Source organism: Balearica regulorum, chromosome 2 (genome assembly GCF_011004875.1).
Source record: "Balearica regulorum gibbericeps isolate bBalReg1 chromosome 2, bBalReg1.pri, whole genome shotgun sequence".
NCBI classification, from domain to species: Eukaryota; Metazoa; Chordata; class Aves; order Gruiformes; family Gruidae; genus Balearica; species Balearica regulorum.
Window position 1 is genome coordinate 113,814,035 of NC_046185.1, and position 128,440 is coordinate 113,942,474.

The 128,440-nt window shown below is 44.5% G+C and overlaps 3 protein-coding genes and 1 long non-coding RNA gene across 15 annotated transcripts in view; 2 read left to right on the forward strand and 2 right to left on the reverse strand.

Moving 5' to 3' along the window:
* Window positions 1–14,321: 14,321 nt before the first annotated feature.
* Window positions 14,322–64,576, forward strand: ITPRID1 (ITPR interacting domain containing 1). 6 transcript variants are annotated; one of them, XM_075745361.1, is made up of 13 exons: window positions 14,342–14,459; window positions 16,484–16,615; window positions 28,499–28,550; window positions 29,374–29,460; window positions 30,061–30,263; window positions 35,819–36,408; window positions 38,539–38,593; window positions 54,077–54,162; window positions 54,535–56,034; window positions 59,573–59,700; window positions 60,530–60,641; window positions 61,321–61,659; window positions 62,591–64,576. In XM_075745361.1, the coding sequence occupies exons 1-13, from the start codon at window positions 14,432–14,434 to the stop codon at window positions 62,645–62,647; spliced, it is 3,369 nt and encodes a 1,122-aa protein (XP_075601476.1). In that variant the 5' UTR covers window positions 14,342–14,431; the 3' UTR covers window positions 62,648–64,576. The 6 variants fall into 6 exon arrangements, with proteins under 6 accessions (XP_075601481.1, XP_075601476.1, XP_075601477.1 ...); XM_075745362.1 differs by having other exon boundaries at window positions 54,080–54,162; XM_075745363.1 differs by lacking the exon at window positions 62,591–64,576 and having other exon boundaries at window positions 54,080–54,162; window positions 61,321–62,090.
* A 5,886-nt stretch (window positions 64,577–70,462) lies between these two features.
* Window positions 70,463–78,719, reverse strand: LOC142600504 (uncharacterized). Its single transcript, XR_012834025.1, has 3 exons — window positions 78,307–78,719; window positions 76,379–76,445; window positions 70,463–70,715 (listed from the first exon to the last, which is right to left on the reverse strand). It is a non-coding gene; the product is annotated as an uncharacterized LOC142600504 (long non-coding RNA).
* A 2,852-nt stretch (window positions 78,720–81,571) lies between these two features.
* On the forward strand, window positions 81,572–100,997 carry PPP1R17 (protein phosphatase 1 regulatory subunit 17). Its single transcript, XM_010305100.2, has 5 exons — window positions 81,572–81,703; window positions 89,079–89,191; window positions 91,018–91,170; window positions 92,601–92,762; window positions 99,624–100,997. The coding sequence occupies exons 2-5, from the start codon at window positions 89,110–89,112 to the stop codon at window positions 99,701–99,703; spliced, it is 477 nt and encodes a 158-aa protein (XP_010303402.1). The 5' UTR covers window positions 81,572–81,703; window positions 89,079–89,109; the 3' UTR covers window positions 99,704–100,997.
* A 3,431-nt stretch (window positions 100,998–104,428) lies between these two features.
* Window positions 104,429–128,440, reverse strand: part of PDE1C (phosphodiesterase 1C) — a 406,330-nt gene continuing 382,318 nt past the window's right edge. For 6 of the 7 annotated variants that reach the window (XM_075745401.1, XM_075745405.1, XM_075745406.1 and 3 more), the window contains one exon: window positions 104,429–107,572. In XM_075745401.1, coding sequence (XP_075601516.1) covers window positions 107,403–107,572 — 170 coding nt within the window. In that variant the 3' untranslated portion in view covers window positions 104,429–107,402. The remainder of the gene's footprint in view (window positions 107,573–128,440) is intronic. The other variant, XM_075745404.1, reaches the window with a different exon arrangement.

A 128,440-nucleotide genomic window follows, 5' to 3' on the forward strand; every position in this document is an offset into this window, starting at 1 on the left:
GCAGCCTGGCTTGCAGTTTTCCTCCAGAGATATCCCCGAGAGCAAGCAGGTGTGTGGTGTCTGCAGGTAGATCACCTCAGCTGGTGATCGGTCTTATTTGGGGCCATTTCTTCCCTTGTTTTCAGAAAGCAGCTTGAATTGGCAGCAGGTCTTTCTCCCCACAGGATGATAACTCTGAAGCATGTGTTTGCATCCTCACCTGTTTCAGGGATGGCTGCTTGTAGATGGACAGGTAAAGTGCAATCCTCATCGTTTGTGTCTTTCGAAGTGCTGCTGTCTCCACCTAGTTATTTCTCAGCAGGTAAAATTGGCTGATAATGAATGTCAATGGCTTGGGCAGTGTCAGTCAATACTACGCACTTTTATTAGCAGAAGTGTAACTGCTATGGATAGGCATGGCAAGGAGTGATTTATGGCGTGTGTAGCTATACAAGGGGTAGCTGATGTTATTTTATTTTAACAGAATTGAGCTTTTGTCAGTATATTCTGCTTTACCTGTGGAAGCTGGATTACTCACTACAAAAAAGCATGTTGTCACTTTCAAAAAATGAGAAGCGGTTTGCTAGTCCCGGGATCCTGTTATTGCTACACAAGCTGCTCCCTTCATCAGTGGGTCTGACCTTTGTTGTCAGCACCACAGTCTTTTATGAGTTGAAGATAAAAGGCTCAGAGCTGTGTGCAATGTGGTGAGGTAGTATCAGTGTGAAGGGGTCACAGAAACCTCTTCTTTGAAAATGCCTTTTCATAAGCAACTGCTTTTTGACTGGAATGAAAATGATAAGTTTGGCTGGAGTTTTCTGAACTCTTAAAAGCAAGACAGAAAAATAAGGAAAGTCAAACTTGCTGTTATATAAAAACTTATTTTAGATTAACACTGCCTTGGTTTTGCAAAACTGTATTATTTTACTGAGAGCGTTGGGGTGGGGGGTTGCTTTATAAAAATACAAATTAGGAAAATTTAGGAAAGCAGGAGAACTATTAGATATTGTAGGCTGAATTTTTAAAATTCAACTGAAAATGCCAGAGCATCGTCATTCTGAAGTGCCCTGATACCACAGACTTCAGGAAGCTAAAGCTTTTTAGACCATTAGATGCATAACATTTAAAGATTTGTTTTTCTTGGAAGAAAATGGTTGCAACAAGTTAGTCCATGGTTACTCCTGTTACAGGGGTATGCATATTTAAAGGACTGTTTATTAGGAAGAATGTAAGGGTATGATATATGGGGGAAAGATGGTATAAAAGCTAGTAGTCTGTTGTATTTCCAAAATATCTGATGATACTTGCAGCCCTCAAAGTCTTACAGGTTTTTCCCTTCCTGATTTATGTATGTCATAATCCATGCTGAATATTTTTAGACAGTACGGTCACTGACTGCCTTGTAGACTACAGTAATTAATCTAGTAATGCTCCCCTTGGCGTGGATGACACAATTGGAAATCTGTCCAGGTAGAGACAATTATGTAGAAGGAGAGAAACGTAATCCTTCTGTCCCTGAAGTGACACAGTACTTATCTGCCACTGTTCCTATGTCTCTTCTTCTGAGAATCATCAACTATTTCAGTTTTTCTTGGTTTATTTACTTTCAAGGCATGATCAGATTAGAGAATTCTGTTGTTGCCTCCCTCCCTTAAAATGCAGGAAGCCAGAGCTGAGCCAATTCACTTTTTAAAGACCATTTAATTGCCTTAATGAGTTTGCTTGATTCTTCAAACCTCTAGTGAAGTCATAGGCAGAAGTTGAAATGGTTTTATTTGCCTTGGAGAAAATACATCCACTTGGTACTGACCAAGTGGTTTATGTGTGTAATGCCAAAGCATGCACAGCCTCATCTGTCCACAGATACTCCCATACTGTCAGTAGCACCTGGTGATGTGCACATGTAAAATCTAGTTTGTAGATAGAAATGCCCCAGATTTTCAGCAATGCTAAGTATTTTGAACCTGAAGCAGAGAGGAGTGGCAGGTGTGCATCATCCTGCCGGAACAGGAACACGTTATGCAAAAGTATTCATGCAAATATCCACGTTTAGGATGGTCAGCTCTGGGCCATTTGTTCTTGTATAGGTTTTATTTCTGATCCTCTGAGAACAGATTCTCTGCTTTTCAGAGAGGAAGGGAAGATGATGGGCCTGAGAAGGATGATGTGCAGAGTCTTGCCCTGCTCCAGACTTCCCAGGTGGTCTGAAGCAGGTCATTTCTCTTCTCTGAGACTTTGTTTTCCACTCACCTAAGAAAAATATAGTGCATAAAGACAAACCCATTAGAGGTTGTGGGACGCTCAAAAGCTGTTATAATGGAGGAGATGTATATCAAAACTATTGCAGAAATAAGTACAACTGGCCCAAGGGTTATGCATAATCTCCATACCCTTCAAGTAGGTAGGTTAACTTTGGATAAAGACTTCTTGTCCGATTTCTGAAGTAAATAGGTGCCAATGGGTCTAGCTATGCTTGCAGGCTTTAAGACTCTCCAGGCTTTTTGAATTAAAACACAGGAGAATTGTTTTGCGTTTAGGACAAGGAAGTATCCTGTCTGCTCGTAAGACGCATAGCACACATGGAGTTGCTGTGCAATCACATAAAATACTGATCTATAACAATTTTGGAAATCCCATATGTAATCTTATCTGTGAGACAAAATACAGTATCGTTCTGCTGAGACACAAAATTTCCTTGCGTGTAGACATTACCCTAGCTGAATAGGGGCATACTGGATAACCAAGCGGGTAACCCACTCGGTGCATCTAGATAAGCGTCTTCCCAGCAGACATTTGAGGGCAGTGACCAAACGTCTTCTGTGCTCAGGCTCCCTGCTGAGGCTGTTTTGCAAAAGTCAGAAAGGGCATGGGTGATTAACCAGCGATTTGGTCCCACAGCAGGAACAAATAGGGGGGCTGAGCTCTGTCAGAAGTGTCCCCAGGCCACGTGGGGGATGTGAGAAGATGGGAGCCTAAGGCTGACCCAAGGCAGGCAACCTGACAAAGCCCTTTAGTGGGCTCCTGTGCTTTCCCGAGGGTGAAACTTCTGTGAGGCCCGTAACACGACCATCCTTGCGGTTTTTTAGAGAGCAAGTAAGCAGAGGCACACAGTGGAGCGCTTCAATGCCTGCTTTGCCTTTTTCCCTACCTCCTGGCCTGCTGAATTATTTGGGTGTGGAAAGCAGGAGCTCCAAGCTGGGGTGATGGTCACCCCATCTCCCTTAGCTGTGCTGGGTTGCTGCACCTAAGACCACCAGCAGCCAAGCCTGGCACTTGGGTCAGCTAAAACCCCGTGCTGTAAGGCTGCTGTAGTACCAGATGTGCAATGCAGGACTTAAAGCAACTCCTCTTTCTCTCTTGCTTTATTCTGTTTCATCTTGTCTGGGAAACAAAAGACCGCATTTCAAGCGCAATAAAGCACTTAAACGTGTATTTACAATAGCTTTACATATTTAATAAAGGCATTTCACAATGGTTTTGATGCTTTAGCCTGTCACAGTGAGAACACACTTAATAATGTTTTCTTCTTCTGTATTTCAGCGCTGGCCCTTCCTGTCTTGATCACAATTAGAGAAAACAAGGATAAGAAATAGAAAACAATCAAATGCAGTCTTTTACACTTCCTCAAAGGTCTGTGATCTGATTTGTTTCAAGTTCAAATAAAAGTTTGTGTCATTTCTTACTTAACAGCATTGTTTTCCCTTCTCTGAATTAATTCGTCCTAGAGGCAGAATTGTCTTTGGATCTTTCCCGGTTGCTTTTTAACCCACTCATAGAACATACAATGCTCTAGTGATGCACTGGTTTTTTCAACAGTTGCCTGTAGTTTAGAGGTCTGCTGAGTTTAATCCCTTTGGTCTCTGGAATTAATGAACGTTCACACTTTGCTTGATCTCTCTGTATCCAGCTTGGACTAAGCAATGTTGATAGTTCTGATACCAAAAAAATGCATTTACTTTGGTATTTGAATTCCATGTCTAACCGTGCAGTGACATGCTGAACTGACATGGGGCGCAGAGGAAACTAATCAAACTGTGGGAACTGCATTTTATAGCAAGAGTGAGCCTAGCACATTTCCTGGACAGAAATACTTGCACATGTGCTGCCCAGTAAACGAACAGTATTTAGGGAACATCAGGTACATTGCATGTATGTGGACAGTCTTTGTGGTAAACACCACGTGAATCAAATGTGTCCTGGAAGTGACAGATTCGGTATACCTGGACTATAAGATTTATCCGTACTTGCTCATTGCTCTTTGCCAGGCACATATTAGGAAAAAAATTTACATTTCACCCAGCATGGAAAGACAGGTCTGAAGGACCTCAAAACCAGAGTAGCTTTATGCATATACCAGGTGCAGGGTTTTTTTGTTTGCAGAGAATTTAACTTCTTAAGGGTGATGCTTGAGATTGTTTATTGGTGAAAGTGCCTTTCCTGTCTTTGAGGAAAGCAACAAAATCACCATGTGGAGACAAGTGAAAAATGACAAGAGGCTTTGTTTGTGCTGCCCCACTCCATGCACCTAGAAGTGTGTCTGTGCAGCTTTAAAATTTAATTTAAGATCTTTTTAACTCAGAACAAATGTCAAATGAAAAACGACTGGCATCCTTACTAAAAACATAAGATGTAGCAGCCAGAAAGAGTTTCTGCAAATCTTTTGTGTAAATGGTGGCACTGCTATTGCTGGCATTGCTATATGAATTATTGAGATGCTTGCTGGTAAGTGGTAGAGACGTTTTGACTCTTCTACAGGCTTTCGGCAATAAAGTTTATAACTTTCATATATTGCGGATGATATAGGTCTAATATTCTACACACAATACAAGCAAGTGCTGTGGTCAGCTGAATCCACAGACTGGGTAAATTAACATACTAATGAGTGATTACTTGTATTGTGACTTTTGAGGTATATCTTTCCACCTCTGCAAATAGCACCTTGCATGCAGAAATGTGTGTTTTACAGGTGGGGTTTTAGTTTTCAAAAGCATGCCAATATGAAATGTCTGCCATAGTATTAGGGAATCATGATCTCAAAACCTTCTCTCGCAGCTGCACTAGTCATCGCTTTCCTTACTGTCTGCTGCCTGTTAAAACTATGTCCTAAGTATGCCATCAGAGTGGACAAAGCAAGTTCAGGTAGGTTGCACACAGCTGCAGAGTTTGAGTTAGCTTGTCAGAAACTGCTGGTACTCAGGTCTGCCAACCGATGTGCTTCATCTTTTTATCTAAGTTCAGTGGTTTGTGATCCGTGAGCTTGCAACCAGCCTGTTGTGTGCTGCTCTAAAAGCACAGCACCCTGCAAGGACCCTGCATTGATGCAGCAGTGCTGTAACAGGGAGCTTTAGCACGACATTGGAGCTTTCTTCCCCAAACCTACTCCCAGAAAAGGACCTGTGGGTCATGCTCCAGCTGTGAACAAGCTCTGATCTGGCCAGGATGGGCTACTGCAGTGCTGTGGGAGATGTGGAGGTGTCATGGGCTGTGCTTAGAAGAGCCTTGCAGCAGGATGGGGACAGTTATCAAAGCACTTGCTTGTGAGTTGGACCTTGCAATGCAAGAAAAAATAAATTTTCTGCTCCAGTGAGCTTGTGTTTAGAGGCAAGACATTTATCCTGAGGAAGAAGAAGCAGAAGGATCACACTGGCCCATGAGACAGCTGAGTGTTGCAGGCAGAGCTGGAAAGGCAGGATGAGCCTTCCTCTCATCAATTAGAAATGCAGAGGGGGAAAAAGAAAATAAAAAATTTAGTGGGAGAACAACTTTATCCCAGAAGAAAATGAGAGAATCATACTCTCATTGCTGTACTTCAAAATGGTTTCTGTACTGAGAAAGTGTTTCAGGTGAAGCTACTGGTTCTGGACAGTATTAGTACCTTATGATTCCAATGTGCTCTAAGGTAAATATGTTGTTAGTACTTAATATCCAGATTTGTTATGTTCAATAAGTATTGGGTAGCTATGGTGTCTTTCCAAACTCTTTAAAAGCAGGTGTTCCTGTATCTGTATGAGAGCATTAGGAGTGGGATGCATCCCATCGCATTCCAGCTGTCTGGAGTACAAATTTCTGTGCCTGAGCTAGTGAGCCTGGCTCCCTTTGCAGTCAGTCATTTGGACAAATGAATCCCCTTCTAGATATCTGAGTTTTAGTCAATTTAATCTTCCTTTTAGATTTCATGTGAGCAAGATCAGTGGTTTTTATTTTTGGTATTCCACTTTTTCTGTTTTTGAACTCTATCACTAGATAAACTCTCTCTCCCATCAGAAACTTGGTACTGCCCTATGCTGCCATTTGCAAGAAAAGGTTTGTACTGATTTAGTTTATAAATATACTAACAATGCTTTATATGTACTAGCTGAAATATATTTACCATATTTCTAATTCTTAAAGGTCTCAAATATTTGTTTATATTAACGGATGAGTGAAAACTGTAGATTTTTTTTTTTTTTTCCCTCTAATGCCCTACACTTTGGGGGAGAAAAGGCAAGCAGATATGCAGTGTAGATGTTGTCAAGCCCTTTGTAGTTTTTGTGGCAAAGGTAGTTTTTAATGGGACATTTGCAGGAACAAAGTAAGGTAGTTGTATGAATGTTGTTAAGTCTGAGGGAATACACAGGGGATATTGTGATGGGATTTGTTTGCAAAGATGGCACCGGATTGGAGAAAGATGACCTCCCATTTGAAGTATCATCCCTTCCTCTTTTTCTTGATCTTCTCTTGTTCTCCTCAAGCATTCAGAAACCATGAGTCAAGCCTGGGGAGAACACCATGAAAAGGAATGGAAAATAATTGACTTGGCATGCTTTTCATTTGTCCTTTCACAGTTGATTTTGCAAGCTTTTATTGTATTGAGGACCACAAACTCACTTTCTGTTGTTAATGAACCACTTTCATTCTTAAAGACTCACATGACTCCAGTACCTGGAGCTTTAGGAATAATATTGTGATACAGTCATTATAATTGTGATATATTCATGGGGGCTAGCAGCTATGAAATAGACCTGGAGCTGAAAATGTAGGAGTGTGCTTCCACTTTCTCTAGATACGTCGGGCTAATGGAGCTGTAGCCTCCTGCCCTTGGTACTTCCTTGGGAGACTTACCGGGGTCGGGAAGACAGCACAGTCTCCTCTCCAATCACCAGCACTGCTACGGCATCCAACTCCAGCTCTTGCTTTCAGGTTTTCCTGCAATGTCCTCCCCCCACACTGGTTTTAGAGCATCTCTTTTCTTGGCTGTACAATCAAAAAGTCTAGGGCTTCCTCTGTGATGGGAGCTCAGGCAGCCCAGGAAGGGCAGAAGTACTGCTTCCAGTTTGAAACGTGTGCACATTAAGGGGTGATCTCTGAGCAGCAGTGGGACTTGTAATCATAATTTCTTGTGTGCCACAGTGACCGTTTACATTTTGTGAAAAAGTCTCCCTACAGAATTAATTTTCAGCTTTGGGGAAATATGGGTAGCTTTTTATAGTTTGATAATAATTTATCAGCCTCTCTCCTGCAGTCTTTGCTTGCTGGCTGCTCTAAAAGCACACAATCAACAAGAGAGCAGTGAACAGAAAATATTTTCAAGAGCAGATGGGATGTACCTTCAAAAACCAGGATTGTCCCAGTGAAACTGGGACATCTGGCAACCCCCAAAAAAACCAAACTAGATGAAATAAAAATTATGAGATGGAGGAGCAGAAAAATATGTCTTTGCATTGATTAGCAGGCAAAGTAATTAATCTCCTTCAACTCCCCTTTCGGTCCTTGGTGTAAAACAAGGAGAAATAGGGACGTTATTGCTTTGCCAAGCGTTAATTCCTGTATAGCGATTGCCGAGCAGTGTTTCCAGACTTAGGTTATTTCCTCCCCCTTTCCCGATTGCCGTTAACAATCTTCATGACATTTATAGACAAGACCCATCCCTCATGATTGTTGTCTTTGGGCCTAATTCAAAGTTTTCCTGTTGCCTTTCAGGTGCTTTGGATCAAACTCAAGCTCATCTTTGCTGAGCATGTTATTGTGCAAGACATCAGCCTGTCCACAGTCCAGTTTGGAACTGGCTGTCTATTCTGTGGATGGTTTATAAGAAGTCTATGTATACCGGCCTTCTCAAAACACCAGGCAAAGTAGCATCTTCTCCACAGTTTCATGTGCGTCATCTAGTCCCACAGTAGGTTTTTGGGGTAGAAAGTTCACCAAAATGCTGAGTGTGAAAGACAGGGACAATTGATCTGTCAGTTCGAGAAATTAATGTTTCTTGCTAGAAAAATGTTCTAGAACTCCAGATGAACTATAAAATTATGTTCCTTGTGTTGCAATGATTTAGAAATTACTTCTGTGCATTTAGAAGACGGTACGTGCTTATAGCATTTACGCAGTGCCTAGTGCAGTGGGATCCTCACCCCTGTTGGGGTGGGGAAAAACTCACGTGATGTTACAGATTATAAACTCTGTGGGAATGTTAAACAATACTGGGTTTGTCCTGTTTCTTCAGCAGATAGCACAATATCTCCATGGTGGAAACTTGTAATTTCAGTAAAGTAAAAAATTAAATACTAAAGAGGTATTTGGCCAGTGAGTGCAGGTGTTTTAATGGCAGTGAGACAAGGTAGAGGGAAATGTTATTCCAAATGTCTTGTCACCCATGAGATGCCAAGACAACCCAAAAAATCAAAGCTCCCTGATATCCAGCATAGGTGTGTTTCCCCGTATGATTGTATGACAGTTAGTTACTATCAACTCTCCTCTCACATGTGTCTGCTCGTTGTCTGAATCATTGTTTTATTCTCAATGTTCATTTTGGACAATTGCATATTTTAATAAATTTCTCATTTCCCTTTGTTTCTAATTTTAATTTGTTACAGTACAACAGTCGAAGGCTTTCTCAGGTTCATGCGATAGCTGTGCCTAACAGGTATTTCTTAATTTTTAACTTTTTTTTTTTTTCAAATTCCAGGTTCCTTTTCTAAATAACAGCTCTTACCTTTGCTAAAGCTAAAAACCTAAAATGCACCACCCCATTCCTAAAACTCTAAAGGTTGGCACGTTTTAGTTCATACTTTCACATTAAGGTGAATGGCATATATGTGTATGTCCTTGTGAACGCAGTCCGCTTGTCGGAGCCGTGCCACTGAGGCAGAGTATGGGAGGGTGGGATTTGTCACTCTGGGGAGGGAGTCGCAGATGATGCTGGTAGACATGAGGAAGAAAAGGGAGAAAACAGATGGCTCCCATTTGCCCGCTGCATTTTTACTGAGACTCATACGAAGTTTTAGTGTTGCATAGGCAAGTTTTTTTCCCAGACAAATATAATTGCTCGGGAAAAATGTTTAGGCCATCAGGGTTGCTTAAACTGACCAATCCCATATGCACAAGAAATGTGAAAGCAGGGGGTTTGTTGATGTTTCACAGCACAGACTGAATTTGTTTGATCAAATTAAGAGCATTTGCTTAAGCTTTTTAACATTTTTTATATCCCGCCCCAGATTACTTGATTTGATGAAGAATACCCTGGGCATTGGGATTGTTTTTAAGATATTCCATTAGATTAAAAGACAAAGCTTTTTATGAGCTCCTTAATTCATTCTGGAGTGAAAATGACCTCTGCTGGTGGAAATTCGCACGTCTGTTCAATTAATCAAGTATTATCCAGGTCTTTTCATAAACATTTGTGTCCAAATGCTGTTGCCCTGCTTTCTCAGTGTATCTTATTGAAGTGATCTTCTAAGGGGAACTGGAATATTTCAGAGATGCTGTACGTTAGAAGATTGTCAGCTGTCCTCAGTACCAAAAAGATATAGGCCCAAGGAATGTTAGGGAGGATGTCACAAATGCAGAAATACCAGAGAAAAGACAGAGTGACCCCAAAATATTTGTTCTTGTATAAAGCATTTTGACTGTGGCACCCATTCCTGCAGCATCCTTTCCTTAAAAATAATAAACAGATTCCTAGCAAGGATAAAATTAGATCACATAAGTGGTAGTAGAATAATTTTACTCCTTTCTGTATGGAAGATGGATTTGATTTGGAAGAAGATCATCGTTCTGCACTTACTAATAGAGTCTGTCTTTCTAATCTTTCTATAGGATCCAAAAGTTTTATGATCTGAATCATGGTTATAAAATATGTAATTTTCTGTCTCCTTTTCTATCTCCTCTTATAAAGGGCACTTAATGAATGATAATAACCAACAAACTTTGCATAGACAGTGGTATTAATCTGTATGTAAGCATGGAGAAATAGAAAATCATAGCAATATAGATTTCCCAGATTATGGCAGTTTTGAAAATGTTACCTGAAGTCACAGTACCATTTTCTAGACACCAGCTTACTGTTTTCTATGCCAATGTCTGCATGCTTTTGTTGTTGACAGAGCTGAATATAATCAAGAAAAAAAGGAGCAGGGGGGTTACCCACTTTTTGTAGTTGCTGAGCAGTGTTTGCCAGTTGTAACACAGTAGCAAAGTGGGGAAAATGGGATATGAAAACGCTAGAGTGTCTTTATAAATGTGCTTGTTTAAAAACAATTGAAAAAAAAATCTCAGCTTCTGAAGGCTTCATTCTCATAAGAATCTCAATTTCCACATAATCCCATTTTTCACTGGGGAAAGAAAGTTCTTCAGAAATTTTCCATCCAGACATCCCTAGGGAGCATGCAGTCACAGGACAGGGCAGACCCTGTCATTTATATGCTGTTTTCCCAAATTGTCTTTAGCACTCTGACTTGGAGTCTCCCGTGTGACAAAAAGGGGGCAGAAAAGACATGGCAAGAGCCCAGAAGGAGCTCTTTGTGCCATGGGTTGCAAGAGAAACTGTATTGTTTCCTCATCCAGATTTGGTCTTTGTCATGTTTCTAGCTAACTTCACAGAGAATGCTAGAAAAGTATACTTTCTTCTAATTTTGTATGCTCACTGTACACACCCATAGGAAAACAGACACATGCAAATAGTTCCTTATTAATGACTGTCCTGTTGAAAAATGTTCTCTTTTTTTTTTTCCCCTAGTATTCTAGAAATAGCTCCGAGAGGAATAGTTTCACTTCAGTGTCACAGGTCATCAACCAAAGTTTTAGATTTTATTTATACAGAAGGCATCTGCGGCTTTAATTCTCTAAGGAAGAAGCTAAGCTATTTGATTTTTGTTTTTTTTAATTTTTCACAGGAGATGGGGAAGGAAAATTTAAAAGACTATTGCAGAAAATTTAACAGAAAATCTACCACTGAAGGGGCTGAGTCCAGCTTGCTTAATTTCAAGTGTAAGTCTTTTTCAGCGAAACAGTGGAAGCTGTGTATAACTCTAAGCACATGTTTTCTGAGCCTAAACCATGAGCAGCAGCTCTGTTGCTCTGGATTCCACCGGGCTGCGCTGAGATAAGGAGGGAAATCTGGCCATTGGGGTGTTTGTGCAAATCCACTCTGTCTACCGAAACTATAACCTCAGATTTGTCGGTGCAATCCCACATCCTTTGCAGTGGGTGAGACTGAATGTGCCCAGTAGTGAATGAGCAGCATTTTAATACCCGATCTTTGGGATAGTCCCCTCCTGTGGCTCGTATGGAGCCAAGGTGGCAAGTACGTGCCTTTCATCCTTGCCTTACCACTGCTTGGCAATCATATTCATCATATTGCGTCTCTCGGGAACTTATAACGTTTGCTTCCAAAAGACAGGTGTGCCTTTTAACAGGACATGACTCCCCTCAAAGTAATTTTAGATTGAGGGAGAAGCAGGGAAAGGAATTGGAGATAAAGCTGGTTAGAATGTGGGGGTTTTTTTAATGTTTTCCTCATTAAAAATGTTGATCTGCCAATATGAGAACATTTTATAGAAATAGTTCATCTTGATCAGCTCTTCACCTGAAACTGTTTAGGATAGCCTTTCTTCTGGACTAGTTCAAAATGTGTCATTACAGCATTTTCATCACAGTCCAAGAGGTGTTTATTACATAGAAATAGAGTTTATTAAAATACGTATTTTTCAAATTAAATGATAACAATAAAATTAGTTGGTTTGCTATTACTAAAATAGGAACATTTAATGGGTTTGAAAGAGTTCATAAAATTTCAGTTGGTACTTTTTGGGGAAAAAAGGGGAAAATATTAAATGAGAACGGTGGAAAGATCAGAAATCTAAATAAAATCAAATGATTTTGTATATGGAGAAAGTTTAGAGAGAAAACTGAGAATGCTGTTTGACCCAGCAGTTACATACTGGAGGATGAGATGATGTCTTTGAAACCCAGTTTCTGAGTCCTGATGAAAATCATCATGAAAGGTTTTTTTGCGTGTTCGATAAGTTGTGTTCATGATAATGATAAATTGCATCATAATGGCTGTTGCAAAGACATTGGGATACGGTTAAAAAGCTGTGGAAAAGAAGCTGGCTTATTTCTGTTGGCCTCTTTAATTTGATTTTTCTCACTTACCTCTTTAGTACAATGGTCCACTGAATGCTCTGGAAATAAAGGAAGGACAAGGGCAGATTAATTTCTAATCCAGGCTGGGTGATGTTTTCCCTCTTGAAGAGGCTGGGATTTCCCTAGGGAAAATAACATAATTTTGTGAGGGTGAGTTTGCTATATGAGTATCATGCAACACAACTTTGTGTTTAGAGACATCCCTGCAGGCTGTGCTGGGCATCTCGGGGCATCTTGCAGCAATATCAACTAGTGTTGTTAACTTGTTTATCTCTGGTAAAATGCCATGCAGTAGTGCAAACTAGTTAGCACTGTATACAATGAGTTTGATGGAGCTTAGTGCAGCTCTGTTGTGCTTATGTTATTTCCAGTTTTGTATATCTATCCTCAAGTCTGAGCGAGGAGGGATAGCGAATGGACTGAAGTCACACGTCAAACAAGTGGTTTGTGGTTTGGACTTCCTTACTGACAAGGTGGAAAGCCAAAAAGTGTAGGAGAAGATCGGGAGGAAGAAAGGGGGAAGGATAAATTACTGTTAATGAAATCATGTGCTATTATGTCTATTCACACATGATAAGTAGCTCCCCTCCAGGAGCTCTTACAGAGATCCAGGTTGGATTCATAGGGTTTTTCCTTGATCTTGTGGTTTTTAGTCTCAGCGTTTGTTTAGTTAACCTACTTGACTACAGTTTTATCATCTGGCTATTTCATGAAGCCCATCCAGTATGAACTTTGAGCTTTCAATACACGTGGAGGGAGACATTATGAAGACTTTTCTGGTCAGGATTCCTGGTCAAAGGGCTGCTCAAGGGCATCCTTTCCTTCATGAGTGTTGCTTTCCAAATTTGTAGCATGTGCTTGCAGAGGAGATGTTTCATCCCCAGTGAGGACTGACTTTAGATGGTCATAGAGAATATATAACATTAATGTGTAAAGTGGTATGCATACCTTAATATACATATGCCAGGTTGCTAGAATCCTTATTTTACAAGGGGTGCAGTGTAGAGACAGAAGTCAAGTGACTTGCCCAAAATGCTTAGTCTAAGTCAGAGGCTGAGCCAGGCTGGGGATATGAGATTTGCCCCATGTGACAGCCATGCAAGCTTGTCTGCACAGTATCTCTGGTGTACTGGGGCTATTGAAAGTGCCCTTGCCCCCAGCTGCAATGGCAGTCTCTGCAGCAGTTGTGTGTTTGGGAATATTGTGCTGCTGAGAGTAGCTTTGCAAGGTTGGATTTGTTGTTTGTCAGGCTGTTTGTTTATTTTTTTCCAAGTCTGATGAGAGCAGCTTTGTAGGCTTTGGCCGTGGTGTTATTTTCATTAGTTTTCAAGTGCTGAGTTTGTTTTTGTTTGCTCGCCTATTTGTTTTAAAAGTCTTGTTTGTTCTTGGGATTGGTGTTTGAGAGTGCTTTGTGCCATTTCCATGAGTTGTGAAGGCACCAGGAATTTTTATTGTTCTGATGAACTCTGCAGTCGCCCCCATCCCCGGGCACCTGACTGACAATTGGTCAGGCTGGCTTCTTGTGGACATCTGGAACTTCACACCTGTAGAAGATGGCATGGACTGACTACATTAAGGCAGTCCAGTTTTGGACATCATTGGGACCTCTTCCCAGCCTGTGTCTGCCTCATCCCACAGGATTGCCCAGAGCGTTTTGCATTCATGTACAACTATGTGCACAGGTAGGTTGGCTTGTGGCATCAACAGGGCAGCAGCTCCCTCAACCGGTCTCGCAGGCCCTGAAATCTGTGCCACGTCAACTTCCAGCACCACTTTAAGAAAAAACTTAACAGTACAAAACTTCCTGAACACTTCTATTCTTGAAAACACTTATGTGACACAGAGTAGACAAAAGCATATTTGAAAAACAGGTTTCTTTTTTGTGTGAATGGGCGGAGATTATGAAAATATCAGCCCAGGTTAGGCAAATGTTTGTCCTCTCCTTTAGGAATGGGAAAGCTGCGAGAGATTTTCAGAGCTGTTGAGCTGAGATGGGGGAGCTGCTGGAGACTCTCAACTGTCCCTCCTCGGGCTTCTGAAGGAGCATCAGAGCATGCTCTGTGGTACCCGTCCTGGCCCAGGTAAGCCTTGTTTATTTTCCTCTATTCTTTATTGAAGCTGCATTTGTATTGCAAGCCTGCCGCAGATGAGCGCTGCTGGCAGAAGGGTGATGCCAAGGGAAGTATTTTTGGAGGATGGACAAAATTCCTTTTCTGCTGTTCCACTGTGTGCAAATGCATCTAATAGAGAGGGAAGGTGTGTAACACAGCACGACTGTGTCTCATAGTACATTACTCCATGTGCATGAGACAATGTCATTACCAGCAGCTAAAGCTTGAAGCTGATGTCACTGAGTAGTTAAATATACAGTGTCTAATGATACCACTCTCTAAGATATTGAGCCGTGTAGTTTTATTGGTCCGTATAAAGTCACATTAGGTTATTGAGTTACCAACTATATTCTTTGTTTTCTCAGACACAGAGATAGGATTAGCAATTGTTTAAATGACACCTTTGTTTGACTAAGGGACATAAAATATGGCCTACAACACAAAAGATTACATACACTTACAGACCCCCCCGTCCATCCCCGGTACGCAAAGCATACTCTTATCAACACAGAAAAGTAAAATGTTTGCCCTCAGGGTTTCCTATGCCTGTTCACAGATGGGAGAAACAAATGTTTGTGATGGCTCACAGAGTCCAGTGTGGACAAAGCCTGAACCAAATTCTCAGTGAGTAATTTTCAGTTGACTTTTTCTAGTTTCAGAACTAGACCTGAAGTGACTGTAAGTTAAATCGGAAATAATTTGGGGCAAAATCTGTCTACTTCCAGATGAAAGAAAAATCCGTTTAAACTTTTTACTGAAGAGAGAAAGAAAGGAGTAATTATGGCTAAACAGTTGTCAGAGCAATTCTGGTGAACACGTAGTATCTCTAATCGGAGATAGGAGATTGGCCTCATCTGATTTCTCTCCCTATATGCTGACGCATATCAAGCATGCTGGCTTCTGACTGAAGTCAGCCCGGTTGCTTGTGAACTAACCTAAAGCTGTGTGAATTTTTTCCAAAACCATGGCAAAATCAGGTGTGACTGGCTGCAAGCAAGCAGAATCAGTGTTTACTCCTCCATGTTAGGATGTTACTGAGATGATAGTGAAATGCATATCCATCCCATAACTGGTACTGGCTTTTTGAACTATTATCATCAAATAAGAAGTCTGAGCTCATATGTAAGGGTGGGGTAGGGATATAAAGGTTGGTGAGAATCGGATTCCCCTTGAACTGTATTGCTATAAATAGCAACAAATGTAAAAATAATTCGCACTGATGCTATACTTTGAAATGAGTCCTGTAAGAATGACATTGCAAGGGCCAATACACTTAACTATTGCTGTATCCTTTATGACTTAAAGATCCTAGTTTTACTGAGACAAAAAAAACAAGTGTTCTAAATTTCAGTTCTGCAAGTTTAGCCTTGTCCATAAGAGTCAGGGTGAGTTATTCCTGGCCCTGACAATGCTAAAAATAAAAATAGCAGGCCATTTATCTCTTCTGGAATATCTCTTTGTAACTCTCTTGAAACCAGTGGAAATAACAGGATGTCTACCATTTATAGATTCAGCATTACCGTATAGAATTTGCGGTCAGGCTGATGTGAGGAGGAAGGGAACGCTGCTTTTCCCATCCCTCTTGTGGTTGTGCAGGATTAATAGAATTAAAGCAACAAAATGTTTTTTACTAAAATAAACAGAGGGCTGAACACAGAGAGGGAACAGACCTATTGATTGGAGCACTGCTTTTCATAGATTATTCACTCTGAGTCATTTTGTCATTCAAGAGACTTACCATTCTGCCTACCTTACTACATCTTTACTGGCTGGTGTACTAACGTTTAAAGAAATGACAAGAAAACTGTTTCCTAATCAGTTTTGTTGCAGAGGAAGCAAAGGATCCTACAGGGCAGGAGGCTGGGACTGAAAGTAAACGAAATGCTAAGTTCAGTTTTCAAGGAGACCTTTGTGTGCTCAGGATTTACGTTTGCTTTGGTCTGACGGGACAGCCTGGCACTGGCGTTTTCTATGCTTCCCTGTTGCTGCCGCAGGGGGCATCTGGAAGAGCCCTAAGAGCAGCCCATGGGCAATGCATCCCCACTCTGCACCACTGCAAGGGGAGACTGAGGACTGGGAAGCCCTGGAGAGCATTCGGAGGCATGCGGAGAGAGCTGCCGGTCCAGGTATTTGCTCCCATTTCGAGTCCTACCCTCCTCCTCCTCCCTTCTTGACCTGCTTCATGGGCCGGTGCAGAGAGGGAGGAGGAAAGAGTAGATCCAGGGCTTTATTTCATTGCCAGGTGCTCCGAAAGGGTAGGAAAAGACTGAAGCATGTGTATATAAAGTCCAGTGGTGCTTACACAGACACCCCGAGGCTAGGGCAGTATTTCTGTGTTTAACACTTGTCCCTCTCCCCAGCAGAACATTCACTGAAGGACCTGGCAGATTCTGTCCCATGGGTAGTTAACTTAGGTGTTTCCAGCAGCCCTAATGCTGAAATAACCCTTAGGGTACGTGAAGACCTTGGTCTGGTGATGTTGCTGTGTGCCTCTAAAACCGGTCTCAAGGGTGGATATTATAGTGCTGCTACAGGGTCTGTAGAGACCCTCTGTAGAGGTGGGACAGCAGAGCAAAGAGGTAACTTCACCCTTTTGCAAAGCTCCCCGTTCTTTGCTCACAGCGTTTCCTCAGGGACACTGGACTTGATCTCCCTCTGAACAGTGTTAGAAAACATTCGGGGCTACGCATGCGCCAGCTGCTTGCTTTAGAAGAAAGACAAAATGCATCTGGGGCTGATGCTTCTCTCGCTCCTACAGCCACCAGTAGGAAACAATTCTGCTGATGTGAGTGGGATTATATTGGTGCAAAGCTACTATTTTATGGACTGGTTGGTGGTCTTAATTATCCCCATGTATCCACAGACAGTGGTGGTGTAAGGACAGGTCTGACTGCACCTTCCTTATCAAAGGAAAGCTGCTTAGATGGTGCCGGTGCCCTGTCACCGGCTGTGGGCCACTCTCCCAAGGTGGGGAGCCAAGAAGAGTGTCCTGGAATGATTTAGCTGCCCTGGCCCCATCAGAGATGTGCCTAGCCCAGTGTTAAGGGAGGAAACAATGTTTTTGTCAAATGTCTGATCTACTGTTCTGGTTAATCCATGCCTAAGATCCTTTGGAAAGAAAACCCTTGATTCATGGATGTGGGCTCACTCTTTGGGATCCAGTTCTTTTTTCACTCAAACCAATGGCAATTTGGCAATTTCTATCCATAGAAGCAGGGTCATACTGTTTGTATTCCATGTCAGTTGAAATAAAAATGATGTGTGACTATATATCTGGCAGAGTTTAAAGCAATAAAAAAGAATTACTGACAATCTAGCAATCTAATAGACAAACAATCATCTGCAATTTGTTTAGGGAAACAAGACAATTTCCCTGTTTGCTATTAACTGTACCGCACTGGTTCCCACTAGGTCTGCTTAGGGGACCGTTCGTTTTGCTCATTTAACTGGATTTTGTATAAAATTAAGGTACTTTATACAGTACTTCTGCAGAATGAAGAGGACACTCAGCTAGATAAAAACTGTTGCATGAAAGCCCAGCAATCATAAGACTTGGCCGCTTCCTATTCCATTCCAGTGATTGTGGAAATTACTTATTCCAGATTACCAGCATATTGATTCAGCTCTAGTACCCCAGGGGGGGGGAAAGTTGGAAAGCTAAATGATCACCATACCTATCTGTTAACTATTTCACAGTAGGAAGCACAAGAAATGCCATTTATTGTGCAGATGTGTGTGATTCTGCCTCTTCTTTCTTCATCTGAAATGCAACATCCTTTACCCTTGTTCTCTTGGTACCAAAGCTGGTGGTTGTTTTACTCATGATCAGTCACGAGGAAGAACCTGGGACACTCTGTGGCCAGAATATCAAGTTGGGTGTCCTTCACTGCTTCTGGCTGTTTGCAATGCAAATGGGAGGCTTTGTTTCACATAGTGCCATATCCATGGTAACCAAATGAAGACAAGTTTGCATTACTTCCTTAGTAAAGTGTAATCCTTCCCCTGGTACATGTGCCAAAGAGGCATACAGAGTTAAAGGGACAGCAATATACTTCTTGGAAATGGAAGTAACCAAAGCAACTTCTAGCTTTTTTTTCTCTCTTTTTTTTTTTTTTCCCCTGTTTTAGTTATCGCTGCCCTCACTCCTCCACCCGCTCTTCCCCATCCTGTCTTTTTCTAGCGTTCTCATTGTTAAAAACTAGACTAGTCCTGATTTCTGCTTTTTCTTTGCCCAGAGGCTAAGCAAACATCATCGCTCCGAACTGTCAACTTAAACACCACTTCTTGGCAAACAGCCTTTCCTTGCCCTTCTTGGTGTCTTTGAAAACCAAGGGTGGAAAGCCAAGCCAAGACGACCAGTTCTTGTCCTCCAGTTTTTCAGACTTTGGGTCTGTGGCAGAGGCGCAGATGCATCAGGCTGCAGCTATTCCATTATATTAACAACTGGATCAAGCCATACAGGTTGGAGTTATAAATTTTTTTCATTGTAGTCATTAAAAATTTTAGAAAGCCTTCTTTTTTTTCTCTTGTGATCTTAAAGATATGATAACAATATTATTTCTTATATTATTATTTCTGGGTTTAGTTCCTGTTAGAAGAGCTTAATTCCAGATTTAAAGAGTTTTGACTTTTTTTTTCATAGCTTCATAGACTGTTTCTTTTGACCAGCCAGGGGATGTTTTCTAGCAAAGCGACCAGGCTCAAACTGAGCGTACCTCAAAATTATTGTCATCATTATTGTTTTCACTGTTGTTTTGTTTCCTTGCTTGTGACAACCTGCGCGTTGAATTTATGCCCTTTCCCTTGTGTATCTGGGAATCTTAAAATACACCTCTTTCTCTCCCTCTTCAGCACAATCTTATGCTGTTTCAAATAGAAACATCTTTAGCTATTGTTATTTAGCATTATCTGTTATGTTTCCTCTCAGTTAAGAGTGAGCTTACATTGTGATTAAAATGCAGCATGATGATACCATCAGCTTCCAGTTCAGTTATTCACAGTAAGCAACACTGATTGAGACAATCAGCCCTAGGACTTCTGCTTTGAAAAGAGCAGAGCAAGTTGATATTGTGGCCTCCGAGCAGGAATTTTACCAAAAGCTTCACACAGACAGAAACCTACCCAAATTTATATTTACCAATGTATGAGGCGGCTTGAAGTGTTATTACAAGCTTTCACTACCTGGCACGCTTCCAGAAAAGCTTTATTCCCTGGAGTCACTTCACTCATGAGTTTTCACATGGATGTTCCAGGGGTGCTTTGAATATCAAACCAAGTGTCCTTCATTTCTTTCAATGCAAATGGCAGGCATGCTGAAGAGACAAAATGAATTACTATCTTCCTACAGTAGCTAGGATTTCAGTGTGCTTAACTAGTCACAGGTTGATGGGCAGAGAAGGGGGACCTCAACTTCATTTAGTTGCCCAAAGTCAGGGACTAAAGTTGAAGACTGAAAAGGTTTTTGTCATCTCCTTCTGCTTCTAGTAAGACATAGAGAAAACAAGAGTCATCAGTCTTCAAGCAGTGATTTGTCCCAGTAAATGGCAACTGAAGTGCGTGAATACTGCAGACCAAAAATTTTGATTGCTCCTGCTTGAGGACACTGTGCTAGCTGCATCTTTCTTCTTGTTTACTGGAGCAGAGGTGGGTAGATAGATACACCATGAGGTTTCTCCCTGATGGAGCTGCTGTAAAAAGCATAGCTAAGCCAGAATGCCAAACGCAACTGTGTTACATAAATGACTCTGCAGTAATAGTATGAAGGATCTTCTTTGCTGTTTTCCTTGCGTTCTTTTCTTTTTTTAACTAGTTACCTAAATGCAGTGATTGATTCAGGAACTATATATATGAGTTCATAGAGTTGATAATAGAAACACTTACCATCCTAGTTATGGGATCTGAAAAAAGCATTTCTTTTTTTTTTTTCTCCATTCTGTAGTGCAAAAGCATACTTTGTGTTGTGTTGTCATGCCAAAACAGCCTGGTCACCATAAATATGCTCAAACACTTTTCTGTACGGAAATGGAATGTCTTGGAAATTTAATGGCCTTCTTAAGTCAAAGTATTTGAGCTTTGCTGCTACCTCCTAATTCATATCTGTAGAACTACAAGTTTAGTTGCATATTTCTCAATATTAAAGTTAACTGTGTGCTGTCTCCTGCAGTATTAGTGCACCTGGATATGGAGATGTTTGCATTCATAGACGTCTAAAGAAAGTGGATAAATATTAACCAAGTGTGATTGAGTAATCACTTGACAAATGGAAAGGGAAGAGTAATATTAACAGTGCTATCCAGTAGGTACCATACAGTGTGAGGAATATGGTGTGAAGCTGATGAAGTTCAAGATCCTGTTTCAGTGAAACAAACACACTTTACTGTAGTTGGTGGCAAGAAGAACGGTTCTGTTAAATGCTGGCAACCAAAGTGAGACAAATCTGTCTGGGAACCTGCCATAAACTGTTTATGTGTTTTTTCAATTTTTAGAAACTTTTAATTTCTTGCATTCTGTAGTAAAGATCTGGTATAAATTTCTTGCTGATGCAGAGTCCTCAATTTCTACCTTGAAACCTCCTTGGAGGGGAGGGGGAGAGGAAAGAAAGAAAGGGGGGGGGGGGGGGAAGAGGTTTCCAAGATGTTCTCAGTGTGTTATCAAATGAACAAAACACACAGAACATGGAAACCAGCCAGTCATTCATTCCATCGACAGATTTGCAGAGCTAAATTTGCTTCTGGAGAGCAGTTAGAAATTAAAACACACAGATGATGAGTGGTGCTGGCACCCAAACTGTGATCAAGAGGACACTCTTGTCTGAAAAGATGTACCCTATCAGATTAATCATTATGTGTTAATTAATTTGAAATCAAAAGGATGTCTTCTGCTGTCTATGCACAGGAAATTAATGGTGATAGCACTAATTAAATGTAATGGAAGTTACCTCTGTACTTCCCACATCTGGGGGCAAACTCTTTATTGCCCTTCATGTTGTGTCATTTATAGTTCAGTCCCATTGTAGCATCTTACCCTCGTTGTGCCCTGCTGTAAATGGCTGTGCAAGACATCAGGAAATGGAGAATCAGGCCGGTGGATTACTCAGCTGGGAAATGAGCTAATTTCAATTAAACTAGCTCTAAACTTTGACTTCTAACCCTGAGAAGGTGTGTCACTGTGTGTCCTCTGCTGTGAGTCATCCTGTCATGAAAAAAATGGTCATTCTTCCTCACTCTCCCCCTTTACCCCCCAAAAACACTACTGTCCTTTCTTTGACCTCCTTCTGCTGCCCAGGCACTTCTGGCAACTTCTCCAACAGGTGGGATGTTCCATTTCCTTACAATTTTTTTTTTCTCTGACCAAATACAGCTACAAGTATTTTTCTCACCATTCTTGTGTAACTGAAATGCTCGGACTGAAAGGAATTGGAGAGGCCACAGGAAGCAAGAAAAGACTCTGGACTTTCTCTGCCAAAGGACTCGGGAACACAGTTCCTGCTGTATATCCCATCCTCTGCAAAAAGGAGGTTGCTGACCTGTTCTTTCAGTCTGTTACTTATGGCTTTTTATTAGTCTTCAGGTCTCCTAAAAAGCAATAATAGAAAAGGTACACCCACTGATTTCAACCCTGTTATGAAATGACAAATGACTAACTAGAACTAAAAATCTAAGTTATTTCAAAGGATGTTAAGTATCCTGGTTTATTTGTCCTGAAAAACATCCATAAAAGGGACAGCAAAGCAATTTTTTTTCCCACCTTAATCGTTGGTAGTTTTCTCTCTGGCATCATATCTGGCTGTTGTACGTGACTACAGCAGACCTAGACATTGCTGCTTTGGCTTCTCAAGCCAGGACAGTCATAAAACCACTTCTCTGTTAGCTGCAGCTCGTCTTGGAGAATGAACTCTGCTCAGGAAGTGGTGGCAGTGCCCCAGGTAATGCAGATGAAGTAAGGGCAGGGGATCTTCAGTTTTCAGGCTTGCTTTGTGAGATGGCATCAGACCCAGGCCAATGGATCAGCCATAGCCTTGAGATGGGCGAGGGAGGGATTCTGTTATACAGCAGAGCATCGTGGGCATACCTAGATGAAGACTCTCCGCTGTCAAAAGTGGTAGACCACCACTGCTTGGTGAGACTAGAAAAAAGGATTCTGCAGATTCTCAGCATTCCATAGTGACTGAGGGTAGTGTCAGGGGTTTTTTTTCCTGTACTAGTGTGCTCATACTGGTGATGAGCATTTGTGCTTTGCTTTTAATCACTTAACTCCACGTTCATGGTTATTCTCTACCTTTTGTTCTTGCCCACAGAAGTTCTGGTGGAATCTGTGCACCTGTTCGTAGTCCCTGTTAAAATGTTAAGATTGCATAAATCGATTGTTTCCCCAGGCCAGTTTATAAGTGTCAGGTACTTAAATTGATACTTCATGTAACGCTCGTGGTTGCAGTTTGCCTCCTTTCTCTTCATTGGATGGGGAAAAAAATCACCATGTGTTGCAAAATCTGATCTTGTTTTCATCAAAAATTTACCTTTGTTCTACTGTTCTCACTTCTGCCAGGGTAGATGTGCTGCTTGTCAGGTTATGTCACCTAACACCCGGGACCATCTGACTGGCCGTCCCAGAGCTCTGTGTTTGGTCCAAGGCTAGGCTGCTGCTTCGGTCAGTGGAGAAAAAGCACCACCAAAGAGCCCCTTGTCTCTTCCTCCTAATGCAGGTGAACTGCCGTGGAGATGCCTTACTCTTTGCATCAACCATAAAGGGAACCTAAAAGACTGGTTTAGAGTAAATATGCTGGTTTAATCTGCAGTGCGCCAATAATGAGCTTTCATGGTTACAGCTAGGTAGAGATTGACAGTGTTAAAGCAGCTTTGTTGTTCTGTAGTGTATAAAAAAACCCCAAACAACCACCAAACCCAAAACCCAAAAGACAGGGTAACCTTGCAAATCCATATATACTGTATTCTACACATCAAAGTTAGATCTCTGAAGACTTGAGTGTAAAGACTTCTGATTGCTGCAGTCTTCCCTTGTCTTTTCACTGTGTTAAAGAGAGTTGCACCATTGAATCGTGATAATGCAACGAAAACGCCTCCCTCTTTATCTTACCTCTGACTGAGCCACCTTGCAGATCAGCACTTCCCTCCCTCCCTCCTCTGTCACAGAGAGCAAGGTGGCTCCTTAAACTGATGGTCCCTGTGGCTTTAGTTAAACCTGAAGGAAAAGAAGCCAGCCTGTAGCATTTTTCAGCAATGAGCTGAATACTTCTGAGCCATCTTAGCTTGCCTTTGGGTTGAAAAAACCTGAATGGAAAGGCAGGAGAGCTGGGATCTGTTCCTGGCTCTGCTGCAGGCTTCCCGCATGGCCTTGGGCAAACAAGGTTCGTGACTTGTGCTGCGCTTACCCTGCGTGGTAAAAAAGAGGCGATAATCCTCCTTCCGCACGAGAGTGGACTGTCTCTCCCATTCCAAGCTAGGTAGGAACTGTGCATCGGGATGCATTCATGCAGAATCAGAAAAGCTAGTTTTCCATTTTCAGTAGGACTGCTGGATGCTTCCAGAATATGGACAACTGGCAGATAATAGAGACAAATGAATAATTCAGGATTTTATTTTGCCTTCCAGATTTGGTTAAAAAAAGCTCTCAGATTACTAATGGAAATTACTATACCCTTCTCCCAATATTTCTCATGCATTCCAGGATTCACCAAGAATGAAGCCGTACAATGAGGTGGTTAATTGCTGTAAAATGATCTGGCAATTTTTACCTAAGTGGTCTACTTTTTATTTTTAGAAGACCCTATAGAAGAAAATATTCATCACTGGTTGAATACTTGTGTTTTGCAAGTTTGGATCACATCATTACTTAATTAGCTGTTACCTGATTTCTACAATAGGAAATACAAAATCTGCAATATTGAAGTTTCCTGTAGGAAAATGGTGACCCCCTGAAAACTCAGAACAAAGCTTTGGCTGATTTCAACCGAGGAATGAGCTTTTTCTTTTGTTGACCTACATCAAAATACTCTTTCACAACTATTCAGTCTGAACTGACGTGTTTGCTTATGACCCAGTGCCTCACGAGAAATGTATCTCTGCCCTCTGTTCAGTTCCAGAGTATTCTTTGAAGGGTAGCATTTCCCATCCTGTGTCTGGATAGGTTTCTGCTCAAGCTGCCTGCTACATCATGGGAATTTTACAATGTTGGGTGCCCCAAGGGAGATGTAGCCTGCTGCAAAAGCATAATTTATGACGCAAACTGTGGTTACACATACCTACAACTCCATGAGGCAATGTGCTACTTCAGGGAAATATAGTTTAACCTTGTACTTACTTAAACCTGAATACATTTTTTTTTTTACCAAAATTCTGATTATTTTTTTTTAAACTTTTTTTACCTTCTTTGGGATAAAAATAAAATCTGAAAGACTGGTATTTCCCATGAACTCTTCAGTAAGACTTCATGCATTTGCCACTTAAGCAAATGTGGTTGAAGTGTATTTGGTTAGAGGTAGGGCTGTGCCAGAGAAGCAAAAAAAACCCAAAAACACCAAACCAAAACAAAAAACCCAAAACAGCCTTTTGAATGATGTTTGGAGGTATGGTGAGGAGCAAAAAATAGTAGTAATCTTACGTAACAGCATAGCAGCATTTTCCAGTGGCAAGGTAAGGCCAAGTCAACCAAACTCATGAAGTGTAGGGCTTGCTATTATTACTGGTGTCGTTAATAATTACCATGTCACCATGCAGACATGGATCAGCTGAGAGCTATCGTACAGCTGCCTCTTATGTGATGCACTGAAAGGGCTTTTTCTTCTGTTCCTCTCACTCCTGCCCTGGATAAGCTGATTTAATTAGATTCTTAGTAAAATTTAAGTTCAGAAGTGACAGACTTTACTCATGCAGAATGCTAAAATTTCATGGTCTTTGACTTCAGCACAAACGTAAGATTTGAATCTCAACACTTAACGGAGGCTGATGTATGTGGAGGAGAAAGTAGATGGTGTTCACAGGCAGGAAAGAAGATGACCCTATGGCTCTGTTTTTCTACCGGCCATCCCCACGCAGCTCATCCATGCCCTGAGTGCCCTGTGCTGTGCGTGCCCATCAGGCTGCCTCCCTGACCTCACCTCACCTCAGAAAAGAGCAGCTGTTCTTTTGAGGATGTAATGTCTTTGTCTTTTTTCAAATGGTTTTAATCTTACAGTATATCTACAAGTGGGGATAAACCTCAAGGTCAAGGGCAGGCAGGTAAGACACAGCATCGTTTGTCATTTCTAATAAGGACTGCTTAACTACAAAATATCAAACACCACAGACCTCTGAGGGGGGGATTTACTGGGAAAAGCTGATATTCGTGGATAAGCTGTATATTTTTTCCCTCTATTTAGAGCCATAATGAGAAGATTTTCAAATGAGGTCTTCAAGAGAAAAGTCTTAGGCTTACCTTCTCCACTGGCATAATTTGATTTTCTTCCATTGAAGGAGTGGAGGTTTCTAGAACAGGTTTGCACAGTGGTCTGGAAGTTATGGTACAAGAGTTTCAGGTGACTGAAATTCTGCCTGACCTGAATGCAGAACTTCTCACTTGTTCTCACCTACTTTCCTGATCTGCCGAATGTAGTGAATTCAGAGATTTTTTTTTTTTTTTTTTGGAAAGGAGCCAGAAGCCCAAATCACCTCACAGCTCCTTATGTATTCCTGAAAATGTTCACATTTTTAGCACTTTTGGAAGCCCAAAATATTGTTTAACAGTGCTTCCATATTTACAGTTTTTGTTTATTGGGTTCATAAGTAAGAGATGCAGTTCAACAATATGTGATTTAATCTTTTCTCCTGATAATCAGAGATTACTGAGGCTAAAATGCTCTGTCTTCCCTCAAGTATCAGAGGCCACATTTTGCTTAGCAAAATATATTATTCATAAGCAAAGATATACTTAGATGTGCAGTAAACAGAGCACCAATTAGCACCACAGTTGGTTTACAAAGTAATTTTTGTTTGTTTGTTTGTTTGTTTTCATAAGGTTTTCTGACAGATTTCTAAAGGGCATTATTTCCCCCAAAGTATCTTCCAGTTTGGTAATGAGATTCAGTGTTTCTTGTGTCAGGAACAAAATACTTACACAGATCAGGAAATGTAAATACTGTACCCACCCCATTACTATTTGTGTGACCTCTTAAATATGGAGAAAACAATCTCTATTATTTCAAAATGTCAAGCTCTCTAATGAGGAACTCTCTCTCATGAGAGTCATCTCATTGGAGAAGGAAGCGGAGACTCTAACCCTGAGTGAAATGGCCCATCTTGCACTACCTGCAAGCGCAAAGTTTGTCCAAGTCACGAGGTGGATGCGGGATCCTGAGCAGTTTACTGTCACTTAACAGGTGGGATGGCTTAGCCTTGGTCGCAGTACGTTGGCATATTCTTGACCCACAGCAGTGCAGGACACTTCAGCTTACTTTAGCCTACAACAAAAGATAGTTAAGGTGTCGTAGCCAGAGTTTACCTGGTTTGAGGGTACAGCCACACCAGCTGCTGCCTCTCACCCAGCCTGCAGCAACCTATCAAGTTCTGCCCACCTGATCACGAGTCTCAGCCCTTGGTTTTTGGTGACCTGCTATTTCCTACACCTTCTGCAAACACCAGTATTCTCATCATTAAATGATTTACTTAACACCCTGACCAGTGTTTCGGAGTGCTAGGTTTTTAACTTGTATTCATTCAGTCCCAACAGTATGAGATACTGAGGAAATCACAGCAGCAGCCAGTTTGTGGTATAATGTTCTGTTGCAGAGAGGAGTGCCTACGTGCTGCTAGGGAAAAATTGTATTAAGTCTCGCTTTAAAATCTGATTTTTTACATTCTTAAGCATTTTTATAGTGAATATACAGCTTCTGTTGGCACGTGAGTAGGAAATGGCATACAACAAGAAGCTGATTCTTATTCAAATTATGCTTGGTTTGCTGCTAGAAAGTCTGGTTTATGTTACCACAGCGTATTACAGGATGTCAGTAACCTTTATGTTCTCAATTTGGATGGATATCCTTGCACTGAGTAAGCCAGAAGGAACTTATGTTAGAATTTACGAGCAGAAGAATAATCCAGTAGAGAATGTGAAAGGATGCTTTCTCCTTCTTTATTGACACAATTTTGTTAAATAGAAAACTTTAAAAGCTAGACAGAAAATACTCTTCTTGTGGAACGCAGAAGGATATCTACTGCTCTCTTAGTCAAATGCTACCCCAGATTTCAGAGGACTAACAAGTGTGTTATTTCAGTGTTAGGAGGGGAAGCGATGACTACAGGGATTGCGTATTTGGATCTGACTTATTCCCATTTCGTCATCGTGAAATGATGAAATGTGCACCTTACAGCATATAGGTATAGCACACTTGGGAGTCCAGTAAACAATGTTAGCAGTTCTTGGACAAATATTTTCTCCTCCAGAAACTCTTGCAATTGTCCTGCAAGTGTCTCACTCCACTCAAACATGTTTAGAGCATGATGCAAAGCCCAGAGAAATCAATAGTAAAATACAACATTTCAGTGAATTACACCTGAAAAGCTGTTATAGACAAAAAAGTTGTACCAGCATGTGCTGAAATGAGGATTTAAAATAATATATTTTAAAAGTATTTTTTTATTCAAAAAGCGGGGATTGAAAGGCATTTTCATCATATTTGCTGTATGTATGTCTTCAACAGCTCTGCAACAGATGGTGGAACCCAATTCATAGTGTTTACTTCTAAATAGCAGGGGCTTAGGGTGTACCACTACCTGTTTATGAAATATAAAGGTGCCTATTTTCCCCTTCTTTGAATATGTATTGCCTTTATTTATGACTAACATCTACTGTGAGTTGAGCTTCCCACAATGCTATTGTTCTGTAACTTTGATACTTGGTTTAAAATGTTTTCTTATATAATACAATCAGTCTTTTGGTCTTTAGTTTGACACGTTTCTGTTTTGAGGGGGAAAAAAAAGGTAAGAAAATAAATACTTTTTATTTCTTCTTGTTTGCAGTTTCCTTGTCAGTACCAGAAATGGTACAAATGACTGTGCAATGCTACAGGAGGTAGGTGTCAGACACCATAGAGATCTATTATAAATTCTTTTTTTTTTTTTTTCCTTTTCTTTTTGACAAAAGGAGGAATTTTATGTTTTGGGGGGTTTTTTCTTCTCTCGAACTGATAGCAACAGTGTTAGTTCAAAAATCTACATATCCCTCAAGGCCTGCTTCAGATGTGAGCTGATGGATAACCTGCAACTATAAAATGATCAATGCAATGCTTCCACTGTATATACACATTTGCTACTGGTCTTGATAGGTATGTGTAGGTAAAATTAAGCTTGGGTGTAGCAAAAGCATGTCATCTTACCTATTGAGAAAGAACATCCTGCAACATGGTAGTCTTTTTGCAGTGAGCGGGCTCTCAAAAGCAGTTATTTCTCTGCAGATTAGCAGATACAAACACAATGAGAAGCAAACCACAGAAATGTTCTCAGGTGCCGCTCCTGCTGCTGCAACTCATTGTGCCTTGTCTCTCCAAAACTTTGTTAAGAGCAATTATATCTTTTCAAGTAGGTGGCTAGAGAAACTGTGCTCCCTAAAGGTTCCCCAAAGATTCACCATCTGTCAAAAGTGAGCCATTCTGCCACCTTTATAATTAGCATTTACTGGTACCTCACACCTACGTTCTCACACCTACTGTAACATACTGTTCTTGAGAATAAGTGTATTGCCACGCTCTCATGCCGACTCTTCTTCTAAGGCATTGCTATTGTGTATCGTTATAAACCAAGACCAAATGCAAATGTTTACTCTAGGAAAGAATCATAATGACATCCCAGAGGAGCACATGAGTAAACACATTTCATTGTTGCTTTTTTCCAACCAGGTCCCTGCAAGAGTTTTCGGAAAGTCCGGTTATGTCAAGATGCAACAGTCTCAGCTGTTCCCACTCACTCACTGGTGCACCCCAGAGGTTAGTTACTTCCATGTATTTCCAGTGAGGAATACAAGGAGTTAGCCCATTTAGAGGCCAACAAATGTATGACTTTGAATAAGCAGTTCAAGGTCTTAGTTTGTAAAAGGCATCTCCTCTTTCATCTTAACAAGATCAAAATGACCTTCTTAGTAACAGGTGTCTGATCTCAAATGTATTTGTACCAGTAAAAAAACCAAACTACACATAAAAACAACCTACCTGAAACTTCAGTGGGCTTTGAATCCACATGAAGGTGAAAGGCTGCAAGGTCTTAACGGCAGCTGCAGCATGCCTTGTCTGTACTGTGTCTAGAGAGAAGTGAGCCTGCAGAGCTGTGAACCCACACCTTTTATTAATGTTCCTCTTGCAAAGCTATCTAGATCCCATGCCACCATATTCCTCTGGGGGGAGGAATGTGTGTTAATCTCTTAGCAATGTGGCTGAAAATTACTACTTTCACTTAAGCAGTTGTCTCCACAAGAGGGGGAAAAGAAGTGAAGAGAATTCTTTAACAAAAACAAAACCATATGAAAACTACTGCAAGAGAAAAGTGGTACCAAGACCGTGGTGTAAATAATCCTGATGTTTTCACCACAGCATCACTGAATGGCTGGCGCTCTGGGAGAAGGATCCGGTGGAGATTCTTCTTGATTTGGGGTTTGGTACCGAAGAACCTGATGTCTGCACTAAAATCCCTCCTCGGTTCCTCAGTGGTACTTCTGTAGCAAAAGGGATCAACATCCGAGTGTTTTTGGAAGCTCAGAAGCAGCGAATGGATGTTGAGAGACCAAACCTATATGGTAAGGAAAGATGTTTTGGCAAAAGGAGGAATTTTAGCCAGGGGGTAAAATAAATAGCAGGGGGGACTGAGAGGGTAGGGAAGAAGAGGCTTATGAAATAAAAAGCATGAAAAAAGGACACGTATTCAGGAGACATCGAAGATCCTCATATATGCCTTTGTTGCAATGATACTTCTTAATGGGTACCTCTCCTCAGCTGTGGACTCTGATTTATGTGCTGAAGCTACCAGCTTATGGCATTTTAAAACATAACTGCCCATCCCTTGTAAGATATACCCCACCACCAGAGATTGTCGTTGGTGTCGCAGAGGTTGCATAATTGAACATGGGTCCCTTGCCCCAGTCACTTCACCAGCAATGCATACCCACCATCATTGGTGGTGTGAGCCAATACACAGGATTTTGAATTCAGCCAGGCCGGACGTGGGCTCGCGTTCCCTTTTCCCCTTGGTGAGAGCAGGACACCCCTCACAGGGAAATGTGGTGAGCAGATGACAAGGTCTTAACTTCCCATGACTAGAGCTGCCAGACCTTGTGCATCAGACCCACAAATCCTTAACTAAAACCTAACAGTTTTGTGGTTCAAATATGCCCTAAGATGTAAATGAGGATCATATTTTAAGAACGATAAAATCCCAGCATCTAAGGCACACAGTCTTGATTTTTATTCATTTAGATGGTTTTAGTTCTCATGTTGTGTATTTTGCAGTTGAGAAGGTCCTCACCCTAAAGATATATCTGCGTTAAAATAGCATTGTTAATTTGCTGGTATATCACCCATCTGAAAAGTCCAATTTTGACACCATTTCCCCTCATGTTCACTGCACAGGATAGCCAGATGGCTCTTGAAATCTTCTGTTTATTTAAGATGCTCAGCGAAGCAGGATCTCTCGCAGAGCCCATGCATTCCCATTTAGAATTACACCAAGGAAGCAGTATGGATGGAATGAGAATTGAAACAGAAATGTCAGAGCATTGTGGAAGATGTGTTTTCCTCTCTCTCTCCTCTCTTTTTTTTTTATAGCAAGCCCCGTGCACACATTTCAATATTTACAGCAAACTGACACATCAAACAGGTTTCTCAGCTCTCACTTTCTTTCTCTCTCTCTCTGTAATTCCCCAGAGAGAGGGAACAGAGGTAATCAGTATGAGTGGATGGTGGATGGAGACCTCAGGGAAGAAGGTAGTGAACTAGGAGGGAATGAGAGCAGAGAAAGAGCCTCTGAGGGAAGGAGTTTGCACAGTGAAGGCAGGCAGTGGTAAGCCAAGATGTGAATTTAATGACTCGTCTTACAGTCATCCTGAATGGGAGCATTCTTGGTACATGTTAATGGCTTATCTGTACGGGGGAGTTGCTGTGAAGTAAGATAAGATTTGAATTTCTGTTTTGGTGGGTGTAATGTCCATCAAAACATATTATCTTGCTTTTGACAGTTTGGGAGGGGTTTTTCACACCATCTGCTTGGGCCTCCTAAGTATGTGCCTGGGCTGGGAACATTTAATCGAGAGAGGTGGGATTCATCCTTCAGAGATACTTACCTCTTCCCTTTTCACTGACCACATATTTCCTTAATGCGTGATTAACCTCAGCCTGGTTCACTGCGCCAAATTACAGGTATTTAGCTGAAGCACCATAGCAAGGAGCTTAACCACTGTAGAGTCTTTCTATCTCCATAGCAAGTGGAGAGAGTCAGGCAAGTCCTGCGGGTGATCATCCAGCCACCACTTAGAAGCCGCCAGTCTGTCTCAGTGACCATGTAGGTAATCTTGCACAAGTACCTTCTGCAGCTGGTGCTCCAGGAGAGGACTTACAGCTAAAAAGGGATGTATCAGGTTTAGTATGCAATCGCCTGAGGAATATCCTCAAATGGCATTTGTTTGCAAACTGGTTTTTTTCCAATCTTGCAAACCTTAGGTTATCTAATGATTTTGCAGTGAGGTACAGAAAGGAGGAATGGCAAATTTATGTTTATTAGATTTTAAAATGAGCCAGCTCTTCTAAAGCAGAAGCCCACATTCCCTGTAATGGCAATGAGAATAGATGCTTTTGAAGGCCTCCAGTAGAAGACCCAGAAAAAGACCCTTCTCTGTAAATTAAGTAGAAGGTTCAGATCTGGAGATGTTCCATGGCATTTACCTCTCCAGGAAAAATTTAGAGAACTCCAGACTCCTTACGCTCCGAGAACTGCTTCACCAGGGCACTGAAATGAAAGTGCCAAAATGCGGCAGACCATGCGCCACCTCTAGAGATTCCAAGACCGTATTGAACCACTGTACCCAGAGACATGCTGGATGAATGCAGTTATTGTCACCCTGTGGTTTATTATCACTGAACAATTTCAATGCAAATACAGTCTGAATCCTTTTCATTTGTCTCTACTAATGGAAAAGGAAGAAATTGTTTAATCTGAATTAGTGAATGCCTGAGAGGTTATCTTATTGTCAGTTTACTTTCTCCTGTTCTCTGAATCAGCAGAGACAGTTAATTGACTTAGTGTGCCATGCATTACTCTGAGAAAGTGAGAGAGAAGGAGAAAGATTATAGATATAATATGAAAGACAAGAAACCTGGAGGAAAAAAGGAGGACAGGGAGGTGAGAGAGACCAAGGACTTCCATAGCAGAGTGATCCCTCTCCATTTTAATATTTCATTCATTTGCTACTGCAGTCCTTTTCTGTTTCTGTCTGGCTTTTTCCTAGTTATGATGAATATAGTTCTATAGGCCTCCTTCACTGCTGATTAGACCTTTAAAATACATGTTTCTCAGGCAGATCCAAAAGAAAAGAAAAGCTTATCCCCATCATTTGCCAGTGGTGAAAATTTAATTACCTCATTAGAAGTGGTATTTGACTTCCTAACTGAAAAAATAAAGCCACTTGACAACCAGAAGTTATGTTAAGTGAAAAGTAATAATATTTCTCAATATGTTGATACCCAAATTTTTTGAAAACTTCAAGCTTCCAAATATCTTAGAAATGTTGAAATGTTTCAATCTGATGCTTAATAATAATAAAAAAACCCCACCATATTTCAGTATCACCTATCTATACTGCCACATCTAAATCTTCTTGGGGTTTGGAATGTTATTTCTGGGGATTTTTCACTCTCATTTCTGTCTGTCTCAGCTGCTGCAAGCCCCTCACTGGAGCTGTAGTTCAAGTCTCGCTCTCTTTTGTAAGATGAGTGTATTAGGTAGATGCCATTTCCCATGATAGATGGTTGTCCTGTGACCACCACAGGTCAGCTAGGAGAGAGGTGCACACATCATTGGAGATACATATCAGCTAGTAAATCCACCTCCCAGTCAAGAAATGAAATGTAAATTGCTAAATACCTTCTCTGAAGTGCAGCATCGATTCAAGCAAAGGCGGTATTGCCAAGACTCAAGATGAAACAATCTTAAAAAAGAAAATATTTTAATATATGACAAAGTAGACAATGTCGAGATTTCATTTTTACTTTTCCTGAGAAAAACTGAGCAATTTCAGATGTCTTGATTTTTCCCACTGAAAATTATGGGTTTTTTTCAAATTCTGCCATTTGCTGTGAAAAAAAGTTGTTGATTGAAAATTTCTTGCTGGCTCTGGAAATGTTCTGTGTTCCTTCATTCCACTGTGAGCCTACTGAAGACTTTCCAAATCTTTCATGTAGATAAATACGTCAGCCTATGTAATACACAGGAACAAAACTGTCAGCTTTCCCTCCTAAATTATAAAATGGTTGATCATAAAGTCATTAGAAGCCCTATAAAAGATACAGATTCTATTGAAGATTCATTGATCTTGTTTTCAGCACAGCCATTTGCTGTTTAGACTGAAGTTTCTAGTGAAAATGAATCCCTGTTTATGTCCTTTAACATCTCCTCTGTGCTGCAGATTTAGACTGTTTTGCAGCAGTCTGGAGGGACTACAGAGATCTTATCAGCCTCTTGCCTATTTGAGGCACAACCCTTGGGGAGCACCCCTAGAAACTGAAGGAACTGCTTGCCTGGAGAGAAATAGTCCACGAAGCAAAGCTGTCCCTGACATAATTTCTTCACAACCTGTGTATTTATTACATTGCACATGAGTGAGGGGATTTTTCGTGTTGTTCATTTATTATTTCTCTTGTTGTTCGATTTGTTCTTTAGGTGTCCCAAGCTCTTTGAAATAATTTACCAAAGCTAGGCAGTGCGTAAAAACTGTTTCAAATCACAGCAAGTTTGGTTCTGGTTCAAATCAAAAGGAGGACTGGACTGCTCTGCCACTGTCAGTCAAAGGAGATTAGCACTTGGCATTTTTATGGCTTGATGTAGTGGGAACCAGATGAAATACTGAGGATAAAACATGTTTTACACGGAGAGCGTGTGGTAGCACAGTGGATGTACAAAACCAGAAATTATTTACTCTGACACCGCAAATTTATGCAAATGGAAACTATACAGCACTGTGTAATATGTGTACTGATAGATCAGATAAGTCCTTTAAACAACAGCAGGTGAAACCTTCATCCATATTTTAAAAAGTGGCAGCAATGGCAATGTTTTCCTCCAGTGTTAAAAATCAGGTAATGTCTGGAGCAAAGAAAAAAATGAGTATTCTTGAGTTATAGTAACTATCAGGAGTTATATGTTACAGTATTGGCCCCTGATGCAAAGGACCAACTCAGATCCATGTTAAATATCACCTTGTTGTCTAATTGTCAGTGAAGAAGCATTACCAACAGCCTGTGTGCAGACTGTATTAAATTTGGCTGCTCTCTAAGAGAAATGGCAGCCAAGAAAGTTAGCATTTTGCCATCTACTGTCCTCAATGAATCTCTCAAGGAAGGAGGAGTCCTGGTGACATATTCATTGCCTCAGGATAGGTACAGACACAATCTGCAAGCAAATGTGTTGCGCTTCTTTGTATAAATAACTTCATAGTGTTGTAGTGATGGAAATCTCCAGGATCCCTTAGAGAAAACATTATTTGCTTCTCTTTAGATGTTATGTCATGGAAAAAATGACCCAGAAATTACAGAGGGTTGGCACAATGAAAAAACTCTGGGAACCTTTATATATCAGCTATGAGTTTCTGGGGTATAAGTGTTTTGCTTTGTGCTGCTATGAAAATGAGAACATAGCTTCTGTGGTCAGTTTTTATCAGTTAATGGCTATATGTATTTTGCAGTTATCCTGGACAGCTGCCAGCTGTAAACATTTGAGATCAGATTTTAATAACTTTATTCACATGAATTTTAATAAGTCCTCAAAATGGCATCCAAGTCTGGCCCAGCCAACCGGAGAATTTCAGGCTGTATTCTGTAACCTTTATTCACACAGAGCAGTATTCAGCTGCACTTGACCCAATGAATTCAACATTGCATAAGTGTTTGTCTAATATAAAGAACTATGCAATGACGTCTGTATGAAGCCTGAATGGATCTTCTGAAAGCAAATGGAAAAATTTAGCCACTTTTGAATGAGGTACTTAGTATGTTTCTTGGCAATGACAAGTTTGAATAATCATTGTACCTGATTATTTCAAATTATATTTTTAATAACCATGTTGCCTTCTATTCTGCCAAACTTAAGAACGTTTTCGACAGCTGGAAGTACTTGACCACGTAACCAGCGCCCTTTCATCTTTGTTGACTGACGTCAACACCCAACAGACCAAAGCACAGGACACCGGCGGGGATGAGACTGGTCTCTCGGATGCTGTGAAGAACAGACCTGCAGTCACACGAGCAAAGTGGAGAATAGGTCAGCTCCTGAAAAGGGCTTCTCGGCAAACAACACTGCTCAAACAGGACTTGGTGGCACCTGGTGAGGCCAACTTGCCCGGCAAGAAAGAGCAACCTTGTTCTTGTGCAGATATTGCTGAGAGGGGGAGAGTCCAGACGGGCTTTTCTGCACCTGTCACCTTGGGCTGTCTGACCCAGGAGCAAATCCCCAGAGACAAGGGTGCCTTGGCATACCCCACATCCCTTTGTCCGCCAACTCCATCGGGGAAAACCTGGGCTTCATGGCACCTTGTTGCAAAACAGCCCCACCGTTCTCCTGCATGTGAGGTGCCTGCCAAAGACAGGCTAAGAAAGGAGCCACCTTTCCTTGTGGCCCACACACTCAAAAAATTGGCCAACCTAAACTGCAAGCTGCCAGACTCATTTGAAATGGAAGAGGTGAGGTGGATTTTTGTGTATCGCTTGCTAGCAATGTATCTCTACCCATATTTATGCTATAGGTTTGGATTCTCTTTTTCAGGATGGAACCTAGAGTAAATTACTTAAGCAAAAACCATGCAGCAGGATCATGGGGAAAACCAGTAGGATTTACAGTACTCAATGGGGGTTTGATTATTTTAAATTGTCTTTGTGTTAGGATACTGTCAAAGAAGTTGGCACTGAAGTTACTGAGGTAGGCTTCATTCAACCAGTATGATAGTGTAAGATGCTAATGTGTTTTATGCAGCGCTAGGTGTTTTTTTATAGAAGGAAGTTGCAAGAACACTAATACATATGGTAAAGGATATTTTTACAGATCCAGTCATTAACGAAGGTTGGAGAGTTTTTTTCTATCTTTTTTTTCCCCCCCTAAGCTCATTTTCTGGTGTGCTCTTTCAGAAAGTTGCATCACAAAATTAGCCTTGGTTTTACAGCAGTGTTTGAAATATTTTATCGCTCTGTAAGCTGAGCATCCTAAAACCAGAATAACTCAGAACAGCAGCTTGTTCTCATATCCAGTCTGCAAGGTCCATGATACTCAGCTATCTGTATGTTTTAGCAACCGTGGGTTGTTAGTGGGGGTTCAACATGCAGTAGCAGAGACCAGGGTACTTGCCAGACCCCTTCTTACAACTAGAGTTGTTTTGTGAGCAGCAGTTTTTCTGGCCATACTACTGCAGAAAAAGGGCCATGGTAGGATAATCTCCAATCATACAGACTCCACTGGGATGCCAACAGGAATACTCTTTCCTTTCCAACCATCCTTCAAGAATAAGGAAAAGGAAGGAGTCCAAAAATTAGGCTGTACTGTAGGAATCAAAGAAAGGAGAAGAAATGGGATGGTTGGCAGCCCCGTGAAAACATATGGAGCATGGGAGGGAGGGAGGGAGGAGCGATTGGCTGGAAAAGGTGGGAGGCTTAAAAAACCTTTCCAGTTTTTAAAGCATTGGAAAATGTCATGTTAAGGTAGTGGCACTCTTCTAGAGGAAAGGATATCTATCTTTTCAAATCCTTCCAAAGGTGTACTTTTCTGTGAAAGGTTTGGTTCACCCTTCATGTCAGCAGAGCTGACTCAAGAATCAGAGCATGGGCCTGATTGTCAGCCTCACTGGGGGAGAAGATGTCTTTCGGAGATCTCCAGCACAGCAAATTTACAGTCCCAAAGAAGCCCATATGTCTTTGTAAAGCACTAGCGTGCTGGACTTGCAGCTCTGTGATGAGAGGCTCACACAAAAGTGAGGACATCGACAGAGGAGTAAATGCAGATGATTGTAAACTGCCCAGTTTGATGTCTAAGACAATTTGGTGAATGCTGTACATTCAAATTAGAGTATATACTGCTTAACTTCTGAGTATTCTCTACCACATCATTAAATTAAGGCTGTAATAACTCTGTACTGGCTGAAACCATCAGGCCACCTAAATCATTAGTCTGGCAATGGCCAGTAGCAGATGTATGGGGAACAGAACAACAGTCACATATAGTGCGATCCTTCTCCTGTGTTCTTCTAACCTTTGACGGTGATGGGCTTAGAGATCTCTTGAGCTACAGACTGCATGGAGGATCAACCTAACATGCATGTTCATGTGTTACTCATATCTAATAGATCCCCCTTTCTATAGTTTTTTTTCTGAAGGAGTTTATGGAGCATCATGACATGATGTTCCCCTTGATACTATGAAAAAGGTCAAATGGTTTTTCATTCCTAGAGGAAACAAATTCTGACCTTACATACGCTCTTTGGCGAGAATTTGCCTCCATACAGTTACATTTCCTTGAGTTTCTTCTACTAAGTCATATTTTTTCTAGGGACATTTCTCTGAGGCTGTTCAAACAAGATTGTATTGTTGTTACATGTTAGGAACCCGTATGCATTTATTGATTACTTTGAGAAAGGCTTGGGAAGGTTCTGAGACTAGAGCCTAGTTTATGACAAGAACAAATATTTTAAAAAGGAGACAACAAAAAAGCAACCATCTGAAAGATTTCAAGTTTTCTCTTTGAAATGTCCAGAATTCTTTTGGGTTTTATTCCTACTCCATTACCATCAATAATAATTTTTCCTCTTCTCTTCCTTTTATTTTCAGATTCAGAGTTTTGAGGATGAAACTCCCTGTGGAAATGCTCCTGACCCCACTTCGGGTGAGCATTAAGAAACAGACAATTTGCCAGTTTTTAAAATGCTGTTCCCATGTAGCTGCTCCTAAAGCTTATCCTAACAATACATTTTCCCTCTCTGTTCCCATCACCTCTGGTATTTGGATGCATTATTCTAGATATGGCAGTCTAGATGATATGACTTGACAAATCATAGAGCTATAAAATACACTCAGCTTGTCAGAGAGACACGCTGAGTGCACGTGAAGAGGGTACCCCACGTGCACAGCTTTGAGTGTGTGGGGTCCCTGCCCGATGCTTTAAGCAGACCTCTCTACTCTTCTAAGCGACACCAAAGCTTTGCTCCTGCTCAGTGAATTATTTGCCAGGCTCAGATGACCCTTTATCCACCAACTCTCAGATCCCTAGGAGAGAAGTCAACCAGGAGGCTGGAGGCAGTGGCTCTGCAGCCACTCTGTAGGCAGCTCAACCAGGACTGTGCAACCAGGGTGTTCTGGTGGCAGCATGGCCTCTACCCCATCATTTAAGTCTCCGATATCACATAGACTGCCATCACATGAGCTGACAGAGCATTGAATCATGTGTTAGAAAATAAGTTATTTGAGGAGTCTATGAAAGGATTAAAAGCAAAGCTGTTAGACCAGATGTTATGCTGTCATTTGGGGCAGTCTGAGTTTGGATCCTGAGAAGCATTTGCTGGCAGGGGTGGTGGTGTTGGAGAAACGGCTGTTCAGCCTCCAGAGCTGGGAGCGCTTGGCCTTGCTCTCTAGTGACCCTTTCCAACTAATGCCTAGGAAGTTGGTTTTTTTAAATGGGACAGAAATTTAATGTGAAAGACCTACTAGGTAGCAAGAAGCAGATAGCGAGGGACAAAGGCGAAAGTTTGATGAGCCCTCACCTTTTGAGGACTACATTATATAACTTTTGGGGAGCCAGAACAAATAATTAAGCAACCCAAGCTCATACACAGGTATCTAAAAAAAAAAATTCAGATATCCACTGGTGCTGGTCATTCATATATGCCATTGGCTGGAGTGACAGCTGGATTTGCAGGAAAGAAATCATGAGCCTGTTGAAGGCAGCGACAGAAGTCCCACTGAGTTCAGTGAGGCCAGCGTTTTCATCAAAGTGTGTGGGGTTTTCTTGGTAAATGCTGGAGCTGAGTAAATACAATGGAGTATAGCATGAATTCCTCAGTTCTGGAGGGTTTATTTTTGGTTTCAAATGATCTGTAAGCACACATTTGCTGTTTTGCTAGCATTTGGGGTTTTTTTTAACTGTGTAATAGATTGCATACCTATGGCATTTAACTGCTCTTGCCACATCTTCTGGCAGGATCGTGTGTGTCCAGTCTGTCAGTGCGTGGCTCCAGTGACTTTGGGGATTAAATGTCAGGTTCTTCTTGCTACTCAGACTGTATGGTTTGTCACCTGAGTTACGTGAGGTTACTTTGATTTTGTTTTCTGATGGATGTCTTGATCTTCATGAACAAAGACGAGCTCCCATACCAGTAGTCTTGCTCATAGCAGTATCTGTACAAAGAATAGCAATTCCCCAGGACTGGTGCAGTGAAAACACCATTTGGACAAACATTCAGTGAGAAATTGAAAAAAGATAATGTGGACATAGCCCGGTGCGGAAAAAAATGAAAAAAGTAATAACATACCCACAAATGCTTTTTTCCTTTCTTTGTCCATCTCTAAAACATGACTGTGCTATTTAATGATGAAGGGTATTAGTTAAAGGATTTAGCAGTTTGTACAGGTATATCAATCACAATGTAAGGGGAAAAATTAACTGTGTGCCCTGAATACTCTTTTAAAACACAGGAATAAGCATGTATTTAGTAGTGGTTTCACGACAGAAAACACAAAGTAATTATTTTTTCTTAATTCTGGTAAGACTGTCATCTAGTTATTTGTATGATTTTAATTGATCACTTAAACTGCACTTCTGTAAGATTTATGCCTTTGCAGAACCGTAATACTATTTCAGAGTTTTGTTTAAACACTGGAAACTCTCTCTCTCTCTCTCTCTGTTGTTACAGCATCATTGATGCTTGGCCTAAATTTAAAGAGATTTACGAGTTTTTTCTACAGGCTGTTTTCATATTCTTTCTCTTTTTCCCACTGTTCTTAAATGGCGTACCCCCACACACCCATGGGAGTTTTATTGCAACTTCAACTTGCTGTGCATCATGGAAAAGGTCTAAAAATTGCCAGTTATGAACGTAATCCTGTAAGTAGTGAATAAAACCTAGCTCTTAAGAAGGTTCCTACCAAATTCAGCAGAATGTGCCTCAGACCCTTAAGCAGGGGTCCTCAAAGTAGGAGTGAGTGGGAAATAGAGTCCGTCAGGAGCCTGCACGAGGAGAACCTCAGCTCCCAGGAGAGCATGCCTGAATTTAGATTTGGCCTCTATATTTCCTGGGGCACAGGCTGCCTATTTTCAAGGTGCCTGCAGTGCCCGATACCATACGGGCCCACCCTCATTTGTTTGTGGGCTCTGTTGGCAAGGGGATGGGTGATGATGAGGATGGGAGCGCCTGACATGACCCTGCTGAAATGGGAGCTCACCTGAGCGGGGAAGTGCGAGGTGCCCACTATGAGAAGAAATAGAGATAGATAGGAACAGACTGCTTTGCCTAGATGGAGCATATTAGAGACGGGTGACTTATGGAAGTACTTGTCCCAGTGGTATTGTCCCTTGGCTCTGTAGCCTGGCCTCAATTTTAGTCCAATTGCTTAATTTTCTACACTCCCCATGAAAGCCAATTCCCTGGCTGCTGTGTGTCTTCTTTATATTTCTCCATAATGTAGATTCTGGCTGTTTAACTGCAGTAGGCTTTATGATAAGGCTTTTTTTCCCTCTCTCTTGGCAGAATGCTGAGACTTAATTTTAAAAGACGCTCAAACCCCCCAAACATCCCTGAATGACTTACAGGGAAAGCAGAGTGTTTTCTAGCTCTGTTTTAAAAAATATTACAATCTTTTTTATTAGGCAATTTTATCATTGTTATAAATAAGTAATTGTACTGGGGAGAAGGGATAATCCTTATTTAATTAAATTCATCTATACTCCCAGGTTGGCAGCAACCAGACATATGTGAGACTAATACCCACAGCCTGCCTGTATGCATGTGCAATTAAAAATTCACTCTACAGTAGCACTGGCAGTTTAGTGTTGCTTTTGGCATTTACAAATTCTTTTATTTTGTGACTTTTTTTTTACCATACACATATGCTGGAGCAGATGTTGCTTATTTGTTGTTTATTCAAATCTGTAGGCTCTGGCAGCTAACTCCATTGTTCTGTAATGAAGCTTTATTCACTGTCCTGTATTAGGACCCAGCAAATGCATGACAGGCAGAGTTAGCTCTCAGCAGGAACTACAGTTATTGTCCTTACTTATTGGCTGTTTATATTCTAAAGCTCACAGTTGAGAAAGCTGGCTGGGCAGGGTAAGGGGCTGGGGATGCTGTGTGCAGAGGAAAATTACTTGACTTCACTCACTGTATCTTTGCCCTGATGAGGTGCAGGCTTCCATGTAAACTCATCTGTTGCAGGGATTTCATATTCAGCACTTGAAAAATAGAGCTGTTCTCCCCCTCCACCCCCTCTTCTGCCTTGTTCTCCCCCCACCCCACCCCACCCCACCCCACCCCTGCTGCTCCTTCCTTTTTCAATTAGCCTTTGTAAAGCACTGGGTTTAACTAAAGGATGTTTCAATGTTGCTCACCCCCGTTAACGCAGCACGTGCCTGAAAATTCATTAGCAGCAACATCTATTAGGGAAGCATCGGAAGTCGGGGTTATTTTGGTGCTCGTCGTAGTCGCTTGTTCCTCTTTGCTCCTTATTTACTCCCCTCTCCCTCTGCGGGGCGGCCACACACCCGAAAGGCAGGAATTCCTGCACGGTGCTGACCTAAGCGGACACGCTGCTCCCAGGCGCTTGAGTGCCAACAGAAAGGCATTAGCCTGCTGGAAAAGCCCTTGGTAGCCCAAGAGGCAATCAATCAGGGAAGTAACCACCTCCATCTGGCTCACTGTGACATGGTAGCTCGCTACCGAAGCGCTTGTGATTCATCTTGTCCCAATGAGTGGTGCCAGGGATCGCATACACCCAGTTTTTGCGGCAGCTGGGAACGTCCTAGCTTCCCCGCATGCTGAGCTAACACATTAGCTCCTGTGACTTATCAAGTAGCAATTCTTTCAATTATCACACCTTCACTCCTCCTACTCACCAACTCCTCTGATGGTTTGGCACCATGGGAGTAGTCACAGAATGCAATTGGTATTTCTTTTAATTGACTGAGTGCCAAGAACGTGAATCCTGTTTATTATCCATTATCCATTGTAACGTCTGCCTGCAATTGAAGCAGCAATGTCTTCAAAAGTGCAAAAAGAAAACATGTATATTTCCAACGCTTCAAAGAGTACAGGATTTTCCGGGTACCTTTCTCTATTTTCAGTATAAAGAAGTAAACAGCTATTTAGTATTTCATACTTGCAGTAGTGCCTACATCACACCGTTTTTCTTCACGTATAACACAGCAACTTTTAGTTTTAAGTACGGATTAAAGGAAAGGGAAAGGCAAAGAGGTGGCCAAAGTGAAGACTGCTGAAGCTGCAATCAAAATCAGGAGCCGAACTTAAAAATGTCCTACAACTACTCTTGTGTTGATATTGCCTGATATTTATGTTAAACTTTGGCATTGGTTAATGATCACATACAGCCTCCAAATATGAGTTCTCCCTTCATAAAGCTTGAAGAATAAAGCCATAATAGATAGATCCCTCTTTCAACAGTTTTATCTTCTGCAGGTGACCTGGCAGGAAGGAGACACCCACCTTCTTTAGCCACTTTGGGTTGCCTCCATTAGTTTTATGATCCCACAGCCCATATTTTTCCTATCTTCTAAACGTGAACCATGTAAAGACCTCCTTACTATTTCCCGTTTCTTACACAAGGGAGCTGTAAGTGAGAATAAGAGGAAGATGTATCATTTTAATGCATTTTTTAGCCTGAAGAAGTCTGGAGGGAAAGTCGTGTGGTCCCAGAAAGAAGCAGAAACTGCCAGGAAGCAGAGACTGAGACAAAAGACCAAAATGAAAAGCAAAGTTGTGAAATGATGAGTGTTCAAACCTTCCTGCACCTTCTCCCTGTCCCAAAATATCCCAAGGTGTTTGGTCCCTTCAGAGAAGTCTGCCTAGAAAGGCAATTTACTTCTGCAGCTCTTGAGAATACCCTAGCTGCTTTGCTTTGCTACAGTCCTCTTTGGTGTATCTATCTCACACACACGCGTATGTCTTAAGTTCAGCAATGGATATAAAGATGTGGAGACCCGGGAAGTGGTGATGCCACATTCACCAGTGCAGAAACTAGATGGGCAGCAAAGAAAGAAAGTCTGGCAGATTTTTGAAACGGCATCTGGGAGGTTGCACCATGCGCCATTGGTGTCAGGACGCCCTGCCCGGGGCCTCTGGGTCTAGGCAGCCATCCCAGGAGCTTTGTGGAGTTGTGTGATTTTCAATGAGTACATTCCTAAAAGTCATTGTACATTCATAACATTTCATTGCACGTATGTGTCATATTTTAGGTCCTACTGCAGCAGGCTGATTCATCCTAGTGGGAAAGGATATGCACACACCACATACTTAAGGCAGAAGTGCAAGTTATAAAACCTGTTGTTGTTTAAATCTTAGGGAGAAGAAAAATCATAAAATGCCTTAGGTATCCAGGAAGACAACCAGATACTTTGACAACTGAACACTTAAGAGATGTTGGTTTAGATTAACAACGGTAGCCTTTTAAACAAGAAAACTTCTGAAATGAAATCTAGTTGCGCTAAGTTGTGCTCAGACCCTGAAAGGTCTTTTCTAATATTTCCTCCTCTGCCTTTTCTTCCCGTGCCCTAAACACATCATAGGAGCATCAGAGCCTTGCCTATGCAGTCATGGATTTCCGTGTTGCTAAACTAGTTGTTCCTGTTGACGGCCTGACCCTCTGAACCTTGCTGCAAAATTAAAAGTCTCAACCCCGCATCTAGCTCAAGTGTCAAGGCAGCTTTGGGAGAATGTACATACTTCTTCTGATGGCACCACATTGCTTTGCTATGGCTGCTGTGAGAGGTTTGATGCCCCTCGCTGTCAGTGACACCTGCGAGAAGGGGACCTTTGGTGTTATCCTGGGCCTCTTTTAATGCTCTGGAGAACTCTGATTTCTTTATGGATGAGAAACATGATTCCTACTCCATAGATCTTCTACATGCTTGTCGACTACTAACGGTTACTTAGCATTTCTCCTTGGGAAAATATCACTAGCAGAGAGACAGGCTTACTAAGCCTGATGCCCTTAGATCCCCTGAACATAGTTTAATGGCTATTACCATGGAAATAGAGCTATTATAATTGGCTGTTCGTCTCTAAAAGTAACACCCAAAGGCCAGACACCTGTTCTGGCCTCCCAATTGCTTTGGGCACTGCTGACCAGGCAGAAGTTGCAGGACCTAGCAAAAACATAGGGGCTTTTCACTGATTTTTCTCAAAGGTCTCTGTAAGGGTTGCTGGAAGCCATCCTCCCTTTTGTGAGGTGCTCTCAGTTGCAGAGCACCCTACGAGGCTCCCTGCAATCGCTTATTTTTTATTCATTATCTCTGTGCAGCTGCTACTGGGAGAAGTTGTGATGTAACGTGATCTACAGTGTAGGCTGATGACATTCAGCTCTACCTCTCATTTTCATCAGAAGCAGACACAACCATCACCCATCTCTCCCGACATTTGGCAGCAGCACGAATCTGAATTAATGACAGTTGGCTGAAGCTCAGTTGAAATAAGATGGAAGTGATACTGACTCTCAAGGAAAAGTAGGAGGAGGACCTGGCAAAGTTTGAAGCTGTTTCATCAGCTGAGGGAAGATAAAAGACCATTGTCAAAGTGACTGCAATTTCAGGTTTTGACTAGATTCATCACTACTCCTAACCCCCCAGACTGCAGAAACATCATTTATCACAGAGAACTGCCTACAGTGTTCTCTCTTTTCCTGTCAAATTCAGCTCTTAGATTACTCATTTATACTTTTATCATTTCTAGGGCAGTGTGTTCTTGTGTAGGACAGGCAAGAGACGACGGGAAGCTCTGACTCGCAGGGAAGGCAGCCGCCTTGCTCCCGAGCGCGGCAGTTTGCAGGGGTCCATCCACCGTGCTCAGCAACAGCGTGGGAGACTCACGATGTTGATCTGTATTACCAAACCTGACATGACCTCTTTTCCCAGCTACTTTAAATACGTTCTGTAGCTCCAACCAACCTAGTGAAGGGGGTTTCCAGAGTTGTGGACTAAATTGTACTGGGGATGTTCTTGAAAGGGGCAAAGGTGGAGACTTCTGGATGGTGAAACTGTCACCAAAGCCCACAGGTGTCACTTCTGGCCCTCGCTAGAGAGGCACAGGGCGGTTCACTAGTGCAGGAAATTACACCCTTTTCAGTGATGTACAAGGTAGAGAACATGCTTCTTCCCTTGCCCGTATTCATCGCTGATTTGGGTAGGGAGGAGGGGAAATGCACATTTAAAAGAAAAAAATTAAAATGGTTTAATTTTTTCTTTGATGAGTAGCTTAATAGAATATTATCAGCTAATTCAGCTCTCCAAAGCTTCCTTCTACACACGAGCTTAGGACAACCTGTACCGTGAGAGAGCAAGCCAACCCAGCCACCCACCAGCTACAGGCATTTCACAAAGGAGTATATTTATACCTGCTGTTGCAGCCCTGACTGTAGTGCACAGCAGATGTACCGAAGCTAGTTTAAAATCAGTAAACATGTGCACCAGCTTTAAAGCATGCTAGCATCTAGGGCAGGTACCAGCGGCTGTCTAGCCACAGCATCGGGGAGCTGACAGTGCACCCTCTCACTCTGCTTTTCAGACAGGTTTTGCAACCCGGGCGCTGCTCCAGGCTGCTGTGCTCTGCCTGCCGGCTGCGCTGTGCCACGAGCATGCTAGACATAGCCATGCTATACACGCTGAATCTTAAGCCAAAAACTTGGCTGGAACTTGGTGCAAAAACTGCTTTTTTCCTTGCGTGTTTTGGAGGAGGACTGAATCTGAACACTCTGACGATAGACGTAGATTTGCTACCTTGCTATTTCTGTCATGCTCTGGGCCAGCGCAGTTTGTGTCTTTAATGCTCCGTGACCTGGTTCCCTCAAGTGCTTGTGGCTGATATCTGGAGAGCATCTAGGCCAATGTCCTCCCAAGGGGATGTAGGCACCCAGAGCTCTGTGGGGGGCCGGGCCCCAGGCGAGGAGCGGGAGGCTGCGCAGGAGGACGTGAAGCACGGTGTGTGTGCTCCCAGTGCCCCTGGAGCTACGCACGTGTCTCCTGCTAACAATGCCTGTGACAGCCAGACCACATAGACAACCGTGTAAAGAACCGCAGGCTGGGCGTGGGGATGAAGCAAAATATCGGCAGCTGTCACATCACGTATGTGCCCGCCACCTTTCATCCTCCCTGGCCCTGTCTCACCTCCTCGGGGTGCAGCACGCGTGCGCTCATGTCCCACCTGAGGTCGTTGCAGGCATGGGGACTGCAGAGCTTTCCACCCTTGTTCGCAATGAGTTTGGCTTCACCCCCACGAGAATAAAAGTATACCTGAAGCCCTCCATATGCCAGTGGTACCCAAAGTGATGGGGAGAAGAACGTTGCAGACTAGGTGAGAGATGGGGGAACTGAATTTTGACAAGCAGGAGGAGATACCTCAGAGGAGCCAGGTTTTGTTTACCTTGTAAGCACTTCTGGGCATAGACCGTTCTTTTGTTCCATTTATACAGCACCTACCGGCACGGTGGGGCACAATTAATAATAGAAATTGCTCTGTGTAGAGCTTTTTCAAAATATATTTTCACCCAGTCATGCAGTGTAAGATGTTTGACATGAAATTCCCCTTCAATTCAAAGGGAGCAGAGGATAGACATATTTCATAGTTACACTTGGTTTTGAGTAAAAATAGGAGTTTTGGCTGCATCTGGTGTATTTTGGAGTGTATTATTTGCTTTCAAATAATATGAATATTCTAATAAGATGGTTTATCTAATTTCTGCTAGAATGTCATTGAAAAGTAAAATTTGCAGAAGGATGTGGATAAAAAGTCTAGTTTGTGCTGGCCTTTGGAAACACAATTTGTGGTTTATGTGCTGCTGCCATCTGGTGATTGTTCTCCTAAAATGCAGCACAAAACTGAGATGTAGTTGTGCAGAGAGGGGTCGATGCTGCAGCCCTGCCTCAGTGACAGGCAGTTCGGGACTGATCTCTCTTATGGGCAAGCTGTGGAACTGTGTATTGCATTTCACTAGAAAATAAATGTAAACTAGATCATTCTCACCTCAGTTTGCTTGTTCGTGGCCATTTCTGCAATGTGGAAAGTGACTCAGTATTACAGAAGTTGTACAGGGATATATACCAAAAAAAAAAAAAAAAAAAGACAAAGAATAGACTTTTCCTTTGAGTTTTCAGTGGCACTAAATGAAATGTTTATGTTCATAGTCAACAGTCAGTAATCAGTGCAGTTGCCTATGGGGAAGCTACTTCTTATACTATGCTGCGAACAAACAGATTTTATGGAACATTTACATAGGATCAAGTTTTTCCACATACATGTGAACCGATATGAAGAATGTTTCTTTTCCTGAAATACTGAAAGTTGTATAAAATAATTTCTTCTGGTCCACCAAAGTTGAGTGAGCTTCAGAAAGTCCACTGTTCTGGATAACATCACTGTAAAAAGGGTTCTTTTGGGCTTATGCACAATACATATTTTCAGGGGAGTTTTATTAGCTCTTAATGGCCATACAGTAGAGTATGATACTTAAAATTGATGGCACCTATACACTCTTAGTAGCAGGAGAGGGGAGTGAGCTGCAGCAGTTGTCCCATCACAGGACTGGACCATCTGTAACTATGCCATGCAGTTGATGTATTTCTCTAGCACGTAGCCAGCTTGTCTTGCAGTGTCATTTTGTGCGATGCCATGGGCAGGGCAGCGTTGTTAAGGATTTACCAATTTGCAGAGCAGGTAGCGTGAAATGCCTAAATGGGAAGGATCCAGTAACTACTCAAAATGAACCTCTTTCTATTTTGAAAGTACTGTTTGAAAAAGTATTTTTGAAAGTCCTTTTTTGTCATGCAGGACAGAAAAATCTTGATTTTGTTGCTTTGTGTGTTGCAAAGTTTTGGAGAATCAGAGCCTTCACATTTTCGACACGCTGCCGCTAGAGCCTTAGTGCTGAGCAGCTTTGGTAGACTGAGCACTTTAGAGTGCTTGATGCCTGTGATTGAAAAGCAAAACACAAAACATTCAGCTCTGGCACTTCTGTGGACATGGTTTAACCTTCATTCACCCCATCTCTTACTGCATTCAACTACTGTTGAATCCAACTAGTGTTGAATGGACATGCTTCCTAAGGCCCAATCAGTGATATATTTGTGTGTCCATTTAAGTCTGGGTGTGGGAATACTATGCATAGACTTAAGTCTGAATTTAGTTTCCCTGCTGAATTTAGCCTGTTTAAGCTGCAAGGAAAATAATGCCTTGAGAGTTTTGTGTGAGAGACTGCAAAATGCCTTTGCTTATACAGTGAAGTGGAAAAGCCTTACTCTAAGTCCTTCAGGCTTCTTTTTCAAAATATCTGACTAAATTGTGGCTTCTGTGCATTATTTAGTCCCATGTGTGTAGCAGTTTCAGAAATATTTATCCACAACATCCAGCAACATTTAAATAGCTGCAATAGCATTGCTAGCTTGCAGTTGGCCATTCTGCTTTTTCCTATGACAGGATGAGCAGTCCATATTTTAATTTGTGAATTTAAAATTCAAATTGGCATAAATATTCTTGCATTTGAAGTTTTTGTGCCTATGCTTCCCCACATAATCAAATCATGTAGAAAAACAAATATTGAAGTACATTCATCAATGTTAATGTGATGCAAAAGGCATGCAAAAAATGTGTTATTATTTACAAGCAGTGCAGTAGCTCTCATAGCATCTTCTGCAGTTTGCAAGTATTCTCCAGGCTGGAAACTAGAATGAGGTTGTGTTATTTGCAGCCGAGTCCACAGAAAACCAGCTGCAGAGTCTTCAGAGGAACGCAGAACTGTGCTCCAGCGCTTATTTTTTTTTTTACTAATTAGGGAATATTCTTTCATTAATGGTGAACCTAGGAGCCCAATAGTTTCAGAAAGTTCCTGCATTGATGGCTGCTGAAAATGGAAGCCACTGTACCTGCATGCAAATAAGGGGAAAGAAAAAATCTCTTAATGAAATTGGATTGATCATTTAAAGGGCTGGAAAGCTGTGGGACCTCTGGGATTTGGAAGGCATGTACTTTCTTACACGATACAAAATGAAGCAGAAACCTGATTAGTAAGTTCCTCTAACCTATTTTTATTTAAAATTCAGGCAGAACAGAAATGGGATGCAGGAGGTAAACTCTCCCAGTTCAATTAGCACAGAAAGGCGAAGAGCCAAGGTTTTCCTCACCAAGGTCTTCAGGGGCGATTCTCAGGTTTCCTCTTTCCAGCATAGCCAGATGTATTTTCCGCACAGGGCCCAGAGTTGTAATTTTTAGTTCATAGTTGAATACTGGTCTGTGTGTCTACTTCTTCTCCAAACATACTTTATCTTTCCTTGGTGTGATGCTCTGCATGTATTTGCAGAATCTCTACAGGTTTGGGTGTCTCCACACGCTAGGAGAACTGAGTAGAGCTACATGAATAATGGATATTTTGGTTCAGTGGTTGAACCAAATGATCAGGGAAATATGCAGTTTGGGTAGACTAGAAAGGAAAACATGTTTTGCCTAATGTTCAGGTGACTTAACCCATTCTTTTGCACCTTTCTTGTTCAAATTAAAAATGCAGTTGCTTTCAGAAAAGAAAAAAAGCACATTTGAAACAAAGGCGAAAGCATTTTTAAAATGTCAGAATAAACTATGTAAATTTTGGCCAACTTGTAGCCGTCCTAAAGACAAGCTTCCAGTTGCTAAAAGACTTTAGTTCATTTAAACGTAAGGAATTGTTGCTGTGAAGAAGTGGTGTCCCTAAGGTGACCTTGGCCACTGCTGAATGGACTAGCATCTAAAGCCCTTTCTGAGACAAACCACCAGCAGCTTCCAGCCTGGACATTTTCAGAAACCTGGTAGATAGAGGAATTTGTCCTAGGAGACCTAGCAAAGACCTGCTTTGGACTCCTGCAAAGAGTCAGTCTCCTAGTAGAAACTCGGGCGATGGGCATCCTCTCTGGGTATTAGAGCCTGCCAAGAAAAGTGGTATTGTTACCATTGGCAAGCTATTAACATTACTGAAAATTTCACAAAGAGAGAAACTCTGTTCCTTCTCAGGACAGCATCAGGCATGGTCCAATCTGCAGTCTCGCTTAATCCCTATGTGGGACACTAAGAGGAAATGAAGTGATAGATTGGCCCACTCCTCACCCAAAGCCCAGTTTCCCCGGTATGCAAATGTTGTCCTCCATTATGCGAACATTACTTGGCTCTGGTATACACACGTTAAACTAAACTATATTTACATAGGTTGAAACTGAGCTGTCTCAAATTGAAAAGGCTATCATGTCTAATCTAGTTTCGGCACAGCCCCAGCCTGCAGTGCGACCTGCCTTCCCAATGCAGCCCTGCTCCGCATTTCTCCCAGGAGCACGTTGTTCAGCTTGAAGTCCTTGAGGGAGCACTTCAACAATCTCTTCATAGCTTTTTTTACCTCACCATGAATTGGAGGCCCATATTAGTTTTCACTAAGTCTTTTTTTTTTTTTTTTAAATTCTGACTTCCACTGAAATCAAGGGAATTTTGACTGGCTTTGAATAAAGTGTTATAGAGTCAGGAAAACATCTCAACATCAAAACATCCTTCTCTTCACCTGCCTACCTTCATCAGGACCTGGCACACTGGGTAGGATCTTGCAAGTCAGCATGGGATGTAATGATTAAATTAGGCATCTGAATGTAGTTGGAAAAGAACTGCAGCTCAGACCCTCAGAGACATTGCTTTGCACTGGCTATATGGGGAATTTAAGCCTTTACTCTAGGGGTATTAGTTCATTACACATCTAATATGAAGGTAGGCACGAATTGGATGCCTAACTCAGGTGAAGGTGATTACTTGGTCTGAAGACAGGAAATCACAGTAACAAGCACAGGTGAACTGTGCTTAGCATGGTTCTCCTTCTACAATACTTTTCTTCTCTTTTATAAGTTTTTATTTTACCAACATAAAAATTGTAGAAACTGGATTTATGCTCAGAATGGTCATTAGGTCCTATTATATTACCATTTAAAATATATACACAGACAGCCTTTCAGAGTGGTTTGAGCCTTGATTGATGTACACACCTTGCATGTTTAATCGATGAGAGCCCTGATAGCAGAGCACACATCGCACCTCCTTCCGTGGCAAGTCCAGGGAGGCACATGGGGGTCTTCCTGTAGTCTAACTGTAGTGATCTTAACTTGATCTACAGACATTTCATCCAGTCTTTAATTTTTCACCTTGTTCCTAAAGATCAGCCTGGAGTCTGTTGCCACATGTTTTGAGTAGCTCCCTAGCTAGCCTGGGAATGTAAAAGTGGGTGGGAAGGCTATGTGGTTGCAACACGCAAGCACAATTAACTGTTGCTGGAACAGATGCATCGCATTTACCTTAATAAATGGGTGAAACCTGGCTGCAGCTACCTCGTTTTGACCACATCAGAAGATGAATTCTAACCACACTTACTCTTCCATTAAAAGTTACAAGGTTTTTCCCTACACGTAATTTCTAGTAGTGTGCCAGCTACTTTGGTATCCCGCATGTCTCAGGAGAAAAGCGGGCACCTTAAAACCCTAGGTAAGCAGATAATGTGATCCTCTGACTTTGCAAACTGTAAAGCCTGAAGATCAGTTGCTATTATTGTAGAATATAATTGAGTGTTTGAGACTCAAATAATTTGAGTCTCAAATTGTTTGGAGCTACAGCAGCTGAAACATTTCAGCTTTTGAAAATTTTTCCTAAGCTTTTCTTTCTTCATTTTTATGTATGGAAAACTATAGGCCAGACTGACACACTGGAAGCAACAGCTGGCAAAGATGCAAAGGGTAATTGAAACAGCTTTAAAAAAAGTTTAGAGAATCTGTAGAGCAGTCTCCCTGGGGGAGAAGCTGAACCATGATGTTGTTTGTGGGAAACTGCAAGGATGAGTTTTGAGGCCACCCACAAACCAGGCAATTTTCAGCAATATCACTGCAGATTTTGTAATGTGTGAGATGGGAACCACGTATTTCTCATCCAAAATAAGAAATGACTGACTGATGTGCTGCTGCTGATACCAAGATTGACAATGCAAGTAATTAATTAAAAAAACATAAAATGATATCTGGTTTTGATTTTACAGTTGCTGCTGACAAATAGATTGTATGATTTTCATTAATTGATGCTGAAGATATATTTTTGTAAAGCCTGTAGTCTGTTAATGTGAGAAAACATAATTTGTAGACTTTTTTTTTTTTGCATTTTCTAGCTCATACAAATGAGAATTAATAACTCAGGTCTCAGAACTGCTAGGTGAATTGTCATATTTTCATAGATATAACCAGAAGATAAAAAGCCCTAGGATTCAGTAGTGGTTATGTATGCAAGGAACAGGAGAGGAAGTGTATCCAGAGCATCTCAGCCTCCATCCTTTCCTAGCAGACTCCCTCAGCCCGCTCCCCCAGCTCTACCTGTGTTTGTGTGGCAGTTATCTGAGAATGAGGGCATTGTCTGAGGATGAAGGTTATTTGAAAGTGCAAATTATCCAAGGGCTGAGAGGTATCAGGATGTACAGGACAACTGAGGGTTTACTTTCAAGCATTTGTATTTTTAAAGGGGGTTGGCTTTTTATTCATGATACCAGCTAGTTAATGGTGTATAACTTATTTAATTACAAAAATTGGGGTAAGAATTTGTTTGGCCAGGTGATGCAGCTGCTAGATTAGAAACCTTCTCTGGAGTAAATCTAGAATATCTTCCTCTTGCTTTTATGTCTTTCTATGCAACCCTGCATCCTCTCTGCGTGTTACTGTGATTTCCTGTCCCCAGACCAAAAACCAACAGATATGACACATGGTGCCTCAAAGTAGAGATAAACTGGTCTAGGCAGAGGCTCAGGCAGCTCCCTTTCCCTGCAGGAGTCACCTCATTGAAGCCATCGAAACTATGTAGGTATGAATGAGACTTGGTCTGACCCAGTTCTAACAATCAAAAGTCAACGTTTTTAGCAAAGAAAAACAAGTGGTTGGCTGCTCTATAGGTTATTTACATTGTGTATGTTGTGTGAATATATCAAAATCTGAAATCTGCAGTTGATGATTACACTGGTAGATAAGTCGACTTTAGTTACATCAGCAGTAGCTATCCTGAGCACATTTTGGCTGGGAACTTCTTTCTGTCATTCTTCCTAATTTTTCTTATCCTTTTGGCTTCCCCAGCAGAGGTGATGGTGACAAGAACAAGCAGCTGCCAGTCAGACAGCAGTGGCTTCATGGAGGAGCTGCCAGAACCCATAGTGTTGCAAGTAAGAAATTAGCAATAATCATTGGTAGGTCTATGAAAACTCTTTAACCCTGACACAAGTAACATTAAAAAATAATGATGGAGTTGTAAAAGCTTCATGAAAACAAAATTATCCTCCTAGAAAACCTCAGAAGGCAAGAAGCTTTGTCAGAGCTTTGTGCAGCTCTTCCACCACACTAATGCAAGATTTGTGCAAGGTTACAGGCATTAGAGAAGAAATATTACAACAATCTTTGATTCTTTGGCTCACTGGGCATTTAAAGATGTAAACATGTCCTGGGGGTGTCCAGGGTAAAATAGTGGTGGGCAAAGCAGTGTGATAGAACAAATGTAGCATTTCAATTCCTCTTCCCCCCCCCCCCCCCCCTTTCAGAATGCATCTTTGTCAGGAAAGATTAATTTTATTTCTGATATCCACAATCAAGAAACAACTGTGTCACATGGGACAGTTTTTCCTATGTTAAATCAAGATTTTCAACAAAAGCCAGATGATTGTGTCGCTAAAGTCTTCATCACAGCTTGCGAGAGCATTTTGGCGGTACCTAGACCAATGAAAACATTCAGTGACCTGGGAGAAGAGACTTATCTGCTGACTGCAGAAAACGGCAAGTATCAGGCCTATAATGCTGAGCCACAGACTTTTGTACAAGAAATGTTATGTGACATGGACAAGAAAGAGGATAAAACTGGAAGAAAGCAACTGGAAAAAGAGGAGTGCATAAAAGAGAATAGTCCTTGTTTTCAGGGTGATACTCCAGATGAGGGAGATACTAGCTCCTCAAAATTTGATCATCGTTTATATTTTAATACAGAACACAAACAGGTGAACGTAACCTTCGTTGAACTGAGTGATAAAAACCCTGCAGTCATCAGTGAGAGCAAAATCAGAGGTGAAGATGAAGGTGAGAGGTGCCTGACTCAAAAGGACGTTGGAGTTGCACATCATGGAAGTTCCCATCGAGGTTGTACAGGATGTGTTAAAGGACCGTGGTGGGGAGTGGAAGTGGTCAGCAAAGATGGTACCCTGCTTGCAGTGAATGAGGTGACAAATGGGCAGAAGTTCTGCAAAAGGAACGGTGATTCAAAAAATACAAGATGTTTCCCTAAAACAGGGCTCCCAGAAACTCTGCAGCAGGGCTCAGCAGTGCAAAGTGGGAGCAGGGCTGATTCAACATGTTCTCTGCAAGTATCTCAGAGGCATCCCTCCTGCCTAGCAGAAGGGCCTGGATTAAATTCTTCTGAACATCAAGAGACTGGTAGCGTAGGGGAGATGTTAGGTGCCAACAAATCAGAACAGGGAGACACTGTCCAAAACAGTGAAATGGCTTCTGCTTCTCTGAAATCTGTAACTGTTCAGATGTCTTCAGGGCTGGAGTTTACTTCAAGGGTGAAGTGCACAGGACAAAATGCTCCTGTCAGTGAGAGCCTTGCTAGGGAAGATCTTGTAGACTTGTCTGACATGTTAGCACACCACTCTGAGTGTGGTCCTCTCATACAGTCAGACTCAGGGGCTTTGAAGGATTCTGTGAAGCAGACCACTGAAGCCTCCAGCCAAACCGACATCCATGCCAGAAAACCCAAGTGGCCACCACTGCTTCATCCACCCCATCGTCACCTGACAAAATCAACCTCTCTTGACACCGTGCTTTGTGGCAAACACAGATCACACAGCTGGGGTGAAGCCCCTGGTGCTGGGGGTGCGCAGGGCAGTTGCTGCTGCTGCTGCTGCCACGGCTGCTGCCCGTGGACTTTACCTTTGGGTGTCTCTCCCCACCGCCCTGTGGGCTGCTGCTCAAACCATGCCTCCACCGAGCTGCAGCTCTTGAAAATGCTGATGCTCCTACAGGACACTGCAATGCGTCATCTTTCTCCGGTGAGTAGGTCTCTTTGTAAACATAGACAGCTGACACTTATGAGCTAAATGCACAAGCTGCCTTTTCCTTTTCTCTCCTGCCACGCTTGCTTCTTTAGCAAGACGTATCTTGGGAAGGTATCTGAGAAAATGGATGGGGAAAGAACCATTGTCTTCTGGGAGAAAAATGGCAAACATATCTGTGGACCTTCAGTTTTGTTGGGCTGCTTCTTTTAGTAACTTATGTACACCAGTTCAGCCTTAAAATGGTTCCTGCGAACTGGGTGATAAAGTTTACAGGTCAAATGAAGAGCTGAGAGATCAGAATGAGTTTCAGTGAGTTCCTGTGAATCAGCTGAGTTACAGTAACTGAGTAACTTCCTGGACTGCAGAAAATGCAAGGTTATATGATTTAGTGTAATCCTCTTTTACTGAAAACTAATTTAGGTTATATTACTTAGTGGTTTTTAAAGATTAACTGTGAACACCCAGATATATACCATAAGCCAAACTGCTCTAAATCAAAGTGAATTGCAGCTTCTCAGAGCCTCAGGCCGTTTTACTATGATAGAATAAGAAGCTTGCATTAAATCCAAAGTCCTGCTAAGATGAATATTTGCAATAAAAACACTGATAGTAAAAAGTCATGATATTTTTATTTCTTTGTTCAGAATAGCTGAGAATTCCCAAAAGTTGTGAAAGACTCGGGGTGTGTTGGGGAAGAAAGCAAGAGAGAGAGTCAGGAGTGGTTTTGCATCCTGAGAAAAATGCAGAAGGAGCAGCATACCTCGTGCTGGTTTGCAAGCATTTTTCCTCTTCTCTTTGCTCTTCCTAAGGAAATGAAACTTGAACTGTTGTACAAATTGGAGAAGAAAATTATTAGATAAAAGTTCCAGAAAGTGAAACTGGCGAGTTTTATGCTGCCACATCACTGAATATATAAACCTGCAATGTCTTTTCTTTGAACAGTGTATTGGAAAATAGGTCTTTTGTCAGATATCTTGCTGTTGCCACAAGATGGCAGTGAATCAGTACTTTATGCTGGGCTGGGAAGCCTTTTCTCATTGGCTGACTGCTATTTTATCACCCCTCTAACAGGGGCTAATGGTGATTTGTCTTCTCTAGTCTGTGGACAGGGAATGTGGGAGGAACACACTTTGCACTGTACTGTTATCCAGGATCTGTTCTTAGCGATATCGCTCCACACCCAAGTCACTGTGCAATGAGTGAGTGAATTTACTGAGTATTAGCCACTCTGCAGAGATTACAACTATGTCTAGTTTGTACTTAGCATTAAAGGTAAGGTAGTTTCTACATCTTTTACTGCGAGAAGCTCGCTCAGGTTACGTCCCATTTACCAAGGACATGCATGGGGAATCACAGCCACCAAGAAGCAACAGTTCGACAGATAATTTACCCTGTTAGCATGCACCTTACCTTAATGAGGTCTTGCATGAGAGTAGTCCTGGAACTGTTAGCCCCCCCTCCATCCCTCCTGAGCCTGAACTCTGAACAAATCTGTGTGAACATGTGCTCTGTGATATGCTCAAAGAGTCAGTGCCGGGGAGCTGCCCATACCTCACCTATAAGGGCTGGCACAACTTTTTACCAAACCTACCCACATTGTGCCTCTTCTATGTTGTGCATGGTGCTTTCTAGATTTTTGTTAGCCTTGAGGAAACAACTAGAAATTTGTCTGTGGCCCATTGACTTCTCCCTAGTGACCTGAATGACAGGAGCTTTTCAAGCTCATTTGGGTATGCTTTTTTGATGTCCAGAAGTCCTCACTCTGATTGTATTTGGCAGTGGGTAGAAGAAATCATGATTACTATGTAGGCACTCCTCACTTTACCCAATACACTCACATCTAGAACAAGAAAACTATCTGAGGATCAAGATTAAAGTTTGGGATGTGGGGCAAATGAGCAATCAGCCAACACTTCATTTGAAGGTGCTCATAACGCATCTGACTGCCTCCATGGGGTGCGATTGCTACCCTGACCCACAGCATTAAGAGCACCAGCTGTGCTCCACATGGAGAGACACTTAGGAGGGATCACCTCTGCTGCAGTCACAGGACTGGCCCTATCAAACCATTATTAGTCTCTAATTAGCCCTTTTTGATGAAATCCCATGGCTGTTGGGGCTAGATTTTTTTTTTTTTTTAATTTATGGCTATGGAACAGTTTTTCCCTGGGTCACACACATCAGGAGTGTGTCTGACACAGCAGCCGCATTGAAACGGAGATTGAGATGCATTTCTCAGATGCATGGGGAGCATCTTTTGCCCTTTAGCTGAGGCTGATCCCCCAGCAGGGAGGGCTCCCTCATGTGTCATGCCTTTCTGGGACTGAGGGACACATTCAAGCACACACACACACAGAGATCATCAAAGGACATGATTGCAGGAACCCAAAGAGATCGAGCATTTCTGTGCTTTGCAAATGTGCCTCTTGTTCCTTATCAGTTACAGTGGTCAGCAGTGGAGTGTAGGTTTCTACACTGTCTTCCCATGGCTTACAAGACACCAAAATCTGCCAAGCATCATCTTGCACTCAGAGCAGTTTCAGCATAATAGGGGAGCGTGTTTTCAGGAGGCAGACAGTATTGTCTCCAAAATCATTTGAATGATGCTGTCTGCATTACTGTCCTGAACAAGGCGTGAAAAGTCAGGGAAAAGTATTTAATGTGGCTAGAAACTTAGACATTTTGATGTCACTCAGTGGGCTGCCATTGTATTAGTCCTGTGCTACAAAGGAGTAACTTGCAAATCTTCTTAGCATTTTCGATGTACCATTCCTGCTTATTCATCTCCCCTGCCTTGAGACATTCCTGGTGTAGGTGGCTACATCAGGGTAGATGTAGATGACCAGTCATACTAAATACCTTCTCTCAGTGAAGAGTAATGGTCACAGTTACGGCATAGATACTCCGACTTTTGGATCAGAACATTTGCTCTGTTGCAGTACTTGCATGTGTATCTGTTGCAGTAAGCGTCTGCATTTGGTTAGATAAATCCAATTATAGGTTTCTAACTGGTAATAGATGAGAAATTATCAGTGTAACACTTAGCAGAAACCATCAGGAAAGACACTTTTCCTTCTCATAGTTCTTATCTTCTCTCCCTTTTTGAAACAGTTTCTAACTTCCAGTGGACAGTACTTTAACCTAACTTTAACCCATAGCAACTCATCCTGCTCAAATATAATGTCTGACAACAGTGCAATAACATCAGAATTTGGCACATTGCATCAGATCTTTGATCAAAGTCCTTTTCCTCTTCAGTGGCAAAAATGAAATTCTCACTGGCTCAGGTAGTGCCAGCACTTAATCCTACATGCTTTAGGAGAAAAGGTGGTGACTGGGACGCGAGCGATGCACCCAGAGCGAACTCACTTGAAGTGCCATCTGCACTTTCACGGCAGCTGCTTACAGAGCCCCTGTTGTGTGGGTCAGAGGAGGACCCATGCTGTTTGGGCTGTCAGCTTCAAACGCACTCGACGTGGAAGTGCTCAAAGAAAAGTGGTAAAGTGGGGTGTCTTCTTGCTTTTCTGTGTAGTGTACCCTCCATGAAATAGAAGTGATGAAGAGCTCCTGCCAGCACTTCCTGGAGAAGCTGGATGAGATTGAACAGCACCTGACCGAACAGCAGGTGCTGTTTTCCAGCACAATGCCAGATGAAGGAAGGTAACAGCAGCCCAACACACCTAAATCCAAAGCTAGCAACAGCCTGTGGGCACGTGCAACATGTCTGGTCACTTGGGTTACCACAGTACTTCTGGTCAGTGAGGTGCAGCTGTGGGTATCCCACAAGTGGAGGAGAAATGTGTTGTGATGTGATTTTTGCTCAGAGGAAAGTCCAGCTTCTCTCTATGCTGTTCAAGGCACTTAAACATGAGCATTTTGAAGGGAAAGATTGCTCCATAGATGCAGGCTAGATTTTTTTTTAGTGTGCAACTACTATGTTTTAATAGCAATAGGAACACAGGAACAGATGTCAGTCACCTGGGAGCTCGGTGTCCCAGGTCAATGCTGGGTTCAGGGGAGTGATCTCTGACAAATCAGTCCCTTTAAGCCATGCACTTAGTTCTCATGATCAGTGGCGTGATGATACAAGAAAAACTGAACTATCTCTTCATGGACTCAGCCCAAGTTCACAGGGATTACCGAGAAGCCTCAGGTTCACAAAAAGTTACTAGGGGCTTCCAGTCTTGAGCTGCCTGAAAGTAGGGCATTTATGCACTCATTGTGCTGGTGGTAAATGAGAAGTGATAAACCCACCCAGACTCAAGCTGGCTCTGCAACTACAACGTGTTTAATCTTGCATCTGGGATAATCAAATAAATGAGAGACAAGCAGAAATGGCTGTTGTTTATTATTTTGTAAGGTACCCTGTGGTCATGGTTAAAAACAAGACTGCAACAGAGAGAGGGGAGATACGGGCATCATGCTGGGGCTGAGGAAGAGGAGGTTATTCCGTGCTCACTTGAGTGTGCTTTCACTGCTGTCCCTACAGCGAGGAAGGCAGACACCTGCAACTCTTACGGCAAGCTGTTCGTCAGGAGGTTGCGGAGCTGGAATTTCGGCTGAATGATCAAGCTTGCCAGGTCAGGGAAGGCATCCTTACGGTATGTTGCACAAGCCAGTGCTCTGGGTCGCGTGGGGAGAGTTTAAAGTCTGTCCTGCTATTCAGTGTTCAAAGTGTTAACTCTGAGGCACATCTGAATAAACCTTTCACCACCAAGAATAGGAAGATTTCCAATAACAGACTTACAGTTTACATCTTTGACTCTCTTTGACTATGCTGCTTGAGCTCAACCACTCAGGAAAAGTGCCAATACTTACAGAAGGGACTGTACTCTGCTCTATAAAGGTCCCGTGATTTCTAGAATAAAGTGACAGGCAGTCAGCCTGCAGAATTACTGATAAATGGTTAATGGTCTGATTCTTTTCTGGAACAGCTTTCCATTTGATAAGGAAAGGTAAAGAAAACGTAATCAAGGGATCGGTTACTTGTCTTTGATTCTTCCCTGACAAACTTGGGTTAGAGGGTCAAGACTGCAATAGTCACAGATTGAAGTCCATTTGGAGATTTTCCATTAGGCAATTAGATCTATCTGGAATAAAATGTCCTTTAGGCCTTTCTCCTCCTTTTTATGGCAACATCTCCTTTGCCAGATATTGCATGTCTTCTTCGGACCAAGCAGAAGAAGCAGGCATGCTTCATATACTCTTGTGTATCCTTCTTGATTCCTTTTATTATATTTTTATTACTGCAATATGCTTTTCCTTCTATTTTCTCTGCAGCAGCTGGACCAATTACTAGTAGAACAATCCCATCTGTTTTCTGAGCTTGGACTCTCTGGTCGGAAGGGAGAAAGAAAAGCCCAGAATAAGCAAGCGTTTCCAGATGCCGCTGATACTGCGCATCCTCGAAGCGGGTTCTCAAAAATGGAGCTCCAAAGAGCTCCTAGCAAAACCACGACAGCAACAGGCTCGCTCTCTGCACCCCCAATGCAGTTTCCTACCAGGACAGCACCTGATCCGAATTCAGCCGAGTCTGACCCACCGGAGCTCTCCACCAGTAAAAAGGAAATAAAAGGACCTCCCCAAGCAAAAATGGACTTTAAGGCATTTTTACACAATGTAAGGAGATGTTTCAGCCTCACCCTCAAGGTTTTCAGTGGAAGGGATCGCTGACCCTGCAACACGGTTTTACCGTTCTGTGTCTCGTTGCCACAGCCTGGGTCAGGAGCCTTTCCCACTAAGCCGCGCGTCCATCCGAGGGGATGGAGCCTGTGTTTCGGGGCACTTTCAGTCTGAATAGGCAACGCAGGTAGAAGTGGGACTGGACCTACCTTGATATTTCTCAGTAAGCTGTGGCAATGATCTAAATGCTCCAGAGAGAAGGACGTATAAATACGTGGATGGTATTTGCCTGGCTTGCTTGAACTTTGAATGTGACTGTTTGACTAATTAGTAGATTCAACCCTCTCCCACCGTGTGAAATTAGTAATTTATGGCTTCAATTTTCAGAGACAATTATCCAATTCTATAAGGGCAGTAAAGGCAGTGAACTGGAAGGTTTGTTGTTTTTCTGAAGAAATTTGAAGTCAGCATTTCTGACTATCTGATCTCACAATGTAACCATAAAAAAAAAAAGTTTGCCTGCCTTTTTTAATATAAAATATGCCTAGAAAATCTCTTAGATAGCTGCTTTGTCATTTAATGATCTCTTCCACATAAGCATATGTCCCAGTTTTTAAAGGATCGATCATTCTCCTAAATGAAAAATTTAGGGTTAAATTCCGCATAAACACCATGGGAGTGAATGCTTTTAATTGTAGACTTATACTACTTTCTTGATTTATGTTGATATTACTACTGATATTACTAAGCAGAATCAGGTTCCTTAGCACAGAATTCAAAGAATGAGAATGACAGACAGGGAGGAACAAGGAATTTAAATATTTGAGATCATGTTTTGTCATCTTTTGCACCTATTTCCTTTTAAGACTAGTTTCGGTCATTCTCTCAACATACAAAGAAAATAATACTTTTCTCCTTTTTTTTCCAGTTGAAGAAATCTTTCCAAAATTCTTTAGGTAATGATTCAGCAGAAGGAAAAGACTGAAGGAGGACAGACTGATGGATTTGGTTTTTAATAATTGTGGCCTTTTTCCTGAAATGCATGGTATATCACAGAAACAAATGAACACGACGTTGCATTACAGAAGGTTCTGATCACAGCAGTTTCACTTGCAATAAGATGACTGGCCAGAAAAGCAGGCATTTTGGAAGGATCTTTCAAAGAGGGGCGCTATGTATTTTGTTGTTCTGTGATTGCAAAACTTAGTATGCTCCTGTTGGCAATCACATGGGATAGGGCTATTCTTTGCAAAGCCATTTAAAAGGAAGAGGTCTTATTTTTGAGAAGAGACCTAAGAACTTGCAAACCGCCCAGGAGATACCACTAGAAGGTATTCTCCTTATAGCTAGTTATTGTAACACAGTCCTTCAATATTAAACCTCAAGCTCAAACTACTTTCTAGCTTTTAACTTGCTACTAACTTGGCTCTGACTAATTTTATGAGGCTTGTATCTACTGTCAAACCAGAAGCTTACCGACAGTGTATTAAATGTTAAGTGCCCCCTCTGTCAAACTATTATCGAGGATAGTCTCCTGGCTGTCCTCTTCCTCCTCAAATTTGCTTCACATAAATCCAATTAAAACCAAAATTAGATTAGAAACACAAGATTTTCTACATTGTTTATCATTGAATCAAAATCCTGGTTCAGTTTTCTGGGGAGGGCACGGAGCCTGGATTCATGCAGAAAAAAGCCACAAGAAAAGACCTCTCAGGTTTGGATCACAGCAAAGAAATTCAACTGGTTCATTTTCAAAGCGGTGCAGTTTGTACTACTGCTTTCAATTTAGCACTTCCCAGACTGTGAGATGTCCTATTGGCTTGTTTGTTTAATGCTCCGGAGGGATCTTCGGTGTCATTTAGGCTTTGGTGTTGCAAATCACAGCTCTGCAAAGGTGCAAATAGAAGTAGCATTTGCACATGTTTAAAGACAAAATGGAGTCAAACGTGCTGAGCAGCCTCGAGGCTCCCTGCACCTCCCCGTTTCCACAGATGTTCAGGGTAATAAAATGATTGGGAGAGAGTGGTACATAACATAGGAACTGACAAAATCCTCCACAGCCTTCTGGGCTGTGAATTTTACTGGTTGAAATTTGCCCCTTTCTTGAGACCCCGCATGGGATTTGTACACCACTTCCACACTATCAAGTGTTTAAGAGTTTATATGTCAAGATTTGTGATTGTGACAGTATCTTCAGGCAGCATGAAAACAGGACCAAAGCATTCTTCACCTAAGTTTTGGTGGAACAAGCAATAAATTTGGCTTAGTGTTTTCTCCCTCCACTGGCTTATGAACTGCACTTGCAGATGTTGTACCTCAGTTTGTGGAGGAAGGCAAATAAAGAGCGTGGTGAAGCATACACAATGACACCAGTGCTGAAGGTTTCCTGGAAGAGAGGACAGCTAAGAAGCTTCCTTACCTCATCCACACCAGGGCTGTGATTTTCTCCCATGAAACAAGATGCTTTGTGCAAGTGTCACTGCAGCACGATGCGTAAAAGCTCTGTAGGTGTGTGATGCTGCAACCACTGTCTGCCTGTCCACGTGTACAGAAGACAGTATTGGCAGGTGGCAGCTGTTCTTGATCAGAAAGATCATGCAGGACCTCTGGTGCCATTTGAATTCTACCATTTGTGTTCTCGACTAGGACTGAATCTGACTCTTCCTAACAAAGCTTTCCTGTTCGAGTAGTCTCTAGGTTGGTATGTGCAGTCCGGTTCCTCATTTAAATTTAATTATAAAATCATTTCATGCAAGCCACGGACAGGACAGGGTTCCCCCATATGCAATGCTTAAACACCCACAAATATTGTTACCATGAACTTGTTTGCATTTATAGCTAGGTAATCTTTCAAGTCTTCAATGTTGTTTTAACAGTTAAGCTGTAACCTCATAGCAATAAAAACCATACTAAGTAATGGGAATGGGAAAAAAATCTTCTGACTTATCGTGGAGCAAGAGTGATGTTTCACTTCATAACTCCTCCAAGCATGTTACAAGGATGGCTGGACTAAGCCTCACAATGCGGCCATTGAAGATGGAAGAGAAAAAAACCCACAGTAATTTTGTGATCAGGAAAGTCTGGGCATAGCACTGGTGAGCGTGGGAGTCAGCCGTGCACCCACTTAACCTCACAGTGTTACCAACCTTTTAAACTCTTATCATTTATTTCCCTTTAGGGCAGTCATAAGCAAATAGGGTGGAAATCTTAATGATAACTCCACAGAATTAAATAATAACATATCTGATTGATAATCATAATTGCCCTAGCTAGCTAGAACCGTACAGATTAGCTTGCAAGGCTCACAAGGCAGTAGGTCATATATTGGGGGTGGGGAGCTTATGAAAAGCATTAGCGCTAGGCAGCTTGCAAGTTTGACATCTGAAGAAAACTGACCCTGTGACACTGCAGCTCTGCAGGACTTCTGACCAAAAAAAAAAAAAAAAAAAAAAAAAAAAAGAAGAGTGGAAGTATTTGAGCAAAAGGCTGTTTTTCTCCCTATTCCACCTGTCCAAAACTGAAATAGGTAGAACCATTGGCTCTGTTTCACAGGACTGTTGAGGCCCCACAAAGGTCCAATGCAATATAGATCAGACCTGCTATGGAAAAAGCAGGTTCTTCTCCCTGCTCTCCAGTGCTCTTTCTGCATCTCTTGCCTGCAGAAACCTAAAACTGCTGCCTGACATCCTTGTAACTCCCTGTTAAAGGCTCAGCATTTCCTTTGCCTTGGTCACAATTTCTGGAGTGCAAGAGCAACACGCAGCCTCACCAAAGCACGAGGGAGGAAAGGAGAGGGGCAGGCAGAGAAAGGTCAATTAAAAAAATGGTTCCCTTACAGAGATAGAAAATTCAAAGCCTAGTGATTGCTTTTGCCCACCCTAGTTCAGTAGCAATTTGTGTCACTTGGATTTTACTTCTTTTGTCATTGTCTTTTGCGTTCATTGGTTTTCCCTGATGCCCCATAAATCTTTAAACCCTGAAGCTAAAAGAGGCTGCATTGTGCACCAGCTTGAATATTGATTTTGCTAGAGAGTATAAAATCTAGAGAGATAATAAGGAAATCCATCTAAGGTACCCTGCCAAGGGCTCCCATTAGTTGCTTTACCAGGCATCAATTCAATAAACCCTCGAGAGCAGCACATGAATAAACATCAGAGCCTCTCTGGCATGTTAATGCATCAGTTGCCTAATTGTCAGTGCTGCCAACAGACTCCAAGAAAAGTAGTATCTTGGGAGTTCAGCCCCTTCCAGCTTGAAGTCCAAAGAAGATTTGACACTGGCTTAGAAGAAGGCAGGGTTCAGGAGAGGGGGTGTGACAGCCAAATAACGTAGGCACGGCTGCTTTGAACGTGGCGCTGACCTGCTGGATGCACAGCCCAGCTCTACGCACCCCGGGTGCGCTGCCTCCGTACTGCATTCCCAGCGCGTAGTGATGAGGTGCCCCAGGTCGGGCCCATGGCTTTCCCTGTGTAGGACTGAAAGTTGTGTTTGGAAAAAAAAAAAAAAAAAAAAAAAAAAAAGGAGTCTCAAATTTTGGCCTCAAGCAATAGGAATAAACTGGTCCTGAGCTGCTAGATATGAATTACCGTCTCCTCTAGGGCTGCCAGTGAGCCTGGGTGGCAACAAGCTGGAGTCTTATTCTGGGCTCTGCCCTGTGTTTTTCCTGTGACCGGCTTCTTTTTCTTTACCCCATGGGGACCCTTATTCCTGGCACAGCTTCTTTCTGTCTTATCTAATGAGGTTTTAAATTCCTCGCAGAGAAGTTATTCTCTCCTAATGTGTTCATACGGTGCCTGGCACAATAGGGGCCTAATATCAGTTGGGACCTCTACTTGCTGCTGCGATAATAATTTTATGAGCAGCCTTTCATTAAGATCCATCGCTACTTAAGAAACAGCTGCACTGTCACTTTATAAGGCTGTTGACTGGTTTAACTCCCTCTGCTCCAGAAACAAGGTTTTGATCTTCCCTGTAGAAATGGATATGGATAAAAGAGGCCAAAGCATGAACAGTAAGGTAATTTTGCTATCAAATGTGAAAATTCAGAATCAGAACATCTGAGACTTCCAGGAATTAAAAAAATGAAACAACGTTGTTCTCACCTTGCTAGAGAGGTACATTTGAATTCATCCATCTTCATTTCATTCTTTTCCATTGTCTTTCAATGGGCACATCGCTCACTCAATTAGCACAGATCACAGCTAGTAAGAGGGACACAGGTGTGTCCCATTGAGGCTATTCAACCTTAATATGGGAAACATTTATTACCATGACAAACAATACAGAACACCAGAAGCCTTTTTCTGAATTTCCCCACCATTAAAATGCAAAAGAAGCCTGTTAGAACATTAAAGCTTATAGTTAATGATAGTCACAGAAGTAGTGAGGAGCCAAGAAGCATGAGAGAACAAAAGTTAGTACCTAAGGAATTTTTTTATTATTATTTTTCTCCTCCAATCCTAAGGGAGCGTGAGGGCTCCCTGTGGCCTCATCTGAAGATGTTGGCATATGTATCCCTTGCATGTCGTTGGCAAGCTCTGGCCCTGTCACCTGCAAAAAAAAAATCTCCAGGAATGGCTGCAGTAAGTATTTATTAGAGGGACTTTAGGTAAAGCAAGGATCTGCTAAGGGTGGCAGGCTGCTGGGGATCCCAAAAAGAAGCAGAATGAGGGCCCTGTATTCCAGAGGGGTGGTGAGGAAAACTGTGGTGCCTATCTTGACATTCTCATACTCTGTCCCATTTCAATTTCACTGTATGTTTTTGTGGGAAATTGCTTTACAACAGCTCCCAGTCTGTGAAGATACAGTGAGATAAAACTTTCATAACAAGTAGAGCTTCCTTTTTAACAGACAGCTCAAGTCAAGCTATTGTAGCCCTACTGTGAAACAAGGGGGGGGGGGTGTGTGAACAGACTGTGGTTAGGTATTACCTTGCTGGTAAAGGTTGCCTGGACTTTCTGGAGGTTTTTCTAAACTGACAGAAAGAGAAATTATGGGGAGTAGGAAATAGTTGCAGTCACACAGGAGTGGGCGGGGGGGGGGGGAGAAAAACCTAATTACTTGAAAATCAGAGTCTGTTGTACTAGTGACACTTCTGTAATGTCCTGCGTAAGGGCTCCACTGCCCTTAATTTTTGATCTACAAGGAATAGCAATAATGAGAAAAATGTTACTCTCATTACATCAGGAGAGCTGTTCCAGATCTAGGGTTGCTTTAATCGGAGCAGAGCATGTTGGAAGCAGGGTAGCCTGGACTCCTCGCATCCTTGTCCCATTTAACAAACAGAAGTGGAAGCAAGGGCACCCGAGTCATCCCCAACCAGGCCAGGCAAATGCGAGAGGAGCCTTTCTCGGGGTTCTTTCTTGGGTTTCCTGCTGAGCTAACGCATGGAGGAGTGAGAATGTGTGTGGCTGGGGGTGGAGGGGAGCTGGAGAGAGGTCCAGGGAAATTTGGAGTAGCTGATGCCAAAATCTCATTCTGGGAGCTGATGCAATAGCCTCGTGGTGTCAGCAGACCGTATCCAGCTGTTGCCTAGCAAGCCCATCCTCAGAGACAGGCACCGAATTGCTGCCAAACCAGGCAGCAGCTGGGCTGACTGCCACCCAGGCAGGGGGTGAACAAAGGGGCTTGTGAGCAGCACGGGCGAAATGTTGTAGCTGTGGATGGGACAGGGGAATCTGAAAACAAGGGGTAGACACAGAAAGAATGACAGTCGAGCAGGTATATTGAAAATGAGAGACCTGAATTGAGACACCTGAAACTGGACAAAGGAGGAATGAAGCAGAAGTTCATCTATGTGTAGATGCATCTGTTTAAAGGTAGCCTAGAGGTAGTCCAGTACACAGAATTCCTTCAATGAAATAAGTAAGCTGACTTAACCCTCACTCAGAAACCTGGGGAAATAAATCCACTTGTTGCTCTTCCCAAGGATGCTTACGAGAACTTCAGGATCACACACAAGCAAAGGGGTTAAATGCCATGGTCAGATTAAGACAAAGCACAGAAGAACAGTCAGTTTAAGGCTATCCAAGTCCTCAATATAGCACCCAGTGGTTAAGAACATAAGAAATGGGCTACAGGGGCAGACCACCTGCGACAGGACTGTATCTTTGACAGACAAACTAGGAAATGCTTTTCAGGGAGAGCCTGACTACTTTTTTGCAGGCTGCTCTCCTCATATGTCCCCAGCAGCCACAGCGACTGGATAAGGGACATTACAATGTGTGTTCCTGCCTGTCTCCATTAGCATCTGTTAATCTTACAAAAAAAATCGCAGAATGACAGGTAAAGAAGGACCTCTTGAGATCATCTAATCCAATATCCCATTTAATGAGAGACTAGCCTGCCGCCTTCTCCATTAAGACGTCTAATCCTTTTTATACCTTCCTACCATGAGCTCCCACTACATCCTGTGAAATAAAGTCCAGAAATTTGCTACTTGCTGTCTGAACTCTTCTGTTTTATCAGTTTTAAACTGATCTCCTACTTTTGATGAATGGCCTCTAACTCTACCAATCTGCAAGGTTTGGTGCAAAAATATTCTGCAGGCACCTTCACCACCGCTTTCCTGATTCTGTAACCCTGAGGAGCCTAACATCTCCAAGCCAAAGAGCCCTGGCCCCTTTCATCTTTTCTCTCCAGGCAGTTCCTCCATCCCCTTAATCTTTTCCGTCCAAATCTGTCTAGATACCAACAAAAGGTTTCTGGATTTTCAACTTTCTACATTTCTTTCCAAAGTTGTTAGAAATTCCAGGGAATTTTCTCCCCCAGTCCAATTTACGAAGTCATCTTTATTATAGCTACTTATTTCTGCTGCTATTCTCTAATCTTACTGGAAAGAGCTGTTGCCTTCTTCTATCAGAAATATCCTAGAGGAGAGCTGAGTCCTTATGAATTTTGAGCAGAATCATCATAGCCTGCAAACAAATGCTCTGCCTCAAGCTCTTTTTTGCTCTTCTGCATCTTTTCTCAAAGTTCAACTCTTGCCAAATCCAAGTCTTTACTCAATTACAAATATTCCTCTGCCATCACTGGAAGTGTTGTGGAAAGTATACAGTCTCTTCTCCTTATCAAAGTCAAAAAAATAAATACATGGAAGCATGAGGAGATGTAGGGCTGACAAAAGATAGGGGATTAGGATGAAGACAGAAGGAAGAGAGAGAGGCACGGTGCGAAAGAGAGAGGACTGAGGAGAAAAGCAGAGTCAGATGTGCAGGTGGCTGCAGACAGGAAAAGCAGGAAGCCTGGGTCTCTGTGTGAGGGGCCGTGCTTATGTGGTGGAATGGGTATTGGGAAAGGGTGTTCTGTCTTTCCTGGGAACCCATGAGGAAGGCAGGGAAGGTCACAGATGCTCCTTGCCCACCTAATGCAGCTCCTGGACACTAGACATCTATGGTGAAGAAAAGCCAGGGATGGACTTCAACAAAGCATCTGGGCAGAATAAATTTGCAGATCCTGGCTAGGACTGGCAGATGGATAAATGATTCTCTGCATGTTCTGTATGACTGTGCAGACGCTTTCTGTTACTGTTTTCCCCTTAGTTCATAGTTTTACTCCTTCTTCACTCTTTTACTCTTTACTTCTGCTATAAGAGCTCTGTAGATTTTTTTTTTAATATCGTATCCTCTCAGATTCAGTCTTTTTTGTGCTCGGAATTGTAGCCAGCCTGTCAGGTAAAGATTTGGAGTCCACAAAGACAACCTCAGAGAGTCTCATTGGGAATATTTAAGCAAGAGGATGCGGTGGTCTTCTGCTAGGCAGCTAACAGTGTGAGATCGCAGCAAATTCAATACAAGAGGGATGATGTTAACACAGTTAAGCATGAATTTAGACATGTCACTGCTAATCCCTAGATTAACAAGAGGGAAGGAAATGTGTCAAAATAATAAAGTACCTATTAAAAAGGCTGTTGAGACAGACACTGATCCATAGTTAGCACCGATAGATGACAGAACATCGTCAGTGAAGCGTGAGCCGTCATCTGGCAGCACTCTGTTCTGCAGAAACCAGATGAGTTAGGGACTTATGTCAGACTCGCTGGGGATTTCCAGATACTGAAAAAAGAAATAAGGAAAGAAAACTTGGAAGAAAAAAATTTAATATTTTTCTTAAATCTTGACCTTAATTTGGGGTCCTTAGGACTTCCTCCTTTTGTTTTCTGGCTCCACAGGGGGAAATGATGATCCATCAGGGTACTCATACGAACTGTGTAACACTGCTGTCGTAGTCACTGAAGCCCTTTGGAGGAATAAATTAATCACTCTCTTTTAGATCATACAAGGAAGGAGGATAAAGGTCTCTGAGGAAGACAGGTAGGAACCCCAGAAGTCTAAGACATCTGGAGACACTTGGAGACTGTGAAACATAGGACTTCTCAGGCACTAATCCCATGCTGTTGACTTAGTTCATCAGCTAACAGCACGTATGTGAAACTCTGGCTAATGCTGCTGCTTAATGTTTGTTAGTGGTTATGCTTTCCAGAGGGGAAAGCAGAGTCTGTAAGTTGGTTTTTAAAGATGCCCTGGGATGAGCCCACCATCCCCTCTGGGGGGGTTGTGGGAGAGCCGTGCTACAGCCCAGGGCAGCAGAAGGCAGATGGTGGTTGGGGCCAGAGCCTTGGCTATGCCTGGCTTCTGGATGGTATGCTTGGCACCAGCAAGAGCTCAGAAATCATTAAATGGAGAAAAAAAAAAAAAAGTGTGTGTGGTATTTTTTTAATTGCCTTATGGTTTTGAACCTCGTTCAAGATTTTCCCTATAAGCAGGAGGTCTAGGAACTTAGCTGGATGTGTCATTCTATATCTTACTAGGAAAGTAAGCAGCATACAGTATTATATGTGCTTGGGCACAAGGTCCATGGCAAAATGAAAGAGGAACCTATCCACCTCTCTTTGGTATGACTTAAGAAATACCTGCTTGCTGTCCTTTGAAGCTGTCTCAGCCCAGCATTCATTAATAGAGCATCACCCTTCAGTGAAAGAAAAAGGGTTTTTTCCAATCTCCTATGAAATATTCTAGTTTTCTTACTTCTCCTTTCTATGCTCTATGTTCAAATCTGCCTGTACTTCTCAAAAGAAGGTTATGTATCTATTGGTGTTTTAAGGTATAAATTTGATATCTGATTGTTTTTATAGCTTGGGTTCTTAATTATACCACTCCAAAAGAAACATTTCAAGGATAAAGATTAATTACTTTTAATGTTGCTTCATATTTGCTATGCTGCAGATAATGTTTTGTTTTAAGTAAGTGGAAACAGGTGTGTAACAATTGATTAAATTAAATTAAACAAGCAAATAGGGAATGAAATGCACATGGCTATTTTCAAGGCGAGATATTGTAAACACTAATTAAGCAGCTGGAAATCAATAACTGCACAAAACTATTCCCTCTTCCCACTTTTATGAGATGGAGGAAGCCCTGATGTTTTCAATCATGACATTGTTATTTATACCTTGCAGAGGTATAAATAAGAGGTGCCTGTAACCAGGCCAGCCATGATATGGATGCAGCCACCTGAATTTTCTTATCTGGGCCCTTCTGAATCCTGTAGAGGCCCAAGAAGCATGATGTAGTACCACTTTCACACCGCCCATTGATTCCCAAAAGAGAGAATGACTTGTCCAAAGTCAGTCATTTTCAGAACTAATTAGCAAAAATAATCCTCTATTCCCCTTCTGGCTAAAATTAAGTCCTTTTATATAAAATAAGGGATGGCTAATACCTTTATAGTGCTGAATTACCATGCAAGACTACTGTAAATTTTGTGTGTATATGAATAAGAAAGAGTTAGAAAGGGGAGAAATGGATTTGCAGAATTCTCCAAAGGCCTCAGTATTAATTTCTGCTCTTAGAGAGTCCCCATTAGCATTGACCTTCTTAGTCAATAGATGTGCTTCCTGCAGAAGCACAGGCAGGCTCTTGACTTTTGCACCTAAAATCAGTTTGATGGGTTCTTCTACTACTGCTAGCAGAAGTCAACACAGCTATGTCAGAGCAAGAACCTACTTTCCAGTCTGTTTTGTGCAATCCTGTGCACAGCTATTTTTACAAAGCTCTTAGCAGCTCCCCACGCTCTGGCCCACAAAAGGCAACAAAAGGCTAATGTTGGATGCACAGAGGATCCACAGCAGACAACTTGCCTCGTGGCGTTGATTTCCCAGGTGTCCCCATGCTGGTTAAGGAAGGAGTTTCCCTGTACCCAGTGGAGCTATGCCTGTGCTGGCCGAGGAGGGGGAACGAGTCCTGCTGCTTAGAAAATGGTGGCCAGCCCTGCCTGCTTAGCATTTGCATTCACAAAGCCTAGCTCTGAGGTCTATGGGAGATCATTAAAAAACAATAATTTAAAAAAAAAAAAAGTGTGTGTGGAGAGGAGAGAGATGCAGTCTTCTCTTTTTGTCCCTGGGGGCCCCGGGGAAGGTGAGTGGAACAGGTTCAATCTCCATCCCATGCACACCATCTCCAGCTGTTCCTGAACCAAGTCTGGGTATGTTTTAGGGACAGGATGGGGAGTGTCACAGGGTCTGGATGGATGGAGCTGTTCCACTTGACATAAACAATTAGAAATTAATTGGAACGCAGACTGGACTATGCCCACCTTTCCCTCCCTGCATCTCCCTACCACCATGATCTCCTCTCCCTGCTGCTCTAACAAGGAAGCCATAAAAATACTATTCCTGAGAAGGGTGACTTGGAGGGGCAGCAGAGGGAGCAGGGAAGCAAGGAGGCTCTTCTCCTCTCTTAGCTTTTACCTGCAGCTTTTTTTTTTTTTTTTTTTTTTTTTTTTTTTTTTTTGTTGTTGTTGTTGTTGTAAGTATATGCAGAGGTTTAAGTGGAAGGCTAGGTTTACTATCACCGGAGCACCTTCAGCAGGGCCCCATGCTGCTGCTTTCACAAGGTCTCTGGTCCTACTTCCACATGTATAGGAGCATTCGTGACTGTGGCTGTAGAAAGTGGGCACCGTGCTATTACTCTTCCACAAGATCCTCATGGAGGTTTGCTTGCAGCTGGAAACTTGTGGTGTTTGGTTTAAACATGCGTCATACCTTTGGTGGATGAGAGTTTATCTAATGAAAAGAGGGTTTAGTTCAACTTGTTTTCAAAACCTACTTGCTGGAAGATCTATCAGCCTTTTCTGTCATGTTTTATGTTAATAATTTCCTGGCCCTGCTGAACAAAAATAAGTCCTCTGTGGTCTCACTGGGCCATTCTAAAAGAGATGCGGCTCTCACCTGCCTCTGCAAAATTTCCTGATATTAGCAATTATTGTTCTGATGTTTCATCACTGATAAGTAGGAAACCTACCAAAGAATGGGGATTTAATTAAACTACAGGCAAAGAGGCACTTGATGGTTGGGCACTGCTCGAATTGAAGCAGTCTTTAATAAAATAACTGAAATAGATACCTACGACTGCATATCAGCTTCACAAACATTCCTCTCCATGACATTACCCTGGCATTGTTCTCTTCACATAACCTAAGTAGTCTCTCTTCACTGTGATATTACTTCAAAAAAGATGTTTTTCCAATGCCTTGTGGGCCTAAATAGTCATGGTGAGAGTGAATATGTGTGTGATTGCCCTCAGAGGAAGAAGAGTTGTCCAGCTCATCCTGGTGATGTCAAAACTCTATGTGCATAATGGAAATTGTATTGTGTTACTTGATTAATCAAGCACATTTTCTGTGTATTGTGGCAATGCTCCTTATTCTAACGGATGCCTCATTAGAAACATCTTTCTAGTAAGGTACAAAATTTGCATTTCTGAGACAATGGAGAGTTTCGCCTCCTGAGGTCCAGACTCCATTGGAGTCACTCTTCTGGGAGAGTTTCCAGGTTTTATGTTGTGTTGGGAAATTAACTTTGTGCCATCTTGGCCCCATTAAACCAGTGGGAGTTTTGCCTTGGACTGCAGTAGAATTAGGATTTTGTGCACTCTATAATAATTGAACTGGAAATTATAGGAGCACAATCTTCCTTCTGCCCTATTAATGAGCGTAACAACTTGCTAGGAGCAAGCTTCTGCAGATAAGGAATCTGTGCAAGTATTTACACAAATCCCACATGAAGCAAAGCTTATATGTCTCTAATGAATGAAATGTAATGTACCCATGCTGGGCTTAGTGTTCAGCAGCTTGCTGCCAAACCTTCAGCCGGGCTCAAATCTATTGACGTTGTAGGAAGAATGGATAGAATGCTAATGACTAATACACTTTTTTGTATTAGAATTGCAAGTTTGAAATGCAGGCACTGAAATTAAGGGGAATTTTAGACTTGAAGTAGAAGTAGAAATGGAAGAAGAACTGCTTCTACAAATCTCATCCAGGATGGCTCGTTCTTTATTTCCTCCCTCTGAAATATTTTGTGCTACCTTCTTTGTACCATCACTTGTAATGGAAGAGATGTCCCAGGCCGAGGACACCATCCTGCTCTGAACAGCAGGCAGTAATTTGCTTAGCAATAGGAACCAAGCAAGGACAATTGGCACATTTTCTTCCTCCTTCTCTTCATTTTGCTCTATGGGCTGGATTGGCAATCTGAAAGTTGAGGAATGTGGGATGAAGACAATGGCCTGCACGACTGCTGCCGCTGGTGCAGCACCACTGCTATCCTCTGGGCAATCTGGGATGTCTCAGGATCCACCACGGCACGCAACATCCTCTTATTTCCCCTCAGCACAGCTATGCTCCTCAGGAGGCAGGGCCACAAACCAGGCAGCTGTCAGTCAGTTGCAAAAAATCCTTGTACTCTGCAGGAGACAAGAGTGCTCTTGGTCTGACACCTTCTCTCAACAACACAGCACAGAAATGCCTTGTACAGATCTTTTGAGCAAGCTGTTAAGGACAGAGGCGTTCCAATAAGTGAACTAGGAGATGTTTTGATTTGCTTCATTGATCAGCACAATATGGTCTCTTTATCATCTTTATTATAGCTCCTTAATTGTGCAAGTAAAAATGTTTTCTCAAAAAAACACCAAAAAAACCCAACAAACCACCAAAACAGTCACAAATTATAATACTCACAATACACACACACATATATCATATATATTCTGTAGGCATGAAAAAACCACAAACCCAACTGTTTTGTTCAAAAGCATATCCTGATAAGAAAACTGCAGTCCTCAGCCTGCCATCATCATATGATGGCCATCATGGCTCTGACTGTGCCAGCCAGTTGACCAGGCAAGGATTTACATTAGACATTAGTAAATGATGATACCCAGAATGAAGCCACAAAGACTTGGCATGTCGAAGACTGCTTTCTTGAACTTTCACCCTCTGCCTTCTCTAGACAGCAACAATTAATCTATTACCATTTCTCATCTACTGAATTTTTCAGGACTGTAAGTACTGAAAATTAGTTTTCCTTTGCAAAGTCAAAAGAAAAAAACCAACCTCAGGGTATGGAAAGATATGTTCTTATCTCTTCCTGCAGAGGGGAGGTGCTGAGAAATACCAGAGATGGAGCTCAATGCTTGCCGCTGACTGAGCAATGCTGGACAAGTCAGCATCTCTGCCCAGGTCCCCCCTTGAGACCTGAGCCAGCCACAAACTGAAGTTTGTCAGCACAGCGATGTGCTCTCATCGCACCATAGCGCCGTGACTAGCAAAGAGCTTGTGGTGCTGGTGTAATGCAGAGAATAAAGAGTGAGTAGGCTTTTTCAAGGTGCTTGCAGCAAACTGAAAATTCCCAGGGAAGTTGAGAGGAGGCAGTATTTACCTTCCCTGATTTCTTTGAAAACCCTCCCGCACAGATTGCTCAGCTCCTTGCTGCTTTGTTTCATACCCTAGGTTGAGAGACATGTGGTCTGGTTTCAATCTAGCCTAGTTTATTCCTCTTTTAATAAAGTGTTTACTGGATAACACATGCTGAAGTATCCTTTGACAAGAAAGTTCACAGACATTGCCTCAGATGTCTACATCTCTTTGCCATCCTGCTGTGAGGTACAGACAGGGAGATCCTGAGTCTGCTAATGAGTCTGCATCTCTAGGCTGATGATAAGCACATGTGGTAGGCACTGGCGTTTCTCATGTAATTTCCAGTCAGAAAAGATGTTTTCTTCCCAGGTTTGCAGTTCAGTAAAACAAGGCAGCCAGCGTGGAGGGGGTTAGAAAGGAGAACACAGCGGTGTTTTAGAAGCTGTTTAATATTTTAAGCTATGAGTGCAGAAGGGCTGTGATGATGATATTTGAAAATATAATGCTCGGATGCATAGTTAGAAATGCTGTAAACTTGTTAAGTCTGTAGCATTTTAGCATTCTGTGTGTCAATGCACGGGGAAGACACTGATATCTGCACCTAATTAACATCAGACATTAGAGGGTAGGGTGAGGAACGGCCGTGGGTGCTCCAGGAAAAGGAGCAACATGGCAGATCTAATGCCCCTGGAAAGGGAAGGAGAGAAACTTCCCTCACAGAGGGAGGGCAGCTTTCACCCCACCCCAGCTCCCACCTTGCTCCATGCTGCATAAAAGCGATTCATTTAAGGAGAAGCACAGGTTAGATGGGCCAGAGGTCATCTGCTGTTGCTTTGTCCCAAGTCCCCCTGGCATATAGTTTTCCACTACCATCTGCCAATTGCTGGATTTTTACATCTGTCTTTCCCTAAAAGTAACCCCTCAAAGCCCCCTGACGTAAGGATCAATGAAAACCATGAAACAAAGTCCGTAGGAGCATCAAATTTGAAAACTTCACTCTGTTATGTAAAGCCACATATTCTTTCCTTGTTTTCTCCTAGCTTACTCCTCCTGAAGCAAGCAGGAAGACTTGGTTATAGACTAGATATATGAGAAAATGTTAAATTAACTATCTAAATGTAAAAGCACAGGTTAATCTAGAATCATTTTCATGTCAATTTAGTGTGATAGTTTTTTTTCCCTTGGCCTTGCACAAGGAGCCTTGGCATGACACTGACTCTTGACAGGGACACTCCCTTTGCAACTCTAAATGGGGTTATTTTCTTCCAGCCTTTTAGGTTTCCTTTGTAATCCCCCTAAACCTTTGCAGGGCAGCAGGATGGACATTTGCATGAAAGCCATCTGTCAGGGTAGAGAGAAATCCCAGACTCCTCTGGGCCTCAGAGACTGCTCCAGTCTCAAAGGTTTCACTCAGTAGTACAACAAACACAGATGGTTTCCCTCGTGGACCCGGGACAAACGTGCTGCCTTTCAGGACGTGGCAGCGATTTTCCTCAAGTAAGCCTTCTGTTTAAAACGCATGAGCTATCTGTATGTTTGGGTCTGTGATAAATGCAACCTATGCCCCTATGTCCATATTTTTTTATATATAAGGGAAAATGTAAATGTTTATGATCATTTGTGTGAAAAGTTAGGCACATTGAGTGCAGGTTTCAATCTATCACACTTTTAACCGCCACAACTTAAAGGGAAACCACCGAGGACAAGTGTTGACAGCACATCAAGCAATCTGTTTGATAAAAAAAACCAACACTGCACATTGACCTATTGATCAAACTGCTCTGGCTGCAAAGTAACTTATTTAATCAACCATAGTCTATTTTATACCTATGACAACATTTATAAAGTGACCAAATGAATAAATTGGTCCTTACAAGATACAATTCCCTAATTCTCCTTAAACCCTCCCTGGGAGGGTTTTGCATGTGAACGTATTGTGATAGGACTCACCTGATGGTCTCCGGTGTCTTGTTTCTCTCCTATGCAGCACAGTCTCACCTCCTTCCCAGCAGACTCATCCTTGCCTCTGCAGGCAGCATCAGCTGCTCTGCTCCACACCCATGCCTTGTAGGCTGCCTCCTCTGCATATTTGCCATTTTTTCCAGACCATAATGTTTATTAAAAAGACAGTGTTTTTTAAAGAGGACCAGCATAGAAATCCATCACAGTAGAACTATTTTAATGATGGTACAGAGGAGAGCAGAAAAGGAGAAAGCACAAGCATTTTAAATGTCCCATGGAGCCTGAGGTTTGCTAGCCTCAGTGCTCGGCCAAGCTGAGTGATCTACTTGGAGTAATTCCCCTCCCATCCCAATTTTGGGATTTTTATTTAATTTAAGACTTCTAAAAAAGCAAACTTCCCCTCCATGTATTATGAATCAAGGCATAATAACAGTCTTGTTCTACCAGGACTTCCTCAAAAACCAACCCTCCACAACAGTCACACTAGTCCTGTTTCCTTTATCACGTATGAGCTAGCCCAAACTGCAGGCTCACTTATGCCAGAAGGAGCATGGCACCGGTAATCTGTAAGAAACAAGAGCTTTATCTGGCTTCCCCTTCTATAAATGCAGTGTTTTAACTGGTTCTTACTGGACTGGTGCTGCCATGAGTGAGACCTGATTTTGGTCTTCGGTTTGAACAGATTCAAAGAGAGTTCACTGCATGCAAAATTGCAGCTGGGAAATAATCTTTATTAGTTACCACAGTGTTGAAAAGCCAGCTGTGCTTGCATTGCAAAACCAACTGTAGACCTACTGTTGTCCAGAAAGCATAACATCAAGGGGCACCATGCATCTTTCAAGAAATCACACTTTTAGGCTGTGCTGAAAACCTTCAGTAAGCCAACGTTTCGGTATAGAAAAGGGAAGTTCTGACAGGAAAAAGTATCAAAGGAAGACCAAATATCTTCCCTTGGACATTTGAAAACGTGACCCTTGAGTTACAAATCAAGCCAGCAACAAATATAAAAATAACAAATGCATAGGTAGGTAATAGTTATATATACATATATATGCATATATGTACATATGTGTGTGTGTATATATATATGAGTATATGTGTTTGCATATGAATCTGGTTTCTCCTTTCCCATCTGTCAAAGCTGCATCGCCTATCTTCTAAAGTACTAGCCTGGAAACTTTTAGACATGTGCTTATCTTTAATTACATGAGTAGTTCCCCTAGTGCTGATGGGAATACTTGTGTACAAGGGAGGAGGGTTAAAGCGCAGATTTATTAGAGACTCAGGCTATTTTCCAGGCTGTGTTTGTGAAATAACTGAGCAGGAAGGATTAGAAAGCTGGAAGCAGTCCCAACCCTCTTACAATCAGGACAATAACTGTAAACATTTAAAAGATCAGATTTGGGAGTAAATCCTCCATCACACTGGTAATGCGACAGCCCCTCTGGAGAAACTGGGATAAATCTTCTGCTGCAGTAAAATGCTTTGTGGCACCTGACAAATGTAAGAGGTGACTAGGGTTGGATGGGTGATCTTGCTGAGTGTGATAGGCCACTTTCCTCATGATTAAAGCTATCCTGCAATATTCCCAAAGCATCCATGGTATCTGGTGGCTAGAACAGCAAATTATTTTCTTATCCTCGGGGAATTTTTCCAGTGCTATAAATGACTGACTGACTTTTTTCAATCAGGACAATGAAAACATAAAAAGGTAATCTTCAGCTGAGTTTCAAAATAAATTTCTAATTTGAGTGTTTTGTTTCGTGAGCCCATTTTTCACTGACGTCATTCTGATTTTTCTGAGTTCATTAGAAAATATGAACTTGTGTTTCTAAGTAAAAGACATTTCAGTGTAAAAATAAAGAGTGTTTTTATTTAAAATTCGCTGCAACAGAGAGGTCTTGACAATGTTGAAAGGAAAATCAAAGTTATATGGAAATGGGCAATTCATAAAAGACAATTCTTTTATGAGGAGTTTGGGGGTTGAATGGTTTGGAGGAGTTTTGGTTTCATTTTCTTCTTCTCTTAATCTCTTAGAATTTCTCATAGAAATCTTAATCTTGCCAAAAAATCCTTAGTGCACTTTACTTAGGAGCCTATGCTCCATTTTTTAAGGAGTGATTTAAGCATTTATGAGCTTGCTTTTAAAAATGGGTCTCTGAGACGCCTAAACAGGCATGACTTATACTCTGCGAGGTAATGACGGTGCTTGTCTCTCCCAGACGTCGATGGGGAAAGCTCACAGTGCTTCCAGGTGGTGCCTTTAGAGCATTTTCATGTCCTCAGCACTTTGCAGAGCCGCACCTGAAACATAAAGAATCTGAGGGTGCTGCACAGTTCACAGAGCTGGAAATTAGCACTTTGCCCCTTTGGGCCTTCTGCACAATATATTATTTATGAAAGAAACCGTGACTAATTTAAAGTATGCAGTGCATGCTGGTGCTGTGGAATTGCAGTCGCTGTGATGGGGAAAAGAGAAGGAGATCACCGCAACTGTGAGCAGTCACAGTTTTTAAAAATGTTTTAATAAAAGGACATAGACAAAGGCATTTTTGTTGCAAATGAATACTAAGAGAGGGGCAGTTCACAATCCCACCACTGAGTAGAGTGTTTCTCCCAGAGCTTTTCCAACATCAGGCATGTTTGTATATTTTTCCCTCAGTTAAAATAACAGCTCCATCCAAAGGCATGGGCTAAAATAGGAGAGACTGGTCTCTGCTGGCAAACAACTGGCAGCCACAGAAGACTCCCTGCCTGGCCCCATAAATACCACGTTTGTATAACTAGTTGTGGCCAGGTACATACACAAACACCGCAGTCATTGCTGAACCTCAGTTCTGGAGAAGGTATCCATCACTTTCAGTGCTTATGGTGCTGCTCCTAGACACGTGCCCTGCCTCCTCGCTCCACTTTTATCCTCAGCTCTCCCTTGGGTCCCAGACAGCATCAGCCTCGCTCCCTCCCCTTGCCTTTTTCCTTGCGCCTCTTGACGCGGCGGCTGCAGCTCGCCTTTCGGCTCTCTTTGCCGAAGCTTTCTCATCCTCCCCTGCTCCTCTGAGAGCAGCAGCGTCTGCGGCTCTCGGTCTTCTGGCAGGAAAGATGCCTTCGCCTTGAGGCGCTGCCGGTCTCCCCCGTCCTGTTCCCTCTCCTTCGGCCTCAGCAACTCGCCGGAGAGGAAGGAAACGCGGTTAAAACCCGCTGGTGGGGCCGGGGAGCGCTGATGCTGTTCCCCAGCCCCCCGGAGGACGCGTTGCCATAGCGACGGCTCCCGCTGCTCCCTAGATAAGGCGGGCAGGAGCATCAGCTGCAGCCCCAGCCCAGACCGGTCCCGCTCCAGCGAGCCCCGGCGCCGGATCGCACCCTCCCCAGCGCCTCGTACCGCTTCGTAAGTACTTCATCCACACGCTTCCCTCCCGCCTGGGTGGCTTCTTGCTTTGCTCGTTTCTTTTCTTTTTTTTTTTTTTTTTTTTCCCCCCTTTAGCAGCCACCACCAGCAAGGCAAATCGCCCGTGTCACCCATGGGGACTAGCAGGAAAGTCCGGGGTCCTCGCTTTGTGGGGAGTGGGCTGGGGATGGTCCCATGTGGGACAAGTTGGGGTGCAACCACACTGAGGCTGGAATGCATGGATGGGGTCATGGAGAAAATCGGGGTGTGACCAGCACTGAGGCTGGAATGCATGGATGGGGTCGTGGGGAGGAGGGTGCTTTAGAGACAACTATTTCAACTAACTTTAACTGCTGGGACAGTTCACAAGCAGATAATACAAGCCACCAGAGTGGGAACTGGTATCGGGACTTTTTGTCCCACTACAAAGGGTTGGCATGTACAAGGGTTAGTTTGTACTTCAAGGAAATAATTAAGGAAGACTTTGTATTTCTCATTTATCTCCAAAGACAAAAACTTTCTGACTAGAACCTGTGTAAAAGTGTCTTGCTTTTTTTTTTTTTTTTCATAGACCGAAGTTTAACTGTTGAGATTTTTTTTTTTTTACAAGTTTATGGGAGGTAGTGGGAATCAGTCCAAAGCCCAATTTGGGTTTTGAACTACCCCCCAGAAGCGCACTGTCTGTGAGAGAAAACTGCTCCGAGACAATTCTGTGGGATTTCTGCATCCGTGCAATTATTAGTAGCAAAACTTTTGGGTGGAGGGAGACAACACAATCAGGCTTTCAAATAATTAAGTGTTTCCTAAGACGTTTTAAATATGCTTTAGAAAAAATCAAAATCAGACTAATCTGACAAGAATGCCTGGAGAGAGCAGCCTACTGCCCAAATAATTGAAAAAGAAACTCTGTGCAGGACCATGAGACTGTCTTCTATGCCCAGGAAGATGTCACTCCAATAGAGTAACGTTAAACATAAAGTAAAACTTGTAATGAAAAGTTTGGAACACAAAGCAGGAACACGCAGACTTTCCACTTTTAGGGCATCTGTTTTCTACTCTGACTGCAGTAGATGCATCGCCTTGCTTTATTCACAAGAGTTGCCCAGGAAGCAGTTGTAACAGGGCTAGGATAGGACCGGGGTATGGGTGAAGGTGCATATTTGCTAGTAAAGGAGCGAAGGCTGCCTGCTGAGTGCATGTGGAAGGAGCCAAATGCAGCCAGGTATGGTATCATTCCCCTTTGCCCTTGAAATGTTTCAGATGAACGCTGTGTTGGGAAGGTGGGTGCAAGATGATTACATCTGGATGACAGCATCTTATGCCTTCTTTACACATTTGTAAATTACTTTGTGCAAATAAGGGGCCTATTCACACTATAGGACCCCGTAGAGGACATGCGACAGAAGGAAGGACAGGTCTGCCTTTGCCTCCCGCCTAGGTTTAGGGAGGGAAGAGAAGAGCAGGTAAGGAGGCTGGGAGCCTGCCTGTTCCTCCTTGCTCATGTGCTCATTGCAACCAGACTGAGAGGGGCAAAGCAATTAAAAATAATTTATTAATCAAAACCTGTCAGAAGACCATAAGTGTGTGTGTGGTGGGAGGAGACACACCAGTCTTAAAGGGTAAGATGCCGGAGCAGCTCTTTGGGCAGGGTAGCGAAGCGTTGCCCTCGGTGCAGGCTGGACTGTGGCTGGTGTCTACGTGGGGCAGCACACTGTAAGGTATTGTTCCCATTTCCAGCTGTCGAGGAGCGCATCAGCCTCAGCGAGGCCAGGGCCTGCCTACGGGAATGTGGACAAGCACGTGTGCATGCTGTCCCGCCCCAGGGCCCTGTTGCCTCTGTTTCTGCTCTTGAACTCTGCTTCTTTCAGCTCATGGTAAAAATATGTTCTTGCGAAGTGCGCTGAGTCCAGGTGAAGATAGGTACATAGTGTCATACAGTCTTCTGTGGCAACATTATTATCAACCTACCAAAATAAATACTCAATAAATTCAGATTGCCTGCTGCCACCCAACATGGATGCTGTTAACAGTATTTTTATTTATGTAGCATCTATGTCAGCGTGCCAATGGTCATGTCCTGCAAACTAGTGCATGTTTTTTTCCTTGGGAATTTTGTCAATTGAGGAAACAAAACATTCCCCTGGGGGAAAAAAAAAAGGAAAAAAGAAAAATCCACATACTTGTGGACAGCACCACGTGGTCTATTGAAGTACTCAGAAGCACAGTTTGTGGAGACCTTGCAAAGGGTTAGTTCACAAATTCTAAGTATTCAACATGCAAGGGAATGACATGCATGTGTAACAAGTCATGCCCCTGATGTACAATGGGGAGGACTATTGACATCGATGCCCATTTAGCCCCTGTAAACTTTGATAAGAGTTGCAGATCAGAAATTCATTTCTCCATCTTACAGGTAAGAATGATTGCCTACTGATGACTCATTTGAGAATTGTGTTGTGCCTTGAGGCTGGATACGAATAAACATAGGTAACTAATTTCTGTGTAGCTGAATAGCACCTACTACTATTCAAATCCTAGGAGAAGACAAGAAATGGAGATATAACTTTCCCCTGCCTAAAGCCATTTCTGTGCCTAGTTCAGGTTCAAATGAAAAAAGTCCATCTCTTTAGTTTTGTTTTCAAAGCTTTGGGGTTTGATCTTACAAGGTAGGTTTTTCTCATGAGATTTCATTTCAAGTTGGTTTAAATGTCACATGATCAGATGGCCTCAAAGGATTCACAGCATTTTGGTAGAAATACATAAGAGTAGCTTTGCTGAATATTCCCTAAGGTCTAGCCTGATTATTTTAGACAAATATTTACATTAAACCAACTGCACATTATAATAGTAAGCCAAAACTGGTTTCTTTGTCTGGCAAAATATTTTTACCTAATGGAAGCGTAGAACTGGTGGCACTGGTGGACTTCTTGACGAAGCCCCACAATTTAAGGAAAGAAAGAATCCTATTATGTGCATGAATGTGTGTGTGGTTTAAGACTATGCTAGTGAGTGGTAGGATCTGTACATTCTCCTTTCTCTGGATACCTTTATTTGGGCATGTTAATCAAGCATATACAGCAACTGAGAATTATGAAAAAAGTTTTAGAGTGTGCTTTAAGCTACCTAGAAATCCATCAGTACCAAAGGTGATATCTAGAAAGTGAAAAGTTTAGACACTTGTGATCTGACTTGCCATCTCCTACAAAGGAGCCCTGCTGTTTCATGGCAGTGACTCAGCATGAGGGCTAATCCACATGAGACTGAAGTAGCTTTTACTCACACCTGCACTTTTCAGTCTGCCTTATCGTTCCTTGCTCTTCTCCGTCTGTAAGCAGAGCCAATCCTATTGAACGCCACATGCTTTCATGAGGAGCGAATGCAAAGCTATGTAGGCAAAGCTAGAACCTGTCTCAACTTTTAGGGAAGCATTTAAGGTGTCTCTATCAGTTCTGGCTCTTTCCAAAAGTAAGAGACTCCAGGCGACTCCCTTAGGCACATATATCTGCAGGGGGGGTGGTACAGCCTAGCTGCATTGTACCAAAGTCTCAGGCTAAATGTCTATTGAATTCGTATGGAAAAATCTATATCCATTTCAGGAAGCGTCTCCTGCTGAGTGTGATTTAGAGCTCCACTGAAACCATTACAGTTGCACAATGGATGAATGTGGCTCATTATGTCAAGAGATATAACAGAGTGCAAGGTAAAAAAACCACCTTAGTCCATCAAGCATTACCTACCAAGGTGACTGACTGCAGCAGAGGGTGCAAACCGTGCTAACGTGAGGGCTGATAGGAAAAGAGTTGCACTTAATACACGAAAACCCGAGAACGTGCTTCCATTTCTAAAGGCATATTAATGACTTTACACAGTCCCCATAGCAGTCTTCCTTCCCACGCGAAACGTTACTGGGGAATCTGTTTCTTTAGTGGCAGGAACTGATTTTAGTGGTTTGGGAAAGCACCATTTACAACGCTCACATACATCACCTCTCCTTTGAATGAGAGCTCTGTGCGTAATGCAGCGCGACAGGATGTAACAGCACTCACGTGTTCGCACATCGCATGCAATGTATACCCCCCCAAGATATTAAAACTCGTGATACGTTTTGGTAATCTTTCTCTTTTTCTTCTTTTGTCACACAGACTGTCAGAATATGCTTTTGTAAGCAAGGCAATGCTGGCTGCAGGGCAAACCTTAAAAAATAAAAGGGAGTGTGTGTCAGAAGTTAGGCTGTAAAGCTGTATTTTAAAGCACTAAAGATGCCAAGGGCTTGGCATCTGTGACTATGAAAATATGAAGACAGATCTAAGAGATTTATTTTAGAATACTATTTTTCGAACTACTGTATTAAGTAAAAACAATTAAGGAAGTCTCTCATAACCTGCATATATGATTCCTATATTAAGTCTGTTTACAAAGCTTTATTTTTATTAGGTGAAATAAATAACTCAATGAAACAACTTAGTGAAATCAAACCAAAGTTAATCATATTTTATGAGGCATTTCCAGTCAGTATAATTTACTACCAATTTTACATTTAAATTTTACTATCTTTCTTCAGCTATTTTTGCCTCAAGACTTGTTCAAAAAAAGTCTATAGTGTCTGAAATGGTATTCCTGATTTTACTGAAAACTTTCTAAACAGAGTACCCTTCAGAAAAGAACATTTTCCTTACAACCATCATATTTAGACAGCATGCCCTAATCAAATCTGATAAAATCAAATGGCATTGAAGAAAAAGAACCTCCCTCAAATCACAAAATGCAGTGTGAGCCTTCATAGGGCCAGATAATAAGTTTTTGTTTTAAATGAAATTATGACTGCTTCATTTTAAACCACAGCTATAGCTTATTTATACAGTGGATAAACAGAGCAACCATACCATGCTAAGGTGCATTCAAAGATTTCTTTATGCAGGGTCTTCCCAAGTGGAAGATTATTTTTTCTGTAAATGCAAATGAAGTCTCCAGGCAGTATAATCCTTGAGTACAGATGTGAGGCTGGACTGGGACAGTTCTGCAGTGAACAGCTGGAGGTCAAGCCCCTTAGCCAGGTCTGATTCAGTAAGGTATTTAAGAATTTGTAGAATTTTACAAATTTTTGTGAATTTTGAATACTGAAGGGTATGGGACTAAATCCCATACGTACATTATGAGTCAATGTTCCTGACCTTTACCACTGTCAACCAGTGTTGCTCCACTTACTTTGAAGTCACTGGAGTTTAGGACATGTTTTTCCAACCCCTGAAGAATTAGCTCAGCGCATGATTATGAGTGCGACCTTTCATATTTTGTCTGGCAAATATTTATGTGACTGGATTTTGCTTGAGGGTTAATTGTTCTTTATATAGACACAAGTTTAGTCATAGAAATGAGGTTAACTCCTCAGCTGTTATGTTTCGTGTTGACAAACAACCATTGCAATTTTCACAGAAATAATATAGGTAATTTCTTTACCTCCAGGAAGATAAAAACAAACTCCCACAGTACAGTCTCCTATTTTCCTATCCTCCTTTCCACTGTTTGACTGCCTTTTCTTTCACTTTTCTCTTTTATTTACTTTTTCTTCTCCATCTCCCCTTCTTTCCTCCATTTTTCACCATTCCTCCTGTCTTTCTTCTACTATTTATGTTCTCTCTATTTTTTTGTTTTTTATCTTATCTTCCCTGTCGCTTTCCTCGTCCCTACAAGGAAGTCACAATCTGCTCTTATTCCCCAAAAATGGAGAGCAGAGGTTGTAAGAAACTACTACAGCTGTTGCTGGCTGAAGCGAGGTACCCAGATCACTCAGACTGCACCTTCAGCTTGAAGATTTTTTCCTGTCATTCTGACAGGTTTCTGCTAAGCAACCATAGAAATGATCAGCAGTAAAAAAAAAAAGGTCTAATTTCCTTCTTCCTGTGATAGTATCTGGGGTGGCCCCAAAGTGGGGAAGTCCAGGATCAAATCTCAGCTTGGGGGACGCTGGGGGAGCTCAGATAGGAGGCTGGACTCCAGGACTCCCTGCAGTTGTGAGTAAAGGGGGATAGAACAGCAAAACCAGCAATCCAGTGAGACGTACAGAGCATGGGCGCTTCAACGGCTTTGTGAAACGGGTTCCCATGCTCTTAACGAGGTGATGAGTAAGTCTACTTCATGCTGGTTTTGGGGTCTGCGGGCACTGGCCATCTTTCAGAGGCAGCACTCACACCTGGGTCTTCAGCAGTATCCAAGCTCTCTTAGAGGAGCTGAACTTTTCAGACCAACTCAAAAGCATTTGTAATTGAAGTTAGATTGTATAATACACACCAAATATGATCCTTAGTTTACAGTTGAGAAAAAATGGAGAAGAAATCCAGAACAAAACATCCTAGTTCCTAGCATTTACGTTGTGTATGTGATAGCACTTTCTGTATGATCAAAGTCAGTATTCTTCTGTAGAGCCGATGTATTTCCCATGCTAGTGTGGGTTGCTTACAGCAAGGTAGGTGGAAAAATGGGATGTTGTGTGTGTAATGGATTGAGAGAAGCCCTGAGGAGAAGGACTTGGGGGTGTTGATGAACGAGAAGCTCAACATGAGCCATCAAGGTGTGCTCACAGCCCAGAAAGCCAACCATATCCTGGGCTGCATCCCAAGAAGTGTGACCAGCAGGTTGAGGGAGGCGATTCTGCCCCTTTACTCTGCTCTTGTAAGACCCCACCTGGAGTACTGCATCCAGCTCTGGGATGCCCCAACATAAGGAGGGCATGGACCTGTTGGAGGTAGTCCAGAGGAGGGTCACAAAGATGATCAGGGGGCTGGAGCACCTCTCCTGTGAGGTGCTGAGTTGGGGTTCTTCAGCCTGGAGAAGAGAAGGCTCCGTGGAGACCTTATAGCGGCCTTCCAGTACCTGAAGGGGCCTACAGGAAAGCTGGAGAGGGGCTGTTTACAAGGGCATGTAGTGATAGGACAAGGGGTAATGGCTTTAAACTAAAAGAGATTTAGATTAGAGATTAGGAAGAAATTCTGTACTGTGAGAGTGGTGAGGCACTGGAACAGGTTCCCCAGAGAGGTTGTGGAGGCCCCATCCCTGGAAGTGTTCAAGGCCAGGTTGGATGAGGCTTTAGGCAACGTGGTCTAGTGGAGCGTGTCCCTGCCCATGGCAGGGGGGTTGGAACTAGATGATCTTTGAGGTCCCTTCCAGCCCAAACTGTTCTATGATTCTATGTGACCAAGGCAGTGAATAAATGCATCTCTTAATATGTGTGAGCAAAATCAGGCCAGCAGACTGCATGACAGAACAGCTGGAAGACAAAAACTTCTCATGATCTGGCTAGCAAGTGGATACATAACACCGATATGTCTGTTTTATGTCATGCTGCTGTCTTTTTTTTTTTTTTTTTTTTTTTGTGTAGTAGCTTCAAAGGAGGAGAAAAGCCCATTTCAATGATGTCAACAGAATGTGTTCAGCCACTTGATATCCCAGAAGACAGACTGGACAAGCGAGATTCACACTGTAACCATTTAGGTAAGTGTTATTAGATGATGTCATTGCAGTAATTAGAGAGGTGTTGTCTTCACATCATTAGGTCCTGTCCAGTGCCCGTTTTTCCCCTCCAGCAACACAACTGAGCCCTCATGAAACCTGATAGATTACACCTTCTGCTGACACTTCTGATGCCAGATGGAAAGGCAAAGAACATTTTTCCTGCATGTAAATATCAGCAGAAGCTCTAGAGTGAAGTTAATTAAAGCAAAGAAAGGAAAAACAGTCATTGTTCTTTTCCCTGGTAGAAAAAATAGAGCAGTTTCTTCATTTATACCACAATAAACTGAAAGCTAGGATATAGCTGAGCCTTACCCGAACACATTTTCCATATGCAATTTCAGTAAAAGATTTCAAACACCTCCTTTCCCTCCACTGGGGTGGCTTTCTAAATACTTTTTCTCGTTCATTGCCAATCTGTTTCCTCCCTTGAACCTATTTCATACATAACTTTTGCACTGAGAGTACCAGAGGCATCTTTGCTCCACCACACTCCTAAATACCAGACTTCATACTTGATAGATGTGCTTTTTGCATATTCATGGTCTTTGCCTCTGCTTCAAATTCTATTACTTCACTCTCGCCTTGCAAAATTGTCATGAAGATTTAGCAACCCAGAAACAAAAATTTATTTGCTTGTTGTTACCCTTGTGATGACAATAATGAAACACAAATGCAATTATTTCACTTGCTTGTCAAAAAAAGTGTCTCGCTGCAGGCAAGCATAATTTTATAAACTTTGTTTTCTGGCCTGCAAGGAAGGTATCCTAGTTCTGCCTCTACCACACAAAATTTCTAACCACAGGCACCACTTTTACAACTGCTGGCATAACAAATATAATTGTTGCATAAAATTACTTATTTAATTAAGTACATTCTACAGTCCCATTCTACAATCAGGACACCGAGTCAGTGGGAGGTTAAATGAGTTCATTAGGACCATGCAGGAAGCTTGTGAAGGTCAGAAAAAGACCCCACATCTTCCAGAGACTTCACCTGAAAGTTGTCCTTCCCATGTCTATCTGCAGGCTCGCAAACTATAGCTGCCTCAAATAGTGTGAGAGAGCCTGGAATGAATCCTGTTGCACCCAAGTAGGGGTAGGGGACCCTGCTGAAGCCAAACAAGCAGCTTTTAAGAAATCAAAGCATTGGTTTGCATGATTATACTAATGACAGGCTATATTCAATATTTTCAGCTTGCATAAGCACCCAGAAATGCAGATCCTTGCAGAAAAACCACGCTGACCATCTGAGTCATCTGAGTCAAGGCTTGTTTTAAGGGAAAACCAAAAATCCAGTGTAATGTTATGTAAATCAAAAGTGAATACCAACTGCTCAGTGGCTCTGGAAATAAATCCAGCTCTTGAAAGGAACAATATACTGGCTTGGTTTACCGACACCTCAGGCTGACCCCACACACATAAATCTTTCCTTCACAAAAGTGCCCTTGTAACTCTTGAAGAGAGCCCGCACAGTTTGCACTGAACAAAACGGATGGCCATGGGACTTCTGCACACGATGGTGCGGCCTTCCCTCTGCCATGTAACACGCAGCTGCCCACAGCCCTCTCCCTCTGCTTTATGTCTACCACCTACAAAGTAGAAGGACCACCTAAGTCACTTGACTCCCACGTAGTATGGCACAGAGGCATCTTTTACCGACTTTTGATTTAAGAGATCTTTCTCCACAGGCATTTTAATCTGCTTGGATGAAAGCAGTATTATTAAAGCTTTCTTTTTACCATCTGGTTTATTATTTCCCCTCAGTTTCAATTTCTATTAACCCTTTTTGTTTTTTTTCCCCTGCAGAGGATCTTTCAGAGCAGCTGATTAAGAGCTGTGACCTCAAGAAGAAACCAAGAAAAGGTAAAACCATCCAGGCTTCCCAAAACACTGAACAGGAGCAAAAAAAGCCAAGGAGAAAAGATACACCAGCTTTACACACACCACCACCCCTAACAGGTGAGCAATAAATCTCTTGACTTCGAAATCCCAATTCAGCTGAGGGGCCTGAATCTGGGAGAAGGTCCAGAGATCCCTCATTCATTTAGGTCCTCTTGGAGGTGGGTAAGAACGCAGCTGCACGCCATGTGCAGCTGGGAAGGCAGGCAGGCAGAGAGGCTGACTTTCTCAAAGGCATGCCCCGTTAGGCAAAGGGTTTTCTCACAGGTCCTGGGAATACCAAAGTGAGTGAGACTGTGTGCTCCTGAAAACGTGCTCCCTTGGAGCTCACAGTCTTACTGCCTTTAGATGATAAATTATGCATGTTTATCTCTAGCTGCTGAGCCATTCTAGATGCCCAGATTTGATTTGGTCCACTTTCTTGTGCAGCTCGTACTCAGGGCCCGAAGGGAGGCTGAACGGGAGTAAGGCTGGCAGGGGACGGGAGAGGCACACAAGCCGGGTGTGGGTTGCTCCTCCTGGAAATCGCGGGGGTCTTGTGTTTATGGGGACTCTGGCATAGGGCGGGTGTTATGGGAAGCCAAAAACCATCACAGCAACAAAGGGGCTCCTTGTAGGGTGCTCCCTGCTGCTGTGCATCTACAGACCTCTGAAGTTCAAGAGCCAAATGCCACCAACCTGGGGAAGGGAAGAATGAGCAGGAGACTGCCACTGAAACCTGACGATCTTCCAAGACCAGCAGCTGGAATAAACATTTGTCGCTTCTCTCTGCTAACAAGCACTCCTTGTTGTGCTCTCCGGGGAGACAGCTGTGCTCTTGTATCCGCTGCATTGAGTTCTTCTTCCCATGCTGCACATACACAGAGGAGTTAGCCAGGAACTACTTGCACGGTCCCCTGTGTACCCACAACAATTCACCAACTCAAAACCAAGCAGCTGGGATTTTCCAATATTTGTAATCCAGATATTGAACTCGGCACGTTTGACTCTGTTCAGCTCTTACGTGTTTCTGCCCCTCAGCAAGTCTCTCTTAGGGAAGAGTGGCTCAAAGGCTGAAGAGGTGCATTTTGTGCCCACAGTAGCCATATCATAAAGAAAACAGAGCTTTACTAGTTAAAATAGGCCATTTCTGTGTGGTCACATTGCCCCAAGCAGAGGCTTGAACATCTGTATGACTGATCTACTTTGATAAGATGTCTAAGCTTCTGGAATAGAAGATTGCACTCATCTTTACCATGATTTCTGATGGACTGCAGTTTAGTCCATTAAGTACAACCAGAAACCAGGTGGCCTGATAACATCACTGTCTCTAGCCTATGGGATATAACTGACTTGGAGGAAATGCATACCATTGCAAAACCTGACAAGTAGGTACACCATGCAGAACAGATCATCCACTCGTGCAGCCTTACTTCAGAGTAGTCCTTGGGAAAGTTACACAGGTGCAAATTTCTTGTTGAAGTGGCTTTTTTTTTTTTTCTTGACTGCAGGCATACTTTCAGACTTTTCTGATAATCTGCTGAAAAGATATGGTATCACAGAGAAGCCACAGAGAGAGAGAGTGAGTCCAGGCTCTCAGATCACCGAACTGGAGCAGAAAAAGCCCAGGAGAAAAGATACACCTGCAATACACATCCCACCCTTGATAATAGGTAAGAAACTTAGGTAAAGGTGCTCCAAAGACGAAGCAAAATGTGGCTACCATCAGAGGTATGTTTGGGAGAAGGCTGGAAGGAGGTTGTTCTGCCCTGTGTACTTAGCAGTGCCTGCCAAACTGGACCTATTTGGTCAAAGTATATAAAAACAGTGGTGGCTCATGAAAATTCTTTTCTGTATTCCCTACCCATGTTTTGGGGATAGAAGGGGAGTAAGAGAAGACATTAGGTCACTTGATTCTCTCTTGCAAACATGATCTTACTTTTGTGAAAGGCCAACTACTGCCCTGCTTTTCAAATTGAACACATGCAAGTTTTTAGGTCACCAGCACTAACATAGTTCACACTGCCTCAAACAACCTGGAACAAAGCTGTCCTGATTAACCTCCTCTTAACTCCGCAGTCCCTAACATGCACCAAGGAAACCAAGCTGTGATGAATTTCTGCTTAACAGTACCTTAAACACAGTTCTGTGCTTCTGGCATGATACACTATGCAGTAGCTAATTCGCTTGGTGACCATATGAAGTCAGCCAGCCATGTTTTGGTCCTAAGACCCTTTCTTTGTTGAGTTTCCCACACTCCTCTATACAGAAGAGCCTCAATTCATCAATATTTCTGAAGGTCTTGGAAGATGTAAAGCACAGTGCAAGCGTTAATTACTAGTGTTAGCCAGGGATGCAGGAAATAGTGCAAGTTTGTATGCTATGCACCAGCCCTTTCCAGATCACAGGATGGAGCAAACAAATGAATGAAAAACAAACAAACCCCAGATCCAAAACTAGTGCCAAAACTGGAAAACACTGTTCCCTTAGGAACCTCTTGTATGAACTGGTTCTGCAGTGGGCTGGCACTACTGACCAGTGAGAGACACTAAATGAAAAGGTCATGAGACAGATACTTTAGCCCTGAGTGACTCAGCGGCAGCTCAGTACATCTAGCACCTGAGTTTCAGGTACACTTTCAATGGAATTTCCTGTACACCTAATAATTATACGGTGTGCAAATGGCTTCATCAATCCAAATAGGCACCTGTATTTGTAGACATCTTTCTTTGTGAGCCTGAACCTTCATAACTGACATCAACATGTGTAAGAATTTTTTTCATTTAATCAGTATGGGGCGCCAAAAAGCAGAGAGGAGTATGACTAAGTTTGCAGGATCATGGCAGCAACCATGGTGAATACTAGTGCTTTGCATATTGATCTGCCTAAGGAAAACACATTTTTTATTTGCTCACTGAACTCAAGCATCCCAATGGCTTGCAGCATCAGAGCTGCTGTGAATCACTTGAAACCTGGTCCAATCACTTGCTGGGGGCAATGAAATCTATCATACAACTTCCGAGCCCAACTGCAAATGCTCCACTTTTTGAGATATTTACTATAGAGCACTGATAATGAACTGCTTGTATAATTGCTGGAGGAAATTACCCAGCAAATTACCTGGAATTCCACGTGACAAATAAATTAGGTGGGAAAAAAAAAAAAATCATAGTCTTTTAGGGATTGATTCAGAAACAGAAGCAGAGGCAAAATTTATCAAACCATTTGTAATAAATATTAGTCCTGCATATTATACTTGAAGCCTACCCTTCCCATGGACCTTGGAGGAAAGGTGAGACATTTTGGTCAGTTCAAAAACACTCCCAAGAAAAGTTGCCTTTGGCCACTTGTAGCACCTTTGAAGATGCTGTATGTCCTTTTCACTTCAGGGTGTATGCGGAGAAGGAGAATCTGAAAGCAAAACTCATTTGACAGAAATCAAAGATGAAATATGTGACAGCGAAGCTGAGAGGCTTGACTCTTGTTTAGTTTAAATGTAATTGCTAACTAAGAGGATGCAGCAAAGGTGAATTATTTCCTTGACCTGTCTCAACAACACTCTGGTTGGATTAGCATCTAGTCACTTATTCATGTTTCGACCCTAGCTTTAACTAGCTCAAGTAGGTACTTAAGAGAGAAACAAGAATCATGGTAAGGGTCTTCACCTCCTGCATCCCATGAAGACTTTCTCTTCAACTTTTAATAATATTCAAAACAAAGAGAAGCTAATACAAGTTATATGGTAACAGAAACATGTTATAATCCCCAAATGATTTGATAATCAAAAAACTCAAAAGGGAAGAGCACAAAAAAGAAAAGTGTAGTGACCTTCAAATGTGTGACAAAATTCAAACTGTGTGCATTTGCTGTTGGGGAATGATAGAAACTAATGCATTTTTCAGCTGTTTGCAATTATACCTCCAATGTCGCTTGCCTACTGGTGAAGCCACCTTCCAACACTCAGCATGGATTCCAAGCAGACTGCTAGATGCTGCCTCTCCCTGCGGACAGCTTTTCCAGATCCTGTATTCTGGGTCCATGTTCCAGCGACTGACCGCCTGTGGCAGACTTGTGCCTGTATCAGGGGCAAAGCAGCCTGTTTGTTTGAATGCCTGAATTTCATTCCCTCCCTACTCTAAGGACGCATATTTTCTTTTCAAGATACATACCAACATACAGCGTTCTGCTGGTTGAAATTTGCCAGGGGTGGCTCCATGATTTGCTATGAAAAAGTGACTCATTGTGGCTTAGGTCTGGTCCAATATTTACTACTTGTTTACTTTCAGGGTTATGCCATCAGGTAGCAGACAGAGCACAAACAAACAGAGCTCTTGCGGAACTGCTGTGCAAAATAGAACCTGAATTATAGACTCAGAGACCTGAGAAGCCCTGGCAGGGCTATATGCGCTAAATAGACAGGCCTTTCTATCCCTGTCTCCCTGTTATTGGCACTGCCGCAGTAAGCAGCGCACTCGGTGCCGCGTGTATCCCTTGTGACATGCTAATGAGGATTGTCCCGGTTTCTAACATTTCCCCTTCAGATCCCTCCCAAACACCACTTCCAGATGCCAATTTGAAAAACTCCACTTAATTGTTTGTAGTAACAGAGCTTAATTACTAGATTATCTTTTTAAGCAGCTGCCCACACAAATAGCTTTGTTGTAAATGTAGACAAAAATGGCAGCTGTGTTTTCTCTCTCCATTTTGACCAGCTGGTTATGAGCACTTTAGGATGGTCCCTTTCCTTCTTGGATGGCCACCGAGACTCTATCACAAATAACAGCAAGTCACACAGACCATGCAAAGTGATAAAAATCATGTATCTACTGGACTGCATGGGATCCAAGTGAGAAGTAGAATCAGTTTTACACCTTGCAAACACCCAAGAGGGCTGCTCAATAAGCAGCTTAACATTTTTGCCTGGAGGAACCCATGGCTACCTGTTGCCTGCCGACAGAGGCTAAGGAAATCAGTCCTTACGCAGCTTAAACATCTACACCTGGGCATCACAAACCCCTTCCCTACAAGGGTCAGACTTGTAAATGTATTCGGGCTTCAAACTCCACTAAAGTGGTGCAAATAACATTGTGCCATGTGCGTACAAATGAGCCACGAGCAGAGGTCTCCTTCATCAGCCAGCTCCCCTACAGTCAGCCAACACCTTGGCTTTCTGAAGGGATTAGACCAGAAGACAAAATATAATCACAATTCTAACGTCATTTTTTTTTCTTCTCATATGACAGTAAATGATTTGAATCTGATCCAAAGCCTTTACTCGGCTCTGGGACACTATATTGCCATCCCCACTTAGCCATATATTCAATTAACTGAAGTATTTCTGAGAGCTCTTCATGCCTGTGGGTTTGAGTAAGAATGTAAATACATGTGTAAATATGGGAACGTGGTTCCTGAAATGTGGCTACTTAGGGTTTCTTAATCAGATCAGAGATAACTAGTAAAACCACAGTTTCAAACCTTCATTCTCCCTTATGCCCTAGAAAACTAGTTAAGGTAGCTCCTTTAGGATAACATCAAACCCCCAGTGAAAAATTTCGAGTGACATGGAAGTACAGCACTTCAATGTCTCTTGCCCTTTTCCAGTGCAAGGGATGTGACTGGAGCACTCCAATACTCTTCCGACCCGGCTGTCTGTAGGCAGTCACTTGGAACTGGTGCCATCTTGGTTGGTTTTCTGATTTACAGCCCAGCAGGAGTGGTGTAGATCTAGGTGGCACCTGGCAAATGGTTGATGTAAGCCAACTTCTTCTTCTGCCTGTTTGAGCTTCCTAACAGAAGCTCTCATGTCTCTGTGAGCCTTTGAGGTCCTAGTGTCTAGCTAAAAATTGCAAGTAGTTGCAAGTTCTGCTGGGAAAATATGATTGCATTGTATTTCTACTCTGTTTTCTTTAGTCAGATCCCTTGGCAGATATTAACAGAACCTACCAATCCTTAAAACAGATTTGCGGGCTGAGTTGCATTTCATAATACACACAGCTGGGAAAACAGAGGCAGGGAGGCTAAGTGATTTACTTAAACAGCAAACAGAGAATGACTTACAACAGTTCCAACATCCTGCTCACTCCTTTAAACCCAGAGTTTCCAAACCACATTCAGTAAAGCACAATTTCTCCACAAGTGGCAGATCAGCGGCATCGTATCAAAGACAAAAATCCTTTCCTTGTGTTACAGAAATAATTCTAGCTAAGACATCCCATTTATATACTCTTTCCACTGCATTAAAAGGCTGATTGTAAAGACATGTTGTTAGTCCTGGAAGTTGCTGGTGGACCATGGTCTGAAAAGTTAATAACCTGCACCTATAGGCTATGTCCTCCTCTGAGCTTTGAATCCTGAGCTCTACCAGAAACTTTTGGAGTTCATCAGTCACCATTTGTTGATAATGATGCGTGATCTTGCTATTGATTGCAGTAAGCGTCTGGTACGCTACTGATGTGGGTGCAGCTGAAAGCTGGGGAGCTCTGCTTGGCTGCTACTCTCCAGCTGTCTCTAGCATCTGCTCTAAAAAGGCTAGTTTATGTGCTATACCCAGGCCATCAGAATTACATAAACATACTTTTCCTTCATCACTTCGTAATTCAAATAAGAGAGTGGACATGATCATAAAGCACAGTGCAGCTTTATTTAGCTTGCATTCCTGAACTCTTATTCCTGAGTTTACCTAAAAAATAGGTTAGCTGTCATCAAGTGATCCATTGTAGCTTCACATTTTAAGAGTATTTTAGTTATGTTCTCCTCATTCCTCAAATGCTCCATGAAGAAAAACAACAACAAAACCCCACCCTCCCCTAAAAAAAAACCCCACAACCCAAACCTCAAAGACAACGGAAAAATAAAAATTGCCTGTATTTGTCTAAGTTGTCTATATGAATAGAAGTCTGGGTGGGGAACATTTACATCTATGTACATAAAATGGCATAAGTTTTTGCAGTTAATGGTGGTTACTCCACTGCTGCTTGAACAAATGAAGTCCTTCATGCTTTGAAATAATATTCATTCTTGCCTTTCAGTTTATCTCACAGTCCCGCTGAAACCAGCTAGTTCACAAGAACTGCATATAAATGAAGCAGGAGTTAACTTAAATGAAGGGCAGTATAGGTTAATATTTTCATTAATTCATCACTTCTTGAAAAGACTCCAAATTTGAAGAAAATCTTCCTGTGTGGTATTGCTCTATTTTCAGAGCTCATCAAGACTGAAAGCCTTCTCTGTGAGAGGGCTTTCCATGCAGAACGAAGCAAAACAGGTTGGTTTGACGGAACAACTCAGCTGGTTAGCACAGACTGAGAGCAAACAGCAGGAGACCAAATTAGGGAGAGATTTCGTCGGTCTTGACACAATGGTAACCCTCATCCTGTTTTTAGACTATGTTAACCTGCACATCAAGGAATGCGGGCATAAAATATATCTTGCAGGTCACTTGCTTTTTACTGGGAACAGGCAAAACCAACACAATATGTTAAAATAGGGATCAAGAACATTTTCTATCATCTAATGCATTGTCCTCTTTTCACTCAATTAATTTAATTTCTAATAAAGAGAGCAGTTACAGTAATTGTGATATCTTGGCATCACGTAGAAGCCTCAAGAATGGTAAGGGGTGGACGTAGTATATTTTAAGTATGAGAGAAAGAGACAGAGAGTAGGAGGGAGAGGCAGATACTTGTGGAAGGTATGATCCACAACCTATCTAGGTAATAGAGAAGGACTTTGGAAGAAGGCAACACTTACACATGGAAAGATACTTCACATAGCATACCTACAGCTGATGAAAAGGTTTCTGGAATCCCCATGGTGTGCTTGAACTGTGAAATCAAATTCCTTTCAATATCATCTCATATTGTCCTTCGGTGCGTTCATGATAGGGATGAAGCTTTAATTTTCTTTTAGGATGGCGGGGTTTCAAAGCTTGTTAAGATCCCAAACCTCAGTAACTCTAATACTGGCTCAAAGTCTTCAATAATATACCTAAGTGTTTTAACATTGATCTTAATCTGGTTGCTTTTGGAATTTATTGATACTATATAACTTCAGCAGGGATAGCACTTGGCATGTGGGTATTGTAACATTTGTCTCTTTTGGCATCTGCATTTGCAAAACCTAAGTAATATCGCTGTATACATATAGAAAACAAACATGCATACACGTCACAAAAATTAATCACAGTGTTTATTTCATTATGCAAGCTCTTTCCTTTTTTGAGCTTCCCAAACACTTTTAGAAACAGGTTCCCGGATGAAACTTTGGTGTCTCTTTTCACAGGTAGCACAAATATGCTGGATTTAAGTGCCTGATAAATTTAGCTAAAAATGCAGCAATCCAATTCTAGTTCGCTAAATATCGGGAGACTGATGTGCCAAAAATAAATGAGGAGTAGCTCCCATGAAAACTACATTAGAATCAAGAAATTAGAGAGTACTGAAAGATTCTTCTTACCCTGATATTTTCTAAAGCAATATTTTAAATCAACTCCTTTTCTCTCTCTCTTTTTTTTTTTATGTCCTTCTGTTTTTAAGGCACTAAGCTGCTTACAGAAGAAAAGCAAACAGTGATTATGGAAGATGAAGAAAAGGATGGAGACACAATCCGCAGTTAGGATTACAGTGATATTTCCAATAATGCAGTGTAAATAATTCTGGGTCATTCAAAGTGGCAGCACATAGACAAACCAGTCCTTTCATTTTTATAAATAATAATTTTCTCAAGCATACACTTGAATTTAAATTCTCTTCAAGTGCTTATCTGCATCTCATGAAATCCCAGCAAGCATCATAGGAAATGATGACAGAAATTTCACTTACACATGGGATTGGAGGAATTCTCTTGGTTTACTAAAAGCAGCTTCCCAGGATGCCACCAATCCACTGTACCTGGCACTAGATACCAGAGTGGTTGGTAGCACAGGGCAGTAAAACATCAACTAATGATTCAAACTGCATTTTTCTCCTGAGCTTTTCTCTGCTGGAATAACATTGGCCGCAGTGCAAATTCCCACATGCAGAGCTTATGGGATAGACAGAGGAAACAACTCTAGAGTCCCTGAAATGCAAAGCAGACGCTTCCTCTGCCTGTATCTGCTCATGACTTGTATTTGTGAGGAGAAAAATGTAGATTCGTGGTAGTACAAAAACTTACAGCTAAGGACTGTCAACACTGGCACATCAAACAGGATGAAGGGCAGAGCTCTCAGAAGAGAAACACAGGAAGTGCAGCACCAGCCTGTTACACTGGGGTAGAATATGGATTTTTTTCTTTTCTTTCAAAGGTTTTATTCCTGGGTTGGTGAAAGATAAACTAGTTGAATAGTTGATCCTTTTATTCCATATTTTTTCTTTTGTCATCTGCTTTTTAAACTGAGTCCGAGGCTGTCAGGAGGGGCTGTAAAGATCAAAAATCACAGTGGTAGAGAAAAAATCGAGTAAAAGGAATAGTGTTACTCAATGACATACGCATACTGCAAGGTGGGACAGCATCACGCCTTTTTTTTAATAGTTTACCTCATTGATTCATTCAAGAATTGTTTTAACAGCCAGCTACAGCCTTCAGCATTTACACAGAGACGGGTACTTGTAGAATATTATACAAAATAGGTAGAACTGGGTAGTTTTGTGCTTACCTTAATAGCTCTGTGCGCTAGATGGACCAGCACTGCTGGCTCGACCCATAGGGACCTCAGTAGAGAGGTTAAAGATTATCTAGCCTGGCAGACTGGATTTAGTTATCTTTTTAACACCCTTAGGCAGACAGCTAAGGAGCACGCTAGTTTGGACTTCATTTGCCACAGTGACTGACCCAGCATCTTTCATGAGAACGCAGTCCATTCGCAGATATTCAGCTTCAAGATGTAATCAACAAGCTTATAATAAATAATGGTGTATTAAAGTGTACAAGAGGCCAGTTACATTATTAATGGGATGCTTGATACCTAGGAGGTGTACTTTTCTTTATCCGGTTACATCAGTGAGACAAGATAATATTTAAAATATAATCAATCAGTAATTCATATAGCAACATTTGTGTAAGGTATACAGTAAAGTATTTCACAGCAAATATGTGACAAGAAATACGTGCAATTTGAGTCTAACTTTACCAGTGAAGTTGGTGAATATTTTCAGTGCACAATACAGCAAGACTGAGAGTGTGGAGTCCTGAAAAGATTCAAATGATCAGCAATGGGTTAGCTGTGAAAATGTACGTGTTTAGACATGAAGGCCCTTTTAACAACACAAGGCAGGAGCACAAGTAGGATGTGACTGACTTCACTGCTCTGAAGAGGATTTGTTTCCAAATCTGGGGAATGCTGACACAGCTTAATATGGAAAAAAAAAAAAAAAGGAAAAGAAAAAAAAAGCAAAAGAAAAAAAAAGCAAAAGAAAAAAAAAGCACCCTTTAAGCCTAGCACTGTATGTTCTTCGCCAAAGAGGAGTTACGGTTCCAGTGACATCTCTGACGGCACAGCAGACTAATTTACCATCTCTGTATAGAACAACTTGAAGCCCAGCCATAAAAATGCCATAACATACATCATTTGCTGCAGTTCATTTAAAATTGCATATTCATAGCTTGGTAATTCAGCATTTACTGTTTTTCCACCCAGGAGCAACATGAGCAACTAAAAAGTAATTTTTCATTTGATCAATTAAGTAACTAGGAGTTTTTGCAATGTTCCTGGGAAACAGTGCGATGAATTGTTTCTCAAAGCTTACACCTGCCTCGCTGCAACCCGTGCAAGTGTTTAATGTTACTTTATTTGGGAATAAGATATGATTTTTTTTTTCAAATCAGATAAACACTGCCCGTCCCCCAAAACGAAGCCTTTAGGTGTTGTAGAATTGTGTGTGGACTGTCCAATGGCATGGATGCGGTTTATTGGGTTTATTTATTGCTGTTCAGGCTCTGAATTCTCCCTTTAAGACCGGATAGTGCTAAAACTGCACAAATTGGTCTCCTGGGCAAATGGCTGGAGTTGGTGTGTTCTGGGGCAGAAACGCTTTTGTACCCCATGTCCCCAAAGGTCCCCCATGGTCATTACAGCAAAAACTGAAGGAAATGGAAAGCACGGAATCAAGCTAAGCTCTTCCGTAGCACTGTTAGGACTGAGATGCTCCAGACTGAAGTTGCTTACATTGTCCGCGCACAGGCATTGCCTGCTTTAGGGCCTTAGCAGCTGGCTTGTGTTCAGATATTTAGCTGGAACTGCATCTCACCCCAGAACTCTGCACTGGGCAGGACAACCGGTCCGAGGCCTCGGGGGAAATGAAGTGCTTCAGTCAGTGAATAAAAAACTGATTGCAGTCAGGAGGTTGTTAATGGCTAATACTTTCGGAGTGAATTTTCAATTAACCTCTACCTAGAAACTACATATGACCTTGCAGTATTCTTGTATTCCTCTGAATTCCTCTGTATTCCTCTGCCCAGCAATTGCATCTACAAGCGAAAATCGAAAATGCACGTCTCTGAAGCACATTAGAAATTTTGGCTTCTCACTTATATTTAAATAAGTTCATAAATGCATATTATTCTGTTCCTTACATCCCCAAAAAAGCCATGGGCCTCTCAGAGTGAGGTGGTGCAAACAGAAATAGCAGTATTCTGGATGTGTAGTTCTACAAATAGAAAGAACGAACATTAAAAGCCAGTTTCTACTCTGTAATACCAGCTCCTGGTCCTGTGGAAGGAACCCATGTCAGTCTGTCAGACCCAGGAGCTGTGAAGGGAAGCTTAATCCATCCTTATACCCAACATCCTGAAGAATCCTAAAAAGATTGGACTGGACAGATGGACAAGCAGCAGCAAAATTAGAAAGCACATGCCAGAAATAAAAGAACTGCTTTTGATGAACCATTTGTGCTTATTCTCACAGGTGTGATGAGCCTGTAAAATGCAAGCTGTGTATTTATAACCATGAGACACATTGCCATAAGCTTTGGATTTTTCCAAGCTGTCAAGTCTTTTCCAACTTTCAAAGTAGGCTTTAGGCCCCAGGTGGTCTTAGGGTCTGAGACAAAGTTAAATCTATCCCAGGTTTGTTTTTCTGTATTATGTTTAGCCTGGAGAAGAGAGGGCTTAAAGGGATCTTATAAATGTATATAAATGTCTGATGGGAGGGAGTAAAGAAGAGGGAGCCAAGCTCTTCCCAGTGGTACCCACTGACAGGACAAGAGGCAGTGGGCACAAAGTGAAATACATGAAAAAATACATGAAAAATACATGAAAAATACATGAAAGTGAAATACATGAAAAGCCACTTACTAGTAAGAAAACCTGTTTTTACTACTGAGCACTGGCACAGATAGCCCAGAGAGGTTGTGGAGCCTCCACCCTTGGAGATTTTCAAAACCAAACTGGGCACAGCCCTGAGTAACCTGCTCCAGTGGACCCTATTTGGACTGGCCAGCTCCAGAGGTGCCATCCAGCCTCAGTGATTCTGCGACTATAGCCCAGGATCCAAAACAAGGCAGCTGCTCGGTGATGCTTAGCAGGTCTGTGAGAGATCAGGAGAAAAATTTGGGGTAAAGGGAGGAGTACCTGCAAAGGGATAGTGAGAAATCGACCAGAAGGACTCATGCTGGCCAGATACCTGAGCAACAGAAGTGAACAATAGGTCTCAACAAGGAGAAAGGAGGTGGGCACATGGCCGGTCCAGAACAAAATTTGATTTATGAACCCAACTGTCTACCTCATGACCTAAAGAATTGAAAAGGCCCATTTAAGCTGCTGAGCCACAACTACTCCTCCCCCCTCCTCCCCTTCCTCCTCCGTCTCTGCTCTGGCTGCTGCAATTGCCCTTGAGGATGTTGGAGCCAATCTTCCTTTCCAATTCCTGTTTATGCAGGCATAGAAATACACAAAATATATAAATATATATATATTAATACTCAAGAGTCTCTCTATGCCTCACTCACTGTGAATTTTAACATTCAGATTTTTAATTCAGACTTTAATCCTTTTCTAAAGAAATAAACAAACAACTCCCTCTCAAAAAACAGAGCACCAAACTTCCTTGCCATAGAAAGTGATCCACTGATTAGAGCAAAGAGTCAGTTCACAAATGGACTGAACAGAAAAAAGGCTAAATTTGCAAGTGTTGATAGTTGCAAGGAGTAGTTCATAACAATTCTAAATGGCATCATAAGTCTGAGATCATAAGACTTTCCAAGAGGGACAGATTACTCAGCCTTATTTCTGTGCTGGCAGCAAGTGGTTAGTTATCTCAGAAATTAACAATGCAGAAAAATGTTGAGTGCATTGCAAAGCCAGACCTCCCCTAAATAACACAGATTTCATTTTTGAACTTCACACTTGGAAAATTTCCCTTTGGTGTACACTAGATGTCAGGGTTGGACTGAGAGGATGAGCCCATCCTCTCCATCACACAGCTCTGCGCATCAGGCTGGATGCCACCAGCACAACTGGTGTTGATTAGGAATTATTTTAGTGATGCACCTGATATTTACAAGGAATAGTCTGCACAAACATCCTCTCTCCCCACTTTTGCAGTATTTCATTTAGGCCAAAAGCCCCAGGCTTTGGAAGACAGAAAAGACATCCTCAGATATCTTTCCAATACCAATAAGTATCTGCTGACATTCTTCACCTTCCCCAGCTCCAGGAAAAATAAAAAATAAAAACTCTCTAAACCACTTGGGTGAACAGACACTTTCAAGAGGGGCCTCTAACAGACAGCAACTTGGCACAGCATGGACTTAACTGGAGAAAAGTGTGAGCAAAGAGGAACCTGATCAGAACTACATTAAATTTGTAGGAGCCACGTACACTCCTCATGACACCTCAGGTAGGTCATTTCATTTCTCTGTGCCTTGACTACACAGCAGTAAATTCAAGATGACATCTTATCTCTGCTTCATGGCAAAGGACAGAGTGTGGACCAGGAGAGCAAAGACAAAAATCACTGTCTTTGTGACATACTAGTAACACAAAAACCATAACCCAAATAAACTGTTGGTAATAATGAAAGGCAAAAAAAGAGGTTCCCCTTTTAACTTGTGTAAGTGACCCAGCGCTGTCCACTTGTCCAGAGAACAGTCAGATAGGACTCTGCTAGGTAAAGTGTTACCAAGTGTCCTAAAGGGAAGGAAATGATACAGACAGAAAGTGTGTTTGGAAGGATAGTATAATTCTGTATTTCTATATAGCCTATTTGTGTAAACAATTTCACAGTATTCTACAAGGAAAATACAGTTTTCAGAGAATTCCTAGAGATAAATCACTTTTCATAAGCAAGAGGCTTTACAGTGCATTCCTTTTTGCATTTCATTTAGGCAGCGATCCAGCCTGGCTGCTGGCGTCACAAGTTATGATGGTGGTTAAGGTCAACACCACAAACGGAAGCACAGGGTACAGATGAAAATAACTGAAACAAGGTGACATCAGAGCACTTAGGCATTGGAGATGTCTAGCAAAACACTGTGAAAAAGATGTCAGACCACAGGGCGAATGTGCCCAGAATTGCAGTGATCTTCTCTAAGGGAGCAAGGGGCATCCGTAACACTGGAAAAACACCCCATCTCTTTTCATGCAACAACTAGCCATGATTTTAATGTGACTGTCACACAGCAGTGCTACACACACCGGCTGGTGCAGTTTTGATGTTGGACATGGACATAGTTACAAATCTTTAGTGTGTAACAGAATGCAAATTCACAGTGAATGAACTTTTAAAAGATATAAATAACAGAATTGGTAGGTAGCAGGGACACTTATAACAGAGAGGTCAGCCTAGTTTTATAGAAGAAATTTTGTCTCACAAATCTTTGAGACTTACTTGGAGGAGCCAATAATGGTTTGCATTTCTCCATTTTGACAAGGTCCTGCTCCAAAATGCTACGAAAGCTACTGAGCTGTCATGGACTGAATGAAGATTGTAACATATGATCTTAAGATGGGTAAATAATTAGTTAACAATGGGGGAAAGAAAAAAAAAAGTGCAATGGCAAGAAGAAGAAGAAGAAGAAGAAGAAGAAGAAGAAGAAGAAGAAGAAGAAGAAGAAGAAGAAGAAGAAGAAGAAGAAGAAAAGAAGAAAAAGGAAAAAAGAAGAAAAGAAGAAAAGAAGAAAAAGAAGAAGAAGAGGAAGAAGCAGCAGCAGCTTACTTCAGTGTAATTGGCAAAACCACCAATTCACAGTCAGTAAGTGCAGAACAATGCACACAGGGAGAGGCAACCACAACTCCCCAGCCCCATATGTGCATTTGGGCTATAAATTAATTAGGATATATTATAGATAATTCTACAGAAGCTACTACTCAGTGCTCAAGGAAGTTCAAAAAGTAAACTACAACTTTAAAAACTATTCAGAAGGGCATGGAAGATGAAACAGAAAGTGTCATTACATTACTTTACAAATTTCTGCTATAACTGCATCTTGAGTACTTTGTGTAGTACTCACTTTCAAAAAGAGATTAAAAAAAAAAAGAGAGAGAGAGAGAAGAGCAGCAAGGAAGATAAAAAGTAGAGTATGCTTGTGAGAAGAGTACAAACAGGACAGAGTTCAATGGCCTGGACAGGAAGAGCTGAGGTGGTACGTAAATCACCAGAGTCCTGGAGAAAGAGGGCAGGGAGTGATTTGCCACTGTTCCTCATGGTGTAAAATCTGAGAGCAAGAGGAACTTTTTCAGAGGGGGCATGTTCAGCTGTGAAACTGGGGCCCATGGGACACTCTGTGCACAAAAAGAGCACACGGGATCAAACTCAATTAAAATAATGCCATAAAAAACAATCAGCCTTATGTAACATTCATCAGAGTTCATGCAAAGAACAATCTTAACGTTGTGCTATGTCTTCTTTTTCTGACGAGTGAAGAGACAGAACTCTTTGTACTCCAGCCTCCTGCCTTCATCTTCCTGAATACCTATCCCACTACAACAGGAGGACATTTATTCTCAGTACAGCTAGGCAAGAAAAAACTTTCTGAAATAGGAGTTGTTGTCTTACCTGTGGTAGGTGGAAGGTCACACTGAGAACACCACAAGGAGCCCAACAATCTAGGAAAGCATTGGCTTCCTTAATTTGACAGGAGATAGGGGCATACAATTACGTCTTTTAAGGTAACAGCCCAATATTTTAGTATTAAGTGTGCATATGCTGCAATAATAAGGTGGCTATTGAGAACATTCTAACAAAATGTCCATTATATTGTTTAGCTAAATCATACACTTGCTGTTATCTAGAATTGCAGCTGCTGTACAATGCAGTATGGCCTGTGCAATGGTTACACAATATCCTCCGTCCACCTGCAAGGAGTGTCATTCAAGAAGATGCCTCTTTATCTCTTCTGCTATTTCCTATTCCAGCTCTGGGAAATATGTTGGATCTTCTTCATCCTCCCCCTCTGGTCAAGCAGCTTACATCTCACCAACTGTTCCTCCGATTTCTTGTGGAAGACTGGGAAATAGTCTCCTGAGCTGTGAGTAGGCCTCCTGAGTTGATGCAGCTGAGGTTTGATGGCTGGCAGTGACAAAAGAAGAACAACGATGGTTACCATACCTAGCATTCACTCACTGGTGGACGAGAAATGAGTTCCTCAGAAGCTGCGTCCATCCCACTCGGCACAGCCTGTCTATGCAAAGGAGGGTTTCTCAGCCTGACAGCCAGGAGTCTTTTGGGTTAATGGGTAGTTACATAGGGTTAGGAAAAAGTTTACGGAAAAAAAACGATGTGAAAATATAAATCATAAATATAGATATAAAACTCTAGAATTAAACATGGACATCTCCAAAATTGAAATTTGGGCAATTAAGCACTTGAAATCATGCCCTTATTTGGACATCCCAGAAGACTACAACAACACAGATGAATCCCAGGGAACGTTCTCAAGGTTAGAAAACAAGTTTAGACAGAAGATGAAAGTGCCAAAAGTCTAAATGAAGAAGCAACTTTATACTTACCTATCTACATGTAGATAGCTAAACACCTCACTGTTTTCAAAATGTCATTGAACAAGGTCATTTTAAGGCAATAAGTCCTGATTGAGATCACATTTCCCAGAATTCAGAAATAGGTGGATCTGAGGCGTTTCATATGATTTTCCAGTAAACTACAGGCCACTGTGAAAGTCACAGGTGGGCTACATATGAATCTGACTATTCACAACTTCTTGACTCTGTTTATTTGAATCTATGTATTCCTTTCTTACATCTTTACATAGGTAGAATAAGAAATTAAACATGGCTATGACCAAAATGTATTAGTCTTATGCTTAGTTATTATTTGCAAAATAACCAAGTAATAAGTTAATAATTAGCATGATAAGCACTTTAAAAGAAAAGTCATTGCTCTCAGCATGAATCCTAAGAAGCAAAAGTGTGAGCTAGCTAACATCAAATGCTAGAACAGTCACACTCTCATCTTGTTAAACTCCTTGAGTGATTGATCGTACTCTGAAATGTCTTTCGAAACAAAAAAAGCTATGGATTTAATAAACTTTAGAAATACACATCCAGATTTTGGCATAGTCATTATCTTCCCAGTTCTCAACTAGACTAGACTGACTTTCACTAAAAGCTTGAAATATATCCAGGTGAGCTGCTTTTCTTTAAGGTACAGTCACTTTTCAGATTAATTCAATTTTCTGTACTCAGCATGGATTCAGCCAAACTATTATTGGCTTTTCCATTGCTCAGCATGGGGGAACGTTTATTGTTAACTGGAATTTTACTGGAGTTGTTGCCAGCAGAGATGACTTGGCTAGTAGGTTTAAGGGGGTTTATCCAGGACACTGACAGCGCTGTTTATCATCCTCATACAGGAGATGATAAAGTGGATCCACGACATTTAATTTCTTCAGGCTTTAATGACTCAAAGTGATGGGGAGAAGATGGTCTCTCAGGACTCTAGAGATCTCTAGAGTTCTTGTGTGACCTGGACTGTAACATTCACCCCAGTTTTTCCACATGTAAGATGGGAATACAAATGATAATACTTACCTCGCAGTGTTTTTGTGGCCTTCAATAAATTATGCTTCTGAGGAGCTTCATGCATGGAGTGATGTAAGTATTACAAACTTTTAATGTTGATGACGCTAAGGCATGAATTTACTTTTTGTTTTCTTTTTCATTTAGGAAAATAAATACTTATCTGTTAAAACCATGGCTATCACCAAGAAAATGAAAGCAGACAATAGGTATTTGGATAGTTCCAGTGTAGAATACAATAGTTACACAAGTAGTATCATGCAGAGAGACTATCTGTGTATCGTTCACACACTGATTTAGCAAGGAGGCTAAGAGTGCATTACCCTCATTGTTTGCTATGCCCAGAGGGACATTGAACCCAGCAGCTTAGAGAACAGCATCTGTGCAAATATCACATTGGGCAAAAATGGCATTCACTAAGTATTTCCTCCTCTCTTTTCTTTGATAGAAAACTCTCTTGATTTTTGAGGGAGCACAGGACTCCCTGTAACTGCTTGGTACAAACACCTGCCCTACATGAACATTATGTCTTGATGTGCGTAATATATAATGCTCATCACAGAGGAAAGAATGCATGCCAGAGCTACAACTAAGTAAAGAACTGCAAATGAAAAAAGAGTGTAGACTGGACCAGCACCCAAAAAGGCCGGAATTCCTTCCTTCCTTCCTTCCTTTCTTCCTTCCTTCCTTCCTTATTTCCTTCCTTCCTTCCTTCGCCCACGGGCAGCTCAAAGCCATGTGAGAGAAAGTTCTGGAGGAGCCGGTGGACTTCCTCGGCAGAGGCTGAGGGAGGAAGAACGGAAGCTGGACGAGCCTGCTGGATGGAGATTCTCCACTGCAAGACCAGCTCCTGGCGGGGCCACCTTCAGGATGGATGGATGGATGGATGGGTGGAAATGCTGCTTCAGCCTTAGGGGAACAAACGCAAGCCCCTCAGGAGATGAGAACCAACAACAAGGCCTGGAGGTGCCCGAGGCCATCGGGCCTTTTCTGCCGCATAGGCGTGGCCAGAGCAAGGGAATGCCTCCTTGAGAAGCGCTGCAGAGCTCGCCGTCCTCATCCCCTGTGGAGCCAGGGGCAGCAGCCGTAAGAAAGGGGAGGATGCAGAGAGGTTGCCAAGGGGTCCCGGTGCTTTGGAGCACCCGCTGGTGTCCCGCCGGACACCCACGGGAAGGATTCTTGCCCCCAAGGTCGATGGGGCCAGGGGCACTTGGCCACTCTGGGAAGCCCCTGAGATGGCTGCAGGCTGAGGGAGAACAGGGCTGGGGCATCTGTCACCTGGGAGGCGTGACCAGCCTGCCTGTGGGAGGAGGAGGAGGAGGAGGAGGCCGGTCTTGCTGACGTGCTCAGGGAATAGCCGATCGCCAGCGCCGCTGGGGTCAGGAAGGAATTTTCCCCCGGGGCAGATTGGCACTGGTCCCCGGGGGTTTTTTGCCTTCCTCTGCAGCACTGAGCACGACCACTTGTTGCCAGGGCTCCTCCGCTCCATTTGGGCTCGGTCACTGCCTGCTGCTCATGCACCACGAAGATGGCCTCTCGTGCCCTGCAGCTGGGGGGAGGAAGGCTTTTTTTTCCCCCCGGTGGGCGAGCAAGTGTCCCCGGGGGTTTTTTGCCTTCCTCCGCGGCTTTGAGCACCGGCCCCTTGCCAGGCCTGCTTTGGGCCATTTTGGCCAGGTGCCTGCTGCTCATGCTCCACGAAGGTGGCCCTCGTGCCCCGCATCCGGGGGGAGGAAGCTTTCTAGACCCGCAGGGCGGGCCCCAAGGGAGGCCCCCGGGCCTTGCTTCTTGTCCTCTGTAGCATTGAGCAGAGCCCCTTGGCGGGGCTCCTCTGGCCCCTTGCCGCTAGGGTCTTGCCTGCTGCTCTTGCACCTCCAAGGTGCCACTCTCTCGGCCCCTGGCTCTTTCGGGCTCGCTTGCCCGGTGCAGCTTCGTCGTGGGAGCGAGCTCTGCTCTTCCCTTGGCTCCCTTTCCCCAGGGGTTCTTGCTTCTGCAAGACAGCCTGTGTTTTTGGAAGGGCTCCAGCCTTGCTGCACCACCAGCAGCAGCAGCTGCCACTTTGCAGCTCTCCCTGCGGGCAATCCAAGCGCAGGGCAGGCACAAGAGCGCTTTTCACGCATCGCCGGCCAAGAAGCACAGCGCAGCAAGCTTGGGAATGCCAAAAGTATGCTTTTGTCATCGCTACGCACCAATCTTTGCAAAATAGCCCACGGTACCACACACCTCCGCCTCTTCTTCTTCGTCGTCGTCTTCTTCTACGTCGTCTTCTTCTTCTGGGGTGTGTGTGTGGTCGGTCCTGAGCCTCCTCCTTCACGCTCGCTCTCTTCGGGAAACAGGGACTGCTTGTCCTGGATTGCTGCTGCTCCTTTCTGCAGCTCCTGTGCCTTGCCTTTGCCAGACTGCAAGGCATGTTTTTTCCTAAGCAGAAGAATGCGTCAGCCTGCTCCTGGCTACACATGCGCATTGTCCTCACCATTGTGAGCACTGGCTCTGGATGCATTCAGGAAAAGACCATAAAATAAAATCCTGCTTGCTCTTGTAACTTTTGTGTGATGTGTTCTTGAAAGTGGTTTTGGAGCTGAACAAGCCCTGGCATTTCAGGCAAGTAAGAGTCTCATCATTACGCGACTCGTGGTGAGCGTGTAGAATAAAACAGAATAGGGAAGGGAAGGGAGAAAGGTGATGCTCTTCTGTGCCTGAAAAGCGCTGACCTAGGTCTGAGGGCTCCATCCAGGAGAGGGGCTCTCTGCAGTGCAGGTCCCAGGCCCATCCAGGAGACAGGGGCAGGGACGGGCACACCTACAAGATGGCTCAGGCAGGGACTGAAGGCCGCAGGCTGAGCTGAGACACGTCCCCGGGGCCCTTGGCAGGAGACGGTGCAGGTGGGGGTCCCGGGGGAGGCCGGTCCCAGCCATTGAGGCCCATGAGCACCCCCAGGAGCCCGACAGCAGGAGACCTGCACTGCTCAGATGCTCTCCTGTAGACATCGATGGTTGGCCACGCTGGAGACAGAGTCTTGGGCCAGATGGACCTTCTCTCTGAGGGACTACTCTTGTTCGCAGGCTCTTGTGTTTCAGCAGCTTGGCTTTTTCAGCTTTCTGCACTCGTTGCCCCAGTTTTGCAAACTAATGACCGTGTGCGTGCTACAAGATTGTTTGTCATCCTTTCTTTCATTCATGAAAGAAAAAATGAAGTTCCTTTCTCTCTGGTTGGTGTCCTCAGGAAAGTCACCACACCGACAGTCCCAGGTGGAGTCAGGAGCGCAGCTAAAAAGCAAAGGCTTCAGTCCTCCTATCCTGGGCAGCTATCGTACGGGCGCTTAGGGCCTCGTAAAGAGAGGCTGTTGCCTTTTAGTGTCGGATGGCCACCTGGCCAGCCACCTCCTCACCCCTATCAGCCTTCCCAGCAGCAACCTTCCTCTTCACTAACCGCCTGCACAGGTCATTTCACAAATCGTCAGCAACCCTTAGTCACACTCCTGGAGACTAAAGCAGATCCCCGCAGACAGCAGTGCCACCAACTGTGTCGCCCTGACCCGCCAGGGTTGCCTCTCCTGTAGCTTTTGCAGCGCCTGGGCTGCTTTGGCACTTTTGCCAAGGAAACCTCCACAACGGAAGCTGGCTGCGTGCCGGCCGGGGCTATTTGCTTCCCCAGGAGGCAGTCAGTCACTTTGGAAGCAACAGGACTGACAGCACCAGCTTCATGTTCGGAGCCCACCCAGACAGCCCGTCTGGTGCTCTGCGGGCCGGTGCGGGGCTGGATCTGCTGGCCGTGCCTGCCTGGAGCTGGACTCCAGCAGGCTACCGCTGGGCAAAAGCCCCCTTAACACAGCTCTCGGGCTCCACCCTTCACGCTTGGCTGTCAGCAGCTGTAGGAGAGAGTGACATTCACGCTCAGGGCTTTTGAATTTGGATTGCAGAAAAGCATCGCCCAGGAAAGGTAGGTTTCCTTGGCCACATCGTATGCTGGATTCCATGGCATCCCTGAGGCAGAAAAGGCTCTGTCTCATGGTATGCTTCTACGGCCCCCATCCTCCCGACCAGCTGAAGCTCTGACAGAAGACATAGTCCCCAACATCAGTAACCCCTGCGTGAAGAACTGCAGGGTAGAAAGAGCTAACACGACGTCAGGTGGAGCGCCATGAGTTTCTGCTCCCCTTTGGAAACCTTGGAGTAGGCCAGTGTTCCTGGAGGCATGAGTAGGTCTACAGGGGGCACGAGGAGCCACCACCAGTGTGATCCAGGCAAATGCATTCCTGGTGTGTCAGGCAAGAAAGGCAAGCAGTGTGCAAAGCCCTGCTGAGCACTCCTGTACCCGTACCACTACGGCCGTTTCGCATTCCTCGGGTTCGAGAAAGACAAATTCCCCAATTCTGGGACAAAGGCAGACAAAGACTAAGCAGTTGATGAGGAGCATGGCAGGCCTCCAGAGAGAAGACGGCCGACTGGAAGGAGCAAGACAAAGGCTGAGAGGGACTGCCATGGCTTTCAAGAAAGGTATCAAGGATGAAGGCCAAAGGAGGAAAAGAGCTATTGAAGTGCGAGGGAGAATATGGCCAAGAAGACCAAACAATGCAGGACTTTTTCCCAGAAGAAGACCTCACCGTAAAGAGTGTAGTAGCAAAGGTCCCTTGGCGCATTGGGAAGGCATGCTGAGGAAGTCATGCATGCTCTCCATGTCTCTGCAGACTTCATGCAGAGGGAACCAAAGCCCTTTCTCTAAGCTCTAGCATCACCACGACCAAGTGAATGCCTGTGGTACAAACACCCTTCTTTATTGACATAGCCTGCAGGCACAGATGAATTGCCAGGGATGCCCAGCAGCTGTGCCCGGGGCAAGGCCACCGAGGACAGGCACAGCCCCCTGGGCTTCCTGGGCACGGGGACAGCCTCGGGGCCAGTACCCCAAAGGCCGGCCGGCCTGCCTTCCTTCCTTCCTTCCTGCCTTCCTTCCTTCCTTCCTTCCTTCCTTCGTCAGAAGGATGCTGGGCGGAGGGGTGGTGGGCGGGGCTGCGGTGGGCGGGGCTGCGCATGGGGGGCCTCATCACCCCCATGTCACAGTGGCAGCGCCCGGCAACGCAGCAGTCACAATGCCCCGGGGCAGGATAAAAGGGGCATCCTCCCGTGTGCCGCTGCCAGAGCTGGCCCACGGGCAGCTCGAAGCCATCTGAGAGTGAAGTTCTGGAGGAGCCGGTGGAATTCCTCGGCAGAGGCTGAGGGAGGAAGAAGGGAAGCTGGACGAGCCTGCTGGACGGAGATTCTCCACTGCAAGACCAGCTCCTGGCGGGGCCACCTTCAGGATGGATGGATGGATGGATGGGTGGAAATGCTGCTTCAGCCTTAGGGGAACAAACGCAAGCCCCTCAGGAGATGAGAACCAACAACAAGGCCTGGAGGTGCCCGAGGCCATCGGGCCTTTTCTGCCGCATAGGCGTGGCCAGAGCAAGGGAATGCCTCCTTGAGAAGCGCTGCAGAGCTCGCCGTCCTCATCCCCTGTGGAGCCAGGGGCAGCAGCCGTAAGAAAGGGGAGGATGCAGAGAGGTTGCCAAGGGGTCCCGGTGCTTTGGAGCACCCGCTGGTGTCCCGCCGGACACCCACGGGAAGGATTCTTGCCCCCAAGGTCGATGGGGCCAGGGGCACTTGGCCACTCTGGGAAGCCCCTGAGATGGCTGCAGGCTGAGGGAGAACAGGGCTTGGGCATCTGTCACCTGGGAGGCGTGACCAGCCTGCCTGTGGGAGGAGGAGGAGGAGGAGGCCGGTCTTGCTGACGTGCTCAGGGAATAGCCGATCGCCAGCGCCGCTGGGGTCAGGAAGGAATTTTCCCCCGGGGCAGATTGGCACTGGTCCCCGGGGGTTTTTTGCCTTCCTCTGCAGCACTGAGCACGACCACTTGTTGTCAGGGCTCCTCCGCTCCATTTGGGCTCGGTCACTGCCTGCTGCTCATGCACCACGAAGATGGCCTCTCGTGCCCTGCAGCTGGGGGGAGGAAGGCTTTTTTTTCCCCCCGGTGGGCGAGCAAGTGTCCCCGGGGGTTTTTTGCCTTCCTCCGCGGCTTTGAGCACCGGCCCCTTGCCAGGCCTGCTTTGGGCCATTTTGGCCAGGTGCCTGCTGCTCATGCTCCACGAAGGTGGCCCTCGTGCCCCGCATCCGGGGGGAGGAAGCTTTCTAGAGCCGCAGGGCGGGCCCCAAGGGAGGCCCCCGGGCCTTGCTTCTTGTCCTCTGTAGCATTGAGCAGAGCCCCTTGGCGGGGCTCCTCTGGCCCCTTGCCGCTAGGGTCTTGCCTGCTGCTCTTGCACCTCCAAGGTGCCACTCTCTCGGCCCCTGGCTCTTTTGGGCTCGCTTGCCCGGTGCAGCTTCGTCGTGGGAGCGAGCTCTGCTCTTCCCTTGGCTCCCTTTCCCCAGGGGTTCTTGCTTCTGCAAGACAGCCTGTGTTTTTGGAAGGGCTCCAGCCTTGCTGCACCACCAGCAGCAGCAGCTGCCACTTTGCAGCTCTCCCTGCGGGCAATCCAAGCGCAGGGCAGGCACAAGAGCGCTTTTCACGCATCGCCGGCCAAGAAGCACAGCGCAGCAAGCTTGGGAATGCCAAAAGTATGCTTTTGTCATCGCTACGCACCAATCTTTGCAAAATAGCCCACGGTACCACACACCTCCGCCTCTTCTTCTTCCTCGTCTTCTTCTACGTCGTCTTCTTCTTCTGGGGTGTGTGTGTGGTCGGTCCTGAGCCTCCTCCTTCACGCTCGCTCTCTTCGGGAAACAGGGACTGCTTGTCCTGGATTGCTGCTGCTCCTTTCTGCAGCTCTGTGCCTTGCCTTTGCCAGACTGCAAGGCATGTTTTTTCCTAAGCAGAAGAATGCGTCAGCCTGCTCCTGGCTACACATGCGCATTGTCCTCACCATTGTGAGCACTGGCTCTGGATGCATTCAGGAAAAGACCATAAAATAAAATCCTGCTTGCTCTTGTAACTTTTGTGTGATGTGTTCTTGAAAGTGGTTTTGGAGCTGAACAAGCCCTGGCATTTCAGGCAAGTAAGAGTCTCATCATTACGCGACTCGTGGTGAGCGTGTAGAATAAAACAGAATAGGGAAGGGAAGGGAGAAAGGTGATGCTCTTCTGTGCCTGAAAAGCGCTGACCTAGGTCTGAGGGCTCCATCCAGGAGAGGGGCTCTCTGCAGTGCAGGTCCCAGGCCCATCCAGGAGACAGGGGCAGGGACGGGCACACCTACAAGATGGCTCAGGCAGGGACTGAAGGCCGCAGGCTGAGCTGAGACACGTCCCCGGGGCCCTTGGCAGGAGACGGTGCAGGTGGGGGTCCCGGGGGAGGCCGGTCCCAGCCATTGAGGCCCATGAGCACCCCCAGGAGCCCGACAGCAGGAGACCTGCACTGCTCAGATGCTCTCCTGTAGACATCGATGATTGGCCACGCTGGAGACAGAGGCTTGGGCCAGATGGACCTTCTCTCTGAGGGACTACTCTTGTTCGCAGGCTCTTGTGTTTCAGCAGGTTGGCTTTTTCAGCTTTCTGCACTCGTTGCCCCAGTTTTGCAAACTAATGACCGTGTGCGTGCTACAAGATTGTTTGTCATCCTTTCTTTCATTCATGAAAGAAAAAATGAAGTTCCTTTCTCTCTGGTTGGTGTCCTCAGGAAAGTCATCACACCGACAGTCCCAGGTGGAGTCAGGAGCGCAGCTAAAAAGCAAAGGCTTCAGTCCTCCTATCCTGGGCAGCTATCGTACGGGCGCTTAGGGCCTCGTAAAGAGAGGCTGTTGCCTTTTAGTGTCGGATGGCCACCTGGCCAGCCACCTCCTCACCCCTATCAGCCTTCCCAGCAGCAACCTTCCTCTTCACTAACCGCCTGCACAGGTCATTTCACAAATCGTCAGCAACCCTTAGTCACACTCCTGGAGACTAAAGCAGATCCCCGCAGACAGCAGTGCCACCAACTGTGTCGCCCTGACCCGCCAGGGTTGCCTCTCCTGTAGCTTTTGCAGCGCCTGGGCTGCTTTGGCACTTTTGCCAAGGAAACCTCCACAACGGAAGCTGGCTGCGTGCCGGCCGGGGCTATTTGCTTCCCCAGGAGGCAGTCAGTCACTTTGGAAGCAACAGGACTGACAGCACCAGCTTCATGTTCGGAGCCCACCCAGACAGCCCGTCTGGTGCTCTGCGGGCCGGTGCGGGGCTGGATCTGCTGGCCGTGCCTGCCTGGAGCTGGACTCCAGCAGGCTACCGCTGGGCAAATGCCCCCTTAACACAGCTCTCGGGCTCCACCCTTCACGCTTGGCTGTCAGCAGCTGTAGGAGAGAGTGACATTCACGCTCAGGGCTTTTGAATTTGGATTGCAGAAAAGCATCGCCCAGGAAAGGTAGGTTTCCTTGGCCACATCGTATGCTGGATTCCATGGCATCCCTGAGGCAGAAAAGGCTCTGTCTCATGGTATGCTTCTACGGCCCCCACCCTCCCGACCAGCTGAAGCTCTGCCAGAAGACATAGCCCCAACATCAGTAAACCCTGCGTGAAGAACTGCAGGGTAGAAAGAGCTAACACGACGTCAGGTGGAGCACCAGGAGTTTCTGCTCCCCTTTGGAAACCTTGGAGTAGGCCAATGCTCCTGCTGGCGGCATGAGGAGGTCTCAGGGGTACTAGGAGCCACCACCAGTGTGATCCAGGCAAATGCATTCTGGTGTGTCAGGCAAGAAAGGCAAGCAGTGTGCAAAGCCCCGCTGAGCACTCCTGTACCCGTACCACTACGGCCCTTTCGCATTCCTCGGGTTCGAGAAAGACAAATTCCCCAATTCTGGGACAAAGGCAGACAAAGACTAAGCAGTTGATGAGGAGCATGGCAGGCCTCCAGAAGAAGAAGGCGGCGCCGACTGGAAGGAGCAAGACAAAGGCTGAGAGGGCTGCCATGGCTTTCAAGAAAGGTATCAAGGATGAAGGCCAAAGGAGGAAAAGAGCTATTGAAGTGCGAGGGAGAATATGGCCAAGAAGACCAAACAATGCAGGACTTTTTCCCAGAAGAAGACCTCACCGTAAAGAGTGTAGTAGCAAAGGTCCCTTGGCGCATTGGGAAGGCATGCTGAGGAAATCATGCATGCTCTCCATGTCTCTGCAGACTTCATGCAGAGGGAACCAAAGCCCTTTCTCTAAGCTCTAGCATCACCACGACCAAGTGAATGCCTGTGGTACAAACACCCTTCTTTATTGACATAGCCTGCAGGCACAGATGAATTGCCAGGGATGCCCAGCAGCTGTGCCCGGGGCAAGGCCACCGAGGACAGGCACAGCCCCCTGGGCTTCCTGGGCACGGGGACAGCCTCGGGGCCAGTACCCCAAAGGCCGGCCTGCCTGCCTTCCTTCCTTCCTTCCTTCCTTCGTCAGAAGGATGCTGGGCGGAGGGGTGGTGGGCGGGGCTGCGGTGGGCGGGGCTGCGCATGGGGGGCCTCATCACCCCCATGTCACAGTGGCAGCGCCCGGCAACGCAGCAGTCACAATGCCCCGGGGCAGGATAAAAGGGGCATCCTCCCGTGTGCCGCTGCCAGAGCTGGCCCACGGGCAGCTCGAAGCCATCTGAGAGTGAAGTTCTGGAGGAGCCGGTGGAATTCCTCGGCAGAGGCTGAGGGAGGAAGAAGGGAAGCTGGACGAGCCTGCTGGACGGAGATTCTCCACTGCAAGACCAGCTCCTGGCGGGGCCACCTTCAGGATGGATGGATGGATGGGTGGAAATGCTGCTTCAGCCTTAGGGGAACAAACGCAAGCCCCTCAGGAGATGAGAACCAACAACAAGGCCTGGAGGTGCCCGAGGCCATCGGGCCTTTTCTGCCGCATAGGCGTGGCCAGAGCAAGGGAATGCCTCCTTGAGAAGCGCTGCAGAGCTCGCCGTCCTCATCCCCTGTGGAGCCAGGGGCAGCAGCCGTAAGAAAGGGGAGGATGCAGAGAGGTTGCCAAGGGGTCCCGGTGCTTTGGAGCACCCGCTGGTGTCCCGCCGGACACCCACGGGAAGGATTCTTGCCCCCAAGGTCGATGGGGCCAGGGGCACTTGGCCACTCTGGGAAGCCCCTGAGATGGCTGCAGGCTGAGGGAGAACAGGGCTTGGGCATCTGTCACCTGGGAGGCGTGACCAGCCTGCCTGTGGGAGGAGGAGGAGGAGGCCGGTCTTGCTGACGTGCTCAGGGAATAGCCGATCGCCAGCGCCGCTGGGGTCAGGAAGGAATTTTCCCCCGGGGCAGATTGGCACTGGTCCCCGGGGGTTTTTTGCCTTCCTCTGCAGCACTGAGCACGACCACTTGTTGTCAGGGCTCCTCCGCTCCATTTGGGCTCGGTCACTGCCTGCTGCTCATGCACCACGAAGATGGCCTCTCGTGCCCTGCAGCTGGGGGGAGGAAGGCTTTTTTTTCCCCCCGGTGGGCGAGCAAGTGTCCCCGGGGGTTTTTTGCCTTCCTCCGCGGCTTTGAGCACCGGCCCCTTGCCAGGCCTGCTTTGGGCCATTTTGGCCAGGTGCCTGCTGCTCATGCTCCACGAAGGTGGCCCTCGTGCCCCGCATCCGGGGGGAGGAAGCTTTCTAGAGCCGCAGGGCGGGCCCCAAGGGAGGCCCCCGGGCCTTGCTTCTTGTCCTCTGTAGCATTGAGCAGAGCCCCTTGGCGGGGCTCCTCTGGCCCCTTGCCGCTAGGGTCTTGCCTGCTGCTCTTGCACCTCCAAGGTGCCACTCTCTCGGCCCCTGGCTCTTTCGGGCTCGCTTGCCCGGTGCAGCTTCGTCGTGGGAGCGAGCTCTGCTCTTCCCTTGGCTCCCTTTCCCCAGGGGTTCTTGCTTCTGCAAGACAGCCTGTGTTTTTGGAAGGGCTCCAGCCTTGCTGCACCACCAGCAGCAGCAGCTGCCACTTTGCAGCTCTCCCTGCGGGCAATCCAAGCGCAGGGCAGGCACAAGAGCGCTTTTCACGCATCGCCGGCCAAGAAGCACAGCGCAGCAAGCTTGGGAATGCCAAAAGTATGCTTTTGTCATCGCTACGCACCAATCTTTGCAAAATAGCCCACGGTACCACACACCTCCGCCTCTTCTTCTTCGTCGTCGTCTTCTTCTACGTCGTCTTCTTCTTCTGGGGTGTGTGTGTGGTCGGTCCTGAGCCTCCTCCTTCACGCTCGCTCTCTTCGGGAAACAGGGACTGCTTGTCCTGGATTGCTGCTGCTCCTTTCTGCAGCTCCTGTGCCTTGCCTTTGCCAGACTGCAAGGCATGTTTTTTCCTAAGCAGAAGAATGCGTCAGCCTGCTCCTGGCTACACATGCGCATTGTCCTCACGATTGTGAGCACTGGCTCTGGATGCATTCAGGAAAAGACCATAAAATAAAATCCTGCTTGCTCTTGTAACTTTTGTGTGATGTGTTCTTGAAAGTGGTTTTGGAGCTGAACAAGCCCTGGCATTTCAGGCAAGTAAGAGTCTCATCATTACGCGACTCGTGGTGAGCGTGTAGAATAAAACAGAATAGGGAAGGGAAGGGAGAAAGGTGATGCTCTTCTGTGCCTGAAAAGCGCTGACCTAGGTCTGAGGGCTCCATCCAGGAGAGGGGCTCTCTGCAGTGCAGGTCCCATGGCCATCCAGGAGACAGGGGCAGGGACGGGCACACCTACAAGATGGCTCAGGCAGGGACTGAAGGCCGCAGGCTGAGCTGAGACACGTCCCCGGGGCCCTTGGCAGGAGACGGTGCAGGTGGGGGTCCCGGGGGAGGCCGGTCCCAGCCATTGAGGCCCATGAGCACCCCCAGGAGCCCGACAGCAGGAGACCTGCACTGCTCAGATGCTCTCCTGTAGACATCGATGATTGGCCACGCTGGAGACAGAGGCTTGGGCCAGATGGACCTTCTCTCTGAGGGACTACTCTTGTTCGCAGGCTCTTGTGTTTCAGCAGGTTGGCTTTTTCAGCTTTCTGCACTCGTTGCCCCAGTTTTGCAAACTAATGACCGTGTGCGTGCTACAAGATTGTTTGTCATCCTTTCTTTCATTCATGAAAGAAAAAATGAAGTTCCTTTCTCTCTGGTTGGTGTCCTCAGGAAAGTCACCACACCGACAGTCCCAGGTGGAGTCAGGAGCGCAGCTAAAAAGCAAAGGCTTCAGTCCTCCTATCCTGGGCAGCTATCGTACGGGCGCTTAGGGCCTCGTAAAGAGAGGCTGTTGCCTTTTAGTGTCGGATGGCCACCTGGCCAGCCACCTCCTCACTCCTATCAGCCTTCCCAGCAGCAACCTTCCTCTTCACTAACCGCCTGCACAGGTCATTTCACAAATCGTCAGCAACCCTTAGTCACACTCCTGGAGACTAAAGCAGATCCCCGCAGACAGCAGTGCCACCAACTGTGTCGCCCTGACCCGCCAGGGTTGCCTCTCCTGTAGCTTTTGCAGCGCCTGGGCTGCTTTGGCACTTTTGCCAAGGAAACCTCCACAACGGAAGCTGGCTGCGTGCCGGCCGGGGCTATTTGCTTCCCCAGGAGGCAGTCAGTCACTTTGGAAGCGACAGGACTGACAGCACCAGCTTCATGTTCGGAGCCCACCCAGACAGCCCGTCTGGTGCTCTGCGGGCCCGTGCGGGGCTGGATCTGCTGGCCGTGCCTGCCTGGAGCTGGACTCCAGCAGGCTACCGCTGGGCAAAAGCCCCCTTAACACAGCTCTCGGGCTCCACCCTTCACGCTTGGCTGTCAGCAGCTGTAGGAGAGAGTGACATTCACGCTCAGGGCTTTTGAATTTGGATTGCAGAAAAGCATCGCCCAGGAAAGGTAGGTTTCCTTGGCCACATCGTATGCTGGATTCCATGGCATCCCTGAGGCAGAAAAGGCTCTGTCTCATGGTATGCTTCTACGGCCCCCACCCTCCCGACCAGCTGAAGCTCTGCCAGAAGACATAGCCCCAACATCAGTAAACCCTGCGTGAAGAACTGCAGGGTAGAAAGAGCTAACACGACGTCAGGTGGAGCACCAGGAGTTTCTGCTCCCCTTTGGAAACCTTGGAGTAGGCCAATGCTCCTGCTGGCGGCATGAGGAGGTCTCAGGGGTACTAGGAGCCACCACCAGTGTGATCCAGGCAAATGCATTCTGGTGTGTCAGGCAAGAAAGGCAAGCAGTGTGCAAAGCCCCGCTGAGCACTCCTGTACCCGTACCACTACGGCCCTTTCGCATTCCTCGGGTTCGAGAAAGACAAATTCCCCAATTCTGGGACAAAGGCAGACAAAGACTAAGCAGTTGATGAGGAGCATGGCAGGCCTCCAGAAGAAGAAGGCGGCGCCGACTGGAAGGAGCAAGACAAAGGCTGAGAGGGCTGCCATGGCTTTCAAGAAAGGTATCAAGGATGAAGGCCAAAGGAGGAAAAGAGCTATTGAAGTGCGAGGGAGAATATGGCCAAGAAGACCAAACAATGCAGGACTTTTTTCCCAGAAGAAGACCTCACCGTAAAGAGTGTAGTAGCAAAGGTCCCTTGGCGCATTGGGAAGGCATGCTGAGGAAGTCATGCACGCTCTCCATGTCTCTGCAGACTTCATGCAGAGGGAACCAAAGCCCTTTCTCTAAGCTCTAGCATCACCACGACCAAGTGAATGCCTGTGGTACAAACACCCTTCTTTATTGACATAGCCTGCAGGCACAGATGAATTGCCAGGGATGCCCAGCAGCTGTGCCCGGGGCAAGGCCACCGAGGACAGGCACAGCCCCCTGGGCTTCCTGGGCACGGGGACAGCCTCGGGGCCAGTACCCCAAAGGCCGGCCGGCCTACCTTCCTTCCTTCCTTCCTTCCTTCCTTCCTTCCTTCCTTCCTTCCTTCCTTCCTTCGTCAGAAGGATGCTGGGCGGAGGGGTGGTGGGCGGGGCTGCGGTGGGCGGGGCTGCGCATGGGGGGCCTCATCACCCCCATGTCACAGTGGCAGCGCCCGGCAACGCAGCAGTCACAATGCCCCGGGGCAGGATAAAAGGGGCATCCTCCCGTGTGCCGCTGCCAGAGCTGGCCCACGGGCAGCTCGAAGCCATCTGAGAGTGAAGTTCGGGAGGAGCCGGTGGAATTCCTCGGCAGAGGCTGAGGGAGGAAGAAGGGAAGCTGGACGAGCCTGCTGGACGGAGATTCTCCACTGCAAGACCAGCTCCTGGCGGGGCCACCTTCAGGATGGATGGATGGATGGGTGGAAATGCTGCTTCAGCCTTAGGGGAACAAACGCAAGCCCCTCAGGAGATGAGAACCAACAACAAGGCCTGGAGGTGCCCGAGGCCATCGGGCCTTTTCTGCCGCATAGGCGTGGCCAGAGCAAGGGAATGCCTCCTTGAGAAGCGCTGCAGAGCTCGCCGTCCTCATCCCCTGTGGAGCCAGGGGCAGCAGCCGTAAGAAAGGGGAGGATGCAGAGAGGTTGCCAAGGGGTCCCGGTGCTTTGGAGCACCCGCTGGTGTCCCGCCGGACACCCACGGGAAGGATTCTTGCCCCCAAGGTCGATGGGGCCAGGGGCACTTGGCCACTCTGGGAAGCCCCTGAGATGGCTGCAGGCTGAGGGAGAACAGGGCTTGGGCATCTGTCACCTGGGAGGCGTGACCAGCCTGCCTGTGGGAGGAGGAGGAGGAGGAGGCCGGTCTTGCTGACGTGCTCAGGGAATAGCCGATCGCCAGCGCCGCTGGGGTCAGGAAGGAATTTTCCCCCGGGGCAGATTGGCACTGGTCCCCGGGGGTTTTTTGCCTTCCTCTGCAGCACTGAGCACGACCACTTGTTGTCAGGGCTCCTCCGCTCCATTTGGGCTCGGTCACTGCCTGCTGCTCATGCACCACGAAGATGGCCTCTCGTGCCCTGCAGCTGGGGGGAGGAAGGCTTTTTTTTCCCCCCGGTGGGCGAGCAAGTGTCCCCGGGGGTTTTTTGCCTTCCTCCGCGGCTTTGAGCACCGGCCCCTTGCCAGGCCTGCTTTGGGCCATTTTGGCCAGGTGCCTGCTGCTCACGCTCCACGAAGGTGGCCCTCGTGCCCCGCATCCGGGGGGAGGAAGCTTTCTAGACCCGCAGGGCGGGCCCCAAGGGAGGCCCCCGGGCCTTGCTTCTTGTCCTCTGTAGCATTGAGCAGAGCCCCTTGGCGGGGCTCCTCTGGCCCCTTGCCGCTAGGGTCTTGCCTGCTGCTCTTGCACCTCCAAGGTGCCACTCTCTCGGCCCCTGGCTCTTTCGGGCTCACTTGCCCGGTGCAGCTTCGTCGTGGGAGCGAGCTCTGCTCTTCCCTTGGCTCCCTTTCCCCAGGGGTTCTTGCTTCTGCAAGACAGCCTGTGTTTTTGGAAGGGCTCCAGCCTTGCTGCACCACCAGCAGCAGCAGCTGCCACTTTGCAGCTCTCCCTGCGGGCAATCCAAGCGCAGGGCAGGCACAAGAGCGCTTTTCACGCATCGCCGGCCAAGAAGCACAGCGCAGCAAGCTTGGGAATGCCAAAAGTATGCTTTTGTCATCGCTACGCACCAATCTTTGCAAAATAGCCCACGGTACCACACACCTCCGCCTCTTCTTCTTCCTCCTCTTCTTCTACGTCGTCTTCTTCTTCTGGGGTGTGTGTGTGGTCGGTCCTGAGCCTCCTCCTTCACGCTCGCTCTCTTCGGGAAACAGGGACTGCTTGTCCTGGATTGCTGCTGCTCCTTTCTGCAGCTCCGTGCCTTGCCTTTGCCAGACTGCAAGGCATGTTTTTTCCTAAGCAGAAGAATGCGTCAGCCTGCTCCTGGCTACACATGCGCATTGTCCTCACGATTGTGAGCACTGGCTCTGGATGCATTCAGGAAAAGACCATAAAATAAAATCCTGCTTGCTCTTGTAACTTTTGTGTGATGTGTTCTTGAAAGTGGTTTTGGAGCTGAACAAGCCCTGGCATTTCAGGCAAGTAAGAGTCTCATCATTACGCGACTCGTGGTGAGCGTGTAGAATAAAACAGAATAGGGAAGGGAAGGGAGAAAGGTGATGCTCTTCTGTGCCTGAAAAGCGCTGACCTAGGTCTGAGGGCTCCATCCAGGAGAGGGGCTCTCTGCAGTGCAGGTCCCAGGCCCATCCAGGAGACAGGGGCAGGGACGGGCACACCTACAAGATGGCTCAGGCAGGGACTGAAGGCCGCAGGCTGAGCTGAGACACGTCCCCGGGGCCCTTGGCAGGAGACGGTGCAGGTGGGGGTCCCGGGGGAGGCCGGTCCCAGCCATTGAGGCCCATGAGCACCCCCAGGAGCCCGACAGCAGGAGACCTGCACTGCTCAGATGCTCTCCTGTAGACATCGACGCTTGGCCACGCTGGAGACAGAGGCTTGGGCCAGATGGACCTTCTCTCTGAGGGACTACTCTTGTTCGCAGGCTCTTGTGTTTCAGCAGCTTGGCTTTTTCAGCTTTCTGCACTCGTTGCCCCAGTTTTGCAAACTAATGACCGTGTGCGTGCTACAAGATTGTTTGTCATCCTTTCTTTCATTCATGAAAGAAAAAATGAAGTTCCTTTCTCTCTGGTTGGTGTCCTCAGGAAAGTCACCACACCGACAGTCCCAGGTGGAGTCAGGAGCGCAGCTAAAAAGCAAAGGCTTCAGTCCTCCTATCCTGGGCAGCTATCGTACGGGCGCTTAGGGCCTCGTAAAGAGAGGCTGTTGCCTTTTAGTGTCGGATGGCCACCTGGCCAGCCACCTCCTCACCCCTATCAGCCTTCCCAGCAGCAACCTTCCTCTTCACTAACCGCCTGCACAGGTCATTTCACAAATCGTCAGCAACCCTTAGTCACACTCCTGGAGACTAAAGCAGATCCCCGCAGACAGCAGTGCCACCAACTGTGTCGCCCTGACCCGCCAGGGTTGCCTCTCCTGTAGCTTTTGCAGCGCCTGGGCTGCTTTGGCACTTTTGCCAAGGAAACCTCCACAACGGAAGCTGGCTGCGTGCCGGCTGGGGCTATTTGCTTCCCCAGGAGGCAGTCAGTCACTTTGGAAGCAACAGGACTGACAGCACCAGCTTCATGTTCGGAGCCCACCCAGACAGCCCGTCTGGTGCTCTGCGGGCCCGTGCGGGGCTGGATCTGCTGGCCGTGCCTGCCTGGAGCTGGACTCCAGCAGGCTACCGCTGGGCAAAAGCCCCCTTAACACAGCTCTCGGGCTCCACCCTTCACGCTTGGCTGTCAGCAGCTGTAGGAGAGAGTGACATTCACGCTCAGGGCTTTTGAATTTGGATTGCAGAAAAGCATCGCCCAGGAAAGGTAGGTTTCCTTGGCCACATCGTATGCTGGATTCCATGGCATCCCTGAGGCAGAAAAGGCTCTGTCTCATGGTATGCTTCTACGGCCCCCACCCTCCCGACCAGCTGAAGCTCTGCCAGAAGACATAGCCCCAACATCAGTAAACCCTGCGTGACGAACTGCAGGGTAGAAAGAGCTAACACGACGTCAGGTGGAGCACCAGGAGTTTCTGCTCCCCTTTGGAAACCTTGGAGTAGGCCAATGCTCCTGCTGGCGGCATGAGGAGGTCTCAGGGGTACTAGGAGCCACCACCAGTGTGATCCAGGCAAATGCATTCTGGTGTGTCAGGCAAGAAAGGCAAGCAGTGTGCAAAGCCCCGCTGAGCACTCCTGTACCCGTACCACTACGGCCCTTTCGCATTCCTCGGGTTCGAGAAAGACAAATTCCCCAATTCTGGGACAAAGGCAGACAAAGACTAAGCAGTTGATGAGGAGCATGGCAGGCCTCCAGAAGAAGAAGGCGGCGCCGACTGGAAGGAGCAAGACAAAGGCTGAGAGGACTGCCATGGCTTTCAAGAAAGGTATCAAGGATGAAGGCCAAAGGAGGAAAAGAGCTATTGAAGTGCGAGGGAGAATATGGCCAAGAAGACCAAACAATGCAGGACTTTTTTCCCAGAAGAAGACCTCACCGTAAAGAGTGTAGTAGCAAAGGTCCCTTGGCGCATTGGGAAGGCATGCTGAGGAAATCATGCATGCTCTCCATGTCTCTGCAGACTTCATGCAGAGGGAACCAAAGCCCTTTCTCTAAGCTCTAGCATCACCACGACCAAGTGAATGCCTGTGGTACAAACACCCTTCTTTATTGACATAGCCTGCAGGCACAGATGAATTGCCAGGGATGCCCAGCAGCTGTGCCCGGGGCAAGGCCACCGAGGACAGGCACAGCCCCCTGGGCTTCCTGGGCACGGGGACAGCCTCGGGGCCAGTACCCCAAAGGCCGGCCTGCCTGCCTTCCTTCCTTCCTTCCTTCCTTCCTTCCTTCCTTCCTTCCTTCCTTCCTTCCTTCGTCAGAAGGCTGCTGGGCGGAGGGGTGGTGGGCGGGGCTGCGGTGGGCGGGGCTGCGCATGGGGGGCCTCATCACCCCCATGTCACAGTGGCAGCGCCCGGCAACGCAGCAGTCACAATGCCCCGGGGCAGGATAAAAGGGGCATCCTCCCGTGTGCCGCTGCCAGAGCTGGCCCACGGGCAGCTCGAAGCCACCTGAGAGTGAAGTTCGGGAGGAGCCGGTGGAATTCCTCGGCAGAGGCTGAGGGAGGAAGAAGGGAAGCTGGACGAGCCTGCTGGACGGAGATTCTCCACTGCAAGACCAGCTCCTGGCGGGGCCACCTTCAGGATGGATGGATGGATGGATGGGTGGAAATGCTGCTTCAGCCTTAGGGGAACAAACGCAAGCCCCTCAGGAGATGAGAACCAACAACAAGGCCTGGAGGTGCCCGAGGCCATCGGGCCTTTTCTGCCGCATAGGCGTGGCCAGAGCAAGGGAATGCCTCCTTGAGAAGCGCTGCAGAGCTCGCCGTCCTCATCCCCTGTGGAGCCAGGGGCAGCAGCCGTAAGAAAGGGGAGGATGCAGAGAGGTTGCCAAGGGGTCCCGGTGCTTTGGAGCACCCGCTGGTGTCCCGCCGGACACCCACGGGAAGGATTCTTGCCCCCAAGGTCGATGGGGCCAGGGGCACTTGGCCACTCTGGGAAGCCCCTGAGATGGCTGCAGGCTGAGGGAGAACAGGGCTGGGGCATCTGTCACCTGGGAGGCGTGACCAGCCTGCCTGTGGGAGGAGGAGGAGGAGGAGGAGGAGGCCGGTCTTGCTGACGTGCTCAGGGAATAGCCGATCGCCAGCGCCGCTGGGGTCAGGAAGGAATTTTCCCCCGGGGCAGATTGGCACTGGTCCCCGGGGGTTTTTTGCCTTCCTCTGCAGCACTGAGCACGACCACTTGTTGTCAGGGCTCCTCCGCTCCATTTGGGCTCGGTCACTGCCTGCTGCTCATGCACCACGAAGATGGCCTCTCGTGCCCTGCAGCTGGGGGGAGGAAGGCTTTTTTTTCCCCCCGGTGGGCGAGCAAGTGTCCCCGGGGGTTTTTTGCCTTCCTCCGCGGCTTTGAGCACCGGCCCCTTGCCAGGCCTGCTTTGGGCCATTTTGGCCAGGTGCCTGCTGCTCATGCTCCACGAAGGTGGCCCTCGTGCCCCGCATCCG

Excerpts from the sequence above, each read along its gene's own strand:
- PPP1R17 (XM_010305100.2), top strand. The coding sequence starts at position 89,110 with ATGATGTCAACAGAATGTGTTCAGCCACTTGATATCCCAGAAGACAGA. Across the intron at positions 89,192-91,017 it reads TTCACACTGTAACCATTTAG|AGGATCTTTCAGAGCAGCTG; the intron begins GTAAGTGTTATT and ends TTTCCCCTGCAG. Across the intron at positions 91,171-92,600 it reads CACACCACCACCCCTAACAG|GCATACTTTCAGACTTTTCT; the intron begins GTGAGCAATAAA and ends TCTTGACTGCAG.
- ITPRID1 (XM_075745361.1), top strand. The coding sequence starts at position 14,432 with ATGCTCTGTGGTACCCGTCCTGGCCCAG. Across the intron at positions 36,409-38,538 it reads ACTCATTTGAAATGGAAGAG|ATTCAGAGTTTTGAGGATGA; the intron begins GTGAGGTGGATT and ends TTTTATTTTCAG. Across the intron at positions 38,594-54,076 it reads TGCTCCTGACCCCACTTCGG|CAGAGGTGATGGTGACAAGA; the intron begins GTGAGCATTAAG and ends TGGCTTCCCCAG.